Here is a 120,984-nt window from a genome sequence, read left to right as displayed (position 1 = left end):
GGTGATGCATGGATGTTGCCCAAGCAGAATGCCTCTGCTTCTCTTTGAATTGTGCTATGGAATCTTTTATATCAAACCGAGTAGGGAAGACTGAAAAATGGCACTTCCAACAATGTGTCAGCCATGGTTCAGTTGGCAGCATCATCGCCCGAGTCAGAAGGTTGTGGGTTCAAGTCCAACTTAGGGGCTGATACTCCAGTGCAATACTGTGGGAGTGCTGCACTGTCAGAGGGGCTGTCTTTCAGACGAGATGTTAAAACCAAGGCCCCCCGTCTACACACTCAGGTAGATGTAAAAGATCCTATGGCATTATTTTGAAGAGTAAGGGAGTTATCCCCGGTGTCCTGGCTAATACTTATCAACCAATATTACTAAAACTGACTATCTGGTCATTATCACATTGTTGTTTGTGGGACCTTGCTGTGCACAAATTGGCTGCCGCGTTTTCCACATTACAACAGTGACTACACTTCAAAATTACTTAATTGGCTGTAAAGCACTTTGGAGCGTTCAGCTGTCGTGAAAGACGCTATATAAATGCAAGCCTTTCTTTTGAAGTGCTTGAATTCTTCAATGGAGATTAAACCTATGAGCTTCTTGCTCAAGGAGGGTTCTAGCACTGAGCCAATTTGATACAAATGTTACACGGACGGTGTTGAAATAGCTACAGGCTATAGAAGAGATTTAATGATAAAACTTGGCACATAACATCCAGTGACTGGAGCAGTAATCAACAAAGCAAAGATAATAGTAGAGTACAAATAGACCGGTTTTAGTCAGTCACAAGACACACATACAAACCCTGGAAATGGTCTAGTGAAGAGCTACAAAGCTGTGTTTGGAGTTGAAATTTTCTACAAGTTTTGTAGTTCCTTTCTGCAATAATTAATACACAACACAATTATATATTTAGAAATACACAACTTTATTAAAAAGCAAAAAAAACCTTAAAAGCATAATTTCTTGGCAAAGTAAACACCAGAGACAAAATTCAAGAATAATTTGGGGGTAAAATGTCAAAACTGCCAGGTAGAAGAAAGTTTATTCATCCAAAAAAAACATTTTAGTAGTAGTAGCAACTTAACTGGATTTACAGTACTTTACAAACCTAGAAACAGGTGGAATGGCAAAAAAGATTAGAGAACAGTGCCACTATAACATTACATACAAAGAAAAACACGAGATCTTTAGAATGCTTGCCATTTAACCTTCACAAATTTCACAAAATTTTATAAGCACTAGGCAATTGTAATCACAAAACATCCCTTTCCCTACCACACAGTATATGCACCAAGTCTACATTATGAAAAATTTGAAAAGCCAACTGAACTGTCAATATGAATATCGAGTTATATTTTAAATTCTGCAGCCATGCCAAAATAGTAACAAGCCAATTCCTGAGCGATATCAGCTTCTCATCTGTACATATTGAATGATTTGTGTATATTCAGAGTTTTTAAATAACCACAGATTTTATTTCCTTAACATTGTGTTTATTTAGGACAACTTTTTATTCTTCCACACCAAGCAGCATTGTACAATATAAGCTATAGCCACAAAAAAGATAGACTGTATGGTACAAGAGCAAAGAATATCTGATTCATCCTCCTCTATAAAGGTAACGTCCATCTTACACAGGATACATGTAGCCTTCTGAACCAGTACTCCAAACTGATGAAAACTTGTGTCCGAGATGCCAAAAGCTTATATGGAGTCTAAGATAAGGGGAGTCTCGAGGCAAAACATTTACAAAGTTCAGATTCTTACACCTCACCTGAGGTATTTTTGTTTTCAATTCAAGAAATTTGCAAAATTATTAACAGCCCTAACTCATTTGTAAACATTTTGGGGATATGTGCCAGAAATAATCAGGAGTCTTAATATATTGTAATCCCCTTTATCATATTCCACAATCACAGCACACTTCATATTTATGAAATTTATTGCATTTTAATTTGTATTAACTGTGGTTAATTTCAAATAAGTGCAACACCCATATAATCTCAACTGAAACAGGTTACTTAATGTACCATTTACATGAAGTTGTAAAATTTTATAAAATATGAATTTAGACATTTATATATGCATTCTTTTAAATGCTCATTCAAGATGCAGTGCAAAGAGGATTAAATATACTTGTATTAAATGTTTTCCCCCAACATAAGCATTTAAAAATGTAAAACTATGTTATACCCTTAAGTGCATTGGGAGGTTGGGGGGGGGGGGGGAAGGGGAGGAGTGAAAGAAATTTGTAAAATACAATGAACATTTAAAATCCAGCATATGATGGACATTACCTTTCAGTGCTGAAAAATGTCATCTGTGCCTTGATGGTTCACAGAAACACTTAGGGTTAGTTTCCTTTTTCTGAACTAGTACATGTACGATTTTGTTACAAACAGAAAAAAAATACGTCCTCCAATGTATTTGGGTATACAAAAGAAAGTTAGGTAATAGTTTCTAATATATCTCAGGCATTTTGGTAATATATATATTAAAATAATAGGTATTACTTTGTACAGACGATTTTCCTTACAGTAAACTGAACTTGATAAATAGTGTACAGATCACAATAGATGTTTAATTCTTAAGGGGTAATCTCATTTGCAGTTTCTGCATGATAGAGGCACCCCTGATGGATTGTACAAACTGATTTTGACTGCTTATGAAAAGCAGTTTGTTTATTACTATAAACCAACATAATGACAAATGCACCTTTTTTCTATTAAGTTATATGGCTCAGTTTTCACAGCACGTAATTACACCTCAATATACCTACAAATTTAAGGCTACTTATGAGAACATCCTGCCATTGTTTTGATGTTTAATAGTTACTGGTTAGCTAGCTATCAAGTACTAGTGTGAATTGCGTCACATTGTACAAAAACAAAGTCAAATTTATAATTGACTCATCACCTTCCTATATATACTTCCATGAAATTATTGGGTAGAATGTATTACCCAAATAATCCATCTGCAGTCAACAGTCATCACTGGACTCTACAAAGTAGGTTCTATGGAATTGAAATCCAACCAAACACCATATTCTTGGATAATTTAGATTTCATACTGTTGTAGTGTCTATTTCAATAGAACGGTACTCTGGATTTTATTTTATTTGACTTGTTGCACCTCAAAAGCCGAGTTTATAATACCTGATAACTATTGCATCTGTACCAGTAACAGACTAAAGGTCTAATTTTAGTCATCTATTTCCTAGTTCAATTACCCTCTTAGCTATTTCAAAAAGAACACAAGATTGCATTCCAGTAATCTTTATTCTTCCCAAGAAAGATCTCATGACACATTTCATGGGGTCTTGCCCAGGAATACATCAGAATAGAGAAAGGGAAATAAAACTCTCTACAGTACTACATTATGGTATTTTAAACTTGAATAAATATTAGTTTCAAGTAAAAGTCAAAACATTAACATGACTAAGCACTGAAGCTGGTAACCAGTCAGTGGAAGGTGTCCTATCAGCATTTGCACTTGAACACTTACTACTTTAAATATATTGTGCATAATGTAGCACTGAACATGTACCTGTAGGACATGTGTCACTATTTTAGTGCTAGTCATGCATCAAGGTGCATGCACATTGGAGGACCAAACTCAACTTCTCTTAAGAACCACGATTCCCCAACATTTCTGCTCACACTTTTACAAGCTTTCATTTTATTACAATTACTCAGTCACAAACTCAAATTCCCACATAGCCACCACTAAAACTAAACAACCTTCTGAACATTCCAAAAGCAAAAACAGTTACATCCCTCAGGTAAAATACAACAGTTTTAAAACTGCAATGTGGTTTTAAAACAGTCAGCAGAACAGAAGAATAAATTCTCCAGCAACCCCCACCCCCACCCCCCCCCAACCCCAATTTCATAGGTTTTATATTTACTTAACATGCTGGATAATATATATATTTAAAAGATACATGGGATCCTGTGTGCTGTACTGCAATAAATACAGGGCACATGAACCAGCTCCACCTGGAGACAGACAGCACAGCTCTTTGCTGGCCGAAAAACATTGACCCTCAGTTACATATTCTAATCATTTTATTATACTTACAAAAATGCTTGGCATTGGTCTTATTGCAGTTTGGTTAGTGAATACAATTACATTAAAAAAATACTGCAATTTCTTTGCTTCAGACCTTTAAAAACAGTTTTTTTAAATAATTTGATAAAAGAAAAAACATGTAGCTTCAAGCACAATCCAATGTTGAATTCTTTAACCAGGAAGTTTAACTTTTGTAAGGATATTAAAAAGCTTGAGGTACTTTTTAAAACTGCATTAGTAAAGATGCCCACCTTGAATGTATAAAACTGTGAAAAAGAAATTTTTAAAATACATTTTTAAAATGACCTACAGTCTTTGAAATCCCATTGCATTTTAAATTTCAGTCTTTCTTTTCACATTTTGCTCTCTTGGGTTGTTTATACATAATACATATTTCTTGAACAAAATGTGTAGAAAATGGTAAAATTTACACTTCATTGTATACTAAGTTTACCAGAAAACCAATGTGCTATTGCTTACAATTAAAATTACACACAGCAATAATTCAAATGTATAATAAATCTTTATCTCATGGTATTAGATTACACTGTTTTCAACAGCAATTTACAATGCTATAAAACACCATTAAATTAATGAGAAAAGAACAGTGATGACAGTATGTGTGTGTTATCATGAACTATTACTTCACGTACAAAAAGATCAGCAACAATCAGGAAGAGAAGAGCAGGATCGTACTTGTATAAAATAAACTGAAGGCGGCTGAGCAACATTTGCATCAAGTACCAAACTGTTAACAAGTGATGCAAAATATTGCAAGGATATCACCTGTTGCTGAGAAACTAGTCTCAGCTAACAATTTAGTTTTCAGCCTTTCAGAATAATAAGCACCAGGGATTAAAAACCCACAGAGGCACAGTTTGTGATGGTTAAAATAGCACCAACAGCAGGCTAACAAATGAATGCTGGTGTGCTGCACTTCACACTTCAAAGCCTCTATAGGCTTGCTGGAACAATGACTAGTCCCAATCACTTGGAAAAAAGATAAATAGTTTCTAAAACACCATATAACAGGAGCCAATTTGTTTGCAGCAACACTAAAACCAATTCACAGTAGAATGTATTTGTTTTTATTTTCCAGTAGTAAAGAAGCAAAACAATGTTTGCAGGCCACTCAAGCACCTTTTGTTTGATGGAAGTGGATGAAGTTGGTCCACATTGTCCTTGCATAGGTCACATTGTTTTGAGGTAGAATTCCTAATTACCTAGAGACAGAAGGGAAAAAGTACATTATCTATCTTCCGTTAATAACTGCACATTTCAGATTTAATAACTAATAACAGAGTGACTAGGAGAGGGGAACTAAATTCCCCATTCATCTTTAAGCATCAATGACAGCAACTCTATTGAACAGTTTGATACAGATCATCAACTAAGTTTGGAGATTCACACACCCCAGGCTTAAATTTAATACTAGAACAGCAAAATGTTAATAAATTTTTCATTTTAATGAGCAAACTTCCACTTAAGGCATCAATATCACAAGATAGGTCTTCAACCTATCATATTAAACCCAAATAACTGGAGTCAGACTGCAATACTGAATCTTAAAATGCCATGACAATTAATATAAAGCCAGTACATTATTGTTGCAACTTTGTTTAGTCTTTTGAAAAGCAGTTCTTTTTATTGGTGGTGATATCTGTATCTGCATTTCTGGTATTAAGCACATGCCAAGAAAAACAGAACATTCCTAAACCATAAATGAGACATTCTAAAGGTCTTAATTTTACAAAATTAGTCCATTTTTACATTGCTGGCGTTTGCATTTCATCAAGACATCACAAACATAGCTGTACACATTCTGATAAATTGTTTTAACCTTGCACATTTTTCTAACCTTACCTTATAAGACTGATAAAGTACGCAAGTTCTTATCGAGGCTTAACCCCAGAGAAATGTGTAGCATAAGGAGGCTGCATGCCAAGTGTGACCCACATTGCAGATGTATTTGTGCTGGACTGAGGAATGAGAGGTGCTGACTGAGCAAGCACTGAACGTGGCAAAGGTGGATGATGCACTGTGAAGGAAGGGTGCGAAGCTTTAGGCTGCAAAGATGCAAGCTTCATGGCTAATGCAGTGTTAGCAGATTGAAGCGAAGCAGTTGAAGAGGAGCAAGAAATGGATGAAGGCAAGTATCCATCGCTAACAGAGGACATATTCCGGAAAAGGGAAGGATCAGAACTGTTTGAATTTAACAGCGGAGGGGGCGGTGGTAAGGAAATATTGGGGGGAGGTGTATTAAGCACAGATTGCGTAGGTGCTCGGGTAAGGTAGGGGGGCATTCTGCTCTCAGTGGAAGATAATGTACTGGAAGAGACAGAAAGAAATGAATGGGAAGTAGTAGGAACAGTCTGTAGTGGGTTAAAGCTTATCGTGCTACTAGATACTGGAACATTGCTGAAATTGGCTCCAAACTGATGAGAAGAGACTGAAGGCACCACATGGTTAAAAATACCTGAAATAGGAGAGAAAAAAACAGCTCAAAGATTTTTGTCTAGCAGGAAGCAAAGCATCAATACAGCAGCTAAGCCCACACTTGTAGCTTTTTCAGCAAGCACAGTAAAGGCAACAAAAGGAAAGATTTATAAAAAAAAGCAAAACAATTCAGGTTACCCAAAGCAAAGCAACTCTCCTTTTCAGTCAATGTCCAGTATATCGCAGGAAAAGCAATCTTACTTTATGTAAAAATACAAATGTAAACATACTTTTCCATAAATACTTTAAAAAGTGATTTGGACCAACCACACGCACTAAAGGATACTTGCCATACTTTTCCTCTTTCCTCTGCCACCACCCACCAAATTTTCCTCCCAAATGAGTCAAATATTTGCATCCCTCTAATACTTTGCCAAAGCGAGCATTCTTGATATGTATGCCTAGATAATGAATGTTGGTAGACTATTTAACCATGGAGAACAATGCAGTGAGATGGATCCCCGTTCTCTCCAGATGCCCACATGTACTATCCAGAAAGGGGTCACTGCATGGCATTCAGAAACAGGAACCGCGTCTGAAGAATTTAACCTCTCACCAGCAGAGATCAACTGCAGCACTCCCAGTTATTGTCAAAACTGAGTCAGCTAACTCAGCATGGATACGCAATCAACCTGGGAAGATAAATCCAGCACACTACTTGAAGCTAAACTAGAGCTTGCAGGATAAGGAGACATAGGGGCAAACGGGTCAAAGACAAGTGCTGACAAATATGCTTCACGCAAAGACTGATCAATACCTGGAAGTGTAAAAGTAATGAAAGTAAAAGCTTGAATCAAGGAACATTTAGATGATATGATGGAGAATCTAGGTTTCAACGGAAGCACGAGCTAGATGGTCCACCTCATTTGTATGTGTGTGCAGCTTGCTACCCTGGGTGTTGCCTTTACCCTCAAGATCATAAAAGCATCTGGACTACATTTGGTGTCCTGAACACAAAAAGGTGGAATTCAAATTTAGCACTGTTCATAAAAAGCAGAAATAATTTCAACTCAACCACCTAAAGCACAAGCCAATGTAGAATTAAATGGTAAATATAAATAATCTCTGGGTTTCATTATACATTTTCCCATCCAATCCACCCATTGGGCCCAAGTTTCCACAAGAAAAAAAACGGGCGCCCCTCCGAGCTGGGCGCCCGTTTTTCGTGCCTAAAAAAATCCTCTGTATTCTCCACCTACTTACAGGTCCTCTGGCCCTCGGCGCAGCCAGCACGAGCTGTGGGGGGGGCGCAGCCAGGTCCAGTCGGCACGCAAGTGCAGTAGCTCCAGGCGCCGAACTGTGTGGGAGGGGCCCAAAGCACGCAGCCCCTAGCCCTGGCCGAATGGCCTCACTGGGGCTGCGTGAATAAGGCTCCTTCCCCCCCCCCCCCCACCAGACCCAACCCCCGCTCGCTCCCCCCTCCCGCCCACCAGACCCGACACCCGCTTCCCCCCACCCCCCCCCGACTGACCCGACCCGCACTCCCACTGGACCCGACTCCCGAACTGGATCCCCTCTCCCTCTCCCTGACACGAACAGCTTTCTCCCACCCCCCCCCCCCCCCTCCTCAGCAGCACGAACGGCTGCAGAATTCTCCCTGACTGAAGCACTTTCACACAGGTAGGAAGATGGTTTATTTAATCTTTTCTTGGCTTCTAAATGTTTATTCAGGTTGGATTTATTTGTATAATATTTGTAGAAGTATAAGTAAGGATTTATTGTCGAATTTAATGAGTTCCCTTCCCCCCCCCCCCCCCCCCACCACCTCGTTCTGGACGCCTAATTTGTAACCTGCGCCTGATTTTTTAATGTGTAGAACAGGTTTTTTCAGTTCTACAAAAATCTTCACTGGCTCCATTCTACTTTAGTTTGGAGTACATTTTCACTGTGGAAACTTTCAAATCAGGCATCAGTGGCCGGACACGCCCCTTTTTGAAGAAAAAATTCTGTTCTAAACTAGAACTGTTCCACCTGACTAGAACTGCAGAAAAGAAAATGTGGAGAATTGAGATTTCTAAAATAGTCCGTTCTCCACCAGTTGCTCCTAAAAATCAGGCGCGAATCATGTGGAAACTTGGGCCCATTAATTCTTCTATGGACTTTCACATGGTCAACTGAATAATCTAAAGAGACAACTAAATAGTATATGGAATTCGGTTCAATTTTACTATTGTAATAGCAGCATTTAGAGCACATTATTGCAATTCGAAGTAAGCGATTTTATGAAGTGCCTTGAAATATTTTCACAAAGTGTGAAATTAAAAAAGTGTTTACAATATAACATTTTATGTAGGATTGAACCACAAAGAGATAACAGCTGTTTTAAGTTTTTTTTTAAAAGCTACACCACAGCCAGGCATTTTGGGCATTGACACAAATGTGGTAACTCTTCCCTTATGCATGCAACCTCAGACACTGCTGTAGATGAAAAGCCACGCAGAAGCGTATGTCCTGTGTTAATGGCAGCCAGCTGGTCTCCTGAGCAGAGGCTATTTTGAACTATTTTAGGCACGTTCAACCAATTCTCTCAAATACAAGTTGGAATTGAGAGTTTGAGAGAATCAGAAAGTAGTGGAAATGAAATCCTGATCAAAGAGCATATCCACTTTTAAGATCACAATGGTGTTCACTGTATAGGAAGAATGCTTGGGTGAACTGAGTAGATAATGCAACAAACTCCCAACAGAAATTTTCCCCATCCCCAGAATCTAAAATATTCTATTAACCCACAGCTTTCTGCCAATCCTTTATCCTGTATCTTTTGAATTTGTAGAGGGTGGTATAGGCAGAGTGGTGGCTTTGAATAGCAGCAGAGACATGATTTTTGCCCCACTTCTCCTCAGTTTCTGGTTCATCATTACCAAAACTGGATTCTTTCCACATCGAAGGAGACAATCCAAGAATGATCTTTATGATAGAGCTCGACAGACAAATCTTCCAAGTCCAAGAAGGATACAACACTAGAAATGGGTTTACCTCTCCTTTTCTCCTGATTTGAATGAAGGCCCTTTCAGGCAGCATCATCAATACAAACTGGGAAAATATTATGCAGGAAAGAGAGTCTGGGTTAAGAATGGAAAATCCTCTAGACTCAACTCTAGAATTCAAAAGATCCAAATACCTAAAGCACCAATAGTAACGGCTGGCGTAATGACAAATAAACTGTAGCAAGGGGCATCGATGTGATTCACTTGGTAGGTCAAGTTTGTCTCACTAAATGTTTGATTTGCAACTGGGCAACATTGATGCCAATAGTGACTGCTGTTGACATTCAGTACTCTCAAAACAATGACTGATCCCAACTCTCAGCAACAATCAGTGCCAAAGCAAGATAGAACTTTGACACCACTGTTGGTTGCAGTGTTCAAATCTACCTCTGGTTGGGGCGGTTGATATGCCAGAGATGGAACTGCAATGCTGGACATACATTTAATACCCAGTGGATCTTGAAAGGCCAGAATTAGTGGAATGAGGTGGCTCTTGTATTGTCTTCTTAAGCACTGCTCTTGGAGGATGGCCAACCTAGCATGGTCAAGAAAAAACACTAATGACATGTCATTCCAAGTCATGCTTCATGTCCATCAACACGTTCTACAGAATGTGATGACTGAGCCTATCACTTATACTTGAGGTAGAACACTAAGATTAATGCAAAGATTTCATTGCATCAAATTGCTCTTTTTAATCAGATGCAAGATCCAGTAATGAATTTAGCTGCTTCTATTCAACTGCAGAAGAAGCTGAAGGTATATCCAATAACCCAGTAGAATATTGGCATAAAACAAAGGATGGATCAGCTGTTATGAGCAAGGCAAGTCAGGCAGATGACCTGTACAGTGTCAGTGCAATCCAATATAATATTTAATTAGGTCATCTATGCTCAGAATGGGTAGTTCATAGCATTATCTATCAAGAGGGTATGGGGAAAATTTATTTTCCTTGGGTTTGGGTGCACTTTGAATTTTTTGGGTCTTGAAATTGGGTATTTAATCTGCTGAGCAGAGTGCAAATGTGATCAAGGCTATGGAGATGGGAATTACAGATTACTTTTCAAGCAATTATGGAGAATGTGGATGGAGAAAGATTCTTGAAGTTGGAACTGTTTGGGAGCAGAATGAAGTGTGGGACTCAAAAATCAAGAAATTATATTGACATTGCTTGGTCCCACCCCATCAGTTTTTGGACTTGAGGTTAGTGGGTTCTGGCTCTTGTATCATTCCTATTGCTAGTCCTGGTCCAACTCAGACCATTAATTCCACCATCACCACCACCTTTGTCATGAGCTTTTGAAGTGATCCTTGCACAAGTTCTTGCTTGTCGTTGTGGCTTTTAACCAAATGTTAGTGACAACCCCGGTCTTATCTAATAGTAGTGGAAAGAAAATGAATTATGAAGATGACACAATTAGAAACCACCTGTTGTACAAATCTGTAGGTCATAGAATTGAATTCACCATTTCCTACACTGAATTGCTGGCCTTAAGTAAACTATCAAGTCGTCGAAAGCAAGTGCAGGGAAGGGAAACACAAATCATTCAGGTTTCTTTTGCACAACTCCAAACAGCCACAGCTCCAAAACCTAGGAATAAATCTGCGTAGTGCAGGGAAACTCAAGAGTTAAAACACTTCAAGCTATTTTCTGGAATTATACAGTTTGCCTAGCTTAATTGGTAGGAGGTCTCCGGCTTGGTTTGATCATTGCATCTTAACTACCTCCCTTTTGGAGTGTTTCACCAGTTCTCAAGCTGGGCCACAAGGTGCACCTTGCAGAGAAAACTCTCTCACCTCATGAATCATGCCTCACATCACCAACAGCAAAATATTAAGAATTTGAAGGAAGATCTCATGACCTTAGCGTTATTTTACACTTTAACAAAAAAAAAGTGCTTTTGGAATGGGAACATTTTTCAGTATTGCCAAAGTAGGTCAGTACAAAAGTCTGAAAATATCCAGTAATATTCCAGGAAACCCATAGGGAAGAACGAGTATTTTACATCTCAAGAGCACGAGACGTATCTGGATGGAGGCCTTTTGGCCCATTTGATTTTCATCCTACTGCTTCTCCAACCCCCGACTCATTCTTGCCTTTTGTGGAAGTCCCAACATAGCCATCCCAGAATAATCAACAGCCTCTGCAACAGAGGGAAAAGTTACCAAAATGATTGATTCACTCCTCCTTACCCCCAAAATATCAGCTTGCATCAAATAATGACATATCCCTTCCAACCCACAAGATGGTGTAGACAAACCGATCCCAGATCTCGATCAATGCTGTTCCAGAACTACCCACAAAGTGTTGAACACTCCTCTTTCCCTCCCACCCAACAAGCATGCCTTTAGGACACCAGCAAGCTGAAGTTAACAGGCCCAATCAACGTCTGAACTGGGGTCAAGCAGGGCTGTCATCGCGCCAACCCTCTTCTCTATCTTCCTTGCCGCAATGCTCCACCTCACTCAACAAGCTCCCCTCTGGGGTGGAACTAAACTATCGAACCAGTGGGAACCTGTTCAACCTTGGTCGTCTCCAGGCCAGATCCAAGACCGTCCCATCCTCTGTTGTCGAACTACAGTACGCAGACGACACATGCGTCTGCGTACATAGAGGCTGAACTCTAAGTCATCGTCAACATCTGCACAGAGACATACGAAAGCATGGGCCTTACACTAAACATCTGTAATACAAAGGTCCTCCACCAACCTGACCCCGCCACACAGCACTGCCCCCACCCCACCACCCGCAGTCATCAAGATCCACGGCGTGGCCCTGGACAACATGGGCCACTTTCCATACCTCGGGAGCCTATTATCAGCAAGGGCAGACTTGGACGACAAGGTTCAGTGCGCCAGCGCAGCCTTTGAGCACAGGAAGTGTGCGCTCAGATCAGGCCCTCAAATCTGGCACCAAACTTATGGTCTACAGGGCTGTAGTGATACCCGCCCTCCTGTATGGCTCAGAGACGTGGACCACATACAGTAGACACCTCAAATCCCTGGAGAAATACCACCAACGATGCCTCCGCAAGATCCTGCAAATCCCCTGGGAGGACAGACGCACCAATGTCAGTGTTCTCGATCAGGCCAACATCCCCAGCATTGAAGCAGTGACCACACTCGACCAGCTCCGTTGGGCGGGCCACATTATCCGCTAGCCAGACACAAGACTACCAAAGCAACTGCTCTACTCTGAACTCCGACACGGCAAGCGAGCCTCAGGTGGGTAGAGAAAACGTTTCCAGGACACCCTCAAAGCCTCCTTGATTAAGTGCAATACCCCCACCGACACCTGGGAGTCCCTGGCCAAAGACCGCCCTAAGTGGAGGAAGAGCATCCGAGAGGACGCTGAGCACCTCGAGTCCAGTCACCAAGAGCATGCAGAAAACAAGCGCAGGCAGCGGAAGGAGCCTGCGGCAAACCAGTCCCACCCCTTCCTCCAATGACTGTCTGTCCCACCTGCGACAGAGACTAATTCCCGTATTGGACTGTTCAGTCACCCAAGAACTCAGAGTGGAAGCAAGTCTTCCTCGATTTCAAAGGACTGCCGATGAAGTTAACAGGCAAAATATTAATTATTTTTTATTCTTATGTATTCAGAAATATTCAAGGAACTAAAAAAATACACTTACCTTGGTGGGGTATGCCAAACTGGCATCACCACATACAAAAAAGAAAATTTTCTTATGCCCAATACTTCTCTCTCTCCCCCTCCAAATTCAAATGTTTATCGAGGTTTACAGCTTGGAAAATTACTAAGATTATTTTGCATATGGTCACCTATATGAAAGGATGCACTGATCATTTTTGCCACTGCTGTTTCACCAAAAGAAGCATTGCATGCCTGTAATATGGAGATACCTGTAACACCTCAAGCAACAAGCATAAAACCTTCTGCCTTTGTGAAAGACAAAATGATATCAGTTGTTAAAACTTCTTGGAATATACATGGTAGAAACATACTCATCAAAATATACTGGCAAAAGGGTACAATACATTGTGCAAGAGACTGACTGTAGCCCACTCGCAACAGCAATTTGAGTTATCATCTGGCAGTCATTTGAGGCATTTCCTAAATAAATCTGCTAGACCATGATACACTGCAGGTCATTCAGAAAACAGTAAGAGAAGGAATTAGAGAAATGCAGATATAATATTTGTAGATGTGTGGTCCAAGACATTGTTCATTCTTAGCAAAATCATTTTCAATAGTAATGAGAATATATCATGCATTAAATTTGGTGCAAATTCCAATATCAGGTCTCTGTCCTGATCACCAATATTTAGATGTACCTGTATTACTACGAACAGTGAAAATCTTACACTTGTGTACTTCCTGCTTATAAAACCCAACTTTGTTATTTCTTTTGTCACACTTTGGTGTAAATTTTATCCCCACTATAAATTCCAATGTTCACATTTATAAATGAAAATAGTCCATGTTAACTAAACTTGTCATTCTGTAATTACACTCTCCCACTACTGATAGTGCTGCAGCAACTCAGTTTTGCAATTCCTAGCTACTTGGCCTGCACTGCAGAGGTCCAACAAACATTCTAGTTTCAAGATTTAACGCCTCCTTTCTGCCCCCAACAGCAGGAAAGGATCAGGGGGGCGGTCAGGGGAGTTTAAGACTTGAATATGGGGCACACATCCCCAAGGCACAGAGTACATGCTGACACCTCTTTTCTGGTGGCAGATATTGGGGCAGCCAAGTGTCCCACTGTGGAAATGCGGAGCACTTAATTAACATAATTAAAGCAGGCTCCCGATGTAAAATTCATTGCTGGTACACAAGTCTCCCTAGGGTTGGGAAGCCTGGCAGTGAATGGGAGGAGGAAGCTGATAGCTCTGCAAGACAATTGCCTTTTTCAGCATTCCTTGTGGGCCAGGAGGGGTAGGAGTGCTCACCTGGCCCCTCAAGTAATTTGCCTGCCCTCTACCGATTGCGGCATCTCTTCTCCCTCCTCCTCCTCCCCCGACTCCTCTGCCACCCTGTTTGCCACCCCTCCACTCTTTTCCAGCCTCCCCCAAATTGCTGGACGCCGTCCCTAAGAATCCCAGGGCTGTGGCGTCTTGACACTTGTTTTTGTTCCCAGCAACTGTCAGACTGTGAATTTGGCCAGTTGCTGAGGGGACAAAAAATGATGAGGTCCTGTCATTAAGTTCGGCAGAACTTCTGAGTCTCTAGCCTTGTCGGCTTCTTCGGCAGTTTTCGGCCTCCCCATAAATAATCGGGGCCTATATTTCTTAACTCCCAACGTTTTGCTACTTAATAAAAAAAGTAAAAATGCTACACAAAATAAGGACAGAATGTACAATTACAATGGGTATTAATTTACACATCTACAAAGAATTTAACCAATAATCTATCTTCAGTATGTTCCATGGTGAAATATTTAAAATGTAGTTGCCTACAGAGCAACCGTAACACCAGCTGCCAGAACCAATCTACCAAAAACATGAATGTGGGCAGCTGTCAAATCTAAACAGTTACACTTGGTAAATGTATGAAGAATGCTCCAGGTAGCACACTTGCATCAACTACCAAATAGAACCCAACTAATATGTGCCTAGGAAGAAGACTTGGGCAGTGACATTCAGCCTGAACCTAGGCTGTTCTCTGTTTATTAGTACAGAATGTACTCATCTAGCCACTTAGTCTTTGTTTCATAAGAGGCATAACTGATGAAATTGCTTGAAATGAGACATGCAGTAACAGTGGTCTCTGTACATCTACATAATGAAAACACTGCCATTTTGACTGGTGAGACTGTAGGCAAAAAATGGGATAATTTCTTTGCACAGATAGAGTCATAATAGCAAATCAAATCTGACTTTGTAACCACTAATACCACAAGCCAAAATGAACAGTGCAACTTTTCATGTAGGAAAAATGTTCAAATGGTCCATGCAGTAACTTAGAGAACTTAGTTAAAATCGCAATTAGAAACCAACAAAAACCTGTTGGATTAAAATTTCCCAATAGCTTGCAGAAAATAGAGGGCCCAACTAGGTTGTGAATGACCAAGCATATGAGCCTAATAGATGCTGATTTTAAACCAACTTTTAATCAATGCTGGTAAAGTCATGTACACGTGGCTAGCCAACTCCATATATCACCACTGTATAAAATCAGTAGATTTCCTCAATGAACAAACCAAAGCATCTTATTACAAGGAATTGCATCATATTTCAAATCAAAGGCAATATTTAGGTTTGAGATACTGGTCATCACTTGAGAATTAATTAGTGCAGCAGCCAATCCTGCTAGAATATACAAACCTCAAAGAAATTGCTATTGTGAGGAGTCAGTTAACACAGGATTCTTCTTGTGTATCTCAATTAAAATCTACTTAACAGCTGCTTGTTTTGATGTGTTGTTGATCAATTGAGTCAAAAGGGGTTTTGTAAGTACTTGGAAAATGGACATGTTTCCAACACTTATTAGGTGGGTACTGTCACATTTAATTTTTATGGTTGGATGCTTTTAAAAATTGAGAAATCTCAGTAGAACGTCCTGCCAAAAATGGTCCAATGCAATTGCAGGTTGAACTTGAGTATTTTTGAAACTGCAGCAGCAAGTGAAACAATGCTCGCCGATGCCTGCGGTCGGTGTCTCTGTCTGTCTGTCTCTTCTCCCTCCCCCTCCAAAAAGCCCAAGTACAGAGCAGAAGCAATTTAAATTTTATCTATCGTATTCTACACATCATGCAAAGTCTGTCTCCTTGAGGCAAGACAAGACAATCCTGCAGCAATAGCTGGCAGTTTTAGCCCTGCTAGTATGCTTTTGTAGCAACCTCTGCTCTACTAATGTGCAAACCAGTGTCTGCAGAATGGCAGAACCCAATGTTCTAGCCCTTAAAAGAAACAAACCAAGGACACCAAAAGAAATATTTCGCTGAGTACAGTTGTACCATAACAACACTGTATAATCAACTACAACCAGGATTCACAAGATGGCCCCATTAGCTTACAGCATCTTTAAGATATATTATAACACACACTAGGAAATTGGGTACGGATGTTGCTTATATTGGTCTTTTCTGATCTGGGATAAAGATTCAAATACAGCCTATACCAATGGGTTTAAAATTTCCTCTGCCTGCTAACGTCCTACAGGAAGTTAATTGGACAGTTTCAACCCAAGTGGACATGGGGCTACTCCACAAAACTGCCCCAAGTTGTGCACTAGGTTATAGAAAGTTGGGTAATAAAAGGAAATGTCTCATTGATCACAACTTTGCCTGTTCAAGCATTCAGCTTACCAGGGCAGTACATGGTATCATGGCTCTGAGATTGGCATCATGGCAGACGGTCAAGTCAGAGTGAAGGGAATGTTTATGGAGTTGGGGGAACAAAGCTTTGAACTGAAAGTATCTGCTTTCCAACCCAAATACTGTCTACAGTTAAATAGATTAAACTTAAAAAATGTCAATATTCTTTTAAAGCTTCCCCTTCAAAATCCTAATGGAAGGCTCAATATATTTTCTAGATGGTAATCCAACCCTTTTAATTACATTACACTCTGAAGTACCCACCTCCTGCAGTCCTACCAGCAATACCAGTAGTGGAGAAACTAGCAACAGTGCAAGAATTAGTCAAGCCAGCTCCAGCAGCTGTAACAGGAACCGTGCATGCAGTAACTGGTGTCGATCCAAAGAAAGACTGTAATACTGTTGGCCCCATCATGGAGTTTGAGTTGGCCTGCAATGATGTGGATCCCATAGGGTACTGTGATCCTGTGGTAAGCTGACCAGGAATAGAACCTGCAACAGAATGGTGCGATTGTGACTGAATTGAACATAGTGCATGGTTAGCTGTGGGGTGGCTGCTGTCTGAAACAGCAGCTGACATGTTTTTACCACCCAGTATTTCTCCCAACGGGACTGTGGTCACTGGAATGAAGAGATTATGGCTAATTTTCATTTCCCACTCTCTTTCACGTGATTTGTTCATCTTTATATTAAGTAACATTGCATTTTTCTCCATATGGCCTCCCAAGCAACTTACTCCCTCTGCATTTTCTTTACCTTTGACCCCTGACTTGCTCAGCTCATCTCCCTTTGCACCAGTCAACCCATCTGGTTGCTTCTTGTTTGAAGAGAGATTTGAGTCAATACCGGAGTCAGTTTTGTTCCTGGACAGCTGGTACAGTGCACTGGAATTCAGCCCCACCATCTCTGAAGTTTTACGAGCTAAACAAGCACCTTCATTATAATTATGTAAACTGATATCTGCAGATCGTCCAGAATTGTAATTAAAAGTGACGGGTGAGGCTGCATGATGACCATTTTCCTCCACTGAGACTGGGGTGGTGATGTGTTTCCTCTGATGGGACCCCATTTTAGCATCACTGACTGAAAGGTCACCTGTAATAGGCCTGGTGCCAAAAGTGGAGGCTTGGCATAAAGCAGAAGCTGACTGGGATGCGTTGTCAGAGTTCTTGGTCAAATTGAGATCAGATATTGGAGAGAAAGTGGATTTCCATTTACTGCTGTTATCCGTACTACTGGAACGGAGTCCTTGCTTCCGCATTGGTAAACTTCCACCTACAAAGATTTAAAAAACAAACATGGTCAGTACAAGAAACTGGGGGGGGGGGGGGGGGGGGGGTGAGAAAAACAATTCACATACTATCATTTTCAAAGAGATTTCAATCAGTAATTCATATGAAGGCATCCACAGAAATATGTGGGTGCATTGATACTATAGTATAATAGAACCAGATTATAACCCATAAACAAGTCATATTTATAACATTAAACAGACTCAAGGCTGAAACAAGCTTTTAAAAAAAGTGCAAAAGTTTGCATGTAATAATGACAAAGTAGGAGTTACAAAGCCTGAAAGCAGCAAGGATAGACAAATAAAAACAGTGGATGACAAGTTAAGTATGGGTACAATGAGGCCACTTCGCCTATTTGAGCTCATGCAATCAGGAGAGAAAATAAACTTTGCCTCTTTTCTCCTCTCCCTCACAGTTTCACTTGCATCACTATAATCAGGATGATGATTCTAAGTGTTGATCACCCTTTGTTTGAAGCTCTTCATGAAAAATAGCTTAAACTGCCCTTTCACCAGTTTTGGCCTATTCTAGTTTAGTACTGGTCTGTTTATCCTGAAAGTATTGCTCCAGATTTACCAGATCTATTACAGTTTAAAATTGTGCAAATTATTATAAAATCTCCTCTCAGTCAGCTTCTATCAAGGCTAAAGAGCCCCAGTTTCTCTCGCCTTTCCTTGCAATATACTTGGACACTAAGAATCAACCTCATGGCTTTGCTCTCTCCAACCTCCATGCTCGAATGGTTCTCCTGTCTTTAAAAAAGTTTAACACTCAAAATAGTTACTATACATTGTTCAACTTGTACCTTATTAAGCTAGATATTGCTGTTCCACAGTAATATTCTTAAGTCTCAAATCTACAATGACCCCAGATCCCTTTCAACTTAATCTTTAGCTTTAAAAAAAAACTATCCTAACTGTATATCTGACCCCATTTGTCCTTCAAAAAGTGTAGTAGCTTTCACTTGTCTGTATTCAATTTCATCCGACATTGTTCCACCCAGTTAATAGGTTTTATTAAATTCCTTTGGTCGGCCCTTGTCTACACTCCTCCAGTTTGGTATCTGCAAATTTCACCAGTATTTGATGGATTTCTGAATCCAAGTCATCAATAGACACAGTAGGGTTTCCAGCACCGATCCCTAGGGTACTCAACTCTTGCCCCAAACATCACCCACACCTGCACCCCCACACGATTTCCTCCCCTTCAGTAAATTTTGCATCTACACCCAAATTTTAAAGACTGGCATTTATCCAATTTTTACTCGGAATTTCCTCTGCTTATAGTTTCAGTCGCAACCTTTTTGAGAAACTTTATCAAAGGCTATTTGTAAAATCTAAGTACCCAACATTCTCTGGTTTTCCACTGCTCACTCAGGATGTCAGTTCTTCAAATTAAAAGTCAGATTGTCAGACAGCACCTTCCCTTTTTCACAATGTATTCGTCGTTATATATTAGATTGTGAAGATAGATTTGCCCTTGCCCAGATTAGGTTATCTCCTTTTTTGAATATACATTACCTTGTTTCCAGTGACTCCTTCATGATGATTGTGAAGTGTTGGCAAATGTCATCACTAGTATCTCTTAGTATCTGAGATAGATTCATTGTGAGCCCTCTATGGATGTCTAGAACCTCTGATGCCAAAGTCTGTAAATCTGTTTGGATTATCACCCTTAATAAAGGACATGTTACTATAGTCTTCTCTAGTGATGAACTAAAGGAAGGAATAGTCAAGTATATTAAATATTCTCAGATCATTCTCAGTTTCATCTCCACTGGCATCCATTAAAGTTCTCATTTCTTTCCGCACTGTACTCTTGCTATTTAAGCAGTGCAATTTTTTTTGCCGTTTCATTTGGATTCTGTAGGTTCCTCTCCACCCCTTTGATGACCTTGTTGGGTATACTTCTGAAGTTTGCTGTATTCTTTCCAGTGGACTCACATCTTTCTTTTTGTAATGTTTATGAAGCTCCCGCAGTCGCTCCCCCTTCATTTGACATCTGAGCGTTCTGTTAATCCATTTAGGGTCATGTTTATTGAGCCTGTGCTTTCGAATCTTAGTACACATGAACAAATAATTTCCCCCAGCTAATGTAACACACACCCACCCACCGACCTATAGCATCCACTCACCCACCTACGATACATCCAGCCATGGCTGGCCTTTGGCAGTGTTCAATCCCAAATTCACAGCGAACCGAAGTAAGGTTATGCCTGTAATCAATCTGGGGTGCCATAGCTCTTATTTTCTGTATATAGTCAGATCACATACCATTACCAAGTTGAGAACTGTATTTCATGACTTCCCTGTCATGGGTCATGAAGCAATCATTACCATTTCTGACTTTAAACCACTTGAGCATTCCCAATTTGTACAAGTTTGGTTGAAATCCCCCACTAATATAGCCTTGCTGTTTCCACTTAACCTGCTCACTTCATAAAAAATACTGTGTTGTTCTGATTCAAATTTTGATCTTGTAACATGCTTCAGTAAGAGGGGTGGGAGTGGAAGGAGAAACAAATCTGTTGTCTTATAATTCAAAAATAAGTTGTGCTCTGTATATATCACAGCCCAGTTAGGCTGTGGAACATGGAGAATTGCTAATAAACACACTTTTGAACCATTTACTTGAGGAAAAAGTTCAGGCTAATTTCATTTTGATTGCAGCGCCTCAATTTACTTACCTTGGTCACCTTCTCCACATACGGTTGGAATTTCTTTACTTTCGATTGATACAGTGCACTGATTTTGAGTCATTTTTCGTTCAATCCTTAAAACAAAAAAGTGCATCTTTACAAATACAGAAATTAATGAGTGCTCTATTGACCGTGTGCTGGCACCTTAAAGAATGGTAAGGTATGGGTTTGGGCCGGTAATATTCGATAGACCATTCATCTCAGATTGAAGGAGGACTAGTCAGTTAGGCCTCATCTGCTGAGGTGACACTCATAGCAAGACAAGAGCAGATTGTTTGATTCAGGAATGTAATCAATAGCTGCAGGAAATACCTTGAAAATAAGGACATTTGACAATACCCTATGTCATATTGCTGGCAACCCTCCCCATCATCAGTTATTAATGTGCAATATGGCCATTTTACTAAATTGGGTGGTTTTTAAAAATTTGACTAAAAAAGACATGTTAACAGCTGTTTTCTCTGTCAAAAATAGTTTCAAATCAGCTTAGGCTACAACACTTTCAACTATAGGATAAGGTCTATGTTTGACCATGGAATAGATAAATTACTTTTTCTTTGTAGAAAATACTACAAACTACTCATTTGAGTTTGTTCACCTAGCTCTAGGCAGTCTAAAGCAGATAATCAGAGTACTAAATGTAGGTAGGGCTATTTTTTCTTCAATAGGTTAAACAAACCTTTACATTGAGACACAACTCAATGCTAGATAGTCTGCTGAAGGTATTCCACATTCTTTGGAAAAACTCCAGCCTCTACAGATATTTTAGACAAAAAGTTACAGCACGGAACTGTCTCGACGCCAGCCACTTACCAGATCAAAAACTAATCCGACTGCCATAGGCTTGCACCTTTCTCTACATTAAATATTCCTCCAATATTCACTTAAAAGATGCAATGGTCTCCACCTCAATCACTAACAAAGCATTCCATGCTCCAAAAACACTCCACATAAAGACATTTCTTTTAGCCGCTCTCCTTACATCATAAGGATTTTATATAGAGGTCCCCTCGACACAGACTCCATTATTCACTATCAAAAGTTATCAAAATTTTTTAAAACTTTCATTAAAATTCCTCAGCATTCTTAATTCCAGAGCAAATAATTCCAGCTTCTCAAGTCTCACCTCATCACTATAGTTTCCCATCCCTGGCTTCATTCCACTGCATTTGACTGTTTTATCTGCTGGCATACATATTTTCAGGGAATTATGTATTTGAACTTTTAGGTCTCTCTGTTCATCTATACATCACAAATACCCATTAAATGCATACTCCCATTCCTTGTTTTTCCTTCCAAACTAATTACCTTATACTTACCCACATTCTGCCACCTGTTTGATCATTCCATTAACCTGTGCGTCTTCCTCAAGTCTGCTCACCGTTTGACAAACCACCTACTTTTGTGTCTTCAACAACTTTAAAGATGGTGTTGCCAAGTCCAAATAATCTATCATACACACACAGAAATGGTCCCAGTACTGACCCCTGGGGTACAATACTTCTCTAGTCCAAGCAACACCTATATAGCGACAGGAAATGTTCGATCAATGCTCCTACAGTTCCCCTTGCAGCATATGTCTGCTTTCATCTCACTGGGAATTTGGAGTAAAAGGAAGGGATTTGATAGGTGTCCAAAATTATGAAGGGTTTTGATAAGGTAAAGAGAGAAAAACTACTTCTGCTGCTCGTTACGATCGGCTAACTAGAGCATATAAATGTAAGATCAGCATCAAAAGGAACAAAAATGTGATTTAAAAAAAAACTTTAAGGTTGTTAGGAAATTTAATTCCCCCCTCAAACAATGGTAGAAGAAAAATACATGAGCTTTTAAAAGGGAAGCGATAAATATTTGGAAGAGAATGTTAAAAGGGTACGAGAAAAGGGCAGGGAGAGTGGGACTAAGGTTAGCTTTGAGAGGCTGGCACAGGCACAGTGGGCCAAATGCTGTTAAATTCCATGATTAGAAATTTAAAAAAGAACAAAGCCTCAAGAATGAATAAAAGCAATGTAACATTTATACAACTCAGTCAAAAAGAGAATCAAATGGTACACTGGCTGGGAGCTATAGAGAAATTGAAACTTTCAAAAGATAAAGTAAGACTATAAATGGAACAGATACAGCAAACTCGGCACACAAATAGGATTATACCAAAGTTGAATAGAAACTAGCACTTGAACTCTGATCAAAATTGAAGTAATGTATTGAACTAATCTTCCTGTCAGTTCAACATCAAAGTACATCAGGTAAGGATGCAAACTGACTTTGTAGCTGCCTTGCAGATAGCTTTCAGAAGAATCTCCTGCAATTAGTCCAAGATATGGCAACTACACCAACAGAATGGGCTCTAACTTTCTTTGCCCCAGAACAGAAATCATTCATTCTGCTCTTCACACTCGTAATCTCCAGCCTAATGTTTTGTTGCCACAAGAACAAATGCTGTAAGCTTTCAGTTCTAACAATGTTGAAAGATGGATTGTTTTGAGCGATAATGGCCTGAAAGAATTCGGAGTTGATAGAAAACCTTTAGCACAGATTTCCTGCAACAGGGAAATCATAACTTCTGACAAAAGTGCACATGGAGTGTGCAGTTCTTAGATTCCACCGAAAGATCTAGTGGTCCAATAGGATTCATGCCCAAGAGAGAAACCAAACTCAGCAAAAAAGATACTTTCACACAAATTCATTGGTTCAAATGATGGATATCAGTTTGCTCAGCACCAGATTCAGCTCTTAACTGAGATTTACCTCCTGAATAAAAGATCTAGTTTCCTAAACAAACCCAGCTTCCCTTTGCCAGATGTTCCATGGATCAATTATCTGTTGGGTTGGACTCATTATAGAAAGACTTCCATCTTTGTGAGTGAAGCTTCTATTTGGTTGCTACAAATAACATTTCTCTGGAGCTGGAACTGATTCAAGAAACTCTTCAAGGTCAAGAGAAAACTCAGCCGCACAGACACACACAGAACAATGGCTGAAGTCACTCTCGTAACTCATGTATATCAAGCACTCATCGGCAACTGCTGCATCAGCTATCTAAATGTTAACTATGATTCCCCATACTATGAACTGTATAAATAGTTGCAGTATCAATTTGGGCAATTTATGCACAATCTCCATTCAAGAAAATTAATAAAATGTCATCCATATCACAGTATCCTGCAATACAAATTCTCACTCCAGACTTTGAACTTCATTGTATCTTTTTGCTAGTAATTTTACTATTTAGCTCGCACTTCAAAGCCTACTGAGTCAACAGACTAGGTAAACATTCTACAGTCACCATGGGAACCCAGTCCATCTACTGGGCCTAGAGGTCACTGGTGCATTTTAACTCAGGTTCTTCCAACAGAGGAGGGAACTTAAAACACTGTGCATATATGGCCTGTGGATACAGCTATCAGATTCATAACTGTATCCTTAGCAGCACAAGATCCTGCATTCCCAAATGGTCACTCTACTCAAATAAAATTAAGCACTCAGGACCCTAGGAATGCTGCCTTAATTTTGTGTTACTGTGGAATCTGCAGGACAGCATATTCTTTCCTCTATACCAGCACCCTTCAGTCCAGTTGAAGTCCATTGGACATCAGACAAGACGGATGCTGCCACCAGACCAAAGCATTCACAGCTGTCACTGGAATTTGTGCTGGAACTGTTGTTAAAGCTGGAAAAGACACTGGCTGCAATCTTAAAGCAAGACCATATGCCACAAAATACTCTCTCTGGCTAAAAACAAACACTGTATTGGGAGAATTCTTCATAAAGTCTTGTGGGGCGCAAAGGGAGACCTTAATAGTTCAGTTTTTCCTTTGCAAAGATTTCCTGTGCGAAGATTTAACAGCTCTGGCTAATTCGTCAAACATCACTGACAGCATCCAATAGAAAATTATGTCTCAGAATATAACTAAATCAGTGGAAAATTTAGCTCCAGTTAATTGCTGATAGGCAGCTAACTGCAGAATATGTTTGAGCAGCCCTGTGACTAATAAACAAAAAGAGTTCCATTAGCTTGAGAGCACTTAAGTGCTCTGCCCTCATTCACACAAGTTTACATGGAACACTTCTCAGCTATTGCATCTTTCCTGGAACAATTGTGAATCTGTTTTGTGCTTGCATCTGGTCTCTGACCCGAAGATACATGCTTCTTGGCAGATTCAGGAATTCAAAGTCTGTGTCTCAACAAATCGACCTTTGAATTCCAGACCACCACCAATAGCTTCTCAGCAAACATGGTCAAGTGAAGCTTCTTGTTTCCGTTGACAATCTAATTCGATTTTGTATGTTCTGAAGATCCAGGACATTCAACCACAAAAAAAAAAAATCATACCTTGCAATGGTCAGGGCCAAGGATTGATCAAATAGAGCCAAACGGAGGAGAGGCTTTGACTGGCCAATAGTAAGGCAAGTAAAATACTGTCAATTTCCAAGCAAAAGTCAAACTCCATAAATATTTTCAAAGTGAAAAAGGTTCCATACAGAACTAGAACTTGACCAAACTCTACTGGTTTAAAAAGGAAATAAATTATTTTTTCAGGTGTCTATAAACAATCAAGATTACTGCTGACAAAAGAAAAAGATCCAATGCTTTGCTTTAGACCAAGGCCTGACAACACAGAAGTATCACCAAAACTGTTGAGAAAGGACAGTATTCTCAAATGATTCATCCCTCTTTCTTGTCCTTCCTTGCAGTATGATACCACTTGCTATTAAAACTGAACAAGTGAGGAAGAACTTAGTTAAATTAAGACAAACCTCTAAGCATCACAATACTGTAAGGCAATTTAGATTGCATTTCAGACTCAAATATTACTGATAAAATGATGCTTTGATGATGTACAGATTTCATGTAACATTTAATAGTACAGCAGTCTCAGAAAACATTAGCTACAAGGAGCAGCATTGGAGTTCAGGACTGGAATATCTGGTCCTTCATTGAAACATCTGAACTCATGTGGAAGCAAGCCATGTGGAAGCAAGTCATCCTCGTTCGAGGGACCGCCTATGAGTGACTACCCAAACAACTATCTATAAAGGGCTGACAAATATTCACACTTCACCACAGTTAAAGGCCATGAACTTTAGGTGTTGCTGATTTCAATAGATTAGTCAGGCTTCTATATATCAAGGACACAATGCAGTACCACCGCATGCATTTCTTGTTAATTCCAAACTTCTCCAGTATAGTTAGCACCATTATGCCAAATTGCTTGTTTAAAATCAAAATTCAACTCATCCCTCAGCCATTCGCTGCAACAACATTTTAAAATAGGATAAGTGAGCAGGTGCTCTAACCAGAAGACTAGTAGTCACAGTAATTAAATGCAGAACAGTTGCACAGCAGAATGGTTGAGGCTTATTTCACAAAAGTAAGATTCCCAGTCAGAACTGATGGAACTAACTTATAATTTAGTATCCATTAGTTTTCACTTCTTCACTTGCAACAAACTTGATTGTATATTCCTTGGACCACAAAAACAGATATTTGCATATTTTTAATTATACTGCATTCCAAATGAATATTCCTTAGCTTCAGTCACATGAATTACCCAATTTCAAAATATAAATCTTTCACAGTTGTAAGGAAGTGTGTGAACCTCTTTGTTTGCAAGAGCCCCACCTTCCATTAATCTGTTCAGTTTCCTCCTCTTGTTCTTCATCAGATGTAAGTGGTGAATAATGAACACCATTGGAGGGAAACATCTTTTTCTTTTTCAAACTTGGAGGTCCTTCATTATCCTGATGGGGAACAGGAGAGCTCTTCACTGAAGTCTCTGGTGATGAAATTGCTGTTATTTCCAAAGGCTGGTTGATGTTATTAACCTAAAAGAATAAATTTTGCAATATTTTTATATTTGGACTTGTGTTCTACATTTTGGAAACCGTTCATATATGTTAAGAAGCTTGGAGAGGAACTGGTGTAATTAATTATAGCAGTTGTCAATTCAAAGACGAGAATTACAGTGAACCACTGTCTTGATACAGAAATGGTGACCTTAACACTTATTCACAAACACAAAAAAACAAATCAGATATGGTCTGCCAGAACCTTAAGTCCCAATCCTATTATTCCCTGACATTTTTTATATGCATTATATACACTAGTTAGAATATTTATAATATTCAATATGGTTATGTCTGTGGCAATCATATTCGAGTTAAATTGCATTTTGTTGATCAGACTATGTACAAATGGGAACTTAAAACATAAGTATGACCGTTTCAATCGCAATAATTATATATTCATTTTAAGCTTAGAATGCAATCCATCAGCAGCCTCTTATTTTGACAAGAACTATTGATTAAACTTTTCATATCTGAAACATACAGAATTGAAACAGTAGAATGCAAATTAGAGGAAGTCATGATGCAATTGTGCAGTGCTCTGGTCAGACCACACTTGCAGTATGGTCTCAAGTGCAGGAGACAATACAAAGCTGCAAGGCTGATCCCTAGTGGCCAGGTATCTGAATTACAAGGAAAGCCCAGACAGACACGGCTTCTCATGGGTTGAGGGGTGATTTTCATGCTAATAGAATAGTGAAGGCTAATCTGGAGTGCGCACATTCACTGAGTTTTGAGAGCCTTGTGAAAACGAGTTTTCCTTTCTCATGCTCCTCAGAATCAGGGGTCAGAAGCCTTTCAGCAATAAAGCCACACACATTAGGCAACTTGATCAAGCATTGGTACTTCTGCACTGGGTGATGCCGATGCTGCCCCAGTAGTGACTCATGGTTGTACTCAAAACAGGATCAAAGCTCTTGGGACGACATGTTTTCATAATGAGGAATCAAGATTCAGCCAATTGTGACTCCGAAGAACCACCTATTTAAATCAAATTTTGAAGCCAAATGGTTGCCAACCAACAACCGCAGGACATGACTCAACTGATGTTGGTCCAATTAGGGCGTGCCTGAACAGCCAGTGATGCAGGATGGAGTCTGCTGAAGTGTGTGCAAACAGGTTTATAACCTAAACTAAATTCAAGGTGATTTATTTTAAATGAAACTTCTTCAGTTGCCAATGAACTGAAGAAAATTTTGCAACAAGCAAAAATAAACATGAACTTTCTTGATGAACAATAGAGGTATGATGCAGCATATTGAAGACATGATGCATTTGCCCATGTCACAAATTTTCATATATATATAACCATGTTAAGAAAACAGCCTGAGAGAATAAATGTCTATGGATATTCACATAGACTTTGAAGTCAAAAACAAGTTTTCCATCACAAAATAATGAGCAAGATAGGAATAAAGCAAATCACTTACCATGGAACTTATATTCAAAGGAGATCCTGAAGAAAGGCCAAGCGCAGCAAGCAGGGATTTCCGCTTTGGGGAGCTACCTGCATTTAAATTGGATGTCACAGAAGAACGTTTCCTTCTTCCCTTTTTTTTTCCTTCTTGAGAGGTCGTCTGTCCAGATTCCAACTTGATGGATGAAGCAACAGGAGTCTGTTTATTTAAAGTAGGCTGCTTTATATTTCCACCATTGGCAGCGGAAAAAATTATCCTGCGTTTGGATTCATTCTCCTGATCAGAGGCACCTTGGTCTGACTGTAGATCTTTTTTGATTACCTCAGAGAAGGCTTTTTGTGTGTCTGCATACTGTAAAACTCCACCTGTGCTCGGAGAACTGGTTGCTGGATATTGGGAGTTGCATAGCCTGGGACTGGCTGAATGCTGGGTCGCTGGGGAGTTTTGTTCAGAATTCCGAGATTGCATCAGGTGCATTGTTGGATGCTGTGGGTTTGCGCTCTGCAAGACAGAACTGTTGGCAAGGATACCTATACTGGCGGAATCAGAATCTTCTAATGTCTTGTCGTGACTATTGAGCGTTGACTGGATGGGAGAACCCGAATGGACTCCATTGACCGCCACAGAGCCAGCTGAGTAACAAAAACCTGCAAAATGATAAAGTATCACACTGAAACAACCACTGCTTTGAGATAAACACATCTACCATCCACATTTTGTTAATGCTTAGCATGTAGGTATTTAATAAAAGGAACAAAATTAAAGCCACCCCAAAATACCAACATGGATTGATTTCTTAACTGCATTCTTGGTATATTCATATCCATTTACATTCATTCACAAATGCATATAGATGACCCAAAATATAATTCTAGACTGCTAGAATCTATTTTATATTCTAATACATTTTAGCTTCAAATGGTTGGATATTTGCAGATATTATATAAACATCTCAAATAGCAATTTTGAAAGGGTAAAACCCAAATTTTAATTTTACCAAGTTCCTTTCTGCCTCTACCAACAATTTATGCTGGGTGGTATGAATTTGACTAAATAGTTAAGATGCATCAATAAAGTACAATATTCACAATACTATTAAGATTAATTAGAGATTCAGATCTGACCAAATTAACTATATTCCAACTGCCCCTTATCAAGTGCAAATGTAAACTGCTACATTAATTATAACTCAAATGGAAAAATAAAAACAAGTACCTGAGGTAGCCAAAGATTGTGGTTTATTTCCAGCCGCATTTCCATAGTTAGCACCATATTGTTTGTCAAGCATTGATAAATCACGATTTGGAACATGAATGGGACTAGGTGTGCTTCTCTGTTAAATAAATCAAATTAAACGGGTATGTTTAAAGCAACAAATTATTTGAAGAGCCTAACAAGAAAATTAACTTTGGATATTGCCTCCTGCTGGAAACTGAAGCAATCTGCACTTAAATCTACAATCATAAAATGCAAAAAGATTTATATTAGAGTATCAAAACTTTACTTCAGTGAAATGTGTAATTTTAAAGCATTATTTGTCTGCAGTCTTTAAACCTAGCTCCCATGCTATTCTACTCAGTCAAGAGGATGGTGGAGTTCAATCTAAATTTTCTATTGCTAAGTCCCACGTCAGAGATTCGTGCCCCTTATAAGAAACAGCATTTTTGCATAATTAATGAGATATCGCTGCCAAACCAAAATAACTGCAATAATGTTGTCACTGTAGCTTTTGTAATTCTGCTCCCTTATACCGTAGGGTTTTACGGTGACGTCCAATCATATCATTACAACTCACTGGTCTGGAAATTTCTTGGACCTGCTCCCACTTCACGAGCTTTACTTTGCCGAAAGTGAGGCAAGAACCCCGTTTACATGTATAAATGGGGTTTGTACCATACTTCAGGCAAAATGCTGCCAGTGAAGCTAGAGCAGATGCAAGGAATTTTCTTGCCACCGTTACAGTCTAAACAACTTCAGTGAAAGGAAATCTGCGGGGATTTCGCCTCTCTTCAGGTTGGGGATGAGAGCCGGCTGGAGGATGAGCTGTACTCTGCAGATGGAACTAGAATAGGCCTGTAGTCAGGTTGTTTGGAAGTGGAACCAGAAGTAATGAATTGTTATGTTGCTTTGGAGGCGGCAAAATTAGTGGTGTTTAATTTTTTGGGGCAAAATCAAGGACCCATGAGTGCAGATGCCATTATTAATTCATTTCTCATTTTAAGATAATATCAAGCAAGCAGCAACGCCAAAACAAAGCAGGACAAAATAAACTTATCCAGAAAGGTGCTACGCACAATGCAACCAAGTAATTTTTGAGTCCTTGACAAGTTATTACAGAAGGGCTATTTATCTATTACCTCTAAACATCACGAAAACCTGGGGCTCGCGAGCACTTCACGTAACAAGAAAAAAAAAGAGGCTCCGCAAAACACAGAACCCGAGGCAAAGAACCTCAATGGATTTTGAAGCAGAGTCAGGGGAACTCTATGGGGACGAGAATGTCCCACGCCGCTTTTGGAGCGCATAATTTGAATTAAATGAAAATTTAGCACCCGGCGAGATGGACAGCTAAATGTCCTGGAATTGGGGTCTTGGAAACAGAAGAATCCGCAGGGAGGTATTGGAAGCGTAGTTCACCTCCGTGGGGTAAAAGCTTGGTGTGGCACCGACAAGTCACAACGTCCCTCCCCTTCTTTTAAAAGGGGAGGGCTGCTGTGAACGCTGCAGCTGCTTTCCAGGTACCCACTGGGCCAACAACGAGGCTTTCGGCTGGGCCAGCGGTCCAACACCCAAGGAGGGATGCCGGGCTGCATGTTGACGGCCTGGCCGAACCATCAGCCACTGCAGTCATCCGACAAAAAAACCACAGCGGCCACAGCGCAAGGCCCACCCCTTTAAGGACGAGCGGGGCGCCCCAGCCACCACAGCTGGTGGCACCTCTCCACATGAACATCGCTTCCACGGGGCAATTTCCCCAGCGGTGTGTAAAGGGGTCAGCACGGGGCTATAAGGGACCAGCGCTGCCATCTGCATCAGAAAGAACTCTACAGTAAATAGTTTTCATAAGCATCTTTGAGGATCCATTCATTGATATATTTTTGTTTCCCCTCTATACCTTTTACGTTCACATTTTCACTTTGCCTTGCCCGCCTTCCCTTCAGGTCTCTCCCCTGAGCCGCACACAGCTCCCGACACTTTATGTTTGGCCAACCGGCTGACCACGAACCACCTGCTTGCCACCATCTCTGCCAGGGTCAAGCTGAGCTTGGAAGCTCCTTGAGGCAATTGTAAACACGGAACCATACTTACTAGGGGGATCAAGGGGTATGGCGAGAAAGCAGGAATGGGGTACTGAAGTTGCACGTTCAGCCATGAACTCATTAAATGGCGGTGTAGGCTCGAAGGGCCGAATGGCCTACTCCTGCACCTATTTTCTATGTTTCTATCCCAGGGGCATTTCTTTAGGGCAGTGGATCTCAAGCCTCATGAGCACATCCAAAAATAAATTTATGTTGCAGTGGCACAGACCAGAATGCAAACCACCAACTGAAAAAAAACATTTAAAAACGGAGGAGAATTTAAAATACCTGCAGTTGAAACCATTTACAGGCGATACCCAAGTTTGAGAGATCAGCTGGAGAGAATAGAAGGGAATGCTACAGCGCCACCAATGGAGAAAATATGAATTGAAGGCAATGATGTCACCAAGAGAGAGCGAGCGAGAAAAAGGGCAGATACAAAGGAAAATATAAATTAACCTGAGGTTTGAGCTAGAGAAGGTGAAATGCAAGGACTGGTGAATGGAGCAGCGAGGGTGGCTGCTCCAATCCAGCAATCCATGCCATGGTGAGTACGTCCCAGGTTAACCAAGTCAAAAGGATAGAGAAGGCATGGGTCTGTGTAGGGCATGCAAGAAACTGGCAGTTCAGAATTATAGTGGAATAGCAGTGACAATTAAGTGGGCATTTTGCAATGAAGTGAGTAGGGTTGGGGTAAATTGAGAGGCAAGACTAAGTAGAGATGGTGCTACACCTACTGGAATCACAACCCCTTTTTGAAACGAATTAGTAAGAGAAGATTAGACTGTACTTGCTATCTAATGAGTCACACAATTGTAAATTTCCTCATTCTATTACTTGTAATGCAGCAAATTGAGTCAAATATTACTCACCACTTTCTCAGCACGAATCGGCAGAACTACACTGGCCAGAGGAATGCTGACAGGCAATTTGTTTGGTTGAACAGTGCTCAGTGGAATACTGATTGGTAGGCTGGTTATGGTTTCAGAATTATTAACTGGACTTTTGCTGAAATCTTTAGAAAGCTGCAGGAAAAAAATGCAATATTGACAGAATGGACATACAAGTACAAAGAAATCACAATGCAGTCTTTCGTAAAACAGATTGGTTGATGACACTAACCCATTTGAAGTAGACAAGTGAATGGCACACTGATTAGGTGTGGCAGGACTATTTGCATGTTTGAAGTGATTGTAATTTTGACGTTTAGACATATAATTTTGTGCACTTTGGATGTGTAAAGGATCAAATCAATCCGAGACACTCTGGATACTTGTAACATTAGAACTATCGCACTATGACTTGAGAATGCAGCAGCTCTGCCATGTCATACCAGTAGCCGCACAGACAGCTCCAAGAGTAGCAAGTCAGTGGATCCCAGCTGCATTGTGAGGCAAGAATACACGAAGATTCTACTTTAAAATTTCTCAGTCTTGCCTCACTTTTCCATGAAAGCACAGAAACGTAGGATGAGGTGGTCAATTCAGCACAAATTCAAAGTCAATCAATAAGTGAGTGGTGAAGCAGCAGGCCTGGCGACACTGGGAACTGTAACTGCAGACCAACACATAGGAAGTCTGGGAGTTGAGTCACTGGTTTGGGACGTGTATGACTGGGCAGTCCCATTTAGGACATGCACTGCTGATTTAACACGGAGGGGCGAGCGAAGACACCCTGCACGTTACCAATAGTGGCCGGTAAACTACCCATTCCACTGTGGCTACAAAATAAATTCTCTTTTCAAAAAGGGCCATGGTCAGTATGAACGACGATCAACAGCAAGCAGAACAAGTTATCGCTTTCAACATCCATACCACACAAAAAAAACTTTCATACTAGAACTGAAAACTCATGAACCATCACGAAATACCAAAGCAGTCAACATCAGGAAAATGTTACAGATCAGTAAGAGTGGCCACTTAATAGGCACAACTGTGTTCATTTTTAGAAATATGGTAAATTTTTTAAATCAAAATAAATGCATCACTTTTGAGGTGTGGAAATACATGCTTAATTGAAACATAGCTAAAATATATATCCAAACTATACATTGCCAAACTGTAAAAAACAGAAGTACAAGGTCAAGTTATGCAATGCAGTTTGTACTTTTTCAAAAAAGCTTAATATATAGACTATCAATACCAATAAATTGAACTATTACATTATCCATCATCGGTTGTGTTTATTTTTGCCGAACTCCATATTAGGATTATCATCTTCATACAAGGAGCAAGGGAATTATCTCGAGATACTATTTCTGTTGCAATGTTATGCCATACTCTTGAGTACCTCATTCAGTCCCTCATTCAGTCCTAATACAAGGGCCTCAGATCTGGCAACTCCCTCAGTTCTTCAACAGAGGCCACAGCATTGAAGCCATGAACACACAATAAAACATATTTTTCATCCCACATAGCTCTACCATCACCAATTAGAAGTCAGTTGAGAAGCTGATGAGAGCTTTGTAGCTGGAAACTAAGCTATATTTGAAGTACATGTGGAAATGGTCAGAGTGAGGATTAAGCCATTTCTATGCCTGATTGCACTACTGGACTGGACATTGACGCCAGAGTGCTGACAGAATGCCGAGATGCATTTTGCAAATCACACATCTTTAATAGCTTTGAGAGATTTTGGAGTCTCATTTGGAGTTGCATGTCCAGTTTTGATTTCCACACTTGGTGGGGATACTGAAGCCCTGGAGAAAATACAATGGAGGGCGATGAAAATGATGCATCTGGAGTAGCTACCTCTTGGAACTCTTAGCTATCGAGAGGTTCCAGAAGTTGAGGCTATTCTCATTAGATAAATGATATCTTAAGAGTTACGCTTGAAGTATTTAAATTGATGAAGGGAACAGATGCTGTCCAGTTGGACAGATTATTGAGATGGAAAGGGATGGGAAAACTAGGAGGCACAATTCTAAAATGTGCAAGTGAAGAGTTCAGTTCGATAATAAACAATCCTTTTCAGATTCCTCACCCTCTGCAACAGATCACCAATGAGACAGTGAGCTTGGACTCTCAGCAATCTTTCAAAAAAGTTGATGAACAAGTGCCCAAGAGAGGAGAGCATTTCAAGTTATTAAAAAGGTAGGTTGTGGGGTACCTGGGATTAGGGACGCTCATGAGTTAGTGTGGACTTCTGGAGCTTGCTTGTCATCAGGAACCAGATAGGAATTTCCTTAGTAATTTTTCCTAAATTGCCAGAGATTTTATTTTGCTTCTCCCAGAGGGTTGAGAGACTGGGGAGCAGGGACCAGGTGAAAAACAATGATATGCAAGGCTGCACATGCTTGGTTGAGGCAGGCTTGATGCAACATGATTTTTTTTTGTATGTTCCCATGTTTGAGTACAGGCACAACCTGGGCTCAACTCTTTTCTGACTGGCAGCTGGAAAGTCGGTTTCCTAGTGGAACAAGAACTCCTGGTTTTTGTACGTAGAAACATAGAAAATAGGTGGAGGAGTAGGCCATTCGACCCTACACCACCATTCAATATCATGGCTGATCATGCAACTTCAGTACCCCATCCCTGCTTTCTCTCCATACTCCTTGATCCCTTTAGCCATAAGGGCCACATCTAACTCCCTTTTGAATATATCTAACAAACTGGCCTCAACAACTTTGTGGTCGAGAATTCCACAAGTTCACAATTCTGAGTGAAGATGTTTCTCCTCATCTCAGTCCTAAATGGCTTATCCCTTATCCTTAAGACTGTGACCCCTGGTTCTGGACTTCAACATCGGCAACATTCTTCCTGCATCTAACCTGTCCAATTCCGTCAGAATTTTATATGTTTCTATGAGATCCCCTCTCATTCTTCTAAATTCCAATGAATATAAGCCTAGTCGATCCAGTCTCTCCTGCTAGCCCAGGAATCAGTCTGGTGAACCTTCGCTGCACTCCCTCAATAGCAAGAATGTCCTTTCTCATTAGGATACCAAAGCTGTACACAATACAGAGTTAAGCCATTCTTGCCTGAAAGATTGCATCTCTGACTTGTGCTGAGATTCACACCAAACCAATGTGTTTTCCAGTAACTGCGCTGCTACAAGATCAGTTCAAGTTCGACTGGTCCAAAATGGATACACCATTAAAATGAATCGAACTCCTTCAGGATGTCAGCAACTGCTCTGTAATGATATTGCAGTGGCTTCAGAGAAGGGCCTATACTTAATTCTGTATCAGATCAGGACTAGACAAGCATCGCCATTTTGTGCTATGGTCAATACTGCCTTCCAGAGGGTGCAAGTCATGCTAGGCCTCATCCCCATCAAGAACAGATTAAGAACTGATACTATGCCTAGCAGACCCTCATATTAGAGGAAAAAATGATGTGACGATTCAAGAAGCAATGCATGATGATTTCCTCCTCTTTTCATCTCCAGTGGCATATTTTTATCTGTAGCGACATACTCCGTAATTGCCAGGCTGAGTTTGCTTCCACACTTCTTACAATTGAACTCAGGTTTACCAGGGTACCATTCACGATCGAATAGTTATATCCTAATGTATGCAGAAGTTGAAAGAATGAGGAAGTATGAAGATGCAACAATGCAGAAGCAGATGAGTGAATGAAATACGAACACTTAACAGAAAATGCTAGAATTGAGTTAACTAAAAAATTCAGGTAACATTAATCAAACCACACAGTATTCACTTTATAAACCAGCAACAGAAAAACAAAATTATCAGCAGTATACTATTAATACCTTCTCTACACTTTTCTCGCACGTCATCTGCTGGGCTGTTGGGGACGAGGGTTGTTCACCATGCTGAACACCATTTGGAACTCCTGGAGTCTGATGTGGCAGGGCAGCTTCTTTTAAGTTTTCAAACCTGCAATGCATCAGCCATTTTCACTTTGATGTAACAGAGTTGAAATTGATCGCATTAATATACACACAAAGAAAACAAATTAAATTTGGTATCCTTGATTAAATTTCCCTAACATAGGAACAGGAATAGGCAATTTAGCCCCTCATGCCTGTTCCGCCATTCAATGAGATCGTAGCTCATCTGTGACCCAATTCCATATACCTGCCTTTGCCACATATTCCTCAATACCTTTGGTTAACAGAAATCAATCAATCTCAGATTTAAAATTAATTGACCCGGCATCAGCTGTCATTTACAGAAGAGAGTTCCAAACTTCGACCATCCTCTGCACGTAAGGCAGCTAAGAATCACAAAAGATTTCCTGCAGCTGATGCACTCCAAAGCCTGGTCTTGCCATAAAACAAGTTGCCAAGAGTGCTACCTTGGAGCTTAACAAGATGGTCACTAGTTTGTACGCATTTCTCCTCTACTATGAAGATTTAGATTCCTTCTATTCCTGGGTAACATTACAGAAAACCATTCCTTCATCGTCACTGGGTCAAAATCCTGGAACTCCCTACTTAACAGCGCTGTGGGAGTACCTTCGCCACATGGACTGAAGCAGTTCAAGGTGGCGGCTCACCATCATCTCAAGAGAAATTAGAGATGGGCAATAAACGCTGGCCTTGCCACAATACTTACATCTCACGAATGAACATTAAAAAGTTATTTTGTGGACTGGCCAGGTGAATTTAATGTTTTAACTATGGCCTTGACAGGACTATCAGCATAATGCACACTAAATGTCACTAGTCTTCTGAAGTCCAGGCCTCCTGGATGCAGTCAGGAATAAAATTATTTTTCCAGTTTATCTTGAACAAAGATTTCTACAGTAACCAGATAAGCAATACTTATAACCCCTCGGGAGCAGTCCTTTCGTCTCGCTTATTGGGAGCAGAACAAACAAAGCACTTTATTGCAGCCTTAATTATTCACTTTCTCATGCAGAAACAGCATCTGTCACTGACCTCTGGGCACAGGCCAGTTGTACTTCATGTGCAAGTTTCCCCCCTCCAGTATGATCCTGGTTCAAATGACGACGAAGTGCTATTTTGGCGGGAGAAAATCTGGTGTAGTCAGGAAGAGAGTGACTTGATAATCGGTCTGCTTTGTGTTTACTCATTAGGTTTGGGATGCACAGCCCATTCTCCTGCTCTGGAAACACAGTGTTGTATACGTTCTGTGATTTGGAAGGAGGCAGGTTTAAAGAACTGTGAATTTCAAACGGTGTTGCACTTCCATTAATAGAGAGTTCGGGGCTCAGACCATTCATCATTGCCATTGGAATTTTAGGACATTCAATTTCAAGTTGGTATCTGTTCCTTTCTGTATCCATCTCATAGTTTTTGTGGCGCAGCTGAAGAGATACATCATCTGATGGATTGTATGACTTGAGTTGTATTAGCTCTTGTTGTCGCTGACTCTTCTCCAACTCCACAATGCTTATCTAATGGTGCCAGGGAGAAGAAAAAAAAAGATAACGAGGGGAAACAGCAATATTCTTAATCCCATTTCTTCAAATGCTTAAATTACCAACATATAGTTTAATATCTAAAGTTTGTGCAATACATGGAACGTTTTCTTTTAAAAAAAAAATGCAATTAGATGACTGTGTTCCTGGATGCCATAAGAACATAAGAATTAGGAACAGGAGTAGACCATCTAGCCCCTCGAGCCTGCTCTGCCATTCAACAAGATCATGGCTGATCTGGCCGTGAACTTAGCTCCACTTACCCGCCCGCTCCCCGTAACCCTCAATTCCCTTATTGGTTAAAAATCTATGTGATTTGAATATATTCAATGAGCTAGCCTCAACTGCTTCCTTGGGCAGTGAATTCCCACAGATTCACAACCCTCTGGGAGAAGAAATTCCTTCTCAACTCAGTTTTAAATTGGCTCCCCCGTATTTTGAGGCTGTGCCCCCTAGTTCTAGTCTCCCCGACCAGTGGAAACAACCTCTCTGCCTCTATCTTGTCTATCCCTTTCATGATTTTAAATGTTTCTATAAGATCACCCCTCATCCTTCTGAACTCCAACGAGTAAAGACCCAGTCTACTCAATCTATCATCACAAGGTAACCCCCTCATCTCCAGAATCAGCCTCGTGAATCCTTAGTAAATCCAACCGGCTTACATCGGGGGTTCCAACAGTTGCATAACATAAGCAGTTTGCTAATAGGCAGTGCAAACACTGCACTGAAACCAATATAAAAAGGGACTAACTATTCGTATTTTTTTTTGACAGATGGGGAGATTGAAGTGGAGAGGGGGAAAGACGGATCACATTCTTCCAATCCCCAACAAGGGACATCACTGGAGTGGATGATATCCAGAAGTCATGACACGGTCACTATTCACTTCATACCCAATAAACCTGTTAACAATCCACACACAATGCCCCATCTATGGGGGGTGGGGGGTGGAAAGAGGTGCACTTGGACTGGGGTAAGGCACTTCAGCTGGGTGATGCCTGCACTTGGACTGGGTGAGGTATGGCACTTCGGCTGGGGGAGGGATGGACTGGGGTACGGGACTTTGGCAGGCCCTTGCTGTCTTCTGGCGAGCTCTGTCCTCTGTCGCTTCAGGAAGTCAAAGTGGATTGAGTTACAATTTGCAAAGTCAGTGAGACCTTGGGATGGGCAGATCTAGTGACATTCCTGTGAATCAGAAATAAGGGGTGGAGCCTGTTGGCCATTTTTGCAGTACAAATAAGCACTTCGTATTTATATCTGGGATAACGAAAAACTTATCCAAGAAGTTATTCAACTTAGTTAAATAGCTTCCCTCTTCAGCTTAAACATCTGATAGGTTCCAAGTTTAATATTGTGGCTATTAAAACAAGGGAAATAGTTTCACCATCTTCTAACCTGTATGCACAAGATTAGAGCAGAGTGAAAGGCTTCCAAGCATTTTAATTACAAGATCACTGCGGGACCTGATTAATTTATAATTATATTGAGTAGCTGTGTACGTGCTCACTAACAATGGAAAAGGTTGCAGCGTGGTTGGGACCAAAGCACAGTCACAGGGTTAAGCGCTGTTCTGACCAGATAACAGGAACATGCTGTGAAAAAGTGAACAGCAGGAGGAAGAGGCATGATGTGGTAATCACATCATGACCAAGGCGATTGCTATCTGCAATGGACAGCTGGGTCATAACCAGCGGCCAGTCCGGAGTCGACAAACTGACCCCAGTAACAGCAGGGGGGCCAATCAGGGAATGGAAAGACTCCACGTTCACGACTATAACTGAAGCTGTAACGTGCGGTAGAGTGCGCTTTATTCTTATTAACTGCAAGATGTAACTGAATGTAACTGAGCCAATAAAGTTTGCCTGGAACTACCACCGGATTCGAGTCTCGTCAACTAAGAATAGGAGACCCTACATTCTGGCGTAATCGGCAGAATTGCTGAATGTCAGCCGCTGGGAGACCCTAGGACCCACGTCGACACGAGTGTAAGGACACCTCTTAAATAAAGTCCTCGTCCAAAGTCTTTCGCGGCAGGCGTCATTCACGCGATCTTTAAAAGAACCGTCAGTGGGTAGTATTAGGGTCGAGACCCCCGTAAATGAGAGCTCTCCACTCGACAGAACATAAGGCCCTGTCCCGGACTTGAGGTCCAAGTCTCGCACCCGCCGCAACTAAGGGTTCTAAATCGGCACAATGGCTGAAGGCGGAAACAAAAACCATCCCACGACTGAAAAAGGAGGGCTGGCCCCACCGGAGATCACGGACGAGGAAGTGTTAGAAAATCTTCGGGAATACATCGAACAGCGGTTTGATTTACGAAAGACGTGCTGAAATTGAACAAAAGTACTGAACCTCTAAGGGTCAGTGGACCCTGGACGATATAAAAAGGGTATGGGGGAAAACCACGCGCATGAAAGATAAAGAAAGGACCTACTGGTCCCTGGCTGTCATGAGCCAAGTTGGACAGAAAATAAATCATTACCCATTCCCAATTTGATTGGGATCTGAAAGCTGCTAAAGATCAAATCAAGGCACTTGGGGAACAAGTGACCAAGAAAAATTTGGAAAGAGAGAAAGGAAAGAGATAACTAAACTGAAGGGTGAGATTAAAGATTCGGTCGCAGCCAGTACGCAGGGGCCGCATCTGGAGTATAAAGCCGTCTATCCTAGTCTGTCACAAGTAGGGAAAGAACACCGACAGCTGGAAAGGCAACAGGCAGGATCATTGACGTAGGATTCGGACTCCTCGTCATACGACGAGGACTCGGATGGCAGCGATGGATTGTACAGACCTATATTAGACCCACTAAAAACAATGAGTTAAAGTAGAGACGACGACCAAGATGGTAGGCGGAACTAAGAAGCGCAAACAAAAATACGAAAATATGATAGTTCACAGCCGCGGAACCCGAAAAAAAGATAAATGGTTGAAAGAACTCCAACACCCGAAAAAGGGGGGGGGGGGGGGGTGGTGGGACGCGAGCAATTGGGAACAATTAGATCGACTGCGAAGTATTTACACACTCCATCCTTTGGACGGAGTCCAGATTCTGACCATCATGGTGCCGGGACGATCGGCACGTAAACTCCAGAGGGCAGTAAAAGAGGCACTTGGAGACACTGGACAGGAGATTGATGCAGCCTGGGGAGAAGTGAAAGAGTGGTTAAGACAGTACGGGCCAGCAAGGATGGATTGGAGTAAGATTGCAGTGTGCCATCAAAAAGGCATAGAGGTGGTGCTCGAGTATGAGGAGCGATTCAAGTCTACGTGGCTGGAACATACAGGTCTGCAGCAAGATGTGGAGCAGATGGATGATGAAAGAGTCGGACCCTTGAAGGCTATCTTAATGGCGGGTTTGAAACCAGAACGATCTAAATTAGTGACGGCGATCCTGGCAGATTGGGACGATCAAGGAATCTCCTTCGCGCAGTTGGTAGACCGGTGTAGCCAGTTAGATCAGGATTTAACTTCAAAGGTCCGAGTAATGCAGACTGGATGGAAACCAAAGGACCGGGAGGGACAGACGTCCAGAAGACTGCCGGGAAAGTGCCACTATTGCGATAAAGAGGGACATTGGGCCCGATCGTGCCGAGCAAAGAAACAGAACAACCAGGGAAGCTCAGGGATGGGCCAGAAACAGGCCGACGGGCGGTCAGTGATGGAGCGGTTTAAAGAACTTTCCCTCGATCAGCAGCTGCAGTTGCTGGAGTGTGCAAAAAACTCGGAGAGCCCACGCCCACCCCCTCCCCGGCAAGATCCCGGTTAGCATTAATACATCAGCGCAGGGACGGACTATATGTCAGTATGGGAGTGGGCGACCAAGAAATTGATTGTTTATTGGACACAGGCAGAATTGACGTGCGTGCCCGAAAATGATAAATGCCCCCTTGACGGGACAACCCGTGCGGCACATGGAGTCGGAGGCCATAAGCTGATACTCCACCGAACCCAGCCGATGTGTTTGGTTCTGGGATCACATGAAGTAACCGCATCGGTCTGGGTGGGACAACCCCGACTCGGGATGGACGTCTTGACGAAAATAGACTCCTCCCTGGACTTTGAAAACGGCCAAGTCACATGGTCAATCCGATCCCTGCAGAGGGAAGAACTAAGGGACCATCCGATATGGGCCAAGGACAAACATGACTGTGGCTTGCTTAAAATGGACCCGGTTACCTTCACCGGGACTCCACCTCCTTGGACCAAACAGTACCCGATCAGCCCGACATCAATCTAAGGATTATTAGCCATCATCCGGCAGTTAGAACAAGGGGTACTAGTTAAGACCCACAGCTCATCCAATAGCCCCGTGTGGCCAGTGCATAAGGGTAAAGACGCCTGGCGCATGACGGTGGACTATCGGAAGGCCAACCAGTGCATTGACCAAAATGCCCCATTGGTAGTGGACCCCTCCACTATATTTCAGGCCGACGCCGGAAGACAAGTACTTCTCAGTTATTGATATGGCCAACGGATTCTGGGCAATTCCGTTGGCCCCAGAGGTGCAGCCGTGGTTTGCCTTTACCATCTAGGGACAGCAATACACCTGGACCCGTCCAGCTCAAGGGTTCCACAACAGCCCAACAGTGCTCCACATGGCCCTCCAGTCATTTAAGGGAGCTACCCCCGATGGGATCTACGGTCATACAATATGTCGACGATATCCTACTGGCGTTCACCACGGAAGAACAGCATGAATGAGACGTGCTGACTTTATTGGACCATCTCGTCGAAAAGGGATACAAGACCAGTATTGGCCAAGGCCCAGATAGCCCAGGAAGTAGTAATTTACCTAGGACAAAAGATCTCAATGGGAAAGCGGGGACTGATCCAGGATAGGACCGAGGCGATTCGCGCGGCTAAACAGCCCGCCACGATCCAGGAACTTCGGTCCTTCTTGGGTCTGTGCAATTTTAATAGGAACTGGGTAGACTTCTACACGCAATTGGCCCAACCATTGAACGACCGGCTAAAAGGAAAACGGACCTTAAAAGAAGCCATCACCCTGGCTGTGGAGCAAAAGGAGGGGTTTGAAAAACTGAAACAGGCCCTGTGCACGGCACCCGCTCTAGAGATCCCTGACACCAGGAAGCCCTCCACCCTATCCGTGCATGAAAAAGGATACATGACTGCTATCCTGACTCAAGAACATGGGGACCAACAGAGGCCCATCGGATATTACTCGGCCAATCTGGACACAGTGGCTCTCGGATGGGGAAGTTGCCTGAGGGCCATGGAACCTACATGCCGAGCAGTAATGGTAACGGTGGGATTAGTCTTAGACCAGAAACTGATCAAGTGTCCCCATACAGTACATGCTATGCAATGCTATCCATGAACCAGGTCACCCAGGTGACCTCAGCCAGATGGACAACAGCCCTGGAAGCTCCAAACCTGCATATTGTACAAGCTAACCCGGTGAATCCAGCCACCATGCTCCCCTGCCTGAAGAAGGGTATGAAGACCAGCATGACTGTGCGGGCATGTTACAAGAAGCAGAAGGAGCCGCTGCAGCAGCCTAAGAGCCGTTACTCAATCCGGACTTGATCCTGTTTACGGACGGGTCCTCATCCGTGGAGAATGGAATCCGGAAGGTGGGCTGGACAGTCACGACGCTGCACGAGGTAGTAAGGAAGGGGGGACTCCCCGCTGGAACCTCCGGTCAGCAGGCCGAATTGAGAGCGCTGGCCGAAGCCTGCAGAATAGCCGAGGGACAAACAGCTAATATATATATACACAGATTCCAGGTACGCTTTTGGGGTGGCACATGATTTCAGACAGTCATGGCAGAAGAGAGGATTCTTGACTGCAGCAGGAACCCATTACGGAATGGGGCGGAAGTCCGCGACCTACTTGAAGCATTACTGCTGCCAGAGGAGGTATCTATCCTGAAATGCAAAAGCCCATACGAAGGAGAATACAGATGAGGCTAAAGGGAACGGATGGACTGACCAGGCAGCTAAGGAAGCCACCTTAATGGAACCAGAGAAAGGGCACCCTTGTATGTCAACTGGGGACCCGAACGCTGACACAGGATCTGGCAAAAATGCAGGAGGAATGTCTCCGGACAGAAAAATGGGAATGGATAAGTGAAGGGATAAATGGGCGAATGGAATGTGGAGGCAGTCTGAGACAGGAAAACCAGTGGCACCACAAGCGCTAATGCCCTTTTTGGCCTTACAAATACACTCCTGGGGGCACTTAGCCCGCCCCCCCCAACATATGACAGCTCAATTCCAGAAGAGCTAGTGGGGCCGGGGTTTTAGGAAACACGCTCAAGCCACAGTGAACAGGTGCGTCACTTGCCAGAAAAATAACCCCGGGCCCGCCACTACAATGCCCCTTCCCTGACCTCCGGCCCCGACAGGGCCTTTCCGAGATGTACAAGTAGATTACATCTCATTGCCCCCATGTCAGGGGTATACGGACGTCTTTGTGATTGTGGATCGGTTCTCTAGGTGGGTGGAAGCCGTACCCACCCGAAGGAGCACTGCCACGCACATGGCTAAGGTGCTGTGTAAAGACTATATACCTAGATGGGGAGTCCCCGCAAGTATTGACTCTGATCAGGGGACCCATTTTACTGGAGCCGTGTGCCAAGAGGTCTGCAGATTGCTCATCACATGGAATCTACATTGCCCTTATCACCCACAGTCGTCAGGTCAAGTGGAGCGCATGAATCAAACTTTGAAACGACAACTGGCCAAGTACCACCATGAGGGGATCTCGTGGCCTCAAGCACTCCCAATGGTCTTGTGTAGCATCAGGGCCACCCCAAACCAAACCACGGGCTTAAGCCCTTTGGAGGTGATCACCGGGAGACCAATGTCACCTGATAAGACACATTGTTGGAATATTGCCAGAATTTAACAAATGCTATCAGTTCTGCTTCCCAACAGGTAAAAGTGGCTTGGGGGGAGCCCCCGGAGGGAGGACACGATATCGTCCCAGGAGTTTGGGTATACGTAAAGAAAATACATAAAGAACCGCTGGGAGCCAAGTAGGAAGGACCGTACCAAGTATTACTGACGACCCAATCGGCGGTTAAAATCCAAGGGAAGGAGGCTTGGATCCACGCCTCGCACGTTAAATGGGCACCCGTATCGGAAACAGACTATAAGAACTGAACAAAATGTTTGGACTGATTGTACTCGTGGGTCTGACCCTACCCCTGTGTAACATGGAGCTACATGTAAATATTTATGTACATGTCATATAGCTATGCTAAGGAAGTCAACATCTCCAGTTGTTGGGTATATGCGCAGGTACCGATCCATTCAAAGGGAGGAGTTCCTTTGAGACCGGTTCCCCTCAATGAATCAGATGGCAGAATGGTTTAGCCAGAACCGCACCAACGGGAACAGGGCCAATAGTCTGGGGAAGACTAGGATTACCAAAGGCCGAATGGCAGTCAGCAGGTTATGGGTTAAACACCTTTTTGGGGTGGTATCAGCCCAATTATAACCAGATCCTAAAGCTCCAGTTCTTGGCCCTCACTAACACATCAGGGATAGGAAGGCCACAAGGGTCAGTATGTCTGATCAGAAACCAAACCGGAGGGCAGGAAATGGGGAATAGTACTTGTCGGCAAAACGTGAATATGACAAAAGGAACATGCAGAGCTTCCTGCATTTCCCGAATAAGACCACCCCGGGCCAGAACTTTACACAAGGATGGATAGTGATAGGAGGTGACCGATATTCCCCATACAACAGTACCTACTTTATTTGCGGCCACAGAGCTTATTCCTGGTTGCCACAGAACTGGACAGGATCTCGTTATGTGGGTTATGTGATACCAAACATTCACCACGCCACTTCCCTTCCAGGGTTGTTTTCTCCACAAAGGAGTAAACGGGCGATTACTGAGACTGAATGGTTCTTCGCCATTCTGGTTCCTTGGTATGGATCTGGTAAATTAGTAAGGGAGTCCATTAACATGGCACCCGTCCTGGAAAAGGTGGCTTATGATACCGTGGGAGCCTTACTTAAAATAAACACTGAAATGGTGGCCATTCGCAGTGGCCTTAGACTTTATCCGAGCAGAGGGGTGGGGGGGGCGCATGTGCCTTGATCGGCACCGAATGTTGCATGTATATCCTGGATAATTCAGAGGATATAACCAACCTAGCAGACTACATCAAAAAGGAGATAGAACACCTGAAACAACCCCCAGCGACCACACTGTGGAGCTGGGCCACAGGATGGCTAGGCTCCTTGGGCAGCTCATTGGTACAAGGAATTATATTTGTATTTGCTGTAATAGTAGCATTATACTGTGTGTTTGCTTTGATTAGATGTTTGGCTATGCGTATGACGACAATGACTAACCCCGGAATAAGGAATGTGGAAGGGGGCTTTCACCACCCACCTTAAGAGGAGAGATATATATAAAATTGGGCGTTATGATTCCGGATAAGGAGGGAATCAAAGGGGGAATTGTGGGACCTGATTAATTTATAATTATAGAGTAGCTGTGGATGTACTCACTAACAATGGAAAAGGTTGCAGCGTGGTTTGGGCCAAAGCAGAGTCACAGGGTTAAGCGCTGTTCTGACCAGATAACGAACATGCTGCGAAACAGTGAACAGCAGGAGGAAGACCAAGGCGACTGCTATCTACAATGGACAGCTGGTTCAGAACCAGCGGCCAGTCCGGAGTCGACAAACTGACCCCAATAACAGCAGGGGGGCCCAATCAAGGAATGGGAAGACCCCCACGTTCACGACTATAACTGAAGCTGTAACACACGGTAGAGTGCGCTTTATTCTTACGAACTGCAAGATGTAACTGAGCCAAAAAAGTTTGCCTGGATACTACCACCGGACTCGAGTCCGGTCAACTGCTAAGAATAGGAGACCCTACAATCACCATTAAAGAGAAAATAAATTCTGCCCCAATTGTATAGCTACAAGACCTCGTTAAATAAAGACAAGTTTGTGTAAAATAGAAGCTTACCCAATCTCTCAACTTTTTTTTGTCAGCCCCAGTGCCCGATAGTCACCAAACTAAGCTGCTAAGAAGTGTTTTGTTGCTTTGATAATGGAGTGTGCACTCTATGCCCTTATGGACATACCTCACCAAGCCCAGGGACTAAGAGTCAAGGATTAGGACTCATTGATGTGTGCAAAGGTACTATTTGTTTTAACCCAATATAAATCCACAATACAGGGCTTCCCACCATTTCTCCAACCAAAACCACCCATGTCAGAAACGACTTAAAAGGAGTTGAATGGGGAAAATCTCAGCTCCTAGTTACAAGTCTACCCGTCCTCCTAATCCCATTAATGAGCCAAGCTGGCTGATCATCAATGATCATGTATCTTAACTTTGCCAAAAGGTGGACAGTGTTTCAATTTTCCATTAAGTGTGTCATTTTGGATTCACCCAAAGGAGACGCTGCTTGCACATGGGAAACCAAACGGCAAAATTTTGAACTTCTGTTTAGAAAATTAGTGAAGTAACAGCTTGTTGCCATCCTACCTGAAGTTCTAAGCAGTGTCTTTGTTTTTCTGAAATCTGACTCTTCAAGGCTTGTTTCTCCTTCAGCAGGTTGTCCAAAGACAGAGAAGACCAATCCAAATTTAGCTCTTCACATCGTGCTTTCAACTGCAACAGTTATGATCCAAGTCAGCAAATGAAAAAACCTTTTAACTTCCCCTCACGCAAATAAAAGTGCTCATATTTCCAGATCCATCATAATCTGAACATTAATGTCCCCTAAATGTTTTAACAAATGGCCAATTATCCTACAATATTACCTTCATAAGTCACTTCACCTTAAAAATGTTGCATGCTGAAAGCCAACCTTCATTTCTATCTAGACCATTAACTTGTTTTGAGGAGCTGCGAAAGAGAAAACAATGTTCATTTTCTCCCTCCTGGGGAATGCAGCCCATCCCTACTCGGCAGCTCCTAAAAAACTGATGACGATCAGAACTGAAGATGGATATTCCATTGTATTCCCTAAAAAAACTATTAAAAAATTATGTTTTTAATATATAGAGATAGCCATAATCACAAGGCAAAATAATTCAGTGCCGTGTTTGGCATTAACTTCTACTATAACTGGTGCCTTCTAATTTCAACCACAAAAGGTCAAGCAGCTCAGCCTGCTACAGGATTCAAAAATGCCATATTTTTAATTACATCCCACTCTAAACCCATTAAATAGTTACCAGCTGTAGACTTTGTTTCCTGAGGTCACCATTATCCTTTTCCAGCTGCTTGGTCTGCTCTTTTAGCTGCCTGTTGTGAGCGATGATCTCTTTCTGTGCTTGGAGTAAATCATTGAATGTCATGGCCTTTATACCCAACTGGAAGAAAAAAGGGTGGGGGTGGCAAATTTAAAACATTCCGCAATTGAGAATTCTCAATTCTTCACTAAAGTTCATACACAAGCACATTACTGCTTTATTCTATTAGTTTTGCAAAATAATATTGTTTTCTTTCAAAGTCTGACTGGCACTTTGATCGGAAAATATTTTGGAAAATTAATTTGTTGATTGCTGTATCCAAACATACTCAGCTGATTGGAAGACTTCCGGCAAAATATTTCTTCAGGGAATCTCCATCTTCCATAAATACACTGGGCCATAAATTGCAGGCTCTTCGGGTGCGTACAATGTGCGCACATGCCCGAAGAGGCCGCTGAAGTTCTGGGTTTAGGCGCAAAAAGCATATTATTTTTAACCCCATTAAAACATCTCAAAATTTTTTTTTGTAAAACATTTAATTTAATTCAATTTCAATTAATTTTAAATATGTGAGGTGTTTTTTTTTTAAATGTATGTTTTGTGTTTGTGTTTTTGGGGGTATTCTCTGATAGTAATGGGAGCTCCATTCAAACAGAACTCACCATTATCAATGAGAATACTCCAGGTTCACTGGTGGTCCAGGCTCATGAACCCAGGATGCGCTTACGATCCTGGGATGCGGAGCCTAAGCTGGGCTGCAAATCTAGGCCTTGGAGCCGAAGTGTTCGTCCCTTCGAGAACACCAGGTACTTCCGTTAAAAAAAAAATTTGGTAGGAGGCATCCACCCGTGGGAAGCCTCCGACCGCAATTTCTGGCCCACTAAGTTACTAAGTAGTGGTTCACAACAGTGCCCCAATTTAATTAATTTATTTTTGGGGGGGGGGGCACGATCAGAATTTCTCATTAATGCGTGCTATTGAGAATTTACACTTAAAGCTTTCCTTTAAAAAACTTGAGGCATTTAACTGCAATCACTGAGGAGAGAGAGAATTGGGCCACAAAACCTTAGATAACAATAAACACAAAAAAGTCAGCGATGCATAGCAGTCAACTCCAGCAAGGGTTCTACATAAAATGTCAACTTGTAGTTTATAATTGCCCGATAGAGGGGGGGAAAATCCTGTATTCAGAGAAATGCAATTCTTGGTAAGCAGCTTTATATTTTACAGATGTGGCCACAGTTTATACCTCTTCAAGTTTTTGCTGAAAAAGAAGGCGGACTTCTTCTTTCTGTGTCTGACAGTGCCTAAACAGCTGCTGTGCTGTTCCCGTCAACTGCATATTCTTCAACTGCAAAAGAAACAAGCATGTTACATTTCATTTACAGCTACCTTACTTAATGGCATGCATTTTCTGAACTTTGTCAAACTTAAAATAATTACGTCAATTGCTGTACTAAGTTCGGGCTCATTGCTAACCTTAAATTGCTTTTATTTTAAACCCAAAAATATTTATAAACTATAGGTTTCTCTAATGATGTAGCCAGCAAAATCCTCCATTTACTAATGCTGAAATTTTCCAGCGTGAACGCTAACTGCTTAACGTTGCATTTCAAAGATCGTTTCAAGTGAACATACCAATGGAAACCAGGCTCATTCCTCATCCTACAGTCACTACATCAATATCACTTTTCTGATCATCAGGAAAGTTGACTTTTGCAGAAATTACCTGAATCATAATAGATAATACCTTCATAAAGCTAGCAAGTGTGAGGGGGGAGGGGAGGGGAGCAGATAGGGATGGGGAGGGGTGAGATGGGAACAGTGAAGGGAATTTGAGGGGGGGGGGGGGGGGGGGGAAAAGAGAAAGAAATTAAAAGGGGAGGCAAAGCTATCATCTGCCAAGGAACCTTTCCTACAAATTACACAAGCTCAATTTTGTCAAAATACCATGGGGCAAACTTTGCCATTAGTATTTGGCCATTTAGATCAGCACGCCCAATTAACAGCCTGCACTATTTGCAGTCCATTAATTTTGACAGAATATCAAATGTTTTACCATGAGAATTTAATGTGGAATGATCCAAAGATGTACCTTTTCCTGGTCCAATAACTGCTGTAAGTTTGTCTTGTACTGAGGTGTCTTCATATATGCCATGAACTGCAGATATTGTAACCTGAAAGACTCTGGATTTGATCAATACTAGTTAATGTATTGTACTTTTTTAAAAAATGAACACATTCCTTCAATCAATAAAACAATTAAAAAAAGGAAAATAGTTATGTGGACGCGGGAGGGAAATGTTCAAAACCTTCTGTATTTTGAACGAATTAGTGAATTCAGAACTTTGAGATGGATTTCACAAAATAGCTCTTCAAATAAACTTAATTATAATGTAGCTCTGAAGTACTTAAAATGCATAAACATTAGTAAGTTAACATTCCAGCAATAGAGGATAAGTAAAACAAATCTGTGGAATAACAGTATTTAAAATATCACATTTCGCAGTACGATTTTAAGAAAAGGTACAGCAGTGTGAACATAACAAATAGGAGCAGGAATAGGCCATTTGTCCCTTTGAGCCTGCTCTTCCATTCAATAAAATCATGGCTGATCAGCTACCTCAACTCCACCTTCCCACACTATCCTCATATCCAAAAATCTTTCAATCTCAGTCTTGAATATACTCAATGACTGAGCATCCACAGCCCTCTGGGTAGAGAATTCCAAAGATTCTTGAGTGAAGAAATTTCTCATCTCGGTTCTAAATGGCCTACCCCTCATCCCGAGACTGCGGCCCCTAGTTCCAGACACCCCAACAAGTATATGAATGGGTGTATTACCATCTTACACCACTGTGTAATATGACAGAGTTGCACCATACTTACCCTACTGTAAGCTTTTAGTCTGTCCATTAAGGATGTGCAAAACAGACAAATGAAAGCAAAACAAAACAATTGGAGGATAACTCACTTTGGGCCATATTCCTAGCAGTAGGATACAGCATGGCAGTCAAAGACCCAAGGAGCTGGTAACCTGACTTGCAGCTATGGAGTAGGGAAGTAATTTAATAAAGGAACTGGTGGAGTGTAATTTAATGTTAACTACAATAATTCTCCATCACAACCCCTTCAAATCCCTCCAATCATGCTTCTGCCTCATTCACAGCATAAACCACTAGTCAAAAATCACAATCAGGATCCTGTGGAATTGCAACGATGGTTCCCCATTTCTCATTTTCCTTGACCTCTACACATTCATTAGACATCATTCCATCAGCTTTCAATCTCTACACTGAAGTGCACCTTGGACACCAATGTCTCTGGCTCCACTCTAAATCAATAGCAAAGAAAGTACTACACTGCTCATACACCTACCTCCAGTATAATTCACAGTACATCCTCGGCCATTTATTTTTCACTACCTGTATGACACAGTCTTTAAGCAGCTTCTATATGCTCAATGACAACACTGCTCTACCTCACTGCCTGCGCTATTGACTTAATGATTGTTGCCATGCTCTCAAACTGCCTGTCAATCAAGATATAAATTAACTAAAACGGTCTCCAGCTGAAGGTTGGCAAAATGAAGTCTTGCTCTTTGTCTCCCATCAACTCCTCCAGCTTCAAGTCCATCAACTCAGCCAGCTGTCATCTCAAGCAGCGACAAATGTGGACCCCTGATGTCCAGCTCAACCAGGGAGCAGGCAGGGAAGTGGACCAGAGTCCATGATCGGATCAATCATTATCGTATTAAATGGTGGAGCAGGCTCGAGCGGCCAAATGGCCTGCTCCATGATCTTATGTTGCGTTCTCTTCCATCTCTGCAACATTATCCACCTGTACCCCATTCTCTCCCCTTCAAATGTCCATGCCTTCATCACCTCAAAGCTGAATTTCTCTAAAGCTATTCTAGGTGGTCACCCAGCATCAACCCTTCACAAGAACCAACTCATGCCAACAACTGCATCGTGTACATTCATCCATATCCTCAAATACCCATCCTTTCCCAAATCCAGTGGCTAAGCACTGCAAGTGTTCCCATTTCAAAATGTTCATCTCCTCCTATAGTCCTTGCACGGCCTCACTCCACCCTACCTTGGTGATGCCCCACTGCCTTGCAACCATACCTCTGCTCAGACACTGGACTTCCACTTGTTCTTGAATCCCTGCGCTCCACCATCAGCAGCAACTCACTCAGCCACTATGTCCCATAGAATTTTCTGCTCTGTGCCACCTTTCAACAATCTCCTTAAAACCTTCCTCTTGAACTGTGCTTTTGGTCTCATTCTAGACTTTTTCCATTTCACACTTTTTGAATAAAGTTTAAGGTGAAAAGAGAGCAACATAAAAAGCACTCAATCCTTGCTTTAGTTGGATGTAATCAAGTCAAAAATAAAAACTATTTTACCAGCAGCATCCCATGTGGTTGGCGTATACAGAAGGCCTATAACTTTGGGCTTGTAGACTGCAATCTTCAGCCAAGATCAATGAAGGTTGCTCAGCTTCAAGAGTCCATCCGCTGATTTTGCCGTAACAGATACCTGTCACATCGTATCAGTTTCTGGTTAATAATGTGCAAGGAGTCTGATAGATTTTACATCTGCCAGTTCTTTCCACATAATTTTAAAGCAGTGCAAAAGCAAAATGTCGAGCTGACTATCTTCGACCACGGTATCATCTGCCAAGGAATCATTACTAGAATCACTCAAACTCAGTTTTGCTAAGACACTATGGGGTAAGTCTCATCAATCGTGCCCCCAGTACAGAATTTCATGCAAAAGGAACCCACGTCAAAAATTTGTGCATAAATGTTAGCACACCCAATTTATAGCCTGCAATATTTTCAATCCATTCATTCTGATCGAATATCATGTGGGTGCCAATCAGCCATGCTGCCCACTGCATAATTCCAAATAGAATGTTGAATTCACTAAGTTCCCATCAAGCTGCTGTCAAAGTGGCAAGTTACAATCAGAATCCGCAGGCCATTATTATAAATACCAGGGACTTAAATGTTGACAGTTTACTTGGCTAATGGGAATCTTTCACTTTGACATGTATAACTGCAGCATTATTCCAACTTAGAAAGGTTTCCATGTTAAGTGTTAAAAAAAATTGCCAATTCAAACAATATTATCCAGTTTACTGGCATTTTTTTTCCCAAACAAGCTGGACTACAAAGCACTAGCTTTTACTTTGCATCTTTGGCTACTTTCAAGCAATTTCCAAGCAATTAAGGATTAACTATCAAACTCAGCAAGTTACAGCAGCTCTCCCAAGATTTCACACACTTGCTGCACAATGACACTTTATAACCATGCTGAGGACAATTTGTGCACAAGTATACATGTTCATCTCTCATATCTATGTATTCCTGCAGTTTTCAGAGTGCCCAGTTCTTGTCCCATGGTTGGGCAAAATAAGGATCCATAGTTCACTACCTATACTCTAAAGACCTGCTCCCGTGCCTTTGGAAACCAAAGTTGCATCCTAAATACCTGCAATCAGATTTGCATGCAAGGGATCCCAGATGCCCTTTGGAAACATCCAAATGGGCTACAAGTTATAACAGGTTGAGATAATGCGGCATACATGAATGCCAATGAACAGACAAGGAAGCAGTTGGAGTTCTCCAACAGGACAATGCAAAGTATAAAATTGGCTTGATTACTGAATTTCCTCAGACATATCAAGTAGGAGGCTGTTAAACAACAACAATGTTGCAATAAACTTAAGATTCCAAGATTGTTCATGCAGGTCAATCATCTCTGCCTTCAAAGTAGTCTAAATAGTCAAAGTACAAAATGACAGGATTTAATTCCATCCGGATAGCAACTACTATGTTTATAAAAATAGAAAGAAACATTGTTTTTTTTTTTAAAAACATTGAAGTGAAATTTCAAATTATCAAATCTGCATGTCTGTATTACCATTTCAAAAACATTGGGCCACGGGCGGATACCACCGACCAGCAAAAAAAAATCTACGAACTTACTTGATGATCGGTGATTTGCGATCCTGGGCCTCTATGCGTAGGCCTGAGTATCCCAGGGACGCAGCTGGTTTGCAAGCGCCCCTGGAATCACATGTGCCGGACCAGCTAATGAAAAGGGATCCCCATTCATACTTTTGAGGATGTATGCATGTACAGAATCACGTGTGAATGGGAATATTCCCAAAAATACATGTACACTTCAAATTTAAAAAAAATGTAAAACACATTTAAATATCAAATTTAATTAAATATTAAGCAAAAATTTTATTTTGAAAAATGTACATATTTTGAAGGGGCCAAGAATAAACTTAGCTTATTTCACAGTATTTTAAATGTACAATTTATTGAAAAATATTTTTTCTGTTCTTACACTGGTAAAAGCAGACGTAAGAATTTCACAGGCATTTGCTGCACAGGTGGTGGGCAAATAGCCCAACTCTCCGCCCGTGGATGCCGTTTTCCTGGGGATTTGTACTGTGTCAGATTCTTGACAGATCGCAAGTTCCGGGTTTTAGCGCATGCGCTTTGTATGCACCCATAGGGGCCGCAAATTACAGCCCTATGTCAAGTAACTTGGGCATTGAATCAAGAATTGGACTAGACAATTCTCAGTAAAAACAATAATGAATAAAGCCTGAGCACTTGACATTTTTGGCGGTCATGGCTAGCTTTAAAAAAAATTAAAATAGCAGTGAGTAGCAAACTGCAAACAATAGCAGTAATTAAGTTAAATAGAATAGTGTTGGAGACTTGGCAGCTGCTTACAGACGATAACAAAGAATCAAAATTAAATTTACATAAATCGAGCGCACAGAATAGCCATGAACTTAAGACAGGTAGACAAACACCAAAACACAGTAGTACTCACCAAGCAGCTTCTGTAGTGCAGGTGGTGTAGGACCCAGTAAAAATTGATTGGGTGAATAGCGTTGCACTTTGGGAGGTAGTTGGTAAAATGGACTATGAGGTGACTTGTATGCATCTGAAAAATGAAACCAATACACTTGGCTTTCCAAACTATCAGTTTATAATCATTAGTTACAATTAACTCCATGTGATATAGCTTATAGCAACACTCATTCAGGCTTCAATACAAATGATTCAACTAAATCATCCAACATTACCAAACATAGCTACAAAGCCAGAGAAGCATGCTATGTATGCAGGCAAAGCCAAATTATTATAGAACCCTATTTGTTGCAATTAAAAACCTAAATTAGAACATTTGAAACAAGTACAAACTTTAGTGGCAATTGTTTTTGTTCCAAAGTATTTTTTTTTAAATAGGATACAGCTATGAGTAACAGAATTGTACAATTAATATTTTAAGGCATCTATTGTCAATTACAGTATATGCTTCCAGATTTGCCTTATTCTATGCCAGGTTTAGATACATTGGTTATAGCCTGTATTATTCACAGTAACTAATCAGCAAACTAATAAAAGTGATCAGTTTCTTTTTTGCAAGCAGCCAATTCAATCCCACATGACGAGAAAATCATTGCAAGTGGACACCAACAATCTGCACATATTTGTAGGTGAGGGAATGGATGTCTGAATGAGAATTTGTATAAAATAGGAACTTTCAGAACCATAGAATAAACCAGTGGTCAAATTAAATGTCTATTTGGTAAGTAAAAGTAAACTTCAGTTCATCCTTTTACAAAATTGGTGACTGTTTAAATGAGTGACTGTTTAAATTAGTGAACACAACTGAAAATACAATATACCACAACAAGGGGAGACTTAATTGAGGTGTATAAAATTCTGAGGGGCGTAGAATGGATTCGAAGGACCTATTTCCCTTAGCAAAGTCAATAATTAGGAGGCACAGATTTGAAGTAATTGGTAGAAGGATTAAAAGGGAAGTTGAGGAGAACTTTACACTCACGTGAGGATCTGGATCGCAATGCCTGAAAGGGTGGTAGAGGCAAAAACCCTCAATCTATTTAAAAAGTACTTGGATGTGCACTTGAACCGCCGTAACCTACAGGGCTACGGACTAAGCTGTAAATTTCTATGATTCTATACAAGATTTATTATTTGCCCACCCATATAAAGTAAAAGCAGCTGACTGCTTAACTTACCCTGAGGTGAGGATGCCGACAAAGTCTGAGCATGTAAAAGATCCAGTGCAGATTGGCTTTTCTTGGTATTCCTTTTTGAAATTGCAGTGTTCATTTTCTTGGGGCGCCCTCTTTTTCTAACGGCAATTCTCTTGCCTTTATTAATTATCTTGCTCTTGCGTGGTTTAGCAGGTGAAGTTGTCTTTTTAATCCCGGTTACCCCAGTTTTTTCCTCTTCAGGACCAGAATCCTGCCAATGATAGCACCACAATTACTGGACTACAAACAAAAGACATTATTCCTTCATTAATAACTCAGAAAACAAAAACCAAGACATATTTTTGTGTTTCCGTAAGAAATACCAATTTTCCTCTACCATATTCTACATAATTGTTAGAATCTTTGAAAACAATCACTGGCCCAGCAGTTTAAAGGAGTACTTCAGGAAAGGCTTAAAAATATGGTACTTAATTTACAACATGCATGAATGCCTTCACTAAAATAACTAGGCAGTGATCGCACGAGACAGAGCAAGCATTCGAACACCAAACTGTAAAAATTTGAGGACATGCAAAGAGAGAATATCAAAGTAGTGCAAGGTGAGAAAAACTGCTCACAAGTCATCAATAAAATTCTTAACAGTTACAAAAGCTTTTCATAGACATCGAATGACTGTCGACTATGAGAGAAATACCAGAGATGAACTACAAGTTGTAACTACCCAAATAGCTTTCTACAGTAGCTCTAATATTTTTTGATAGGCTGTCAAAACTTATTTTATTCATATGAACTCTCCACGGTACCTTGGTTGGAGTTGTTGTACTACTCTTATTTTCTTTGTTTTCCTTTTGTTGTCTACGTCTAGCTGCCTCTTGTTCCTCCTGTATAAATATATGAAACAACTTTCATTCAGAATGCGAGCATGGGGTGAGGGGGGGCGGGGGAGGAAAGAGGGGGGGCGGGGGAGGAAAGAGGGGGGGCGGGGGAGGAAAGAGGGGGGGCGGGGGAGGAAAGAGGGGGGGCGGGGGAGGAAAGAGGGGGGGCGGGGGGGGAGGAAAGAGGGGGGGCGGGGGAGGAAAGAGGGGGGGCGGGGGAGGAAAGAGGGGGGCGGGGGGGAAAGAGGGGGGGCGGGGGGGAAAGAGGGGGGCGGGGGGGAAAGAGGGGGGGCGGGAGGGGAAAGAGGGGGGGCGGGGGAGGAAAGAGGGGGGGCGGGGGAGGAAAGAGGGGGGGCGGGGGAGGAAAGAGGGGGGGCGGGGGAGGAAAGAGGGGGGGCGGGGGAGGAAAGAGGGGGGCGGGGGAGGAAAGAGGGGGGGCGGGGGAGGAAAGAGGGGGGGCGGGGGAGGAAAGAGGGGGGGCGGGGGAGGAAAGAGGGGGGGCGGGGGAGGAAAGAGGGGGGGCGGGGGAGGAAAGAGGGGGGGGCGGGGGAGGAAAGAGGGGGGGCGGGGGAGGAAAGAGGGGGGGCGGGGGAGGAAAGAGGGGGGGCGGGGGAGGAAAGAGGGGGGGCGGGGGAGGAAAGAGGGGGGGCGGGGGAGGAAAGAGGGGGGGCGGGGGAGGAAAGAGGGGGGGCGGGGGAGGAAAGAGGGGGGGCGGGGGAGGAAAGAGGGGGGGCGGGGGAGGAAAGAGGGGGGGCGGGGGAGGAAAGAGGGGGGGCGGGGGAGGAAAGAGGGGGGGCGGGGGAGGAAAGAGGGGGGGCGGGGGAGGAAAGAGGGGGGGCGGGGGAGGAAAGAGGGGGGGCGGGGGAGGAAAGAGGGGGGGCGGGGGAGGAAAGAGGGGGGGCGGGGGAGGAAAGAGGGGGGGCGGGGGAGGAAAGAGGGGGGGCGGGGGAGGAAAGAGGGGGGGCGGGGGAGGAAAGAGGGGGGGCGGGGGAGGAAAGAGGGGGGGCGGGGGAGGAAAGAGGGGGGCGGGGGAGGAAAGAGGGGGGGCGGGGGAGGAAAGAGGGGGGGCGGGGGAGGAAAGAGGGGGGGCGGGGGAGGAAAGAGGGGGGGCGGGGGAGGAAAGAGGGGGGGCGGGGGAGGAAAGAGGGGGGGCGGGGGAGGAAAGAGGGGGGGCGGGGGAGGAAAGAGGGGGGGCGGGGGAGGAAAGAGGGGGGGCGGGGGAGGAAAGAGGGGGGGCGGGGAGGAAAGAGGGGGGGCGGGGGAGGAAAGAGGGGGGGCGGGGGAGGAAAGAGGGGGGGCGGGGGAGGAAAGAGGGGGGGCGGGGGAGGAAAGAGGGGGGGCGGGGGAGGAAAGAGGGGGGGCGGGGGAGGAAAGAGGGGGGGCGGGGGAGGAAAGAGGGGGGGCGGGGGAGGAAAGAGGGGGGGCGGGGGAGGAAAGAGGGGGGGCGGGGGAGGAAAGAGGGGGGGCGGGGGAGGAAAGAGGGGGGGCGGGGGAGGAAAGAGGGGGGGCGGGGGAGGAAAGAGGGGGGGCGGGGGAGGAAAGAGGGGGGGCGGGGGAGGAAAGAGGGGGGGCGGGGGAGGAAAGAGGGGGGGCGGGGGAGGAAAGAGGGGGGGCGGGGGAGGAAAGAGGGGGGGCGGGGGAGGAAAGAGGGGGGGCGGGGGAGGAAAGAGGGGGGGCGGGGGAGGAAAGAGGGGGGGCGGGGGAGGAAAGAGGGGGGGCGGGGGAGGAAAGAGGGGGGGCGGGGGAGGAAAGAGGGGGGGCGGGGGAGGAAGAGGAAGAGAGACTGATAAAAAAAAGATTAGCAATACATTGCACATTTTCAGATGATTATACTTCGACAGTGCCCAGAGGTAGAAATACACATGCTGGATTAAGAGTAACCTTCTTTGACATCGTACTGACTGCAATAAATTTATTAAGCAAGCAAAAAAAAACTTACCCTGAGTTTTGGATTTTTGAGACTAGAAAAGTAGTTTTCAAGCTGAAATGAAAAAATAAACCTTTCACATGAAGAATACAAGAACATAATTAATGGAGTAGGATATACAGCTTCTCAAGACTGCTCCGCCACTCAATGATGGCTGATCTTCGACCTCAACTCCATTTTCCCCACCCGATCCCATATCCCTTGATTCCCTCAAGAGTCTAAAAATATCGATCTCAGTCTTGAATATACTCAATGACTGAGCACACTCAGCCCTCTCGAGTAATAAATTTCAAGATTCACAACCCTCTGAATGAAGAAATTTCTCATTTCAGTTTTAAATGGCCAACCCCTCATCCCGAGACTGTACCCCCTAGTTCTAGACTCTCGAGCCAGGGGAAACAACCTCTCAGCATCTACCCTGTCAAGCCCTTTCAGAATGTTGCAGGTTTCAATGAGATGATCTCTTATTCTTCTAAACTAGAGTATAGGCCCATTCCGCTCAATCTCTCCTCACAGGACAACCCTCTCATCCCAGGAATCAAACTAGCAAACCTTTGTCGCACCCCCTCCAAGGCAAGTACATCCTTCCTGAGGTAGAGTCACGATTTCTGTACACTGTACTTCAGGTGTAGTCTTACCAAAGCCGTGTATAATTGCAGCAAGACTTCCTTGCAATAAAGGCCAACATACCATTGGCTTTCCCAATTGCTTAATGTACCTGCATGCTAACTTTGTATTTCATGCACAAGGACACTTAAATCCTTCTTAACACCAACATTTAATGGTTTCTCACCATTTAAAAAATATTCTACTTTTCTTCCTACACTTTCTGGTTGTGCTTCAAAAGAAAAATATAGGCAAGTTGATTGCCAATAGATTAGCCCCACCCAAATCTCCCACAGCCAGCCAGGCCAGCTGGGCTACCAACTTGAGTCTCCCAGTAACTGAACAATGGAAGCAAGATTCTGCAATTAATCCAGCACCACAAAATCTCCCAGTTTACATCAAACTAAGTTGAGACAATTCCTTCAGCCAGAGATGGCAAACTTACAAGAGTTGCAACTAAGCATAGAGCTAATATAGCATACGTAGAATGAAAAAAAAAGCATCTTGATGGGAAATATAAAATCGATTAAACAAAAATTGGCAAAGTGTACAGATTTCTCAAAGTAAAGAGCAACTTTAAGAAAATGAAAACATTATGGCCACCTTGTTAAAAGCAATATTTTGCCTCCCACAGCATATTTCTCGTCAATACTTAAAACAATAAATTCAATCAGCTGCAATTCCAATGGCCATGACACAAAACCATTAAAACTAGCGAGGATTGCTAGTAACACCACTCTCCCCCCACCCACGCCCCCATTCCAAACAGCAATTGACATTCCCAGCAACTAAAACGACAACATACTACTTACTATGGTCCGATCAATTGTATGCAGGTAGTAGGAGACTGGTTTACCAGTCCATGAAACTGAGCCTCGCAGTGGTGATAACTCCACAACTCTCATGATAGTGCCAATATCTTCAAAGAGCAACACAGAAGTACAAAAAAAAGTTTGTCATACAAGATTATAATATTACACAAACAATTCAAGAGCTTGCATGATTTTGATTACCAAGTTTCAAATAATGAGTGCTGACTGGAATCCATTTCCAAATATCAGCACACAATTGTTTGCAAGGAACAGGCTTCCCCATGCAAAACTTTTAATAAGCTCCTCAATGCAATCTATCCCAACTGATGGAAGATTAAAGGATCCCCACCATGCGACTGCAGAGCTCCTAATGAGAACCTGGAGCACATAATTGAGCACTGCCTTGAGGAAATTAGCAGGTAGTCTACAAAGTATCCACGTTATTAAACCGGAAGCTTTGGCCTGGATATCAAAAAGGTAGATATTGACATTTGATTTTCTTTGCTACCGCCATAAAGAAGATTGCATTGGATCAACCAGATATTTCTTAACAGTCTGCATAGTTTCTTCAAAAGAAAACTCAAACCAGGTAAACATTTACATTCACAACAATGTTTATAACTATACTGAAAAAAACTCTAAATATCACAAAAATGGCTTGCAGCTTCAAAGATCAAAACTTCCAAAATTCTCCAAAATGTATCTTAGTTTCAAAATATTTGACTTTTCAATTTGTGTACAGCAGCATTTTTCCATTTCATCAGTTTCTGTATTTATGTTGAGGTTGGTGTTTCTAATAGAGAAAGCAGTGTTTTTTTTTATACATTTAGAATTTAAAATGTAAATATTTTACACTCATATGCTCCTAACAAACTCATCCTAAACTACATTGTCTACTTTGTCCCATATCAAATTCTGTCCGCTCATAACCTCCATTCTTGCCAACCCTCACTGACTACCTGTCCCATAATACGTGAATCAGAATCTTCTTTTGCAAATTCCTCCATGACCTAACTATAACCACTTGCAACCATGTTCCAGCTCTTGCCCTTCCAATCTTCTGTGCCTTGCTCCCCCCGCATTAGTGGCCAAACTTTCAAACATGTTGACCCTATTCTCCATGCCTCCTTTCCTAAATCTCTGCTATGCTACTATTTCCAAGTCTTCAGATGCCTCCTTCACAGCTATATTTCTGGCCAGATTTTCAGTCAGCTCTCCCAACTCTTCAATTATTGCTCTCCACCAGTTTCTGTTTTCTGAAGCACCCGAGGATGCTCTCTACATTAAAGATATTATCCAAATGTCAGTTGTTATTGCCAACTACACTAAAGCATAGTGTTAAATGCTTCTCAAAAACTTGGGCAATTTCCTGCTCAATCTTACTCAATTTCCTGCAGCAATGCACCATCAATGTTGTTGCAGGATTAATAGCATCCAAGCAGCAATGTGAGCATGCAGTTAAGAATTTCTGCTCACACTAAGTGGGGAAGGGCTGTGTAGCTGCACATTTACAAGAACATCGGCATAGTGCACAAAGTGCATTACAGTACAAGGATCATTTCTACCAGCCATAATAAAAAAACTACTCAACTTGGATTCCATTGAACAATCACTTGATCCACTACCAAATCAAATCCAGTTGGAATGGTGTCAGAATGTAGAATGGGACTGCACAGAAATCTCATTTCAATTAGAAAGTATACATTTATATTCTTTTCAGGAATAGAGACCATGAGCTGATTCAAGTACCCGGCCTAGCACAGAAGCGTAGAGCAGAGACAAACATCAAAATTCCCAATACATCACCTCCAATTTAATATGAAAAACGTTGAGCTAAGCTTTCAAGAAATTTGTCATGAATCATGCAATTTAATTCATAAGTGTATAGATTTCGCAACAACTGGTTAAGGGGTGAGCGGTCAGGATGCTGGAGCCATATTACATCAGCGTCCAAAATATCCAGATCGCAGTCAGTTCAAGATGTGAAAACCCAAGACAAATAAAACCTTACCACTCAAGTTCCGGCTATTTATTCTGAAATTCAATGGTGCAAAGGGCTTGGAAGAGACAATTTTGCCACCTGTAACAATGATGGGAACCAATTATGTTTCTATTACAACACTGTCTCAAACTCCTCAAAATGTATTGCATGTCCTTTCAAATGATTTTTTTAAAAAGCAATCCACTTTTCAATATAATTTACATGGATTGATCTCAATTTAAATACAAAATGTCTGCACAAATCAAGAACACAACTAAAAGAACAACCAATTGAGTGAATTCTGCAAAATTGTACATCTAGCATAAAGCCTCATATGACTGGAGCATAATTGAAAAAAGTTTCCCCCCCCCCCCCCACCCCCCCAAGATTAAACAACTTTTAATTCACTCGTGACAATCTGAACAGGTCATAAAGCACAATCAAAACCACATATTGCATATGTAATGCTGATTTAAGTAATCAAGTCCTACTTTGACCAAAAAATAGCCAGTAATCAGTACTGTTATATGCAATTCTATTAAGGAATTTTGAATTGGATAGTTCCATGTCCACCTATAGCATTATCAAGATTACAAAATATGTAGCGTTAACAGCCATGGTTTTTAAACTGGGATTATTACTTAAGAGCTGTAGCCTAACAATAGAAGTTAGGGGAAAATCAATCAGAGTGTAAACTCAGTCCAAGTTCAACTCAAAGATCCACTGCTTTGCTAAGTCACTTATTTTACTTTCTGAATAAGGGTAGATTTGGAACAATGGAGTTGCTGGTTTGAAGAAGTCCATTTCTGATGCTAATAAAAGTTGGGGGAAAAAAGACCAAGTATTCTTACCTTCCTTCATGTTTGCAAATCGTTCCTTCAGCTGGTGATCCACCTCGGGACCAAAGGCAAAATTATTCACAAACACAACACTGTAAAGAAATACTGAAAATATAATCTCTCCATCAACAAATGCAACATAAAACAGTGTGCAATCATTGTCAATTTATACTTGTGATAATGTTCATTTTATATTATAACTAAGCACTGAACAAAAGAACATGTCAAACATGAATAAATGTTTCTACTGACTGTTTATATTACTAGAATATATTGTGCCCAAGAACAGTTGACAATAATGAATGCATTAAATTTCACAATGTACTGGTAATCAAATAAAGTCCAAGGAAACAAACTCAAATTATATGTAAAACCAGAACAAAGACTTAAACAGCAAAAAACTGTGGATGCCAGAAATCTGAAATAAAAACAGAAAATGCTGGAAATACTCAGCAGGTCAGGCAGCATCTGTGGAGATAGAAACAAAGTTAACGTTTCAGGTCACTAAATACCAAATTGATTCCATCCAGGAGTAAAAAGGCTTGCAATAAAGCTCGAGAATTCCATGGATGATAACAAAGATGATTAGGTCCAACATAGAGTTCAAGAAGGATTGATAGGATAAAATGAAGGCTAATATTGCAGAAGACAATCAGAAAAAAAATAGCATAAGTACTGAAACTGTTAAACAGACTGACATTCAACAAGAGCAATAAAGGAAAAATTGGCATTTATATAATGCCTTGAACATAGAAAAACTTCCCAAGCTACTTCACACAGCAATCAACAAAAAACAGACACCAAGCCAAAGGAGGAGATATTACCCAAGGTGACCGAAAGTTTGGTGAGGGGTGGGTTTTAAGGAGTGGATGAGACAGAGGATGAGGGGCAAGGAGTTTTAGGGAAGGAATTCCAGAGGATGGGGGACTAAGCAGCAGAGCGCACACACACAAAATGGTTGACTTATGAGATGGGAGATTTCACAAGATGCCAGAGTCAGAGGAAGAGAGTTCAGGGGAGGGGAGCTATGGGAGGTTGCAAGATTAGGGTGGAAGCAAGACCACAAAGAAATTTAAACACGAGGATAAGAATTTTAAATTTGAGGTTGGGCGATTGAGAGCCAATGTAAATCAGGGATGACAGGGGTGAAGGATGAACGGAACTTGGTATGGGATAGGATACAATCAAAGTTTTGAATGGTATGAAGCTTACAAAGGCTGGTGGATGGAAGTTTGCCAGGATAGCATTCGAATAGTCAAGTATGGAGGTAATAAAAGGTCTGGATGAGGGTTTTGACAGCAGATGGGTTGAGGTAGGGGCAGCTGTGGCCATATTATGGAGGTGGCAGTAAGTAGCCCGTGTTCGACAGGATAGCACAGCATGTTTATAAACACACCTAAAGCAAGATGACGAGTCAACCAAGAGGAGTGGGCTACTCATGAAAGACCATAATCTTTAGAAACATACTCCAGTATTTTGCTCTTTACTGAAGGTGGTGATGGCATGACTGCAACAGTATCAGGAGGATGATGGCAGTGCCACCCAAATATGTATACAATAAAAATTAAACTGCATTGAAAAGGACTTAAGGTTTATAAGTCACTAGGCCCAGATTGTCAACACTCCAGAATACTGAAGGCGATTAATGATGACCGAGGCTAAGCATAAATTTGGAACACATTTTGTGAACAGTAATTGTACCAAGATTGGAGGATGCAGAAGTTATACCCTACTTTTAACAGTTACTGATTATCAAATGCTGAAGTCTCACTTGTAAAATTATCTACCCCACCACAAGGACAAAATGCACATACCTTCTCGACAGCCATTAAAAAATATCTTAATATACTGTAAACTGAATTATGTATTACTGTTGGACGGTCACCTTGTACTTGCAATTTTTTCTTTCCATTCCTCTGATAGGAAATCACCTCTTTCCAGCTGAAAGAAATAGAAACTGCTCAAATCACAATATAAAATTATCTTTCACATTTGAGCACGAGTTGCATTTCAACTGAAGAAAAATAGAGACACAAAACTTACGAGTATCAAAACTACCCAATTTGTTGCACATTTTTTTTTAATTCGTTAGCAATTACTGGTAAAGTACAAACTGGTCTCCACTGTGCCTCTTCAGTAACCTTAAAGGTTCTAAATTCACACTACAGTTCAGCTATTTTTTTCCTACAATATTTCAACTCATCAGAAATGTCACTGTTAGTACAGAATCACAAAAATCTTTTATTGAGACTTCTACAGAAACTCATTACAACACTGATCAATTCTGGGTCTTAATGCAAAATAAAGGGACACAAGATACAAGTTCCTACCTTCCACAATTATAAAAAGCACTCACTCACTTCTAAAACGATCACACAATAACCCTGATGAGTACCAGAAAAGCCTGAGACTCATACAATCCAGCCTTTCCAGTGAAGAAAGGATCTGTAGAATAAATACTTGGATGTCTCCCTACAGTCCAAATGACCAAGTTAAAAGCAGAGATATAGTGTTGCATAAAATTACATTCAAAAAAATAGAAGTGGGCATACAAGATCAGAAAATTCGTATCGAATTGTCAACGTAGTATAATCAGACTGGTATTCAACATGCAGATTAAAAAAAAACAAGGCACAAAGATCATGAAACAGTCGCAATTGAAACAAGGTTACATGTAACCGAAAATTACATTTAGTGTCAGATCGGCTTTGTGCACTGTCCTTCGAGTCAAAAGGTTGTGAATTCAAGCAATGCTACAGACTGCAGTACATAGGCTGACATTTCAGTGCAGCACTGAGGAGGTGTGGCATTGTGGGAGGATACCATCTTCTGGACGAGACATTAAACAAAGGCCCATTCTACCTGTTCAGGTGGTGCAAAAGATACCTTGGCATGACTAAAGATGGTCATCAAGTTCTCCCAGTACCTTGACTACCATTCGTCTTTCAACATTCACCACCAGAAACAGATTATGTGCTCATTCATTTTCTGTTTAGGGGCCCTTGCTGTGCACAATTTTGACTGTCATTTTTGCTTTCATAACTGTGATTGCACCCCCAAGTGCAAGGTCTTTAACATCTGAAAGGACGGTGCACTTCACAAATAGACTTAAACAAGGGAAGCAGACACCAAGATTGGAGGGAGAGATTAGAAAAGATGAGCAAAGGCTTGGGTGAAGTTATGGATTTTGATATTTTTTAGTGGAAAGAGGGGCTTAAGACTTAGGGAGGCTGTTCCAGAGAGAAAGTGACTCAAAGATGGTTAAGGTACAGATCAGTCATAATCTAATTGAATTGTGGAACAGACTCAAGGGGCCAAATGGCCTATCCCTATTGCATGGCAATGATGGGTCAAGAGGAGGGTGTGCACACAAGGTCAGAATCAGAGGAACAGGGCATGTCGGAAGATAGATAGAGTTGGAGAACATTTCAGAGTTCAAGTGGGGAAGGAGAGACTTGTAGACAAAGTTAAAATGAAACCTATGGAAGACAGGGAACCAATGTAGATTAGTACAGGTGGGTAAGGGTACAGGATGCGTGTAACAGAGTTTATCGAGTAGAGGCTGGGAAACTAGCAAGAAAACGATTGTAGTATTTGGATAGAGGTAGAGAGAGAAGAGCGTATGGGGAAGAAGGGCAGCAACAGAAGTCAAGCCCAGTAGTCATTCTGGCAACTGAAGGAAAGGAAAAGTGAGTAATATTAAGGGAAGGTCATAATGGAAAGAATAAAAGGGGAGAGTAGGAAAAACAGACAGAGCCAGTTAGGATACGAGCAGCCAAGGGCTCATTGTTCACACATGGCACCAGAAAATGAAACCTGGATCCTGAGCAGCTCCCTTCTCTGCACAATACCCATCCAAAAGATTAAAAGGAGAAACAAGAACAGAGAAACCAAAGCAGAAAAGCGCAGAAATATGCAGACGAGGATTATGAGTGTGCGTGGGCCGGCGACAGAGCGCAAGGGAGCTCGACCGGCAAAGAAATGTACGCATATCTCGCACACATTTGTGTGTTATTGACTGAGGAGTCAAGACCAAGTGTAAACTTTAGGTGAAATGGGGTGAGACATGAGGGGATAACTGGACCAGAGCATGCAGATGCATTTTATAGCAAATTTATAATGGGGAAAACATGACACCGACGAGACTGCAACAAAACAAAGTTATGTTTTGTAGACAGGAAGTGCACGCAGATGCAAGAAAATTAATTGAAAAATTTCTAAGAAAACATTTTTTTTTTTAGAATTTAATTCTTAGAATTGAAAGATTTTTTAAATTTGGTGTCTGAAGCTTTGCATTAAACAAACTTACTGTGTACTCTCCATATTTCTTCCCATACCATCGCATCCATTTTCTGAACTCCGTATCCATTGTCTGTATAGGGGAAAAAAATAATTTTACTATGGCCCTGAAATTGCAGTGTCTTGCAACGATGTATGCTGTTGAATTCCCTTTGAAAGGCCCCGCAAGTTCTGGATTTCCACACATGCACAATCCTAACTTGTGATCGGCCAGGGTACGACTTGACAGATCATTCGAAATGCCTGAAAACTAAGTATTGCCAGCGCAGAGTTGGGTTATTCGGCCAACTGCCCACGCAACTCTTACAGCTGGTAAAAGCAGGCGTAGGGCCTACTTGCATCAGCGTATGGGTATATGCAAGGCTTAAATAAAACATAAAAATCCAAAATTATACATATACACTTTAAATGAGTTTAGGAAAATATTGGCCCCGGTTACATTCGTCATGATGTTTTTAAAAAATACTTTTTTTTTTTAAATTGAGGTTGGTACAATGGAGAACTTATGGATAAAATGGCATTTCTGTACATTGTATAATTATTTGGGGATTCCATTGTGTATCATTAGGAGATTCCCTTCGTAAATTATTGCAATGGAATTCTCCTTGGTCATTGGAGGACCGGGCCCCACGTGATCGCAGGTATGCTTCCGAACCGCCTGTCATCTGCTTCGATGCCCGAGACCGCAACTCTTGGCAGCCTGGACGCCAGAAGGCATTTTCGTAACTATTTCGTGGGGCGGCGGCCTACTCCAGAGGTACGCCTCCAACCTCAATTTCTAGGCCTATGGTTTTTCTATGGGCATTTTTCAAAATATTTTGCACTTACCTCTGCATATTTTGCAGGTATCTCTGCCTTTTCTACACCGTAATAATGCCTGCACTGTGTAGCTGCAGCAACTTGTAACACTACTTGACCTACTCCTGGGGGAAGGGAAGAAAATTAGCATTAATCAGTACAACTGGCTACACAATGCAAATTAGTGTGTTGCACAACCGCTACATAATCAGAATTTTCTATTTTTCATGTAAATTACTCTATTGTCTTATGATAGCATTACAAAAACACAACCGTTACATTGACACTCAGACCGCAGACCAATTAACCAAATGCCACAGTTGAAATTATAAGTTAGCCTCATCAGTTTTTATCCATAATTATTTTTCAATCAACAGTTTAGTAAAATTGGCCAAAGAAATTGTTTCTTACCACTTCCTAAATCAACAAACGTATCATCTTCAGTCATCTTGATCTCATCAATCATCTGAGCGACTAAATCGAAGGAGGTTTCTCCATAAACCTCGGGGGAAAAGGGTTCATAATTGTTCAGTTTCTCTGGATCAGTCACCGAGTGGTTGTAGACCTGTTGCAGAATATGTCGTAGCAGGCCATTGCAAGGCCGAGTGTTCAGTTTCATGGGCTGAGTTGTCCCTTTCCACTGTATTAAATGGGAGACTTCTTTCATTAGGCAAGCTCAAGAGTAAATTTGTTTCTCAGTAAGAGCACCCACCCACTTGGTCATTTCTATTATACCCAGTGATGTGCTTCAATTAGGCTCCGAGACAGCACCACCAATCTCAGGGAATCATAACTGAATTTACCAATAGAAAATCATACAAGCAACTTAATTATATCTAGATTTACATTTCACCCAATCCCACCCACACCATCCAAAATTGAAATAATGGGCCCAAGTTTCGGCCTCAGTTGCTCCTGATTTTTTGGAGCAACTGGTGTAGAACGGAGTATCTTAGAAATTCAAATTCTCGGCATTTAGTTTGCTCCAGTTCTAGTCAGTTAGAACAGTTTCACTTTGGAACAGAATTTATTTTCAAAAGGTGGCGTGTCCGGCCACTTACGCCTGTTTTCAAAGTTTTGGCAGTGAAAACTTACTCCAAACTAATTTAGAATGGAGTAAGTGAAGATTTTTGTACGCTCGAAAAAACCTTGTCTACACTTTAGAAAATCAGGTGTAGGTTACAAATCAGGCGTAAGGAATGGGGGGGGGGGGTTAAAGGGAAGTTTACAAACATTAAACACTTCAGTTTTACAAATAAAGAGCCATCATCAATAATTAATGATAAAAACATCAATAAATCAACCAATAAATCAAAAAAAATTAATAAGGAATAAAAAAAAAAATTTTTAAATCAATAAATAAAACATTTTCTACTTACCGACTGCAGCACCGGGAGCCCTCCAACAGCATGCTGGGATGCCCCCCCGCCAGTGTGTCAGTGTCTGTGTTTCTGACAGGGGGGGGGAAGAGAAGGGGGGGGGGAAGAGAAGGGGGGGGGAAGAGAAGGGGGGGGGGAAGAGAAGGGGGGGGGGAAGAGAAGGGGGGGGGAAGAGAAGGGGGGGGGAAGAGAAGGGGGGGGGGAAGAGAAGGGGGGGGGGGAAGAGAAGGGGGGGGGGGAAGAGAAGGGGGGGGGGAAGAGAAGGGGGGGGGGAAGAGAAGGGGGGGGGGAAGAGAAGGGGGGGGGGGAAGAGAAGGGGGGGGGGGAGGAGAAGGGGGGGGAAGAGAAGGGGGGGGGGAAGAGAAGGGGGGGGGGGAAGAGAAGGGGGGGGGGAAGAGAAGGGGGGGGGGAAGAGAAGGGGGGGGAAGAGAAGGGGGGGGGGAAGAGAAGGGGGGGGAAGAGAAGGGGGGGGGAGAGGAGAAGGGGGGGGGAGAGGAGAAGGGGGGGGGAGAGGAGAAGGGGGGGGGAGAGGAGAAGGGGGGGGGAGAGGAGAAGGGGGGGGGAGAGGAGAAGGGGGGGGGAGAGGAGAAGGGGGGGGGAGAGGAGAAGGGGGGGGGAGAGGAGAAGGGGGGAGAGAAGGGGGGGGGAGAGAAGGGGGGGAGAGAGAAGGGGGGGAGAGAAGGGGGGGGAGAGAAGGGGGGGGGAGAAGGGGAAGGGGGAAGGGGGAAGGGGGAAGGGGAGGCTGAACGGGCCAGGCCCGGCGATCAGGCCGAAGACTTCGGGCAGGGCCCGTCCCCAGCACCAGATTTACAGGTAGGTGGTCGGGTCGGGGACGGGAGCGCGGGTCGGAGCCGGTCCGGCGAGGGGGCAGGGAGGTTGGTTCGTGTCCGGGGGGGGGGGGGGGTCAGGTTGAGTCGGGGCAGGTCACGTCACGTCCAGGTAGGCGGGGGGGGTCGGGGGAGCAGGAGTCGGGTCGGGAGGAAGCAGGAGCTGGGCGTGGGAGGCAGCCATACGCATGCAGCCCTAGTGAGGCCATTCGGCCAGGGCTAGGAGCTGCGTGCTTCGGGCCCCTCCCACACAGTTTTGGGCGTCTGGAGCTACTGCACATGCGCACCCACTGTAGCGCGCATGTGCTGAGGTCCCGGCACTGTTCTCAGCGCAGGGACCTAGCTCCGCCCCCTACAGCTCGTGCTGCGCTGCGCCCGGCTCAAGAGGACCAGCAGAAAGCCGGAGAATCTGGAAGTTTTTTTTGGCGCACTTTGTGGCGCGAAAAACGGTCGTCCAGGTCGGGGCTGCGCCGTTCTAGGCGCGGCCCGAAACTTGGGCCCAATGATTGCAGGAACCAATTTTTTTTTTTAAATAAAGAGGGCATGTTCTCCTGAACTTGATAGAGCTGGCAAAAGAAAGCTGAAATATCGTAACCAGTGGGGAGGGAACTTGGTTTTGATTCTATGTAGAGCATTGAAATGAAGGGGGAATAAAATTATGAATACTTGAGAATTACCAATCAAAAGAACTGACAAAATTCCGACTTCAAAATACTTAGAGCACCACTGACTTGCACCGAATATAATGGAAGCTATAACATTTGTGACCAACATTGCTTCTTTACGAAGCAAAGACCAGAAAACTAGAAAAACCTAACCATCAAGCCAAACTAAGTAAATATTTTCTTACACGTTTCAATGGATTTCAGTATGAAATGTCAACAGTGCTGCAAATTTCATTCAACTCTTGGCTCCCACATTCCCAAATGAAACAACAGTTAGGTAACCCATGTATAGAAAGCAATCAAAGCATGTAAATGAGCCGCAAGAGGCCAATACAAGACCAATGCCGCCGCGTTCACTCTTCTTTCAAGTAAGGAATGAGTCTTCTATCTCCTTCAGTTCCTCGAAATAGCCTAGCCAAGATGAGACCCTCACTATAAAGAAACTGGTGAGTACTGATGCAATTGCTCTATGGTCATGAACACCAGTGCAAAAACACACTGAATCGAAGACTATCTCAGTTTCCAGTTTTGTTAATACGAAAAGCAAATGAAGTCTTCCTTCCTCCACAGAGAAATGCCTCCATTTAGCAACAGGAGCAGACAACTCAGCCAGTCGAACCCTTTCCCTGCCCACCCCATATATTAGGATACTTTGTTTCCTTTTCAGTACGTCATTGATTTCTTTTGTCGTCTATTATACATCTTTCCTTCTCCCCACCTCCAAATCAAACCACCATAAAATAATAAAAAGGGTACATTAGGCTGTGGTTCCACATTCAATGCAACACCAAAAATCAAGGTCAGATGGCCCAAGGTGCAGATGTATCCCAGGCCAGGTCCAAAGGTTACCCAACACCAAATCCAGAATCTGGATCCAGCTCTCTGTTGGAGATGAGATAAGTGTGGAGAAGTATTTAGGAGAGAAAGGAGACCTACACAAAAAAGGGACGGCAGAGAAAGCAAGAGAATGCACGAGAAGAAAATACAATGAGAGCAAGACAGAGCAATTAAATACCTAAACAGTTTTTGTAACCCAATATTCAAATACACTGCACACAATCCATCCTACAATACATACCAATTGCTGAATGCTATCCATGGCCCGGTTGTACTTCTCGCATAGCTTCTGCATACTCTCAAAGCTAGAAGAGATCATATTGACAATTGAGAAAAACATTCCAAATGAAAAACCATTGAAGAAATGTCTTAATTTTAGGTAATCGCTAATATTCATCAGTAGCAACAAACAGATGGCAAAGAAAAGTGTTTAGATACCACTGTTACCACAGTGGAGGACCCGACAGTACTGGTTATACAAAATGAACTAGGTGCGGAAAATATTTACACTTGACTAAATTTGTACATCCAATGCTAATTCTAGGTTTTTCTAAACACAAAACAAATTTCTTAAATATACATACTGTTTGCTTGATTTGAAAGTTAAAAAGGGCACGAGGGTCCAAAATATAACATAAAAATCAAACAGTAAGCTGATGGCAAAATCGAATCAAGTACTATTGGCATATTCCCATCAATTTGGGATAGATTCAAAACCAGGTTCCAGATATTAACAGCAGCTGTAAGTGAAAAATTAACATATTGCTAATAGTTTCACACCTCATTCAAGATAGAAAGACAAACTTATATAGCAGTTCAGTCAATCAAGTACTTATGGAATAGAGTTACTGTTATCATATAAGGAAACAACGCAGCCAATTTTCACACAGCATGGTTTCTCAAACAGCAAAATAAATGACCAGATAATCTACATTAGTGATGTTGGTTGAGGGATAAATCTTGGCCAGGATATGGAAAAACTTCCTTGTTCTTCTTTGAATAGGGCCAAGAATCTTTTAAGTCTGCCTCAGAGGACAGACAGGGATTTTGTTTAATGTCTCATCCTAAAGACGGTACTTCTAAGTGCAGCGTTCTCTCAGTACCCCACTGTAGTGTCAGCAAAGATTATGAGCTCAAGTCGCTGGACAGACAGGTTGCAAAAATGGTTGATGTGGAAAATTGAATTGTGTCAGAGGTGTTGCTCTGAAGTTGGAGGTACATTCACACTGCTCAATTAGTGTACTTCTAATAAAGTCCAGAGCATTTCTGTGGCCTACTTCACCTGTGGCAATAAGAAGCCTTTCAGCTTCCATTATGGTCTGCCTGTTTGTGGGATAGTAACTGAACTGGGATTCGTATGCTTCCTTTACTTGATCAACAAAAAGCTGATCGATTGTGCTGCCAGGAGGCACAACTATCCGATCTTCCATGCACCTTATTAAAATAGAATCGTGGATTTTTTTTGGTCTTGGTTCTAAATTGGCAACTTCCACGATGATACTGAAATCAGAAGCTAATTGTGTGGCAAATTACAGATGCAACCAATGCCCCACCCCTACATGGGACAGTGTGAAGAATGGGATTAAACAAGACAGACAATCCTTGGAATTGTGGCCTTCATCAAAAGTTTGATTAACTCCAATGTAGAAATTATTTCAACCAACATACTCTAATCTGGTAGTACACAATCCAAACATGCAATCCCCAGATTTCATGAACAAAAGTTTGTATTTTTTTTTTTAATTTGCAACAATCTGTGGTTTGGGCATCTACAAGTCAGCTGAAAAAATAAAACCTATCAGAATTGTCTATAGACTCAGGCCAAATTTACAAATGGAGCCATTTGTAATTAAATTCAAAAGAAGCATAGGAAAGGCTCAGGTAAGCAGAGAAACTGATTATGAGCCGATATTACTAAGGCGAGACCAATACTGAATTTTCACATTGAATACACAGCTTTCAGTATTATAGAATGCTCAGCACAGGTACAGGCCATTATGCCCAACTGGTCCATGCCGATGTTTATGCTCCACACAAACCTCCTCCCATCCTTCATCTAACCCCATGAACATATCCTATTCTTTTCTCCCTCATTTCTTTATCGAGCTTCCTTTTAAATGCATCTATGCTAGTCACCTCAACCACTTGTGGCAGTGAGTTCCACATTCTAACCACTCTGGATAAAGTTTCTCCTGAAATCCTCGTTATATTTATTAGTGACTACCTTATATTTATGGTGTCTAGTTTTGGTCTTCCGCACAAGTGGAAACATCTTCTCTACGGCTATCCTATCTAAACCTTTCACAATCTTAAAGATCTCTATCAGGTTATCCTTCAGCCTTCCCTTTTCTCGAGAAATAAGAGCCCCAGGCTGTTCAATCTTTAATAGATATAACCTGTCAATTCTGGTATTATCCTTGCAAATCTATTTTGCAACTACTCAAGTGACTATATCCTTTTTATATTATTGAGACCAGAACTGTGCACAGTCTCCAAGTGTGGTCTAATCAAGGTTCCATACAAGTTTATGGCTTTATTATCCTTTGTCGTACATTTAGTGATTTGTGTATCTTACCCCTAGATCCCTTTGCTCCTCTACTCTATTTTCGAAGGAGGAAGTGCCCTCATTCTTCCTATTAAAATGTACCACCTCAAACTTACCTATATTGAAATTAATTTGCCAATTACACACCTATTCTACAAGTTTATTAATGTCTAATAAGTGGTCACAAACTTAAAGTACAAGAACCAATTAAGTCAATTATCCATTCTTCTGAAATAAATGTCCTTCAATGGGGGAAACACAAGTTTCCTGAAATAAAAAAACCCAGCAATTTTGCTGATATTTTCAACTATATTGAAACAATAGTAGCCTTAAAGAAGGTATAACACCAAACAATGGTGACATAAATGTGCACTATTTATTTATGCAAGGGACAGAATGCAGGTACAGTGGCATAATAGTTATGTTAGTGGATTACTAATCCAGAGAATGGGAGTGCAAATGGATGTTTAAGAATTTGAATTCAGTTTTAATAATCTGGAAATGTGACCATCAAGCTGTCACATTGTCAAAACAAAACTGATTCACTAATTAATTAGTTTCCTTTGATGAATAAAACCTGCCATCTCCCACCCAGTCTGGCCTATGTGTGACTCCACTCCTAAACTACCTAGCAAGCCTCTCGGTTGTATCAAACCACAATCAGTGGTTCAAGGCGGCGACCCACCACTACCTTTTCAGGATGGGTCATAATTACCGACCTTGCCAACAGTGCCTACATCCAGAGAATGAATTTTCAAAATCAGCTAACCTTTCCAGCTTTGCTGCTGGCTAAAAATGTCAAATGACAGCTTAATTTACACACATACCATTCATGATTACAGGAGTGTATTGTGCACATGTTGCAAGCCCCGACCACCCCATCCCCCCAAAAAAACTTACACAATTAGTTTGTTGCGATCCAGCACAGCTGTGTTATTTTTTTTAAAGTTGTCATTTGACAGTTTTAGCCAGTAGCAAAGCTCTCCACCTTTTCCTTTTATAAAGTTCCTTGACATTTACAAATGATCACATATAGAGCTCCACGAGTAACACCAAGATACCGAAGTATCCAACCACCCCCATCAACTAAGAAATACAAAGCAAGATTAGGATATTAACTTTTTTTTTGTCAGTCAGTCCACTTGACATCCTTTAGTCGAAAAGGAAAATTTTACCCCAATCTAGGTTAGATTCAAACCTTGTTAATTGACTCATTTGTACATTCTTGGGTTTCCCCTGTGCCACTGCCACTTCTTACCCCACTGCCTCAAAATGAAGCAAGCATATTTTACATTAATAGTTTACATTCTCAATCCGTTTCTATACAATACCCTTCACTGCATACAAATAATCTACGATAGCTGAAATGGTTTGCCACAACCTCGAAACCTCAATTTGCAATCATAAAATAAATCCTGTACGTTTTAATTGTCAGGACATTAGAATTTATCACCGCCATTGTTAATGCCCAGGACACACTACTAATTTTAGTCAAGTGAGTTGTTAAGAAAAAGTGTTTCAAATTTGAGAACTCTTCCACAAAATGTTTGTCAGGCACTACACACACTGTAATCAAGCAAGTATGCATTAAGCTCAGACCCTCAGCTCTGTCTGCTCACTCAACATATGGCTTTAAATAGTCACCCCTTACATTGAATAACAGTTTATTTTTTGAATATATCTTACAAGATAGTTATTTGAAATTTGTTCAACAACCTTAACTTCCATAATTTTCCTAGTACTCTTAAATTAGAAATTATATTTCAAAAGTGTTTATTCTTTCAATGTAAGCATGGTTTTCAACGAAACCACTGCTTAGTGTTCATGAAACACATTAGAATTATTAATATGCATGAGTATATCTTACCATTTGGTATCATAGTCCACTAGCACGTAGTTTTCCATAGCAAGTTTAAGATCAGGGACCTCCTCACAAACCCACCTGAAATAAAATGAAACAGTTATTCAACCTTTTAAAAAAAAATCAATCTTTTCCTCTTCGGACCATTTATAAAAATGTGCATCTTCACCAGTGCTGGCATTTCTTCTTAAACTAGGAAGACCAAGCTGATCTGGAAACATCTCTTCACAACCAGCCAAGAGAAAGTGCAAAGCAAAATCATGTTCAATCTGGAAAATCCCAAAGCAGCACTGTCGATAATGTAAGATCTAGTAAGTTGTGGTATTTTGACATCACAAAACAATGAATGCACTGTTAGAAAAGCCTAACATACCAATGCTATAATCAACAAAAGACTGGTATTTTCCCCAAACAGGTGGATACTGCAAACATGTCTCGTTAAAAAGCATTTAAGTATCTTAAAATCAGATATGTTCCAAAAGGTGAAAGGGAAGCGAAAAATGCCTCAATTATCCTCTTCTGGTAGGAAATTGCTTTTATATAGCACCTCATCACATCAGATTGCTGTAAAGCACTTCACATCCATTCAATATTTTTGAAATGCAATTGTCATTATGTAGGCAAACACAGCAGCCAATTTGTATACAGCAAGGTCCTACAAACCCCAAATGACCAGCTAATCTGATTTTGGTGGTGCTGGTTAAGGAAGGATTGTTGGCCAGGACACCAAAAGAATTTTCGATTTTTCAAAGAGTACCTTGGATCTTTTACATCCACCTCAACAAGCAGACGGGGTCGGAGTTCAAAGTTCCATCTTAAAGAAAGCACCCTTTGACTTTGCCATACTTCAAGTGCTGCACTAAAGTGTCAGCCTAGATTAATGTATTCAACTCCTGGAGCAGGGCTTGAACCAACAGCCTTGTAACTAAGAGTCGAGTCTTGCAGCAACCAAGCTGACAGCAACCCAGTGTCTCAAACTATGTAACCACTTAAAATGCTAATCTCATTTAATATTCTGGATGGACTACAATTATCTGCAAAATTGGTGAAGTCAATTTGGAGTAGTTCACTATTACATCCGAGACTTGATTCAGAAGCCTGGAAAGGAGGCGTCTTGAGAGATGACCCTACAGAAGTGTACAAGATGGTAAACTACATGGAATAATTAAATCTAGACGACTATAAATGAATCTGTGAGTAGCAGCACATGGGGACAGGTTCAAACTTGTAAATGGTAACTTTATGATAAAATAGTTCTTTCTGCAAATGAATGGACTTCCAGATGGAGTGGATAAAGTGAAAACCCTAGAATGATTTAAGAAGCAATTTGATGCAAAAATGTGCACATGTCCTTTCTGGGTGGATAAATTAAGATGGGTTGAATGCCTTTCCTTATCTTTATGGATTTGGTAGACTTTTGGAATGGTCATGAGGACCAGGCACCCGGAGGGAAGACAGCTTGCAAGCAATCAGTTACCAGAACACCCACCAATGTCTTTAACTCTTTAGGAGGAGGCATACATGAATGAATGTTTGGATTTGGCTTCCTCATACTGGGAATAATCCAATACCCAAATGGAAGTAAAGAAAGAACTTGCATTTATGTATCTTTCACAACCTCAGGACGTCCCAGACTGCTTTACAGTCAATGTAGTACTGTACTTCTGAAATGCAGTCACTGCTATAATGTAGGACCAAAATAGTTACCATTCTCTATGTAGCAGATCTTAAAAGGGAAACTACAACCCACTAACTCTGGCCAACCTTAATAAATGAATGCACTGTATGGACACATGAAATGAGACAGTTTTACAAGTTTTTAAATATCAAAGGAATTGTATAAGGAAAGGGTTAATCAGATTAGCATTTTGCAAATTGACTTGGAATGATTTGATGTTGTAGTGATTACCTGTGTTTGTTAAGTAGGGAATTATGATTTTTAAATTGTACTATCTTAAAATAACTAACTGATGATACCATTGTACAGCTGCACAGCAATTCTAAGTCGGTGACCACTGAACTGAGAACTGATCCTTATGCACTAGTTTTACTGTTTGTGTGAAGTAATCACCTGATAAAGAATGTGCCTGAATGGAATAATTTAATTGAAGTTGTGCCAGTGCGTACTGATCCTTGAGCATGTGGGAACAGTAAGCACTGATCAGTGCCTGCAAGGACACGAGTTAGTCCAGAAGAAAACATCTGTGAAATTATCATCTTTTTAAATTGAAGTTGGTATAGGTCGAGAGGAGACCTGGTTGGTGCGTAGGGGGAAGCAGAACCAGGACAATAGATTCACATGGTTGAACAGCAATTAAATCTAACAAGAAATGCGCAAGATAACAAAAGGAGTTATGCTGATCTCAGTAGCTCAACGGAAAAGGAGCTCATTAAATGAGGAATTCAGCTTATTAACACAGTATTGGTTTCTTGTTAGTTACTTACGTGGAGTTGTTTTTAACTTTTGGTATGATAATTGTCATGTAGCAGGTGTCCAAGATATAAAAATGTAGCAAATTTGGTTTTGAAAGTCCGATCAACCTGAATACTGAGCTCAAAAATATAATAAGTCCCCAATCATCATTGCTCATTGTGGTTGTAAGTACTATTTTAAGTACATGATCAAAAACCATTGCATTTATGATATGCTTAATAAATCCATGAGCACTTGACCTTAACGTTTGAAGCACATTATTGATGAGGAATAGTTAGAACATCTAATTATAAACAAATACATCCTTTAACAATTACAAAACAAACAATATGTAGCAAAGAAAATACAAAAAATAACTTTGGCCAACAAAATCAAATAAACTGAACTTCAGTTCTTACCGAATGGTTTCAATAATTTCATGAGCAGCATCATGGTGTTTGTCCTGAAAAGACAAAATGTACAACACTGTTTAATACAACATGTAACAAATGTTAAATCCTAGAGAGAGATGGACCAATATAGTGATATGAATAGAAAAAAAACATAGGAGCAGAAGTAAACTTTTCAACCCCTCGAGCCTGCACAACCATTCCATTAGATCATGACTGGTTTGCACAACTTCATTTAACTGCCTTGAATCCATATCCCTCGTTAACTTCACCCTAATAAAAACCTGTTAATCTCAGTCTTTGAAAATTTCAATTGACCCAGCATCCACAGCCTTTTGGGGAGTGTGGTGGTAGTGGGGGGTGGGGGCGTGGGGTTGTGGATTCTTGTTTTGGATTCCCCCACCAGAGGAAAGCTACTGTGCATCTAATCTAGAAAATCCATTTATTATTTTAAAATAACTTGAGTAGATCATCCCTCAACCTTTCAGCTCAAGGTAATAAAACCCACGTTTATGCAAACTGTCCTTATAACTTAACCCTTTGAGCTCTGGCATTATAGCCTTCCTGAATTGCGATGCCCAAAACTGAATGCAGAACTCTAAATATGAGGTCGAAACAAGGTTCAATACAACTGAAGCATCACTTCCTCCCCATAGCAAGCCAACTTTTTATTAGACTTCGATTACTTTTCATACACGTGCAATAGCTTTCAGCGATGAGTGTGCAGAGACACCAAAATCCCTTCCTCCTCCACAGTTCCTTATCTCTCTCTCAGGAAAATATTCTGATGTGTCTTTCTTGGATCCAAAGTGGATGATCCCACATTGAACTCCATCAGATCCGTTTTTCCCACTTATGCAATATTTGTATGCATCTTTCTAACTTCCTGCTCCCATGTTAACAGCTTACTATGCCTCGTATCTTCGTGTCAGCTGGATAGTTGGATATACAACTTTCCATTCCTTCTTCCAAGATATTAATATTCATGGTGAAAAGCTGCAGCCCCAGTACAGATCCCTGGGGAACACCGCATATAACATCCCACCAACCAAAGTACATTCCTTTTATCCCTACACTCTATCGCCGACCTCCTAACCAAATTATCAACTCATCTCAGTTACCTCCATTTTTTGCTAATCATCTCTTGTGCTGAACCTTATCGAATGCCATATCGACATCTGTTCGACGCTGTTCACCAAGTTAGCAAACTCACCAAAATATTTGGCTAGATTAGTCAGACATGATCTACCCTTAACAAATCCATACAGATGCCCTTTCACCAGTTCATGCTTGCTCAAATGCTCAGTCACACTGTCCCCGATGACAGATTCCAGTAACTTAACCACAACTGATGATATGTATTTAACCCCTTGCACCCTGTATCACACCACCAGAGGGCCTACCTGTTGGGAGTCCCAAGGGATCCCAGCATCCCTTGGGAGCACTGTATATAAGCAGGCCACCCACGAGGTACCTGCACTCTGGAGTCTTATGAAAAGGAGCTAAGGTCACACTTGCTCATTGTTCACAGTAATCAGTTTCATCCTTTATTATGAATGTATCAGACGGTAGGTCTGTAGTTTCCTGGTTTCCAAAATATGTAGTACTTTAATTCCGACAACTATTTTCAAAAAATTCTGAAATACCATTAGCCATGATATTAATTTGTTCTTGTACTTGCATTGAAACGGCAACAAAAATACGCTTGTATTGCACAAGGTGCATTTGGGCATTCAAACCAGTATGACATTACTTTGGTGGAATTCTGGATTATACTTGTGCATGAGTGTAACAGTTCTAAAATGTGAGCAGCAGTTGGAACACATCTGTACTACTATTTTATACATTTGGAAGGCAGAAAACAGATTTACACACAAGTGAATTGTACAAAAAAAACCTATATAGCACCTGTCACAACCACCAGATCCCAAAGTGCTTTACAGCCAATGAAATACTTTTTTTTTAAAAAAGTGTAATCACTGTTGTAATGTAGGAAACATGGCAGCTAATTTGCACACAGCAAGCTCCCACAAACAGCAATGTGATTAAGACCAGATGATTTATTTTCTTAGCGATGTTATTTGAGGGATAAATATTGCCCAGGGAGAACTCCCCTACTCTTCTTCAAAATAGTGCCATGGGGTCTTTTATGTCCACTTGAGAGAGCAGACATTGGTTTAATGTCTCATCTGAAAGATGGCACCTCCGACAGTTAAACTAGTTTTAACTTTCAGACATGGTTAAGAACTACCATTTGGATTCACACACATTCAAACTGGATTTATCAATGTCAGCTACTTGAATACAAATGTCAAATCCTACCAACCAACATTTCAAGAATGAAATAGATGTCAGCATCAATGTGGGCATTTCTTCCCTGTAATGCATGCATTTGCCGCAGTGTTTATAGAGTTTATTTTAATGTGTTTATTTTATGGTTAAGTAGCTCCCTGCGTAGATGTCACATTTTGCAGTTTGCAGTCCACAGTACTGTGTAATGTAGGTGGAGTTCATTGAAAAGCTCACTTATCTTCTAGTTTCATCTTAACACGTGGGTGATGCTGGCAAAGGCATATTTTTGTTCTCTATTCAAAAAGGATCCTTTATTCAATTATTTGACAAAACCCAAAAGTCTTTAGCAGTGTTATAGTTTAAAGGAGGAACAGTAACCCTCTTCAGAAGCCATTCATTTGGAATACTAAAAGATGGCAGTTATTCAACACATTCATTCCACAGATTGTTTACAACAGTAAGCCAGCATGAATATCTACATCCAATTGAAGTGCATCGTAATTGAAAACTAGCCAAAAAGTGTGAGGGAAAACATTATACATTTCAATCCATGGAAGACATCAGGCAACCAAGGTCATTCAGGAAATTGACCTACAGATCTCCTGTGGTGCTGCACATGGGGAGTCAAGACTAAGTGCAATCTTCAGGTGAAGCAGTTTGGAGGGCAGAAGATAACCAGACAAGGGCGCAGAGACGCACATCAGTTCCCACTGCGAAGTCATATACTCATTACAGTTTATTTAAAAATACGATATTATCTATTAATATATTAAAAATTCATGGCTGCATACACTTCCTGACAACCTTTTCTACTGGGGAGGATGTAATTACAACACGACAACTATAGAGGCTATTTCTATTATAAATGTGGACAGAGGAATTTGACAAGTAGTGCACAGAAACTTAAGATTCTTTATTATAGATATTTATTATACATATCTGGAAAGGTTGAACAGGCTAGGTCTCTTTTCTCTTGGAAAAAGGCTGATGGGTCCCCTAATTGAAGTCTTTAAAATTATTCAAGGTTTTGATAAAGAGTAAAGAGAAAGAAAGCTTCCATTTGTGGGGAAGAGCACTATCTAGCAGCCATCATCATCATCATAGGCAGTCCCTTGGAGTTGAGGATGGCTTGCTTCCACACTAAAAATGAATTCTCAGGTGACTGAAGAGTCTGATGCAGGACCTAGTCTTTGTCACAGGTGGGGCAAGATGGTTGAAGGAACAAGTGGGTGGGGTGCCTGGGTTGCTGTGCGCTCCTTCCGCTGTCGACGCTTGGCTTCAGCTTGCTCTCGGTGAAGAGATTAAAGATAGTTACCATGAAATCCAATAGGGAATTCAGAATAAACTTCTTTATCCAAAGTGTGCTGAGAATGTGGAACTCGCTACCAGAGCGAGTGGTTGAAACGAATAATATAGATGAATTTAAGGGAAGGCTAGACAAGCACATGAGGGAGAAGGAAATAGAGGGTGATGCTGACAGATTTAGATGAGGAAAAACAGGAGGCGGCTCAAATGGAGCATAGACGCCAGCATGGACTGGTTGGGCCAAATGGCTGTTTCTCTATCATATATCCTATGCAAAAGTCCAAGTTGCCCAGTCAGTCTAACATTGGTAAATTCCAGGAAATTGGCAAAGCTATGGAGTGTCAGATTGGAAATTCTACTGCTGGACATTCACACATTTTGTAGCTCCAAAGAATCAGATGTCATAGGTGCCAGAATTCAATTTTCCATAATTAACCCAGGTCTCAAAAATTTTTGAAGTATCTACAATATAATTCAACTCATTTCAGTGGTCCTTAGAAGTGAATTTTATGGAAGAATCAGACAGGCTCCAAAGCAGAGCACTAACTTTCACTACCACATTGAATACTTTGAGGGAGAGCTTTAACTGGATTCAAATGATTTAGGTAGTATCATTGAACTTTTTTTTTAGCTCTTCTTTACCTTTAAAGTCCAAAAATTGCTTAAAATGTAACTTTTATGACGCATGCAACTGGTATGGTAGAGATACTTTAATTTTATTAAAGCAGAAATTTAACAAAATTCCTCAAATGTCCATCAAAAGTAAGCAATATGAAGACTCAAAAATGGTCCAAATGCCTAGAGGGGGAAAAAAAAATCTAGTTATCACCACAAACTACATAACTAATTTTCAAACCCCATTTAACATTGCATCAAGATTATTGGAGTTTGTGCTTTTTCAAATATCACACTGTGTAATCATTTTTGCCTGCTCTTGTACTTTTCCATTACCGCTCACCAAAAAAAAGTGTTCTCATTCTGGATTGTGCCTCTGAAGGTGCCAAAAGCCTCATCATTCCTTTATTGCAAACCCAGTAATTGTTGTTGCATGTGTGAAATTTGTGTACTATGTCCACTTTGTCCAGTGGTCATGAAAGGTGCGACAGTATATAAATCCAAGTCTTTCCTTCTTTTCTTTTAGTACAATTATCGATCTCTTGCTTACAAACTTAGCATCTGCCTGGTGGCTAATCAAATGCTTCAGAGATTGCTGAGCAAACAAAGGAAATAAAGCAAACTTTCAAAATATTTAACAAAGTGCCATATGAAATACTGTTACAAAGATTAATGCTCATAATGGTAAAGTGGCAAGGACAGATGAAGCATCGAAAGTAGAGAGCGGAGTAAATGAGTATTTCTCAGGTCGACAGGAATTAATTTACACTGTCTCCAGACACCAATTTTGCAATCCTTCTTATTCTGCTACGAATAAAATGATTCAAAGGCAAAGACAGAATATCAAACTTTTCTGACAAAATTAAGATTAGGGGGCAAAATAAATTGAGGAATAATGATGGATGAGGATTAAGTTAATAAACTGAGGGACAGGGTGCCAATGGAAGAGAGGGCACCAGTTGAGCAAGAGTTAGCATAGGATGGAATGGAACTAGCAAAATTCTCCACAAATTGGAAGTTGTGTAGAATGCGAATTGGAAAGGCCCTTGAATGTGTTGACTCACTTGGAGATGACAAGGACGTGGACATGGGTCTCAGCAGCAGTGGGGGAAGTATTGGATTTTACACATTTATATCAGATTTATTTGCACTGAATACTTTGAAACTATTTGCCAGCATATTAACCATCAGCACCACTGATACCCCAGAGAAACATCAGTAGGGATGGACAAAGGGTAAAATATACACATAGATTTCATATCACTAAATCATCACTACAGCCAGAGACAAAATGCAAAATATAAACCAACAATTTGCGCAAGCGCAGAGAGAGCACGCAGAGAATTATTTGATAGAGATATAAAAACATTAAACCATCAAAAGCAAAAAAAAATATTCATGGAAGTTTACTTGGAAAATGAAGCTAAATTAAACATACTTTCCATGATTTACAAAGTAAACTGACTATTCTTCCAGTGTTACCATTTCAGATTTGAACAAAACCTGCATATCTATTGATTTGCTACCTGGGTCAGTTTTATGGACAGGCCTTCTTGCACGGAAGGCAGTACAACCAAGATTACATTTTAATCAGCATTTGGCTAAGTGGTGGACTTTAAATCCACTATTCTTTATTTCAGTACTATGGGGAAAAGTGGGAACTAACGTGATAGCCACAATCATCCCAATTCAAATAATGAAACACCTGAGCTGTATATTTTTATGAATCCTCCAAAGTATTACTCCTTGTAACTCATGAAATATCTTTGGTTAATGCACAACATAAACCACATTCGATCTTTTTTAATTTCAAATTTCCTTTTCGAAAGAGCCAATCTATTTTGTTTTTAAATCCAAATCAACTTTTCTGGCATACTAAACATGTAGATGAAGGAAACAAATTCTACCATGGGCAAAATACTTTTAGGGCCTAATAAGATGCACCAATGCACAATATTTTGATACATGTTGAACTTCCCTTATCCAGGACTCCCTCCACCACCCCTCGTCACACACCATTCCCGGCCAACAGGTGGCGCATGCGCAGAACTCCATGAACAAATTGAAGTCCTTCCTCGCTGCCGACTCCCGCAATCGCTGGCCTGACCCCGTGATCCACACCCGCCCCTCCACCCCACAATCTCTCTGCCGCACTCACAGCCTCAAGCCAGCCAGCCCAGATATCCCCTTGCTCAGTACCTGTACCATCCAATTTAACGTGACCTCCCCTCATCCGGCAAAATCCCTTATCCGGCACAGGCCGGGTCCAGAGGGTGGCGGATAAGAGAGGTTCAACCTGTACCATGTGTTATTTTTTTACAACTATGTTCATTCAAGAGCCTGATAATCTTGCTAACAGGTAAACAGAACAGCATGACCCATTTTCAACTTTTTAACATGTTGGAAGACGAGCATTTCCTACTGTCCTACAGTATGTCTTGAGCCTTCAACGAGGTTTCTCAACTTAAGCAAACCTCCTTTCTATGATTTCCCATTGTGTACATAGAGTATGCAGACTGACCCAATAACTCTCCAACACATGGATCATGAGATGCAGGTCACTATTATTGCTCGAGGGCAATTCTTTGACCTTTTAATGTGATTAATGGTGGTGCAGCTTACTAACCAGGCAGCAGTCACATACACAGCATGCATCAAGCGGAGAAACTTTCAGGGGAGGAGGTTTGAAGGAGTAGGATCAAGCACTTTGAGGAGGGGATAGTAATTTCCAAACAGAACTGAAGTGGCATTGGCAATAGATGGAGATGGTCAGGTCCATAAAAGGAGCGGCGGCCATGGGCAGCGTACCACTTCAAGGTACAGCGCGAGCTGGTGCAGGAGGGCGACGGCAGCAAAGAGGGATGTCATCAAGGTCCAGGTCGATGATTGAAGCCTGGGCAGGTACAGCAGGAGCGGAGAGGTCAGGGCGAAGGAGCGGTGAGAGAATGTAGAGGGATGTGATCAGGACCCGGGAGGCGCGCGAGTTCGGGAGCCAGAAGTGATGGCCCAGGGGCAGCATAGGCCAGCCCGCACTGTGATATGTGTGCACACTAAGCCTGTGCAGCAGAGCTGATCTCCAGTCATCTTGGGTAGACCTTGCACTGGACCAAGACCTAGCTCTGTCCAGCCTGTGTGGTGGCTGGTGTGCAACAGCCACCACACGTTTAAAAAAAAATCCACACAGACATCTTCCACCCTTAAGGATGTAGTTCGGGATCTGGAATATTAGGTCCTTCATTGAAACACCTGTGAACTCATCCTTTTTTGGCGTGAAAGCAAGTCATCTTCATTTCAAGGGACTGCCTATGATGATGATGATATGGAGAATCAGTGACAGCACCAAGAAAACAGTGACGTCGAGATGTGCGACAGAGTGGCAGGAGAAACCTAATAATTTTGCTTCGATCAAGGAAAAAAAAAATTTAGCTCCAAAAATGACATTGTCGATTTACGATAGCAAGTGTTCCAGTTTATTGGAGCTGAAACTTCAAGAACCATTTAACTGAACATCTTTTGGAAGTGGTGAATTAAGTGAAATCTGATGTAAAAAAATACATAATACAAAGTAATTTGCACATGTTGAGGTGTGAATTGCAATCCTATCTCAGCATAATGGAAAGGTGGCAATGACAGACAACAAATGGGACGAAATTACACAAGGCTTCTTAACTGTTATTGCTGATAATCTCTCCTGCGTGGAATTAGAGACCTAGTTGTGCAACCAAGTTTTCTTGAAAATGTTGATTGTGTTGATTTCTTAAGGGTTGTGCCATAAGTGTCCAAGTATCAAGATCACTGCCCTTCAGCTGGTGTGTGTGAGCAGTGTGATTCTTCGAAATAGTGCCAGTTGGTAGCACCCTCATCTGAGTCAGAAAGTTGAGCGCACAAAAATCTAGGCTGTCACTCCAGTGCAGTGCTAGGAGAGTGCTGCACTGTTTGAGATGCCGTCTTTTGGATGAGACGTTAAACAGATGGACGTAAAAGATCCTGTGGCACTATTTCAAAGAAGAGCAGATGAGTTAACCCCATTATCCTGGCCAATATTTATCCCTCAATCAACATCACTAAAAAAAAAATCTGGTCATTATATTGCTGTTTGTGAGAGCTTGCTGTGCCCAAATTACCATGTTTCCTACATTACAACAGTGACTACACTTCAGAAACTACTTCATTGGCTGTAAAGCACGTTGGGACGTCCAGTGGTTGTGAAAAGTGCTATATAAATGCAAGTCTTTGTTTGTGTTGAATTCCACTTGTGTGCCAAACTGATTCCTGCCTTCCAACTGCTGCTCAAGTTTTAAAACGGTTGCACTCAGATTTAAGTGCCTCCAGTCTTTCCCACCCTACTTCAGTGATCCTCAGTCTTGTATCCCTATTCACAGTCTCATCCAACAGTGGTCTACTCCGTTCACTCCCTCATTGGCAACCACTATTTGCCATTTTGTCCTTGCCTTCTGGAACTCCCTCCCCAAATCCTTTTGCCTCACCTTCTCCATTCCTGCGCAAAACTGGTCATTTCAACTGCTTTTTCAATTCCTCCCCTTAAATCCATTTTATCTAATCTACTTCACATTCCATGTTCATTTATCTGATCTGTAAAACTCTCCAGGATGTCCTTTTTGTTCTACAAATTACATCTTCTCTCAAATTCTAATAATGGCACTTGAGTAATAACAGAAACCCACTCCCTACACTCATTCTGTACAAATATCTAATGCCCTGTTTACCAAGTCATCAATGACAGCAGCATGGTAAAGTTAGAAACTGCACTGCTTCTCCAAAGATTCTAACACCCAAGTAGATAGGGAATATCCCATGGAACAGTGTTAATCAATTCCAACATCTTATCTGGGCATTAGATATTTGAATTCTCATCTACCAATACAGGCCAACGATGGCATTTCCACTCATTGGCTTCCCAAAGCTAATGAGGAATCCATTGCATTCACAAACAAATGTTAAATGTGACAAAAACAGCTACGTGGTACAAAACTGCACAGATCTTTTTCTTTTGTCCAGTTTCCATGAAATCCATCTTAAAAAGTAAACGGGGCAGTTTCCACAGCAATGAAAGCCTCAAGCAATATTGAGAAAGTTTTTCAAGTAGTTTTGTTGTAGAAATGGGCCATAAGTTATCACACTCCTGCTTTAAATTTGGAAGTTTGCAGTGCACCAGTGGGAGCGTGCAAGGTCAAATTCCCACTTTCACTCAACTCCTGAATTACATAGAACAAACACCACAGAAAGAGGCCTTTTGGCCCAACTAGTGCATGCTGGAGTTTATGCTCCACTTAAGCCTCCTTCCTCACCAGCATAACCCTCTATTCCCTTCTCCCTCATATGCTTACCTAGCTTCCCCATAAATGGATTTATACTACTCGCCTCAACCACTCCCTATGGCAGCAGGTTCCACATTCTCACCACACTCTGGGTAAGAATTTCCATCTGAATTCCCCATTTGATTTCTTGGTGACGATCTTAATATTGATGGCCTCCAGTTTTGCTCTTCCCCACAAGTGGAAGCACACACTCCATTTCTATTCTCAAAATCTTTCAATTTTAAAAATGTCTGTCAGGGTCACCCTTCAGTCTTCACTTTTCAAGGAGTAAAGAGACCCAGCTTGTTTATCCTTTTCCAATAGGTATAACCTTGCATTTCTGGTATCCTCTTAGAAAATCTTTTTTGCGCCATCTCCAGTGCCTCCATATCCTTTCTATAATACAGGTACAGCGTCGAGAATCTGGAAGCCTCGGGACCAAGGACGCTCCGGATTCTGTATATTTCTGGACTTTGGAACGCTGTTCCGGATGAACCAGCCGTGGATTGGCCCAGTGTCCCAGAACACTCTCCGGATGACCCCGGAATACTCCACCTGTATGGCAAGCAGAACTGTACACAGTATTCCACTTGTGATTTAACCAAGGGTTGATATAGGTTTATCATAACTAAATAAACCCTAGCGCATGGTTTGCTTTTGTTATGGCCTTTTTGACCTGCGTCGCAACTTTGTGATTTGTATCAGAAGTTAAATAAAAAAGTGTAAAAACTCATTACTGGACAAAATAATTTTTTTTAATTGAAGATTGCAGGACACATTCATGACAACAACCAGCTACTGTAGACTATGAAAAGTGCACACCAAATAAAACAATGTAAATAATTCAACAGTGCAAAGGTAATAAGCAGTATTGATTGTTTTGAAGTGTAGATTAGCAATCACCGATACAAATTTGCTTGCATGACAACTTAACTAATCATTTTGGAGTGGTTATTAAAAGTTTTCTGAGATAGGTCTGCCTGATGGTTGATTGGGTAAATGCGCAACTTGGTGTACTATACAAACGAGGTCGCTGATCTCAGCCAAACAAAGTTACAAAATTCCATTTGGCCTCAGAGTCCCAGCTTGGGGGGAGTTATGAGAAAGAAGGAATTAAGCCAGGGATTTCACTCCTTGTTGCTTTCCGATTGTACTGTGGAAAATGCTTGAGTCGTTGGGCATGAGTCGCTGAGCAGGAACAGGATTGGTGAGTCAGTTGTTCAACTCTCCTACTAGTAATATGCCAAAACTGACTGTCTGGGCTCATTCATCAAGACCAGCTACTTGTGCAGATACCCCTGAAACCAAACATCAATAACTTATGTCTTCAGGAAAGAAGAAAAATTAAAGTTTTCAAAAATGCCTCATATTCTGGCCTCTTGCGCATCCCCAATTTTCTTCACTCCGCCATTGGCGGCTGTGCCTTCAGCAGCCTAGGCACTAAGCTCTGGAATTCTCTCCTTAAACCCCTCTTTTCCTTTAAGATACTTCTTAAAACCTACCTGACAAAACTTTTGGTCACTTGTCCAAATATGTGCGTGGCTCAGTGTCAAATTTTGTTTGATAATTGCTCCTGTGAAGACTTAGTACATTAAAGGCACAATATAAATGCAAGTTGCTGTTGTTTGCATCTCTACAAAAATCCTTTCCTGGCTGGCCTCCCACCTTGTACAACAGAAATGCAAATTGCTGTTGAATTTTACACAATCCAATTCGTAATATTAAATGATTCGCCACCCTCCCAATAGTGACATTAAATGTTAGATAAAAATTATTAGCAGCAAGACTACATAATTTTTCCACTCGTGAAGTTATAAGGCTGGCAAGCTGTGCTTGTGGCTATATTTATCATTCACATCACTCCAGGCCACAAGAAAACTTGCATGAACTTGTAATCTGGATAGTATAAAATATTGCTAAACATTAACATATTAAAAATACCCTTAAACTTATTATTCTAAAAGCTGACCTAAGTGGGAGATGAAAGTTATGGAACTGAAGCATGTACATTTTGTTTTTGTGCACCAGTCCAAATCTAATTTTAAGCATTAGATCCTCAAACGAAAAGACAAAACCTCAATGACTCTGGGATTCAAAAGTTCAAAATGTGTTCTTTTGAATCAGGAGTGCCCAAAGCCTATTGAGCTTTCTGTTCAAATGACTGACGAGGTTCTAATATCCCTTTCAATCTTTCTTCAAAAACACAATGTATAAATTAAATACAACTCTGCAGTTAATCAAGCCTTTTCCATAAGTGAAATGGTGTATTTAACAGCTCCCCACAGAATATTAACAGCAACACTTTTAGATATTATAAACTTTTCCTTCTGAAAACTCATCCTAATATCCTGTAGTAAGTTTTACAAGAACTCCACAGATTGGAATATTCGGTTTTAAGAGATAGACTTGCATTTCTATTGCACCTTTCATGGCCACGGGACAGCACAAAGCGCTTTACAGGGAATGAAGTACTTTTTGAAGCGTAGTCACTGTTGTAATGTAGAAAACGCGACAGCCAATTTACGCACAGCAAAGCTCCCACATACAGCAATTTGATAATGGCCAGATAATCTGTTGCCACATTTCCTACAGGAATGCAGATGAATGTGCACATTTTCTAAATCACGTGCAGAAAAAAAACTTTACACAAATTATCACAACATACATATTGGCAAGTGTGACTCAGAACCGATTGTTACAGTACAGATGTTTCTCAACTTTACATCGAAAACATGTTACAAACGTATTAGTTTGTAACATTATGTGGCATTTCTGCTAATAAGACACGCACTTCAGACAACACTTAACCTTTTCAGAAAAGAACGCCGTCTTTTCCCTAAGCTAATCTATCACGGTATCGTTTTGAGCCAACAGCTGTTTAATGCTGATCTGCCAAAATGAGTCTCTCCTCCCACAGCCGAGAAGAACGTCAGCACGGGGCCGTGCACTATCAAACCATAACAACGCATGGCCATACCAGAGACACACTGGCAACCTCCACGCCTAGCCTAGCATTGCCTCATTGGCGAAATATTGCCAATGTTACATATATTTTTTAATTCAATGTTTTCTTTTAAACTATATCTACTGCTAAGTTCCAGAAGTGTGTGTGTGTACTATAACTCGTCGTTGCACACACACACACGTCCATAAAAAGCAGTGGCTCCTCATGAATTCCAGTCATTCCTAAGTCAAAACAGACAAGCTACAGAGTAATTTTCCACAGTAACATGCTTCTCTCGTGATTCCAGTTTAACGCAAACCCGAGCAAAAACGGATCAAAGATATAGCGATAGAGCGGGGGAGGGGGGAAATTCAGCACGTTGGATTGTGATAAACTGAAAGTAATCGTACCCCGAAAAATGCACTCCCCGCGAACAACCATGAGTAGAAGCAAGCAAATGTGTACAGATTAATTGATTTAGGCCTCAAACAACCTCCCTATCTCTGAAACTAGCCACCCCAATACAGGAGGAATAACTCAGCCAGTTCAAGTCTCTCACACACACACACAGGGCGGATAGGAAACCCGGGCAAACGCTAGTTACTAAAGTCATTCTACAACACAATGGGGTTTGCCCATTCGGTTTAAAATAATGCCCGCAATTAACGATATGCGCCTTCCCGCCACATTTATTTAAAAAGGGAAGACTCGACCCTTAATCAAAGCCGTTTCGAATCGAATGAATTCAGCCGACAATGAATGTAAAAGGGACTCAGACAAAGAGACTATCCCGTCCGCCGACACCGGCTCAGGACGGTGCTGCTCCCTCACACACTCAAATAAGCATTTTCTCCTCAGATACGTTAAAAAAAATTACGCCGCGCATCCACAAGATGTGAAATATATTTTTAAAACAAATCTGGACAAAGGTATTTTTTTTTTTTGGTCGGGAGGTTTCGCTATCGGTGCTGCTTGGGCCCGACCGAATCCGCGCGCTCTCCCCTTTCCCCTCGCCTTCCCCGCCCGGTTACCGCCCCGAGAGCCCGCCAACAAACCGCGTTGTTGTTTTGGCTCGGTTATTTCTTCCACTTACATAGACTGGTAACGGCCAGGGATACACAGAGGGCTCCGCACCCACTGGGCTTTTAAGACGCAGTTCGTGCTTCTCACCCATTTTCTTCCTGGTACTATCATGCTATGTCTTGACGGATTGAAAGGATTTGGTTGTAAAAAAAAAAGGAATTAAGAGTCGAAATGGAAAGGTGGGGGTGCTTAAAAAAAAAAGGGGGCGTTGATTCTTTTTTTTATATAAATGTATGATGGGTGAGTCAAAAAAAAAGTTCAAACGTAATTTGTCATCATATCCCTTTCGTGACTCCCTGTCGCCAGACCCCGAACCGCGGCCATCTTGGGCTGGCGTGAATTGAGCGACCGAGAGCGCTATACCGCAGGCCAAACCAACTCTCAGACATGGGGGGGGCACCATCGCCGCGTACAGCCACAATCTCGAATAATACACCTTTCCTCAACCTTATTTCACGAAATTGACATGTCTGAAAATGTAAAAAATCCCGGCTTCGCGCTCAATCCAGAAAGTGTTTTAATTCATCAAGGAATACCTATTTGATGATTGGTTCTACAATTAACACAGCGGTGGATTGGAGATTGTACCACATCGGAGATGCAGGGGTGTGTTGTAAGACCCAAACATAAAGCGTATATGCTAATTAAGCTTGACCAGGCTGCTCCCAGCACGTGATGCGGAGAGTCCCGGAGACAACTGAAGGGTGTGTTCTTGTGCTGGGCTGTGGAATGTGTAAAGGTTTCCTGCTGAGTGACCTGAGCTGCATATCACCTAAAACAATCTCATTTGCACCATCCCCCAGAATTTACTGATCAGGCTTCAGAGCGAAACTTAAGAGTTATAAACTATGCACATCATCAGTTACCCAAGCCACCCTCTCCAATTCAAGGTTATTTCCTACTAGTAAAGCAAAGCCCACAAGTCTCCACTGACATTAACTCAAAATGTCACAATGAAACACAATATGTTGGCACCATACAGCAGGTCAGTCAACATCTGTGGAAAGAACAGACATTTTCACATTTTGGTTGCAGAACCTTCTTCAGAATTGATTCATTAAATGGTATTTTCTTAAGACCCTCAGCAGGACTCAGATCAGCTCATGAGCTGACGTGATTTCCCATTTTGCAGGTCTGACAAAGGGTCATAATGCCTGAAACGTTAACCATACCTTCCTCTCTCCACAGTCTGCCCTGCTGAGTGTTTCCAGCAATTTTCTCTTTTTATTTCATGATTTCCCAGGAGATCTTTTAAGGGAAGAATGAGCGGAATTTCCCAAGGAAGCTAGGGAACTGCCCATAAATGCTCCTTGATGGGAATTTAAAGGGCAAGTGTAATTTGGGCAAATTCCTGCCATAAATAGGCTCCCTCCTGAATTCTTGGTCCCACCAGATAGAAATCTCACTTTTCATCCTCCCAAACCTGAAAATATGGGGATCAAACAATGCCGTGGGCACATGGGTGTCACTGGTTCAAATATGTGGAATCTGATTTTGGATGTTCTTCAGAGTCATCCCAGTAGGAATCTTGGCAGAAACACGGTCACAGAGATGAAGGGGGATTGGTGCATTGAGTTCATCCATAAGGGATAACAATTACACAAATATCATCTTAAATAATTATTCTGTTTGTGTTGTCAATTAAGGTTGAAAGAGCAATTGGAATATGTTAAATGTGGAGCTTCAAATTTGGGGCAAATCCCCATGGCAGCTGTCTTCTCAGCTTTCTATCTATACCAAATTCATGGCACCGGCATATGATTTGGAGCAGTCTGACATCGGGCATATCATTATGACTTACTTCAAGCATCCCTTATTTCCCAATCGCAATTTTTAAATGTCAGTAGAAAACTATGCACCATGGGCCTCATAACAAGAAATGACCATCAAGTTATATTGGCTGATGGCATCTGTGCTACAAGTGGTCATGTCAAGGCGGATATCGCTGTTCATGAAACTTGGACTGGATTAATGTGACTGCCAAGAGAGAGGACTCAATGGCAGATGATCTAACCAATGATTTCGGGTGGTTGTGAGACTGAAAGAGATTACATAGATAGGGAGGGGGCGAGGCCATGGAGGGTTTTGTAAACAAGGATGAGAATTTTGAAATCGAGGCGTTGCTTAACCAGGTGACAATGTAGGTCAGCGAGCACAGGGGTGATGGGTGAACAGGACTTGGTGCGAGTTAGGATATGGGCAGCTGAGTTTTGGATGACCTCAATAAATAGGTCAGAGCATTTAAGTCTTCTTTTTCTGTAATGCAGCATGACTTACTAGAGTAATATCAGACAAGCCCCACTACGCATAATATAGCTAATTTATGAATAAAAACCAATGTTGCTGACTGTAGTAAGAATTTTCTTTTTTATTAATCACCTTGATGTTGCAGGAGCATCTAAATACTCCGTTCAAGAGGTCAGGCAATAAATGGGCTCTTTGGAATTAGATGCCAGAACTGTGGCCCCATCGAGTGACAAAATGGTATAATATGAGTAAACCCCTAAATCAAAATTTACTGTGCATTTGTTTCTAGGAAAAATAATGTCCTGTTACCTTCCCAAGTGCAGATAAAATAAGCTAAATTCAACAGTAATTTGGAAATGACAGCAGTCCCTCTCTCACATTTTTTGGATATTAAGGGAGTCAAGGGATATGGGTATCGTGTGAGAAGGTGGGGTTGAGATAGAAGATTAGCCATGATCTCATTGAATGGCGGTGCAGGCTTGAGGGGCCAAATGGCTTGCTCCTGCCCCTATTTCTTATGTTCTAATGTTCTTATTTTATTCTGAGTAACATAAGGTGGAAAATAAATTGCTCCCGATAATTGCATTGATGAAAAAAGCAGGAACTGACACTCAAAGCAGATTTTATTTTTTACAGTGACATATCCCTCATCACTGTGAGGTGAAAATTCTTGCCGAAGCAAAACTCACGCTCTGAGCAAAGTGGGAAGGTGGTAAATATTTCAGCACACTCAGTTTGTGTCAATTCCCTGATAGAAAAACTGCACCAAAAGTAAGATGTGAGTATCTGGTATCTATATAGTGCTTTATAACAGGCGTATTTAGATGTGATATGCAAATAATCACATATTAATTATCGACATTCCACATCATTGCAATCATCCTAGTTTTAATTATGTAGACTGCTGCAATTTAGAGAAGAAATGAGGCAAAAGCATATCTCATTCAAAAATAAAATACTGCAGATGCTGGAAATCTGAAATAAAAACAGAAAATGCTGGAAACACTCAGCAGGTCAGGCAGCATCTGTGAGAGAGAAACAGAGTTAACGATTCAGGTTGATGATCTTTCGTCAGGACTGGAAAAAGTTAGAGATGTAACATATTTTAATCAAGTGCAGGGGCAGGGAAAGTGGACAGGGGAGGAAAGAACAAAAGGGAAGGGCTGTGATAGGCAGGAGTGATCAGAAGACAAAAGGTACAACTGTACAGGGTATTGGTGAGGCCACACCTAGAGTACTGTTTACAGTTTTGGTCTCCGTATTTAAGGAAGGATCATCATCATCATAGGCAGTCCCTCGAAATCGAGGAAGACTTGCTTCCACTCTAAAAATGAGTTCTCAGGTGACTGTATAGTCCAATACAGGAATTACAGTCTCTGTCACAGGTGGGGCAGACAATCGTTGAAAAAAAGGGTGAGTGGGAAGTCTGGTTTGCCGCACACTCCTTCCGCTGCCTGTGCTTGTTTTCTACATGCTCTCGGCGACGAGACTCGAGGTGCTCAGCGCTAAGGAAGGATATACTTGCATTGGAGGCTGTTCAGAGAAGGCTCACTAGGTTGATTCTGGAGATGAGGGGGTTGACTTATGAAGATAGGTTGAGTAGTTTGGGCCTATACACATTGAAGTTCAGAAGAATGAGAGGTGATCTTATCGAAACATATAAGATAATGAGGGGGCTCGACAAGGTGGATGCAGAGAGGATATTTCCACTCATAGAGGAAACTAAAACTAAGGGACATAGTCTCAGAATAAGGGCCCGCCCATTTAAAACTGAGATGAGGAGGAATTTCCTCTCTCAGAGGGTGTAAATCTGTGGAATTCACTGCCCCAGAGAGCTGTGGAGGCTGGGTCATTGAATATATTTAAGGCGGAGCTAGACATATTTTCGGTGATAAGGGAATAAAGGGTTATGGGGAGCGGGCAGGGAAGTGGAGCTGAGTCCATGATCAGATCAGCCATGATCTTATTAAATGGCGGAGCAGGCTCGAGGGGCCAAATGGCTTACTCCTGCTCCTATTTCATGTTCTTATGATTGTACAAAGAAAAAGTAGAGGGTAATGAGTACTACACGGAGAGTCTGGCTAGATCATGTGCTTGTCTCTGGAATTGGACTTGAACCTATGACCTTCTGATTTAAGGCAAGAGTCCTACCACTGAGCCAAGGCTAACATCTGAAATGCAGTAGAAATATTTGATGAAAATGAAGAACTATATTGTTTTTGAGTAACATCTATTTCTTTTTAAGGGTACAAACTCTTTTGTATTTTTCTCTAGGCTCCCTAGTTCACATACTAACTGCAGTTGATGGGACGGGTAAACAACTTGCTCCTAGGCTGCCACCAATGCTGCCCTGAACCGGTTAATTGGAATTGCATTCGAATGGCCTGATGACGATTCTAATTCTTGCTGTCCTGTGAGCACGTACCTACTCTTTGCTCAGCACTGCCCTGCAATAATGCACCTAATTCAAGGAGCGCAGCAGTGTGGGAGATTGAGTATGATCCAATGCCCCACCAATCCAGGTGGTCCATGTTAGTGCACTAATGCATTTATTCAATACTTTATAAGATATTTGGTGAGTTTGTATGGTCTCTATAAAAAATTCAATAAACTGATTAAAATATTAAAGACTTTAAAGAGGAAGGAATGTTTTCCATCGGATCAGATTTTATTTTTCATTTGTTCCTGGGATTTGGGCAAAGCCAGCATTTATTGCCCATCCCTAACTGCCCTTGAGAAGGTGGTGGTGAGCCACCTTCTTGAACCTCTGCAGTCTTTGTGGTGAAGATACTTCCACAGTGCTGTTACGGAGGGAGTTCCACGATTTTGACCCAGTGATGATGAAGGAACGGCGATATACTTCCAAGTCAGGATGATGTGTGACTTGGAGGGGAACTTGGAGGTGGTGGTTTTCCCATGCGCCTGCTGCCCTTGTCTTTCTAGATGGTAGAGGTCGCGGATTTGGGAGGTGCTGCCGAAGAAGCCTTGGTGAGTTGCTGCAGTGCATTTTGTAGATGGTACACACTGCAGCAGTGATGATACGTCGGTGATGAAGGGAGTGAATGTTTAAGGTGATGGATGAGCTGTCAATCAAGCGGGCTGCTTTATCCTGGATGGTGTCGAGCTTCTTGAGTTTTGTTGGAACTATACTCATCCAGATGCTCCTTTCTAGTTCTTATTGCAAAATACAAAGAGGATTCAGCCTGTAAAATGGCATCACAAGTGACATTAACATGACAGTTTGTAGTAATTGAGTAAATCATTATTTCTGGAGATCAAAAGGAACTTGCATGTTTGTTGAACAGATTCCAGCATGCTTAAACTTCGTGAACAAACATTACTTGCCAAATTTTTCTACTAATTCAATAATATAAAAATAATAAGGGCATTTAAAATCAAAATATTAAGATTATCAGATGTTAAACATATTTCAAAGGTGAGCTGGTGCATAACTGGAAACCATTATGGGCCCGAATTTGATGAATTTATTGCCAGCTGCCGCCGAGTTTTCTCGGCGGTCTCCCTGTTTTTTTGCCGCTCTCCCTTCTGAGCGAGTTTGGTGAGGCCCTCACGCCGGCGAGGAGAGAAGACTGCTGGGGAGCGTCCACTCGTGTCCGCTGGCATGCAACGCTGACAAAAATCCTCCCGCCGCTCCCTCCCGAGGTTGGTCCGGGCGGGCCTCTGCTCCAGCAGCAGAAATGACTGCCGCGTGAAGGCAGGTCTTACCTGAACGGTAAGTATGAAAACCTGCGAGCAAAGGTTCGTGAACTGGTTTTCATTTCTTTTGCAGCAATTTTGTTGAATAGGATCTTCTGAAGGATTTGTAATCGTTTTTTTAAAATTTGTTGAATATTTTTTTTCCCATTCCCCCCTCCCTTGGCCTAACTCTATCCTCGGCGTTACTTTGCCAAGGACCACATTTACTGCCCAGAATCCGACCTACCGCCCGCTGCCGCCCAGATTCGGCGTGTAAGGCCTATTTTTTCCGCCGGGCTTTTTTCCCCCCCCCATTTTTCCACCAAACTTCTGCCCAAAGTACCGTCAGGATTTTAGCAGTCCTCTCGACGGTACATGGGCGGATCTTAGGTTTGACCAAACTCGGGCCCTATAAATGGGGTTCAGATTTTGAACAGGTGATTAAAGATATTCGACAGCTGGGATAGGTACTAAAGATTGCTTTGTCACTGAACTATAACAAGCCTTTTTATTTGTAATTACTGTTCGTAAAGTAACAATAACATTAAACATTTCATATTCTATACAGGTATATATTGTTCTGTTGATTGAAAATATCCAAGTTAGTTGATGAGGCATAATAAGGTAGACATTGGAAAAGGTCACTGATACACAATGTCAATGATTCTGTTTCTTGCCTCCCAGTTGGATTTCCTTTCACTTCATCTTTGGAAGGGAGAAATAGTTCAGGCTGTTGCTTAAAGGAAGCACCATACACCAAAATAGTATTATTTCATATTAAATGTATGATTTCAGAAAATGAGAAAAAATTCCAGTGCAGTGTGTGGTATATAACGTGTTGTATGTGGTCTAACCTGCCGACGTCATGGGTACGAAAAGCACATCCATCTTGACTCGTGAACCTGCTTGATAATCTACTTTAAAAAGCACGTCATTTATTCTCTGATTATGAAGAGTAATTTACCAATCAAAAGATGAATATTTAACTTGTGAAAATCGAAAGTGAAAATTCACGCATCTGAGATAAGGATTACTAGTTAGCAGCAGCAGCATGCAGAATTAATTCTGGATTTCTCTGAGAGGGGTCTTTACATTTTATATCGAGAGGAAAGTGCCCATAAAATAAATAGAATATCTCACCAATGAAGTTAGTCTCAGTCATTCTTTCATTCACAGGAAAGAACGATACAACTCACGTGAATGTAATATTCATGAATAATTAACCATTCATAACTGTGAAAAAAAATCAAAAATCTTCATATATATTGGCTATTTAGGGTATTCATGATTATAGTAAAATAATTTCAAAACTTTCACACTTGTAAGATTATTTACTGATGCTTATGACAGTTTTAAGCTGAAATAGCCGTCAGAGAAAGGCATCACTTTGATATTTGCAGAAAGGTGTCACTTTGCTGAAGATGAGTCAAATGCTTGTTTTATCAATGATTAATCTGTCTTGAGATATTATTCAGCAATTACCGTGATTCAATGGTGTGGGAGTTTTGGTGTTAACAGTAATGTGACAAAGTGGTTCGCCTTAACCTGAATCATAGTTTTGCTTCCTACCCACATAGAAGGCGTTGCTTATGACATCACCAACTCTATAGACATTGCTCAAGAAATTCTTCCATTCAGCCAGCTCACATTTTCCACTGACAGTTCTTGATCATCTAAGATTATTCATAAATGTAATACAACAGCATTACTCCACAAAGACCCAACATATGGACAAGGCTCACACTAAGTAGTAAATTCATGTGCTCAGTTTCATTTATGGGACCAACTTTATTGAAACGTATTGAATAAATTGGTGACAGAATAGAAACATATGTTAAATGTGAAACATCACTGATGAATAAATGTAGCTGAAAATAGCCCTTTCACACTGCATGATAATTACTGTCAAATGAAAATAAAATACTGCAAATGCAGGAAACGCTAAATAAAAACACTAAATTGTAGATATGTACAAGTCCATCAGTAGCTGTAGAGATGATAGGCATCTTAATGCTTCAGGTGTAGACCGTTCATTTGAACTGGAGACTGGAAGATAAGACAGCCCCTTAAAAAGGCTAAAGTAAAAAAAATGGGAGCGAAGAGAACAATAAGTAAAAATCATCTGACAGGAATACTGATTCCTGACACAGAGAGGAATTTATGGGCTAAAAACAGAAAATGCTGGAAATCTCAGCAGGTCAGGCAGCATCTGTGGAGAGGAAGCAGAGCTAATGTTTCGGGTTGATGAACCTTCATCAGAAACAGATGTTAAATGTGAAACATCGCTGATGAATAAATGTTGTAGTTGAAAATAGCCCTTTCACACTGCATGTCAAATTTGATCATCAACCCGAAACGTGAACTCTGCTTCCTCTCCACAGATGCTGCCTGACCTGCTGAGATAAAAACAGCATTTTCTGTTTTTATTCCCGATTCCAGCATCCGCAGTATTTTGCTTTTGAATTTATGGGCTAAATGGCCAGCAAATGTTTTTTTTTGGAATAGTTGTAAAGAGGTGAAATCTGGGGGTGACATGCAAAGAACCTCAGGAAGGCATTAAAAGCCTTTTAAAGAAAAAAAGGGTGTGAAAATAAGTACTGGGCAGGGAGTTCCAGAGGGCAGGACATAGTGGCTGAACAAGAAGGAGCACCGGAAAAGGAGAAGCCGAGCATTAGAGGAGTGAAGGAGGGACACAGAGACACCAGGCAGGAAGAGATCACAAAGGTATGGTAGGGAAAGTATATGCAGGGATTTAAAACCAAAGCTGAGAATTATGAGGTCCAATTGCCTGGGCACAGAGAGCCGGTGGCATTTGCGGGGGACAAGAGCGCGAGGACTATGGGACTTTGTGCAGGTAAGGACATAAGCTGCAGCATTTTGAAGGAGCTGAAGCTTGTAGAGGGTTGACGCAGGGAAACCAGCAAGGAGAACATCAGAGAAATTGAGCCTCAAGATGATTGAGGCATGGACAAAGGTTTCAGCAGGGTGGGGGAGAGGGTGGATGAAAGGAAAGAGGTAGGCATTTTCAAATTTCAAGGAAATCTACAGCCATAAAATACTCAATCACTGTGGATTTGAACACTGTGCCTCCCAAAACAAGAGTGCATGGGCCTGAAATTCCAATTGGGCCCTGGATCCACTTCCTCGCTGAAACAGATGTGTCCATGGTGAAGTAAAAAACGGGTCAGACCCAGTTCTGCTTGGATTTCTCTCAGTTTACTCAGTAGGCCTCAGCAAAATTCTCACAGGCTGAAAACTAGTGCAAGTCCCATTTAACGCTTCATAAAAGGTCTAAACATCCTGCAGAGGGGATTGATTAGCTTCAAAGATTATTCTGCTGACTCCTAGTGCACCTGGAGTATCCCTGGGCCCTCCCTGGCCTCTCCTCTGTCCCCATTGATGCCATGGTGCTCCAATTTTTTTGGCGGCTAATTGGGACAGGCAGCGTTGATGCACTCTTACTGATGTGATGCATCTGTCCCGAGTATAAGAACATACGAAATAGGAGCTGGAGTAGGCCATTTGGCCCTTCGAGCCTACTCTGCCATTCAACAAGATCATGGCTGATTTTCTACCTCAACTCCAGCTTCCCGCACTATCCCCATATCCCTTAATACGCTTTGTTCTCCAAAATGTATCAATCTCTGTCTTGAGTATACGCAACGGCTGAGCACCCACAGCTCTCTGGGTAGAGAATTCCAAAGATTCGCAACCCTTTGAGTGAAGAAATTTCTCCTCATCTCAGTCCTAAGTGGCCGATCCCTTATTTTGAGACTGTGACCCCCCGTGTTCTAGATTCTCCAGCCAGGGGAAACATCTTCTCAGCATTAACCCTATCAAAAGCCCTTTAAGAATTTTATATGTTTCAATTAGATCACCTCTTACTCTTCTAAAATCTAGCGAATATATGCCTAGTCTACTCAATTTCTCCTTATAGGACAATCCCCCCATCCCAGGAATCAGTCAAGTGAATCTTCTTTGCAAGTATGATTTTCCTTCAATAAGGAGACCAGAACTGTACACAGTACTTCAGGTGTGGCCTCATTAATGCCTTGTATAATTGTAGTAAGACTGCTTGGGGTTGAAATTTAGGCCCGCCGGAAACATGGCACTCTACTTTTTTAAACACGTTTTTAAAGTGTTTGTTCTGCCGCGCTGGATGAGGTGGCCTCTTTTGCGAAATTTAGCTCGTTGTCATTTTTTTTCAGGCGGACCGGAAGTTGGTCATAATGGGGGCGGAGGTGGGGCGGTAAGCAGAAAATCGACAACGAGAGGGGTGAAAGTGGAGGCGGGACAGAGTTACCGCCGCTGTCAATCATCAGCGGAGCGGGGATGACGTCATGACGCATGTGCGTCACCACAGCTCTCCCCTTCTCTTAAAGGGGAGCGCCTTCGCCATTTTAAAACTTCGGTCCACTGGGCCACCAGGGAGGGTTTCGGCCGGGCCAGCGGCCTGGCACCCAAGAGGGGTACCAGGTTGCCTGTTGGTGGCCCGGCCAAACCTGGGGGCATTATTGTCGGCCCGACCGGGCAGTCAGCCGAAAAAAATATATGGCAGCCCCGATAGTGCGCCCTCCCCTTGAATAACCGCTGCGCTGCTGGGCCGCACACACAGAAAACAAGATGCACCGTCAGAAAAAGCTGTCGGGGGCACCGCAAGGCCGATCAAAGATTTTTCACGCTGAAATTGGCTGGAGGTGCGGGGGATCAGAGGTGCGCGCTTTGATTACACATTTAGGACCGGTTGGCAGCAATGGAGCGGAAGTGGGAACCGTCGGAAAATGCACCAAGAGAATTTCGCTGGCGGCGGCCATTCAACCGCAAATCGGCGGCCATTCGACTCCGCCGATTGGCCACCGCTTTCTGGCGGTAAGAGGCCTTTTCGGGAGGCTGAATTTCAGCCCCCTTTACTCTTGTACTCTAATCCCTTTGTAACAAAAGCTGATATACCATTTGCTTTCCTAATTGCTTGCTGTACCTGCATGTTAACTTTCTGTGATTCATGTACAACAACACCCAGGTCCCTCTGAATGCAAACATTTCCCAGTCTCTCGCCATTCAAAAAATATTCTGCTTCTTTGTTTGGGTCTGGGCCTGTCCGTTCGGGTGGTTTTAGGATCTGCCCTGCCACTCTTGTGCTGACAGATCCGCTCTATCGCAATTTCGGGGTCTATGTTTGTGCACTCTTGGGAGGCACAGTGATGAATTGTGTAATGATGGCAGGGCTCATGAAATAGTGAGCACCCCCCCAATCTATTATAATTGTGTAAAAAAGCTTAATCTGAAGGGAATGACTTGCAAATAGCAGCGGCATACCCATACACCAACCCCTGACTTGCGAGGATAAATTACTTTGAAAATCGTGGGTCATCACTCCATAGCTCCCATTGGAGAGGGTCATGCAGGTGGTCAACCCCCAGTTATAGCCCAGAATCCATTACTTTTCTTACATTTTCCGACATTTTCTCGACACTTCAACAGCTGTGAAGCACTTTGATATTGTGAAGAGTGTTATATAAGTGCAAGTTCTTTCTTTCTTGGTTAGTTTTCTCACATTTACAAAATTTACAGTGCTACAGGGAATGAGCAGAGTGGGACTAATTGGATAGCTCTTTCAAAGAGCTGGGACAGGCACAATGGACTCAATGGCCTCCTTCCGTGCTGTATCATTCTATGATTCTATGATTTAGGCAAATTAGGAAAGTCATGGGAACAAGAAAGAATCCCATCCAGGATTACAAACCAGGGCATGATGCTGGAGGCCAGACAGGGAAGCAACCAAGGCCAGAGGAGTGGCACAAGACTACAGAGAACGGATAGTGCCCTGTTGTGACAAATGGAAACCGATGGCTGAGCAGCAGTAGGAAGCAGATCCTGAAGTGATGACATTCGAGAATTGGTACAAGACTGCAGAGATCCAGGCGGTGTCATCAAACAGACTCTGAGGCTGGGCATCCCAATCAACCTGCATCTGAACAACTAAAAATGCAAAATACTGCAAACACTAGAAAGTGACCATGGGCCCACTGGTTAAAATAAAGCAGATGGTATTTTGGAACATATTGTCACAGCACCATCTAGCTTCTGGAGAAGTAAAACTGAAGTATTATAGTAACTATATCATCATCATCATAGGCAGTCTCTCGGAATCGAGGAAGACTTGCTTCCACTCTAAAAATGAGTCCTTAGGTGGCTGAACAGTCCAATACGAGAACCACAGTCTCTGTCACAGGTGGGACAGATAGTCATTGAGGGAAAGGGTGGGTGGGACAGGTTTGCCGCACGCTCTTTCCGCTGCCTGCGCTTGGCTTCTGCATGATCTCGGCGATGAGACGCGAGGTGCTCAGCACCCTCCCCGATGCACTTCCTCCACTTCGGGCGGTCCTTGGCCAGGGACTCCCAGGTGTCAGTGGGGATGTTGCACTTTATCAGGGAGGCTTTGAGCGTGTCCTTGTAATGTTTCCTCTGCCCCACCTTTGGCTCGTTTGCAGTGAAGGAGTTCCAAGTAGAGCACTCTACTCGGTAACTACAGAAAGCTGTATAAATGACCAATGAAAAGTAATTCAAGGCGTTCCAGCCAGGCGTGGCTACTCGGCATGACAAAATCATGAGGCAGGAAGTAAAGTATGTCAAACAGGAAGTGTGTACTAGATGCAAAGCTTTTATTAATATAATATAGGTATATAGGGCTCAATTTTCCCGGGTCATTTGCGCCGTTGTTTTGGTGTGTGCTGTTTTTTCTGGCGTAATTATTTAATTCAAAGTTTCCCCCTGGAATCTGCGCCGGTGTAACTGCGTTAATTATGATATTTCTAAATTAGGTTTTTTTGACATCATGTCTGTGCCAGTTTTCAGCATTTTTCGCAGTTTGCCCAAAAAATTTTATCCTAGGTCGGCATATCTGGCCATTCCCGAAAAACCTTTTGGTGAGTTAAGAGAAAGCAGCACACATTGAAAAATCGGCACAGAAAGACACCATTGTTTTTCATCAAAGTTTTTGGAGGGAGTCTCTAACACTTGAAATATCCAAAATAAAGTTAAACTTTTTTTACTTTTCAACGGAGTACATGGAAGTTTCTTGGATTTCTGAAGTTTTAATTTTTTTTTTACTTACACGCCACCACCGAATGTCTTCAAGCAGGGCTGGAGGGGTGGTCATAGCATCGGCTGTCAGAATCGGCCCCACGCCCGGACACAGAGGCTCGAGGCTCGGGGCTCGGCTGGAAAACAAGCCGTGGGCGGGGGGCAGTGGGGACAGGTGGCGATCGGAAGGCTTCTGCACTGAGCCCGTGGCGGGAGGTGACGATCGGAAGGCTGCTACACTAGGCACAAGACTGCAATGAATTTGAGGGAGGGGAGAGAAGGGGAGAAGTCACAAGACTGCAATATATTGAGGGGGCTGGGTGAGGAGAAGTCACAAGACCTGGGTGTGGTCCACCCATACAGACCTTGGGGAGAGAGAACAAAGTACCTATCCTGCCTGCTGTGTTTATAATGGAACAAATAATGAAAATGATTCAGATTTAGTGTCAAATATATTTTATTCAAAAGTTTAACAAACAGTTCTTTGTACTTAACTTTAATAAAATTATTCTTGTATCAAACTTTAAAAGTTTTCAGTTATGAGCACTTACAAATTTTAAGATCACTTATAAACCCAAGATCATTTAAAAACTTTAAGATCACTTACTAACTTTTAAACTTGTAAATTTACATAACTTACAAAAATCTTTTAATTTGAGAACAACAGTTACAGCAGTAACGATAATAACAACAACAACAACAGCAGCAGCAGCAAAAAAAGGCAGCACCCATCTCTCCTCCACCTTATTCTAAGACCGCCCGCCATGCTTGTTCTTGGTGACTCCACCACCAGTGCCTGCAGGCGGTGGCACAGTGTTTCTGGGGTTGGTATCAAGCATATTCTTTCGAAGATCTCGGGTGGTGCGCACCTGTTGAGGTTGGCAGGTGGGGGGGCGGAGGGGGGGGAGTGGAGGGGCGGCAGGCAGCAATGTGGAGGGCCCAGGCGGCAGTGTGGAGTGGGAGTGGCAGTTGATTCCGTCAATGGGCGCGGGGTCTGGGCGTGTTCCCTTATTGCAGCAGCTAACTCCAACTTGCCCTGACAGTGTCTCAACTACCTGTGACATTCCCTCCCTCATGTTTAGTAATAGTGTTTGCACCATCTCTGACATTCCCTCCCTGATGTTCACTGACATCGTTCCCATTTGTCGTGAGATTGCTGTTACTTCTCCTGACAGTCCTGCTACCTGATTACCCACCCTACTGATGGTGTCCACAGTGGTGTCATTGGACACCACTGGAACCCGCAGCCTCGGACTTTAGGAATGTCCCACCAACACTCAAACCACTAGTCACGGAAGGGGCTGGCACCTCAATGGGCGGCACCTGCACCTCCACCTCCACCAAAGTCAGTAAAACAGTGAGGGCTTCATCCATCTCCATCCCCTCCCCCTCACTGCCAGGCTCTTGGTCTGGAGGGTGGGATTGGAAGATGTTCTCCTCTTCAGACTCGTCCTCGTCTGAATCGTCAGATTTGGCTTCAAGTTGTGCAAAATATAACAGAACACAGACAAATGGTTAGCAGCAGAGGAGGGGGCAGGGTGGGTGGCATGAGTGGGCTCACACAGTGCAGGCAGCAGGCTGATTTGAAGGACAACGATGAATGATAACACATTGCATCAACCGAAGCGTAGTTGACGCAGACATCCCCAGGAACCAAAGTATGGTTAGCCTGTGCAGTATTTAACATTTAGCAAAGCCAGACTGTGGAATTTGTAGGACTTACCCTCTCCCTCAAGTGTGGGCCCAGTTTGTGCAGTGGTGGTTGCTTTTCTCCAGGCAGGACCCATCAAAGCAGTGACCCTCTCTTCCAAGGGTGTCAGTGGGTGCAGATTTGCTGGGCCTCCTCCTGTTCGAGTTCTTTCCCTTTTGTTATGTGCCACCTTCCTCTGCAAAGATGAAAATGCAACTTTTTAGAGAGGGTATCTTTCTGCTGGGTGAGACATATACAGCTGGTCACATTTACAATTGCAATTGCATTGAACAAATGAAAATATTACTTACACTAACTACTTGACCAAGGTCCTGCCACTTCTTTCTACACAGGCCTCCAGATCTTGTGGTGGTCACCATTGCACAGTAATCTTCTGCAACTTGGTTGCAGCGTTTCTTCATTTCTTTGGGTGGAACTTTTATGTGACCTCTGCTGGTGTCCAGTTCCTGGCATCTGCTCTCAACCACAATAACTAGTGCCTCCACTTCATCCTGTAAGAAACTCTTGGATTGCACTGCGTTGCATCTTGTATTGCTGCAGATCCGATTTTTCCAATGCTCTCACTCAGCAATCCTTCTCACACAACTGGCTCTTTAAAAATGGCCGATTGCCAACTTGGAGCTGTACTGCGCATGCGCGTCCATTGAAATAATGTCTAAAACGTCACTTTTTTTGTCGCACAAGGTGCAGCACCGTTTTTTCAGCGCAGAGAGCAGGCTCCACCCCCCGAGGCGACGAGACACACTGCACGGCGCCAAATTTGAATTATAAATCGGTGAAACTTTGGTAAAATATTTCTGGCGCATTTCTGACCTAGAAAAACAGGCGTAACTCTGGCAATACGCCAGTAAACAGTTTTGGGCAAAATTAAGCCCATAGATACAGATCGATAGTGATTTAGATTTTCAAGAAGGTTGCTGCTTTCAAACAGCACAATCTTCAGGCGGTTTATATGATATTTTAAGGATTATTCTCCTTCCTCAATCATTTCAATGTGTCATTGCTTATACTGAGATACAGTGAGCACATCTCCTTCCTCAGCTTCAGCCAATGCCTGTTTTTGCTCCAATGTATTATAACTAACACCATGGTAGAAAAATGTAATTTTGTTTGTTAGAGCTAAATGTAAACTAGCAATGCTAAATTAATATTAATAGTAATTAATATTAATTAATTACTATTAGCAGGGGAGTTATCCCTGGTGTCCGAGCTAATATTTATCCCTTGTAGATGGTTTTCTTGGGCGTACCGAAAACGCATCTCCTACTACAAGTTCTGGACGATAGGGATTATATGGACAGATCAGACTCGGACACACGTTTTTTGGGCTCAACTGTATTGTGTTTAATAAGATTAACAAGACCACTCATAAACAGTGCAAAACAGTACAACCCTGGCTTATCCAATAAGCCCTGCCGTGCTAACTTACCACGGCTTAATAAAAGAACCCTCCTGTAAAATAAACTAACACAGGACCTCTCCCAGCACTAAACCCCTTGGGTTTGGTTGGGACTTACAATCATCCCCTCACACAGCTAAATGGTCTTGCGGATGTGTAGGCACAGGCAATATGCTCACCCTGATTGCCCGTTGTCTTGCCTTCAGCTTCTTCCTGTAGGTCTCGCGCATGGTTCCACACCACCGATGCAGTATCCAAGTTCCAGTTTGAGTCGAGGTCCATTGGTCAGGGTTAAAGAGCAGTGCTCAGCTTCTGGCGGTGTCTCGTTGAAATGAAGAGAGCTTCGAACTTGATCTTGAACTTTAGCTTGCCAGAGCTTCCGCTTGAGCTTTTTCCTGAGCTGGAGCTTGTTGCAAAACGGTTCCTTATATCCTTAAAACTCATCACCTTTCCTCCCGCCAATACTGACCGATGGAGTGACTCAGGTGATCTGTCTGGGCCCCCACCCCCACCCCTATGACCTGGAGTGGCTCATAGTCTTTGAAATCTTTGTGAAAAATTATATTTTGTTTCCCTGCTCCCAGGAATGGGTGCTGATTATTGGATGTCTGTCGTTTCCTGAGTTGATGGCCCCCATTAGCAGGTTTTGGGTTTCAATCTCAAACCAATCATGCTTAACTGGCTTATCTTCTGGTGATTTCCTGCCTTGCACCAGTTTCGGGTGGATCGTGAATGTGCTTTAATAATGCAAAGGCATAGTGTCTCTGAGTTATCTCTCGGGGTATTGTTCCCAGTAATCACTTTAGGTGGTGATGACATCAATTGGCCTGGGTTCCCTTCCACCCAGCCTATCAGTGTGAAATGGCCATTTGCACATGAATGCACCTTAGTCAGGTTAGCCTGGCTCGAACTCCTGCTAGTCAATCTTATTCCCTAAGCCACTCCCACAAGCTTGCCAAACAGTAAGCTTGGAGGTTTTGGATTTAAGGATTCAAAGTATTGTTCATTAAAAATGGCCAGAAATCTGGTGCTACATTCCCCCCTTTGATATGTCATCACCAAAACCAGAAATATCATAAATTTCTGCTGCGGGAGGCACATTGCGGGTCTCAACCAAACCGTACATTACTGATCAATTACAGTAATCCCGGGACCCTGTTTCTTATACCATACAAACAATTCAATTCGCCATCCTTACAGACAGTAAAATTCCTGGTTAACCTTTCAAATAGGGTCGCCCAACGATTTCAGAGTGCTTTCCTTCTCTTTTTACAGGATAACTTTAACGGATACAACACTATGATTAGTTGTACTATTACTATTGTGAGTGAAACTATTCGGATCCATGGAGGGATCTCAACATTCAAACCAAAGTCCCTCCAGGACGGGGAAGCCATTTCTTTTATTTCTTCCCCCGCTTCCCTGTTCCATTGCTCGAGGGTGTGGAAGTATTTTTGAGAGCATTCAACTTTCCTTATTAGTTTTGTGAGGTGTTCGGGCAGAGGAGGAATTTCATACCCGAAGTGTGTTACGTGTTGCTGCACGTCCTATACCGTGTCATTCACCGTGAGGTGTACCGTGGTGAAATCTGAAATGGGGATGATGCGCTCTTGTGCCACCTGAACCTCTGTGTGGGGTTTGAAACAGAAAGTTTTGTCAGCGATAGGGCACCAAGTGTTGTTGTGTACCCGATACTGGTTCACGCTCGTCATGACGCAGTACGCCCCGTTGCCCGCGTATGCTACCTGGGGTGGAACGTGGCTCTGGGCCATCACCTCCATAGTGCAATTGATGGGCTCGGCACTCTCCGATTCAAACCCACACACTGGTCGATCAAACGCGTTCAGGTGCTGGGGACACAACACCACGTACGCGCCCCTGCTCTGGCACCCCTTGAGGTCAGTACCTCATGGCGTGCTCCCACTTTGTAACGAACGGTGACGCCCCATGATGCCGCACGTGCACCCCGTCCCTGGGAACACCAATGTTTTCTACCCGGTATGCGGTGCTGGCCACGGTGACCTGCCCATTACTGGCATCCGGAGTACAATCCCCATTACTGTGTGGTTGGACTGACCACAATCAACTGGAACCAGGTATGCCTCCGGGGTCAGTCGGAGTTCACACGGGCTCATCAGATTATCATACAGGCTCAGCGCAGTGAGGTGCCGGTGGGTAACCCAGGAAGGGATGCGACCTTGCTGCAGGTCCACCAAATTACTGTGCCCTTCGTTCAGCAACCATGCACTGTATAACACACACGCATCGGTTCTAGCTGCCTGCATCAATGCATTCCGATCCTCCCTGATCAAACTATTGATCATCTGACCGTGCGCCTCCAGCTCAACTATGACCTCCTTTAAATGTATGGTCATAGTCTGGTCCTCCCATAATTCCGACCTCTCTAGCTCGTTCCCCTCCTCCAATATCTTTCGCAGCTGGCCCCTTAAAGTGTTGACCTGCATCTGCAGCTATGCATAGTCCAAACTGTTTATGAGATGTTCCTGTACTAAACGCTGTGGTATCATCGTTGAACACTCCTCTCCTCTGTCTCCCCGAACCAATGCGACTGTTTGTATTTAATGTATATAAACCTTCCCGACTCTCATCCCCGTAACTTAGCTCGTAAAACTGGCGGAACATTTCTTTCAACAAGGTCTCGTAAAGTCTCTCCATTTCCACTGGACACCACCGGGGCAGCTGCACTTGGGTTAAATTTAAAATGACCGACGCCACCTCATAATGTACATCTTGATACAAGATCTTCCTGGTCGGGACTAACACTAACCTGTTTCTCGGTCCCAGTGTGGTGGCGGGATACCTAATCTGTGTTCCCTGTACCTGTGGGGCTGTGGGCAGGGGCTTCCTCTCCTGTGCAACAAGTTCAGTGGTATTTACTGTGTTAGGAGGATCTGAGATCACGCAGGAGTCCAAACTCCAATCCCATCCGATCCCAGCCCCGGAATCCTGCCATTGCCACAAAAAGGCAATCCACAAAAAGGCAGATCCGTTCCGACCCCCACACACACACGTAAATGCCCTACCCCTCCTTCCACCACTTGTTCCAGCACACTTCCACGCCCCCCTTCGTCTCCGTAATCTGTCGGTATGTGTTGTCCCTCAGTCTCTCCCAATCCGCGGATCTGTTACCCTTGGCCTGGTCCAACTTTCTCAACCACCACCACCATCCCAAGGGAATGTGTCCCTCACATTCTAAGCAAACACACTTCCCCTCGGTCACCCTAGCCCATGTGGCTGTGATCTGCAGCTTGGGACACGGTATGAATCCTTTCCCATATGTGAAACTGGTGTGGCTGGAGTATCTAGTCGAATTCGACCCCAACCACCTTCTCTCGTAGAAGTAAGCAGCCATCCCGTCTGTATCCCCTGTTCTACCCCGCTGTGTCATGGTGGGTCAGTTTCCTCCTGTGCAGCTGTAGAGGAAGGACACCTCGTGTCTCCTCTTTCCATGTGTCCCGTTCCGACCAGAATTATGAGCACGCTCAGTCTGAGGGTTGTCTCCATTTTAATTCTCTGGTTTCTTCTGATTTCTACATTAAGACAAACAGATACAGCATCCCCGTTCTGTGAGCGCTTTTTTTCCTCCACAGTTCAGGCTTTCGTTATTTACATATATATACAGTTTGTTTCACGTTATCGAGTGCCTCCGGTTAAAATCTCTCCTGTCCGGGCTTCTTGCGGCTCGCGGTCGGTGAGTAAGGAGGCGTCCACGGCACCCTAGTCCATGGTATCTGACTGCTTCTCCTTACCGCCCCGTCCTCCGGGTCATCATCATCGTCCCACACCATGTTAGGAAGACCCGCATCCACCAGGCTCATTATCGTGCCCTGGTTTCTCTTTGCCTTTGTCTTCCCCTCCTCAGGGTTAAACAACTTGCGCTGGTTGATGTGATACCATTTCTTGTGTTTCGGGAGTCTTACTGCATATACCACGGGGCTCGCCTTATCCACGACGTTATAAGACCCCATGTACAGCGGCTCGAATGCCCCTACTCGGGCATAGTTCCTGACCATTACCTGGTCTCCCACCTTCCACTCGTGGGTTCTCCGGGGCTCTAGCAACAACCGATTTTTCCAGTGCTGGCCCCCCAGGTTACTGGCTGCCTACCAGTGAATCTATTTTAAAGTGTCAAACAGATTCTGGACAAACCTGTCCCGGTTTACCTCACTGACCTGAGCTTCTGTGAGGACCGGCGCCAACACATGGGTTGGGGTGCGCCTAATCCTCCTGGTCATGAACTCATTTGAGGAGTGCCCTGTGCTTCTGGAGGGGCTGGCACGGACACCCATTTAGAGGAGGCAAGACCTCGTCCCATCTCTGCGGGAACAGGCTTATCCCCTTCCTCAGTCTTTCTTTCAGTGTCCGGTTCATGCGCTCCACAATCCCCGATGACTGGGGATTGTGTCGGGGTGGGTAACCATGCACGCCATCGCCGACAGTTCGGCATGCTGAGCGCTCAGGGTGTTGGGGAGTTTAATGGCCTTCGCTACCTTAGCTGTGGGATCATAAATCCCACACCCGGTGAGACACTTCCCATTCACCAACGAACTGGACCCGTCTACGTAGATGTCCCGGCCTGTTGGGTGTATCTCGGCCCAGAATCCCACATCTACGTCCCAACCCCTTCTACAGTACATGCATGGGCTGTCCCTGGGTAGATTAAATTCACAGCTAGATTTGGCCCTGTCAACCTCTGCACTCTCCGATTCATTTGCGAGAGCAATAAAGTCCAGCGAGCAATACGGGCACAGCTCACTGTTCCGTCCTTTATCCTCCCGTCTAACAACATCTGAGTGGGGGTGTGGTGAGTTAGTAAAGTTATCAGGGATGATCTCGTAAAGAGCTGGGAGCGTTTACGGCCCAGTGCGTGGCTAGGAGATGCCTCTCGCAGTTGGAGTATCCCCTTTCTACTTCAATGAGAACCCTTGAGGAGTAGACCATGGTGTGTAGCTTGCAGTGCCGCTCCTGGAGCAACACCATGCTCAAGCTATCCCACCTGGCTGCTACCTCCAAACTGTAAATGGCTCCCAACGCAGGTACCATCTGTAAATTCTCCTTGAGGCAGGTGAACACTCCCTTGCAGTTATGGTCCCATTCCCACCTGTCTCCCTTGCGGAGGAGCCGTAGCAGAGGGGCTGCCGTGGCTGCGTAACCCTCTATAAAGTCCCTGCAGTACCCAGGAAGGATCTTACCCCAGTTACATCCTTGGGGGCTGGTAACTCCTATACTGCCTTTCTTTTTGCCTCATCTATCACTCGCTCACCAGCCCTTACGGTCAGCCCGAGGAATTTGACTTCCTCTCGACCGATTTGGGCTTTCTTTGGGTTCACTTTAAACCCTGTTTCCCGCAACAACCTCAAAAGCTTGTCCAAGAGTGGCCCATGCTCCTCCCCCTCCGCGGAGAACAAAATCAAGTCATCCACACACTGGAGTAGCTGCTGGGATCAGCTGAAGCCTTTGAGTGCGTCTGCCATACACTGCTGAAATGTGGAGGAGCTGTTGTGAAACCCCTGGGGAAGGCATGTCCAGGTGTACTGTTGCCCTTTAAATGTAAAGGCAAATTTGTACTGGGTCTTCCCATTTAAGGGGAATCGACCAGAACCCATTGGAGATATCCAGCACCGTGAAAGTGGTTGCGGCCGCTGGAATGCACCCTATGAGGTCAGCAACAACCGTGACTGTGGGCGCGCAGGCTGGGATATTTTTATTGAGCACATGATAGTCCACGGTGGCTCTCCACGGCTGGTCGGGCTTCTTAACCGGCCAAAGTGGTGAGTTTAGGTGGGTGGCTATTGGCCTCAACACCTCCTGTTCTACGAGGGATCCCAGTGTCGTCTCTATGTCGGCTTCTGCCTCTCTGGGGAAACTGTACTGTTTCTGTGGCCGTGACATGGGGTCCCCTTGCACCCTGACTTCTACCCCTGTCATGCTGCCACAGTCGTGCTTGTGAGTGGTGAATGCAGTGAAGTTGTCCTGCGCGTTGACCTGATATTTGGCTGGGGTATTACAGACCAGCTGCTCTAGGTCATAATTCCCCTTGGGCTCCATAGTACACACACTACCCCTTCCTTCCCTATCTCTTGGGATCACTATCACCTCCTCGGCTTTATCTGAACCCACTTCCCCCCCCCCCTGCCATAGGCAGCGATTCTTTAAATCGACAATCACTCGGTTGGCTAACATAAAGTCAGTCCCGAGGACTCCTGATCCTGACCGTTCCCATTGCATCAGGACACACTCCCACGTGGTATGGAGGGATCTTAGTTCTATGGCCAGGGCTTTTGAGATTGCCCCAGCCTGCTCATTCCTTGTGAACCCCACGAGGCTGAATGGGACCCTGTTAGACCAGGGTGAATTGGTTGGGTTTTTTGAATGGACCATCGTGCTGGAAGCCCTGGTGTCCACCAAATATTTCCCTTGCACTGTCTCCACCCCCATCTTTACACAGGGCCTGCCCACTCATTGTACGTGAGCGGACACAGGTACTCAGGCTGGGCGCGTTCTAGTCAGGGTGGGGGGCATACGGGTGTGGTAGGAGTTTCACTGCCCACGGCAGCGCCTATCTTGCCTTTGATCTCCCCCATAATCTTCCATAGGGCAGCCACCAGAAGCTTGAATGACTCGTCGGTCATTCCCTCTGCCTCGGTAACATGTGGCTTTTGCACTGGAGGACCCCCTCGGACTGGCCCCCCTCCCCCTTTTGCGAACGGGCAGTCTCGCCTCCAGTGTCCCGGCTTCCCACACCTGAAACTCGTCCTGGACTTGTCGGTACTAACCCCTTCCAGTCGCCATTCCTTCCTATACCCCTCTCTGGCTTTCATTTCATGGACTCTTCCCTTTGGTTTGAGCTTCTCCCCGGAATTGGCCTTAAAGGCTAGACTCAGCTTTCTGAGCACGCCTGCCTACATATTTGCAAGGTCCTCAGGGTCAAACCACACTTCTGCCCTGGCCCTGATCCTTGGCAAGCTGTTCGCAACAAGGACCCTGAGCCAATGATTCCAGGCGGCCCCTACCAGCTGTGCGCGGTCGAACGCCCCCCATTTGCCTTTACGTACACAGGCCATAGCTTGTCCACGAATGCATCTTGTGCCTCGCTGGCCAGCTGCCTGGTCTGTTCTACTTGTAAGCACGGGCTACCCTGGGTATGCCCCATGGCCCTCAGGATCTCATCGTTCAACCCCTCGGTGGTGCCTTCTCCCCACTTTGTGGCTGCGGATAAGCCCTAATACAATCTCCCATCAAGGGAGGACAGCATCAGCCTGTTGATCTTGCCCTCACTACATCCGTTGATCCCCCCGACCTGTTCTACTTCCATAAAGTGAACTGAAGGGTCCCCTCCCTGTTTGAGCTTGGGCATCCCTGCTAGCATCGCTTGCAGCTGAGAGGTTGTGTACGGGACCACATAATCGCTCTGCAGTGGGCCCTGCTCACCGTTTGGTGCAGGTGGACTGAGCTTCTGCTGCCGCAGAGGACACATTGGTCTCGGTGGCGCTTCAGGCGCCGGTTGGACTTCCCTGTCATGAGCCCTATCATCAGGCTCCTTCCTGATCCTTCCTTGTCCCAGTCTACCCCAATTTCCCCGGTGACATTAAACAGGCCATGCCTCTGGCTCCGGACAAGGCTTGGGTCAATTTTTGGATCCTTTCTTTACAGGGTTTGTGATCTGCTTCCTCATAGCCTCTATTCCTGGCTACTTTATAAGTATTCTTTATATTGCTTAGCTGACCCTCCAAGCTGTCAGCTCTCGCTATTAGCCTCACATTCTCCTCCCTGCTCGTTTACCTTGGCCTCTGTAACCTGACACTGTAGTTATTCAACCATGTTACGGGAGGTCTCTTTTTGCGCACGTCTTTCCTGCCTTTCCCTGTGCAGTTCCTCTAATCGTCTGCTCCCGACTATCTCCCTCGTGTGTGACCTATCCTCAGACTCTTTAAGCTCGTTCCCTAGCTTTTCAACCTGCTCCCTGAACAGTTGAACTTGCTTCTGTAGACACAGGAGCCAAATCGTTTTTTCCTTTGACTTCCTGTGATCCCTGCTACTTGTCCACCCTGCAGCCCTATCCTGGGGATCCTCAGAGTGCAGCAACTCCAGCATCCCTGGCTGAGACACGTTAATCCTATTGAACACGTAGGAGGAAATCCTATCCTCCATTCCGGGTCTCTTGTCCTCAAAACTGCCCATGATCTGACACAAAACTTATCGTCCTGCCGCGGTCGCCAATATCTGTAGGCGGTTTTCTCGGGAGTATGGAAAATGCACCTCCCGCTACAAGTTCTGGATGATAGGGATTATAAGGACAGATCAGACTCGGACACAAATTTTTCGGGCTCAACTGTATTGTGTTTAATAAGATTAACAACACCACTCATAAACAGTGCAAAACAGTCCAACCCTGGCTTATCCAATAAGCCCTGCCATGCTAACTTACCACGGCTTAATAAAAGAACCCTCCCGGGAAATAAACTAACACAGGACCTCTCCCAGCACTAAACCCTTGGGTTGGTTGGGACTTACAATCACCCCCTCACACAGCTAAATGGTCTTGCGGATGTGTAGGCACAGGCAATATGCTCACCCTGATTGCCCGTTGTCTTGCCTTCAGCTTCTTCCTGTAGGTCTCGCGCATGGTTCCGTACCGCCGATGCAGTATCCAAGTTCCAGTTTGAGTCGAGGTCCGTTGGTCAGGGTTGAAGAGCAGTGCTCAGCTTCTGGCGGTGTCTCGTTGAAATGAAGAGAGCTTCGAACTTGATCTTGAACTTTAGCTTGCCAGAGCTTCCGCTTGAGCTTTTTCCTGAGCTGGAGCTTGTTGCAAAACGGTTCCTTATATCCTTAAAACTCATCACCTTTCCTCCCGCCAATACTGACCGATGGATTGACTCAGGTGATCTTCTGGAACCCCCACCCCCCACCACTTCCCAGTGGTCTGGAGTGGCTCGTAGCTTTTGAAATCTTTGTGAAAAATTATATTTTGTTTTCCTGCTCCCAGATCTTGCATCTGGAGATACAATGGGTGCTGATTACTCGATCTCTGTTGTTTCCTGAGTTGATGGCCCCCATTAGCAAGTAATGCGTTTCGATCTCAAATCGATCTTGCTTAACTGACTTATCTCCTGGAAGGCAATGGCCCAGCCATTTCCTGCCTTACACCAGTTTTGGTTGGGACTGAGTCGTGACTGTGCTTTAATAATGCTACCGGCACCTGGGAGTCCCTGGCCAAAGATCGCCCTAAGTGGAGGAAGTGCATCTGGGAGGGCGCTGAGCAACTCGAGTCTCGTCGCCGAGAGCATGCAGAAAACAAGCACTGGCAGCGGAAGGAGTGTGCGGCAAACCAGTCCCACCATCCTTTCCTTCAACAACTGTCTGTCCCACCCGTGACAGAGACTTTAATTCCCATATTGGACTGTTCAGTCACCTAAGAACTCACTTTTAGTGTGGAAGCAAGTCTTCCTCAATTTCGAGGGACAGCCTATGATGATGATGATGATGATGAATGCGAAGGCATAGTCTCTCTGAGTTACCTCTCGAGGTATTGTTCCCAATAATCAGTTTAGATGGTGATATCAATTGGCCTGGGTTCCCCTCCTCAGCCAATCAGTGTGAAATGTCCGTTTGCGTACGAATTCACCTTAGTCAGGTTAGCCTGACTCGAACTCCTGCCAGACAAACCTATTCCCTAAGCCACCCCCACAAGCCAAACAGTACAGTTCTTTCTTGGAGGTTTTGGATTTGAGGATTCAAAGTATTGTTCATTAAAAAAAATGACCAGAAAGCTGGCGCTACACCCTCAATCAACATCACTGAAAAAAAAAACGGATTATCTGGTCATTATCACATTGCTGTTTCCGGGAGCTTGCTGTGTGCAAATTGGCCACCGCATTTCCTACATTACAACAGTGAAGGCACATCAAAAAGTACTTAATGGGATGTAAAGCGCTTTGGCACATCTGGTGGTCGTGAAAGGTACAAGTCGATCTTTTTCTATTTTTATTTATGATTTCTTTCTGCTGCATCTCTGGTAAAGCTTTGTGCCAGTGCTGGCTTGTTATAACTGAGCGTTCAAGAGAAAAGAGACTCTTGCGTATGTACAAGACGTTCAAAGCTAATCATCATTTTCTGCACCAGAATTACTGCATAATTCTTAAGATTGTGGGAAATCTTTAATTTACCTATTGGTCCTCCAGTACAGTTTCTCTCTTTCAGTACTGGGTCAATTCTGGTGGCATCGATCCCTCTTATAATTGCCCCCAATGCACCATTATTCTACAGAAAAGCAAAAAGCACATTTTGGGGTTCTTAAATTAATGGTGAGCAAAACAAACACGATTTATTATTCAACAAAATAGGACTGCAATTAAAATGTTTCCTTACATTTTTCTTAGGCTATGTTTTGTTTTTGACAGTTCACAGGATAAAAAGCCAGGAGCTGAGAGTCTTGTAGCTGCAGATGTTGTCAGGAACAACATTCACATTGACTGTGTCGGGACTACATGTCCTTAGGCAATCCTAATTAACTGAAGATGGTGTGGTAGATTTTATATTGACGTTTATAAGGTCTGCTTTTTCAGCACAGAGATTCTGAAACATTTTTCAGTCTAGGTTGTACCTAATAAAAACATATTGATAATTTATAAAATGACAACATAATTTATAAAATTGCTTACAATTTAAAGATAATGGCACACATTCACTGCAATATATTATTTATTTTGACTCCTGCTGCTGACAGATTGGCAACTTGTTTTAAATAGTTTTAAAACAAATCAGCGATATTTTTATCCCTAACTCAACCCCATTATTGCTAAATTTCCTGCATTAATTTATATTTATTAGCATTTTAGAAACTGTAAAAACAGCTTTTTGTACAATAATATTTTGTTAGTAATAGCTCCCACAGTTCCTAACTGTGGCCAATGGTGGTTTGGTGGCAAAAAAAGTGCTTTAAATTTATTCAGTACACAGGAACTACTGATATCTTTGTACACTTTGGGGTTAATATGTTTTTCACTAAAGTATAGTAAACAAACTGGATTAACTACAGTTGTCATAAAAAAATCTAAAACGTTGTTCAGCTATAAAGTTATTTTTAGATATTCTCAAGGTATGTTCTATTCTTGTCAAAATTCATTCAGAAACATATATCCTTTAATTCTGTGTGATATAAATCCAATTCAAGTAACACAAATTCTACATTTAACAATGTACAGCCTGACTGCTGATCATGATCCTCAAAGCAATCTGTTCAGTTTATGGTGTGAGAGGTCAGCGCCCAATGGAACAGTTCATTTGACTCAGAGGGAACAATTTAAATGAAAGAAAGGAATTTAAGGTAAATATTTTAAACATCATGGTTTTCATAAAACCTACTTTTGTCAGCATTTAAAAAAGCAGTTTACTTTGGAATAAATTGATATTGAAATGGTCACCTCGATAAAACAACATGGTTATCTAATGATTATACACAGGCACAACTTACATGGCACTCAGTGAAGGCAGCTGGCTACAAGATTAACCTCAATCTGATAAATCTCCCTGTACCACGTATGTTTTACTGTGTGACTTTATAAAATTAATACTTACCGATAGTGCATTAATTTGATCTCTTTTCTTTTAGAAAATAAATTTTTTTTTGCTTTGTCTTTTAAATCTATCCATGTTCAGTGGACACTTAATGGCTTCAAAATGATTAATGGCTGCTCATACGGTATTCTAATTGTACTGGATTAAACAGCCTGCATATTGAGGGGCTAATCATTATCCCAATTCATATAAGTGCTACTGCCTTGGAACACATTCCAGATTATTTTATTATTTTCAGTACTGTATGTGAATCTCAAGTATGTTGCCTGTTTTCTGTTTACAATTGTGCCAGGGAGGTATGCAAAAAGCTCGTTATCACATAATTTAATAAGCACTCCAACTAAGATTTATTTAACTCCACTGGGGAATACCACAGCTTGTTTCTAACATTGTAAGCAATATTCAAACGAATGAAGTCTGTTATTCAGTTTTGTTTTTCCTCGTGTCTTTTAATATTTGCTTTTACGAGCAGCACTGTGCTCTTCCAATTCAGAATGGATGCCATTATATGACAGTGGACAAAGTGATCACTTTGGGTGTGTCCATTCCACAGCATTAGGAAGAGTAAACAGGCAAATCCTCAATCTCTTTTTCTTCTTGTTCTCTGTCTATTCCTCACTA

General features: G+C 42.5%; 1 protein-coding gene across 8 annotated transcripts; it reads right to left on the bottom strand.

Moving 5' to 3' along the window:
* Window positions 1–951: 951 nt before the first annotated feature.
* dot1l (DOT1-like histone H3K79 methyltransferase) lies at window positions 952–92,953 on the bottom strand. 8 transcript variants are annotated; one of them, XM_070859768.1, is made up of 30 exons: window positions 92,640–92,953; window positions 79,082–79,125; window positions 76,256–76,330; window positions 72,085–72,148; window positions 68,547–68,775; window positions 68,166–68,260; window positions 67,348–67,410; window positions 64,924–64,979; window positions 63,051–63,130; window positions 62,230–62,298; window positions 60,219–60,325; window positions 58,813–58,854; window positions 56,802–56,879; window positions 56,020–56,248; window positions 54,801–54,914; window positions 50,030–50,121; window positions 49,184–49,285; window positions 47,917–48,054; window positions 47,222–47,347; window positions 37,236–37,714; window positions 36,102–36,228; window positions 32,261–32,413; window positions 29,305–29,422; window positions 28,102–28,736; window positions 26,448–26,650; window positions 20,813–20,898; window positions 17,591–18,109; window positions 17,099–17,326; window positions 5,935–6,547; window positions 952–5,294 (listed from the first exon to the last, which is right to left on the bottom strand). In XM_070859768.1, exons 1-29 carry the CDS (start codon window positions 92,718–92,720, stop codon window positions 5,964–5,966), a joined length of 5,016 nt encoding a protein of 1,671 aa, XP_070715869.1. In that variant the 5' UTR covers window positions 92,721–92,953; the 3' UTR covers window positions 952–5,294; window positions 5,935–5,963. The 8 variants fall into 8 exon arrangements, with proteins under 8 accessions (XP_070715869.1, XP_070715872.1, XP_070715868.1 ...); XM_070859771.1 differs by having other exon boundaries at window positions 17,930–18,109; XM_070859767.1 differs by having other exon boundaries at window positions 17,099–18,109.
* Between the last annotated feature and the right edge of the window lie 28,031 nt (window positions 92,954–120,984).

This window comes from Pristiophorus japonicus, chromosome 18 (assembly GCF_044704955.1).
Source record: "Pristiophorus japonicus isolate sPriJap1 chromosome 18, sPriJap1.hap1, whole genome shotgun sequence".
Lineage (NCBI taxonomy): Eukaryota > Metazoa > Chordata > Chondrichthyes > Pristiophoridae > Pristiophorus > Pristiophorus japonicus.
This window is presented reverse-complemented; position numbering and strand designations above follow the sequence as displayed.

What these genes read in the sequence shown, in the direction of transcription:
- dot1l (XM_070859767.1), bottom strand. Translation starts at nt 92,720, where the DNA reads ATGGGTGAGAAGCACGAACTGCGTCTTAAAAGCCCAGTGGGTGCGGAG. An exon ending in GTTTGTTGATTTAGGAAGTG is followed by an intron (nt 68,261 to 68,546) that starts GTAAGAAACAAT and finishes CCCTTCCCCCAG; the next exon opens with GAGTAGGTCAAGTAGTGTTA. An exon ending in GGAAACAAAGTCTACAGCTG is followed by an intron (nt 47,348 to 47,916) that starts GTAACTATTTAA and finishes TAACTGTTGCAG; the next exon opens with TTGAAAGCACGATGTGAAGA.